A 144,179-nucleotide genomic window follows, 5' to 3' on the forward strand; every position below is an offset into this window, starting at 1 on the left:
TCATGGTACTTTTCCATCCCAAATTCATGTATTTAGTTTTAATGTTATATGTGTTATTCTCATCGGCTTTTGCCCAATGTCTAAACGTTTGTAGTTGTAAATGTTATTTTTTTCTGTTGTATTCGTGTGTTATGGTAAAGATAATTAATCATCCAGTTCATTTTAAGATTTTAGTTTGGATCAACGAAATTTATACGATATATTTGGTTAACAGTTTAATTCAGAGGAAACACCGACATAGCTAGATAATACAATTAATTATCTAATTACTACCACAACTTGATATAAATTAGTATTGTAATCTTCATTGTTATTAATAAATGTTATATAAGTCTTATAAATCTAATCTTGAATTCTATCCTAATTCTATCTTATTTTTGGGAAATCGTTTTAGAAATTCAAATGTGACGTCAATTTGTGCGTTGAAATGGCTTTGGCTGAATCGGCTGTGTATTTTTATTTGCTGGTATTTAGGTTGTTTTATGTAATGTTTCCGTTTTTATTTGGTAGTTAGTCACCATTTCGGTTTTATCATGTATATCTATTATAAAGTCATTTTATAAAATTTACTGTTTGCAAAAGTATGAAGTATTCTAAATAATAAGAATGTTCTGATCCCAGGCAGATAACCCTATCCGTTTTGGTCACAACTTTTTGGAACTTTTGGTCCGCAGTGCTCTCCAACTTTGTACTTGTTTTTAGCTTTCAAACTTTTTCATCTGAGCGTCACTGGTTAGTCTTGCGTGAACGAGGCGCACGTCTGGCGTATCAAATTTTAGACCTGGCACTTTTTGTTATCTATTATTCGCGTGTTTCTCTGCCCTTTATGTTCTCCGATTTACTTGTATTGTAGTCCTGTCATGTAAGGTTGTCATTTTAATGTTTTATATAACATTGACATTAAAGCGGAAGTTTTGGCATGCCACAAAACCAGATTCAACGAAAAAAATGTCCTGTACCAAGTCAGGAAAATGGCCATTGTTATATTATAGTTCGTTTCTGTACTTGTGTTACATTTTAATGTTGTGTTTCTGTTGTGTGGTAGTTATCTTATATTTGACGTGTTTCCCTCAGTTTTTGTTTGTAACCCAGATTTTTTTTCTCAATCGATTTCTGAATTTTGAACAGCGGTGTACTACTGTTGCCTTTATTTGGCGTCGAGCATTTATGGTCGAAATGTGCATCTGGTACAATACAATTGGTTCAGTAAGAAAGCACTGGTTTTTGTGTTGCACATTTGTTTATTTTTGTTTACATGGTTAAATACTTAAATTAGGTTTTTGAGTTTATAGGTCGGCTCATGTACACAAGTAAGAAGTTGACTCTTACATAATAATAATTTCTAACATTTTGATGTTACAAAATGTTAGATATTATTATAAATTAAGGAATGTATCTCCCTCATGCAAAGCTCTGATTCCTTTCACGGATTTGGCTTTACTTTTTTACCTTTTGGATTATAGCTCTTCATCTTTATATAAGCTTTGGATTTCAAATATTTTGGCCACGAGCATCACTGAAGAGACATGTATTGTCCAAATGCGTATCTGGTGCAGGAAAATTGGTACTGTTAATGTTATTACATAAACATACAGTTGCAATAGTTGGAGTATGACAGGGGAATTAGCTACGAGATAAAAAAAAAAAACAAACCCAAACACGATGTTTTTGATTCGATCATTAATGGAAGTAAATCAGTTAAACAATAGTTTGATTTTATTAGACAATTTGGTTCAATTTTATCAAAATAAGCTAAGAAAAATCACTTTTGAATTATCATTTGCAAGTGAATAATCTGAACCCATTGGATCTGTATTCGTGTGACTTTAATTAAACCCCTTAGCTGTTCGTGGGTTGCACAATTATTCAGCTATTAAAAGAAAAAAAAATGTAAACATAGATGAACCATTTGGTTTACCGAGCATTCTTATACATGAAAAAACGATGAAAAACATACATACTAACATGTCATATAAAAGTAAGCAGGCCTGGCAAAATGAAAAGCAAGTGAGCGCTTTCTTTTTGTATTTTATTTACTAGTTGTTATTGTGTCTCATGTGATGTATATCAGATCATAATAAAAAAACCAACAAAAAACTAGATACATAAATTTACAATGCTCATACTTATTTGTAAATATTTTTACAGTGACGGGGCACTTTCAATCAAAGGAACAAGTGAAAACCATCTGTCATATTTCTAACTTGTTGCAGCTATTTTAAAGAAAATTGCGGGTTGTGTTGGAGATCGTACTAGGACCTATAAAGGTTAAATTTTACAAATTGTGACGTGGATGATGAATTGCCACTCATGTCATTAATGGATCAATCAATGTATGAAATAAGGTATTATATAAAGTAAAATGATACTCACCCAAGTATAACTTTCATTAGCCATCTTGCATAGCAATGAATTCCAGTTTCGTCATTCAGTTGGTTGTTATTGATGTTCAAACCAAATTTGAAAGCCAACCTCAATGGGAAGAAACCAGCATGAGCAAGTGCATGGGACGATATGAGTTCCCTTCCAACAGCCTGTATTGGATTGATGGTACAATAACAGCTGACATCAACGTTATCCACCAATAAACGCCCACTGTACGTCAAGGGAGCATACATTCCTCTTCCTTTTACTTCAATTATGGATAGAACAACAGCCATGGTTACCGTTTGGTGGTGATAGTAATTTACTAACACGCTTACTTTATCTCCTGGTCTTAAAGTGGAAGCATGTTGTGGTTTTCGGCTATTTCCAACAAAAATGATATGTTCTGGAGTCAGTGTAATTTTGCCAAGTTCATGAACTATCTCAAGAAATGTGTATTGGCCATCCCTTACTTGATGAATCCATGCAATTACTTCGTCCTCAGACATTGTTCCATTGCTGTCAACTGCAAGGAGTTTGTCACCGACTGAGAGATCCTTCATTCGTCTAGTTTTTTGGTTATGGAGTATAACATAAGCATTTTCATTAAAACAACCATCACTATTATTTGATGAAGCAGTGTTCGCCCTATTATCATCTTTTGATGCTTCAAAAGCAAATTTACCCCTCAGTGCTAAATTCATGGCCATCTGCATCTTTGTTGCTTTTTCTGGATTTATTTTAGATGCAAGCTGGTATAAAGGATACAGATCAAGAGAAGTCCATAGAGGAACTGGTGAAAACCCCAATGAATATACCCAGTCATTCCAATCGCTTCGTTCAATATTTTCCAAAGATGTTTTATATGTGTTTCTGTTTCCGCCGTCCCACTTTAAAGATAATGAATGGATGGCAGACACATTTTCTTTAATGGTAATTTTTTCGTCTACTTTGCAAAAATTCATTTTTGAATCTCTCTGTAGAAAAGACATTTTCATTGCCAATGCAACTTGAGCGTCTTCAGGAGTAGTTTTGGCAGACTTTTCTTTCACTACTTTAACCTGCCCTGATAAGGACCCCCCTATGTAAGCTCCGGTCACAACATACATTCCCCACTTATCAAAGAAAGCTTTCCACTTCAAAACTCGACTTTCATCTTTAAGGTCATAGTCGTCAGGGAGTGCATTGACATCATTTGTAAATTCATCAGAGATTATATATGGTTGTCGAATGTCTACTTTTTGGATTCTATGTTCAACTAAGAATGAAGATTTATCTAACATTTGTTTTGTATAACTGGTGGAAGTTCTGTCATGGTTGTAACCGCTTCGAAGTTGTAAATTAAAGGCTCCAAAATTAATGTCTCCACCTACATCTATTTGTAACTCTTTTAACCTGCGGCTTACGTAATCGTTGTTATCTTTAATCGTTTCGCATTTTATTTCAAACGAAGCGCATTCCTTCAAATGAACATTTGCAGGAAGTCCATGTTGAGTTTTTTCGTCAACTTGCATTTCAAGTGGAAAAAATTGGGTTACTGCATCTTTAAAAATGTTGTAACCCTTTCCGACATGGTAGTCAAAACCAGCGCTCTGTTCATAAGATAAACCAAACACGTCTTGCAAAACTCTCTGCATCTCCTTCGTTATCTTAGTTGGATAAATTTTTGTCATTAATTTGTTCATTGACAAGCTCTGCAGTTCCTCTGTTTTTGAAATACCCAAATCTCGAAATCTTACTTGAAGAATTAAGATCTCATTGTCAAGTGTTTTTATCTTTTTCTGTTTTTTATGCGACTCTAACATGCGTCCCACCTCTGAAGTTGAAGCCAATACTATCGTCTGCAGCAAAATTGCATACAGCTCAGTGGCATCTTTCAATCGAACTGCTGAAGATTCCACAATAAGTCCCTTCTCAACCCTCTTGTTCATACCCGGTCTAAAGCAGATTGCAACAGCTTCATGCCCTATTTCATCTTTTGCTCTATTCAAAATCCTCTCACATGCTTTATACAATATTTTTGGCTGCTTGTCACCGTTTGGCAGAAGATACCAATCACCTTCGCGTTCCAAATCATTATCTTCTGGTTGGTTTTCTTGTACAACAATCTCTGGATTAATACCTAAATGTACTTGAACTATAGCTTGAACCTGCGCTTTCTTCATTTCTACCTTTTCTTCCCAGCGTTTTGGGTTTCGAGCAATAGAAGAAGCATGTGTAAGAACTACTACAACATTTGGATTGTGAGTATCAATCGCGTTTACATGGCTTATGCCTTTTAGCATCTTTGCAAAATTGGAGCTTTCTCCTTCTATTCTATTGTCCTGTATATTCAGTACTATCATGACCAGATTTGGATAACTGTTTTTAATGCACGGATGTGATTGCAGGAATTGTTTTATAGACAACATATTTTTCGCATCCTGTAAAAGACCTTCGGTGTCACAAAAACCGGGGGTATCTATTATAGATAGCTTTAAATCTGGAATTTTCCATTCATCTGATTTAAGCTTAACTGTATATTCAATTGTAGAGATTGTCTCTGACTTACTTTCACTTGTTATTGCAGCATCGGTTTCGAATAGGTAATTTACTGTCGAACTTTTTCCAGCACCGCTTAAACCGACAAGCAAAATAAAAACTTGATTTGGCGATCGTTTCATCTTCATTGCATTATCAGCCATTTTCATTGCAGGATGGCGTACACCTTTTAGAAACAAGGATTGCAATTGACTTTCATTTTCTGGTAAGGACATCCAATCATATGTCCTAGAATAAAAATAATATATGGAAAATAATTTCTCAGTTTAAATCAAAGTTACAAAAAAATAATAGCAAAGAGTAAATATTATATAAAAACCAGGTGAGTGTGATTGGTTGTAGAAGTAAGTAAGTAGGCTATTTATTATAGTGACATGTGTTTTTCCCCATTTTTTTAAAATACAGTGTGAAATAAAACCACTTATTAGAATACCCGACCCTTTTGGTCTTTAAGTCACTTTAAACATAAATGTCAAGGGTACGACGAACAAAAATAAATAAATTTTATCGAAAATTTGCATATAAAAGTTTTTTTCTCTTACTGAAAGTTTGCAATATCTATTTGGCAGTTTTTCTCAGATGTTGACATAGTAAATATTTAAACTGTTCTTCATTTGATAGTATACATAAATTGTATATTTGTCAGAAATGTTGCAGTCGCAGATTGTTGTAAAAGTTACAGTTTATTTGGAAGTGAAATTCGTTTTCCGCAAAGTAATAACTATACATTTTACACAAACGGTCACATTCGTCTTCACCTACGAAACGACAAGTTGTTAACCTGAGTGGAAGAATGCCACACATGAGTTGCGTTATTATGGACCTTTCGTAACGGTTAAGATTAAGTTCAATGTAATGTTCACAGAAGTATTCAGATTTTTTTTATTGCATATGTATTTGTTCGTTTGTCTGTCTGTATATTAGTTCGTTCATCTGTTCTTTATATTAAATCATAACGCTTAATTCAACGTACACAACATCATTGACTGTCAATTTCTATAATTTTTGAAACGCTTTGTTAGTAACTAACTTACTTTTAATTATCAAATTAGTTTTTTGAGTATGATTGATTTTCTGTATCTTACCTTATGCTTGCCATCTTTTATAACTTAGTATGGAAGTACTTAGCGTTCTACAACATAAAGACACAACAAAATTATTAAAACCTCTGTTCAGCTAATTGGCTTCATGAACCCCTAAAATAAAAAAAATGAAGACCCTTTTATTGAAGACTTTAGGCCTTTTATCAAATAAGTATATTATATGCGGGAAAATACAAAAAAAAAAAGATGTAACAAGAAAACATGCTTGTCCTGAATAGTCCTACAGTATAAAGAAATTAATATTTATATAAGGGAACTGATTTGTAGAATATGGAAATATAATACATGTATGTTAAAAATAACGTGAAATAACTTTATTTCACTGACTAGTCTAATATTCTACTAGAAATGAAAAAACAAGAATTTTATACCAAATATTGACATCACGTGATGCATCTGTATTTGTATAGTATTCATTAGAACCAATGTTATATTAATTTTTCATTATATTTTTAACCGTTGGTGAATTTAAGTATCAACTCTTCCACCAGCTGTTCCAAAGGAATATAACAAAATTATGTAATTGTTCTTTACTGCTGTGCAGCTTTTCTTTACATATGTATGGTTATCATTGGTAGCATCGATTGAACGAAGACAAAATTAGAATATCATCTTGATTGCCATGTATTTCATTTGTTATTATTGATATTATAATTTTGCTATGCTGCTATTTTACATGTGAATCTAAAGACAACAATAACTATACTTCACCCATAGATAAACTAGTTAAATGAATATTCGATATAAATTAAGAGTACAAGCGATATGTCTATCTTTGGAATAACAATTTTAATACATTGTCGAAATAGATCTCTTTTTTAATGTAAAATGTTAATTTCTAATTAATCTTTAGACTGTGTTCACCCTTTGTCATAACAGAAACCGCTGAATATATCAATAAAACCACAGCGAAATGCAGTCAACTAGTCAAACGTGTAGCAGATTATATCTGTTAATTTAACATATGCATTTTATCTAGTTGGGTCATTTTAGCCATACGGCTACGTTGGCCTTCTAAAAGTAACTGTAACAATGCATACTATACACCACCAATTGATAAAACTTTGTTTGTAAATGAGATAAATTAAAATACAATGACTTAAGTGTCGCTTAAATTTCGCGACGTATCAATTATATGGTCATTTTTATAAATTTTCTGTTTACAAAACTTTTGAATTTTTCGAAAAACTAAGGATTTTCTTACCCAGCCGTATTTGGCACAACTTTTGGCAATTTTGGGTCCTCAATGCTCTTCAACTTTGTATTTGTTTGGCTTTTTAACTATTTTGATCAGAGCGTCACTGATGAGTCTTATGTAGACGAAACGCGCGTCTGGCGTATAAAATTATAATCCTGGTACTTTTGATAACTATTTACACCACTGGGTCGATTCCACTGCTGGTGGACGTTTCGTCCCCGAGGGTATCACCAGCCCAGTAGTCAGCACTTCGGTGTTGACATGAATATCAATTATATGGTCATTTTTATAATTTTCTGTTTACAAAACTTTTGAATTTTTCGAAAAACTAAGGATTTTCTTACCCCAGGAGTAGATTACCTTAGCTGTATTTGGCACAACTTTTGGGAATTTTGGGTCCTCAATGCTCTTCAACGTTGTATTTGTTTGGCTTTTTAACTATTTTGATCTGAGCGTCACTGATGAGTCTTATGTAGACGAAACGGGCGTCTGGCGTATAAAATTATAATCCTGGTACTTTTGATAACTATTGACCTATGATTGTGCTACACACCACTTATCTTTATCAACTTTGATATTATATTCTTATCTGAAGCTAGAACTTCATGATGATGATCTAAATTTTTAGAGTTAGATCTCTAAAAAAAAAATCTGCATAATTTAAAAATGACCTGCTATATTCTTTTGGTTCACTTTTAAACGATAACTTTTAGCTTTTTTTCATATACACCACTAACGTGTGTAATAATAGTTTTCTTTCGTTATATGTAATCCATTTCTTAGGGATTATGAAGAAAGGAATTATCGTTTTCTTACAAACTTATAATATTGCAAAATGCTCAATTGATTGTATTTCATCAAATACTCTTTTCATTGTCAGTGCAATGTTTATTTCTTTTACATGATAAAGTCATTGGTGTGAAGATCTGAAGTAAATTTTAAATTTGAATTAGATGACACGACAAATCAAATGAAATGATAAGAATTGTATAAATCCTTGTATTCCTAATTTTGATTATTCATTTGTTCATTTACAGTTCAAACCAATGATTCTAGATTTTATTAATTCCCACCAAATATTTTATTGCATATCTTTACAACAAATACTAGATCATCAAGTAAGGAAGTTAACTTTCAAACTTTAAATCTTCAAATAAAAATGCTTTTTATATGTTTTTAAAATGCTTATTAAACCTCCAATTTTAGTTGTAGCGATAGCGCTTTAAAACCAGGTTCAATCCACCATTTTCTACATAAGGAAATGCCTGTACCTATGAGAGTCGGTTGAAAACAAAACTTTACGACAAAAGAGATGATTTCAGCTTCCTTATTGTCAAATCAAGAGATCCTATTGATGAAGTTGAAACCATCACTTCGTAAGTATTACGGACGCCATCACGAGTTTATTGGACGTTAGGGAATATTGGGTATATAGATTATATCGGATATGTTCCTTCAACGTAACTACAATCCCCTTCCATATATGAAGGTGATCTATCGAATTAGACTATTTACCGGCTTTTTAACAACATGAGCAACACGACGGGTGCCACATTTTGAGCAGCATTTACTTCCCCTTCCGTAGCATTTGAAATCATCCCTAGTTTTTGGTGGGGTCCGTATTGTTATTTTGTACCCCTATTTGTGACATTTTGTTTACGCATCATTGTCAATATTATGGAATTGATGCGACTGTCGTATAGGTGATGTTTGAATCTATAAAAGCAGATTTAATCCCCCATTTTCTACATTTGAAAATGCCGGTACCAAGTCAGGAATATGACAGTTGTTGTCCATTCGTTTGATGTGTTTTATCATTTGATTTTGCCATTTGATTAGGGATTTTCCGCTTTGAATTTCCTCAAAGTTCAATATTTTTGTGATTTTCTTTTTTTTGTATCGGAATATATTTAAAAAAAAACTATTCTTAAAAACCACAATATCCCGATATGTTGTACAAATGTAAGCGTCTCAGGTAACGATATAAGATACATTATTATTTTGGCTCTTCGTGCATTGCTTTGAAATTGGTTTTCATTCTTGTAATTTTATAGTTAATATCCATATTCAAATTATAATTTTAACGGTACCAATTTAGTACTAGTAATATTCAGCTTATTTTGTTTTTCCGTTTGTCTACAAATGAAATTGAATGATTCCATGCTTCTTAATTGTGAATAATTTATGTAAATCATGTTCTCAGAGCTTCTATAAATGAGTTTCAACTGCCTCAAAGCATATTCATCAGTTTAAAAGGATTATGATTTTTGATTGAAACTGACTTATGAACTTTACTTTGGAACAAACACAAATAATGACATATTCATTGAAATAAAAGAATTAGAATCTATATATATTAAAATAACTACAAATTATTAAAAATTTACCTATACCAAAGCAATGCAGAAAAAGTAAAAAAAAGTTTTTAAATTGAATATAATCTAGATATTCAGCTTATTTGCTTGCCAAAAATCAGATAATTGGATACGCTGTTGGAAAAATTACTAATTTTTAATATTCAGATAAAAAGGAATTTCATTTAACTTTTGAATAAATTTCAAACTTATAAAGGCATTTCATTCAAACATGTTCCTGACATAATGAAATAGCATTTGATGGAAAGAGCCGGACTAAAATATCGGCTGTGAAATAAAATTTAGCTTTCACTCAGATTTTGAATTTATTGATTGTAACTGTAAATAAAAAAAGATAAAACCTCACTAAACATTTCATGATTAATATTCATGCTGACAATCACGAAACGTTTACAATTCCTATTAAGTCATTGTGATATTGAGTAATTAGGTGTCAATAACACCACAAATTATATATTCCAAAATTTTAAGAAAATTATAAATGAAATACATATAAAAGTAGTCATGCATTCCTAATTGACATTGTACTAACAATGAAACTATTTCTTGAAAGCAACCAATCAAGAGCTCATTTGAGCCTTGAGCACTTCACTATATTCTAAGTTTGTAAGAGAATGATAATCTCTTTCATCAAATTTAGCATTCCCTGACCCCTTTACGCACAATGAAGAACCTACTTTCTTTCAATTTTCCACCAGTAAGTTATTTTTGAATTAATTGGATTTCATTATTGATCACTCTGTGCATATATATTTCTTATATCTTCCAATAATGAAGAGAATTAGTCATGCTAGTTGCATCGATAGTTAATGTAAAGTAAGAAGATATGAACTTGTTGAACTGGATTTCCCTTTCTTCTATGAAATATTTTTCCCCGAGCTCGTTTCCTTTTAAAACGTTTTCTGTTTCATTATTTGTTAAAACTATGTGATGAAGTGAACTTGTTGTATTTAATTTCCCCTATTTTATGAAACATATTTCTCTTCTTGTCTTTTTTTATTCGTTTTCAGAAGTTGATGTCACAGAGCTGTATATTTTTCAACGAACATTATTCACTGGAATACCAACTTGATTTTAGCTTTGTGATATTATATCAAAAAAAATACCCAATAGGAAAATAACAACAAACCAGTCTACAAGTACACGAAAGAAATGGTGTATTAATGTTGAGTTTGATCACAGAAAATTTTGATGCGGTATATATTGATCTTGTCATATTTCAACCCAGTAAGTGTTTTTTGAAATCAAATGTCAGTATTGATATGGTCATTTTATAAGGTATTTGTTTAAACTATATAATACAAAGACTTAGGTTTTTATCTACATCCCTGCGTGTTTGTGGTTTTTTTTAACGAACCAACCGCTTATCCATAGTATCTACTTCAAACAGAACATTGTTGTTTGCGTGGTTTGTTTAATTTATACTACCTTAGATATTTAGATATTTCTTGATAAATATTTCAGAAGGTTATCTTTGATTGAACAGTTTGTTTGAGAGTCTCTAAAATATAAAACAGGTGTCGATCGATTTTCAAGGCTGCAGACTATGCATGTTTGGATTGAACACTTGAGTTTACATTATTCTTATCGAAAAACGAACAGGAGATTTCCTTCAAGGGCAATTTACTGCTAAATATACAAAAACAATATATATAATTTTTTTTTATTCAATCATAAATAAAAGAGAAAAAAGTAAGATAATTATTCGCTCAAAGCAGCCTGTTTGGTTCGATTTGTCAAAATAAACTAAGAAACATCGCTGTTAAATTATTTGCTTGTAAGTGAATAAATCGACCTCATTAAATCCGTATTCATGCGACCTTTAATTTAATACAAATGGATTACGCATGAATCGGTCATTAAAAGGAAAGAATATCAACATGGAAAGTAAATTTAAAACAAAGGTATTGTTTTTGACTGACCGAATAGATTCATAAAAACTAACTCTCATATTATATTTATATTTATTTCGAGTTAAGTGAAAGTCGACAGCCTTTGTTGTCACCTATATATGTTAATGAGATGGCGTTTAAACTAAATTACCCCCAAAATGGTGATACATACTTTCAAGCTCATGCCTTATAAATTGTTTATATTAGACCTTTTTTATGATTTGGATGTATGCTTTAGTATGTTTGAGTCGAATCGGCAAGCATAAATTTGACAGCTAATGCCCCTTTATACAAATCATTTCTATACAAAGCAAAATTTAGATTTCTTATAAAAACATTTTGGCCACCATATTTGCCAACAATCCAAATTTACTATTACAGTGACTTGACTGTTAGTGTTGTTCTCCATGAATTGCAACTCATTCAAAATTTTGACCAAATTGCAACGTGTTTTAATGAACCAAATTGTTCAACTGGTCAGAGTTTTGAACAAATTGTTCTGTCAAAATGTGAAAGTGCAAGGCGAAAAAATAAAACAAACTTACAATCCTAAATGGTTTTTGTCCACGTTAATGTTGTTGTGACAAAATTAGTCGAACAATTTGTATAGGTATATAATATATTATAGTCATTATCATTCTAAAGGTGAACTGTTGTTATTTTGAATTGCTATAAAAATGTCCAAACTAAGCTTTCATATAGTTTTTCTTTAGCATGGTAATGGCTATAATATACCTATACAAACTAATGGACTGATTTTTTAACAGCATCAAAGAGGAGTTAAAGTCTTATAGAATTGTAAGTATGTTTTATTATATCACTTTGATCTTTCACGATTTGGCTGTGCTTTTCTACAGCAGTTAGTTAAAAATTCTGACCAGTTGAACAGTTGGATTTTATAATACAAATTTCAATTTGGTCAGAGGTTTTCAGGGTTTGGATAAGTTGCAATTGGTGGAGAGCAACACTAAGAGTCAAGTTACAGTAAATACACAGAAATATTGAACAGTATTACCTTTGGTATAAATATGTTAGCGACAATAAGTGAAATAAGGCATTAGGCTTAAATCCTATGCAATAAGCTAACGCCTAGGCAGTAAGTCTTTTGCTTAAATAATGTAAGGCATTAGTCTTAAATCCTAAAATTGAAGCTTAAATCCTGAAAAATATGAGCAGGCATTAAGCTTAATGCCTAAAATATAAATTCGAGTAAATAGCAGATATTTTGTTCTTAAGCTTTTGTAAAATTCCCTTGTTTTATCCATTATACATTACATGGAAGTACTGTACTACTTTAGTTCAAGCTCCCTCCAAGATTAAAGTCGTTTTAATTTTTGTTAATATCATCTGGATTTGATTGAAAATCCATCAAATCAACTTGTCTTCTATTGTTAAAGTCTTTGGATAAAATGAACTTCACTCCTCCCTTTCCTATATGTATTTTTTTTTTCATATAACAATTTTTCACTAATTGAAAGTAACAGTTCAATAGCATCACGGGAAATATTAGCATATCCAGAACTCGTTTGTTTAATCATGCAGTCTCTACTGCACCGCAATAACCTGTTTCTTTATGTCAATTTTTTGAAATACCATAGAGTTCCTGTAGGAATAAATACATTTTAAGATTTCCCTCATGATTCTCATGTTGTAATAACAAAATCAATAGTGTTTCGTGCAGGAGGTTTTGGCGTGGTATAGCGCCCTGTCGTATTTTTTTGATACCCTGCCCTTTTGCGCCAAGCCCTATTTTTGTCGTATTTTAGAACGCCACGCTGTAATCGGTATATCGGTTCTGGAAGTCATTATCTTAACCTTGTCTACTTTTGACCAGTTCAAACCAGCTCGACTACAGTGAAGTGTAAACATTGATGAATAGTATTGATAGTATAATAATTATGATATATAATCTCAATCACCCATTTTTTTTTATTGAATACACTTACTTTTTCAAATCTTTTTTATTTTTTTTGTAATACCACAAATAAGTATGAGCTAATTCTGTTTTGAATATGAAAAATACCAAAACATGAAGATCTGTCAAAAAATGTATACTTATATTAGAAATATAATTACAAACTACTTTATATCAAGAATAAATCACCCAATATACATAAATTTCTGAGTACTTATTGCCCAAAAATTATTTTAGGCAATAGGTTGAATAATCATCATTAGATTTTAGGAAAGAAAAAGTAAAATCACAAAAATACTGAACTCCGAGGAAAATTCAAAACGGAAAGTCCCTACTCGAATGGCAAAATCAAATGACAAAACAAATCAAACAAGTGGACAACAACGGTAATATTCCGGACTTGATACAGGCATTCTCAAATGTAGAAAATGGTTAATTGAACATGATTTTATAACGCCAAACCTCTCACTCGTATGGCAGTCGCTTCAAATTCCATTATATTTATAAGTTTATAAATTTGAATTTCAGAAAATAACGTAATGCCTAGGCGTTAGTTTATTCCCTAGTATTAAAGCTTAATGCCTAATTTCACTTATTGTAGCTAACAAATACTACAAAATTACACGTCAATTTAATTCTGTAATTTTGATGTCATAATATTTTGCACATTGTAAATTTCGCTATATAAAGACCTACAGAAGAAAAGGTCATCAATCTTTATAAGACAAATTCTGGGTAAAATTCACTCTTCTTTTCATTTGAAATGCATTTTACTTATTTTTCTATTGTATAAGATATGGTTTGATTGCCAATGAGAAAAATCTCCACAAGAGATCAAATGACTTAGAAATTAACAACTATATGTCACCGTTCGTATATGTCTATTAATTTAGAATTATGTTAGAAAATATTATTCCTCACAATCAAACATATTAATGTGTATATTTATATTCTTTTAATTTTATTCAAATGACAAATAAAAATAAACAGAAATCTTACATTTTCTATGTCTGAAGGTGGTTCGTCGCTGTTTCTGATATTTAATATCATAAAGACCAAACATTTATTGGCGGGGTACTTTAGACATAGTGATAAACAATTTATATTTTTTTTGTATCTGTCATATCTTTCATTGTCAAATGATATCATATTATCGAGTCACAGATCACATATAAATACATCTTTGAGCAGGTAAGAACAACCGAAATATTTCATGTTACCATTCTACTTTGCTCACAAAGCTGTTCAAACGATATCATTCATTTACAACTAATTGTGTTTGAAATTGAGTGAAAACAAAACAACTATTTTGTAGTTTATTTGCATTAACTGTTTTGAATATGAAATTATAAAATATTTATTCACAACGTTATTAGTACAAAAAATATAACGCATAGCAATGTGTATATGTTTTTGCAATCTATGGACAGACATGCGTAAAAACATAACAATAAAATTGTTCATGCTGTGTACGTCACCGTATGGAGCTTTTTGTTGAAGCCAGCATTCGACAATCAAAAAAAATGTAAACGTTCTTAAAATATTTATTGAATTGGTTGTTTGTTTTCATTATCAAATACCAAAGTTGCTTCAAAACATCGAGAATAATTATTCGAATTAAAACTACATTTAATTGTCCACTTACCAAAAAGTCAAACACGTCTTACTATTCATATTCGACAATACTGGAAATAGTTTTATAAAAATATGATCAAAATTGAAATTTTTCATTCTAACAGTCCAAATATGGTAATGATTTGAAATGGCGCATGCTCAATGACAGTACAGAAAGGATATTCTCTGAAAACTTGATTTCGGAAAATCGGTTGCTTCTCGGTATTTGTTTAAATTCTGGAAAATCAAATTTAAATTCTGGGAAATCAGATTTTTGCTGCTTCCAAATATGATAATAATGCTGTATAATGCATGCAAAAGGCTTATACCGCAAATAAAGGGAGCACTTTTAGTTACAAATTATATCGATACACCATTATTACTTCCAAATATGGTCATACTTTTAACAATAGCATGCGCAATGTCGTATTTTTAAATACACGATAAACTAGCTGACGAAAATCGTCTTTTTGTGGTAAGTAGACAATTTCACTTTGTATTTGTATTTGTGCTTCATGAACTAATCTTATTTTTTATTCTAACGTTAATTGTTTGTTTTTTAATGTGAAAAAGGGAAAAGTAATCAAAAAGTCGAGAAAAAAAAAAACAACCCAAATTCCGTAAGAAGAAAAATACAAACACAAGTAAAAAACGCGTTTATTATTTTTATTTTCTACAATTCTTTGACGTCAATCTATTGTTCTGACTGTAATTTTTTTGAGGAACCCACTGTGTTTAACATATACTGTAACTTTTAACTCTTAAGTTAGGAGTATTTTTTTCAACTCAAAAACCACTTTCGCATTAAGTATTGAGCATTTGCGAATATTTATAGTATAACTAATCGCCGTATTTGAATATCAAAAATAAGACAACGCGTGAATATTTTTGATATTCAAATACAGCGATTAGTTATTCTTTTTATTACATTGGCAAATGGCTTTTTTTATGAAATTAATGTAGAAAATGTAAGGAACTATATCTTTTTCCTACGCATTGACAATTTTTTTTGATCCGCCGTTATCGACGTCTTGACAACGCCTATTGTTGTATAACGTCAGAGAGTGAAATAATCACGTTTATTTCACATGTGAAATTATCGGTTTTTATCTAACTGGGAAATCAATGTAATTCATTGCAACCAATGTAATAAATTTTGCTAAGCATCATAATCAACAGTTTACGCAGAATAACGCTAGACCATCAGTGCTGACCTGATCTAATACATCAAACTCAAATCGCTTAATTGTCCATACATAAAAGCAAATCAGATTTCTGTCTCATTGATCATTTGGTTCTTTATTTTATGAAATATATATTATATTGTTTTATTCAATTGTTAGTTGATTTATCTTATTACGAGAATTGAATGTTTACTTTAGGAAGATAACGTTCAACATTTGAACGTTCTTGTGTAGCCAAAATAAAGCTTTACAACGAAAGAAAAAAAAGTGAAATCCGAGGAAAATTTAAAACGAAAAGTTCCTTATCAAATGGCAAAATCAAAAGCTGAAACGTTTCCTCTAATATCATTAAAAATAGTTTAAACTTACATCAGTAAACCCTGTCACTTCTAATTCGTTCCAGGACTTCAAATTGTCTTATTTTATCATAAAAAATGCTTACTTATGGGTATTATGCTATCGATAAATTTTCTTTTTTAATCAATTTTAGTTCAAATAAACACCAAATCAACATTGAACGTACACTCGTCAAAAAGAGTGTTATATACAGCCACGACCATAAATCCAATTATTTTGCGATAAAAAAGTATCACTATTTATACCTGTGGGAAAAAAACAAAACGCTTTCAATAAAACAATATTTTGCTCAACCAATTAAAATCACGAGACAAATTTCATTGCGGGTTTCGAACTTCATAATGTAATATTATCGGTATGCCTTTTGTAACGAACCATTAAACGGTCATGGCTATGAGCAGATGGGTTATCAAAAAACGATTAAAATAGTTATACATTAAAAACTGAAGAGCAAGTAATCTTCACGTTCAAATGATGAGTTTTTGGTGGTATAAAAGCTACCAACGACCATAATTTGAGTAATACTATATGATTTACTTTACTTTCTTTAAACAATTGTAAAATAGTTATCAAAGGTACCAGGATTATAATTTAATACGCCTGACACGCGTTTCGTCTACATAAGACTCATCAGTGACGCTCATATCAAAACATTTAAAAAGCCAAAAGTACAAAGTTGAAGAGCATTGAAGACCAAAAATTCCCAAAAGTTGTGCCAAATACGGCTAAGGTAATCTACTCCTTGGATAAGAAAACCCTTACTTTTTCGAAAAGTTTAAAGTTTTGTAAACAGGAAATTTATAAAAAAATGACCACATAATTGATATTCAAGTCAACACCGAAATGCTGACTACTGGGCTGGTGATACCCTCGGGGACGAAACGTCCACCAGCAGTGGCATCGACCCAGTGGTGTAAAATAGTTATCAAAGGTACCAGGATTATAATTTAATACGCCAGACGCGCGTTTCGTCTACATAAGACTCATCAGTGACGCTCATATCAAAACAGTTAAAAAGCCAAACAAGAACAAAGTTGCAGAGCATTGAAGACCAAAAATTCGAAAACGTTGTGCCAAATACGGCTGAGATAATCTACTCCTGAGATATGAAAATCCTTAGTTTTTTTGAAAAATTATAGTTTTGTTAACAGGAAATTTATAAAAAAATGACCATATAATTGATATTCATGTCAATACCGAAATGCTGACTACTGGGCCTGTTTGTACCAGATACGTAAAATTTTAAATAATATTCGCTTTTTGTTATCTTTTCGAATACCGATAAATAGATGTGAATCGTGTGGATTCAATCATTATCAAATATTTCATTATACATAAAATAAAATATAACATTATCTTAATAAAATTTCCTTGTTTTATTGCCAACCAACTTGTCAAAACGTCTCGCGTTGATAACCGTTTACAAATTCCATTTTCTCTTAAAAATTCTTTTAAACAGAAAAATATGATATCACATCTAAAACTTCTTATATCTGTTTAATTGTTTATGAAAATTGATTCAAGATCAATTCAACGGTAATTCTTGTGGATAACTATGCAGGTTTTTTTTATTATCCTAATTCACACCAGTAAAAAGTATAATTTTGAATTTGCAGTCTCATTTTCGTATGAAAAGAAACAACAGATGGAAAGTAAAAAAAAACTAGAAATGCCATTGCAAGCAATAGCGGATGTCACCCTTCCCCCAATTGCCACTAAGCGGCAACCATTTCAAAATTGTTTAACAGTGAATGCACATATATGCATGGCAATACATCTTTCTGTAAATTTTCAGTACATTGAGAGCATTCTAAAAAATGTCACAATTCTGCTGTTTCCATGGCAACGGCAGCCATTTTGGAAATTCCAAAGTCAAAAGTCTCATCCAGACTTGCCAGTCAACAATCATATTAAGTTTGATCAATTTAGGAGCATTTTGAGATTTTTGAAAAATTTGGTCCTGTATCCATGGTAACAGAAGAGTTCCAATGATTGTCAAAATCATTCAAAAGCTGTATATAGTGGACAACTATATTGTGTAAAAATTTGATGATTTCAAGTTCAAGCATACCAAAACTATTGACCAAACCCTGAGGTTTTTAGAGCATTTTGACACTTATGCACTGTTTCCATGGTAACGGCAGACATTTTGGAAATTCCAACGCCAAATTACGCATCTACCTAAGTTGCTCATCGTTACTATGAAGTTTCAAAAAATTTGGAGCATTTTGATATTTTTGAAATTTTTGGTGTAGTTTCCATGGCAACATAGTAGTTCCAATGATTACCAAAAATCATCCAAAACCAGTATATGGCTGGCACCTACATTGTATCAAAATATAATGATTCTGAGTTTAAGCATGTACAAATAATTTACCAAAACCAAAAAGTGGAATTTTTCACATTTGTTCCGTTTCCATGGAAACGGCAGCCATTTTTTATGGTCTTAGACCCTACTGCAACCCGAAATTTTGTGTTCCTCCTTATAGTGAACTATCATTAAGATTGGTTCCATTTTAATCCAAAAAACCTGTCGGACAAAAAAAGGTGGAAGAATAATAATAACTAGAATTGCCATTGCAAGCAATAGCGGATGTCACCATTCCCCTATTGCCACTAAGCGACAGCCATTTGAAAACAATTTAACAGTGACTGCAGATCAACGCATTGCGATATATCTTTCTGTAAATTTTCAGTACATTTTGAGCATTATCAAAAGTTTCACAATTCTTCTGTTTCCATGGCAACGGCAGCCATTTTGAAAATTCCAAAGTCAAAAGTCTCATCTATACATGCCAGTTAAGAATAATATTAAGTTTCATTAAGTTTGGAGCATTTTGAAAATATTTGACATTTTTGCAGTTTCCATGGCAACGGTGGCCATTTTGGAAATTCCAACTTCAAAAGTCTGATGCAGTCTTGACAGTCAACAATCATATTAAGTTTCATTAATTTTGGAGCATTTTGAAATTTTTGAAATATTTGATTCTGTATCCATGGTAACATAGTAGTTCCAATGATTGTCAAAATCATTCAAAACCTGGATATAGTAGACAACTATATTGCATTAAAATTTGATGATTTTAAGTTCAAGCATACCAAAGTTATTCACCAAACCCGGAAGTTTTTGGAGCATTTTGACCTTTTTGCATTGTTTCCATAGAAACGGCAGACATTTTGGAAATTCCAACGCCAAATTCCACATCTACCAAAGTTGCTCATCGTTATGCTAAAGTTTCAAAAATTTTGAGCATTTTCATGATTTTGAAATTTTTGGTGTAGTTTCCATTGCAACATAGTAGTTCCAATGATTGCCAAAATCATCCAAAACCAGTATATGGGTGGTACCTTCATTGTATCAAAATATAATGATTCTGAGTTTAAGCATCTCCAAATTATTCACAAAAACCAAAATCTGGAATTTTTCACAATTGTTCCGTTTCCATGGAAACGTCAGCCATTTTTTTATGGTCTTAGACCCTACTGCAACCCGAAATTTTGTGTTCCCTATTATACTTAACTATCATTAAGATTGGTTCCATTGGCTCCTAGAAAAGTGGCGGACAAAATAGTTGGAAGAATAATAATAATAACAAAGAAACAGAGGAAAAGCAATATGTCACCCGACATTGTCGATCGGGTGACATAATAACAAAGAAACATAAGAAAAGCAATATGTCACCCGACATTGTCGATCGGGTGACATAATTAAAATTAAAATTTAGAATAAGGACGAAATGAAAAACTCAAAATAAAGGACGAACAGAAACATTTAAAAGAGGACGAAATGAAACGCTCAAAGTAAAGGACGGATAGAAACATTTTGAATAAACGAGATAATAAATAAATATTACAGATTATTACAATATTTTGCAACTTCTTTTTTTCTTTGCGTATGAGTATTGATCTAACATTGATTCGATGTTTTTTTTTGTCGTGGATAGCTTGGCATCTTTATTCAACTATTGCCAACATTTTGTAATTTAGATATAAAACTGTACCAAAAATGTTGATAGGTTGAACAATTTGTCACAAATTAAGTGCTAAAAATAAATAAGTTGATTAGGGGCTACAAATGTCCAATGAATTAAAAATAGCGTTTAAGTGTATTCAATTTCATTTTTATTTCATGTTGTAGTGAAAATGTATGTAATTGAATGTTTGAGGATCTCTATTTCGTTTTGAGTTGATATAAAATTAATATATAAAAAAACAATGAAAAATAAGGATTTCTATCTTTTATTTAAGGAATAATCGTCTATTCATTTTAAAAATATAACAATGTTATTCTCATGAATATTACAAAATATATGATCAAAATATCTAATGATATTCTAAATATATTTCTTTAAAATATCATATCACGACTGTTTTGAAACACATATTGCACACTTACTGACTTCTATAAACTATCCGTTTTGTATGTTCACTGGTAAATCCTTCAATAATACCACAGATAGAGAATAAGACTAAGTTCACCATGATTGTCTCAAAAGTCATATACAAATTAACATGTTGCAAAATCATGTACTTATTAATTTGATGAAGATATGATGCTGCATTAGCATACTCAAAAGGTGCAATATGGTACTATGTATTTTATATATTGGTATGTGACATTGAAATACATTATTTGGATCCGGATTCCTTATCCTAGAGACTTTGGTTTAGGTCAGCTAGTCTGTTGTAATTTTCAAAGTACTCTATTTTGCGTTGACGGCGTTAACCACCTTCAGATGAGATAGCAGCTTGTTGCAGTTGTAAACTCAAAGCGTTAGCATGCGTGTATGTTTGACATAGATACCTCAATATAATGTGTAAAATGATGTATATCTTGTTTAGTTGATTAAAGCATGGCAGGTAAAGTGTTCTAAAAATACATTTAGATGTTTGTTGAAATTATCATCGCCATATGTAGTCATCTGTTGGTGTGCTCTTCAATCTCCAAGATTTCTTGTCAGTCCTGATATCTATGATGAGTTTATTTATAGTCCGAAGTATCTCATTTACTTTGGAATCAACTTTGTAGTTATCATTACACAAAATGTAACCTTAAAGCTCACTAAAGCTCACTAAAGTTAATAAAAAAAACCCCCAAACAATTAGTTTTTTTTCGCACGTTCCAACTGCAGTTTAATAAATGGAGAAAAAATCTTTATATTTGACAATTATTTTTACTTTGCAAATTCATTGTTATTATTTTTCAAAATCATTGAAAGATCACAAATTAAATATCGTTTTAGGTCCAAATTTTTTTTTTACTGCGTGTTCAATTTTATAATTTGGTCATTTTCTTTTATTTACCTAGTTACTTCAACTCAATTTTGCAATTACTTAATTTATGTTTCTAATCTTCAAACATCTACAAGGGGTGTTTAACGGCATTGACTATCTTTGAGGGTCTCGCACGGTCGGTCTTTAATTTCCAACAAAATGCTTAAAATTACCAGTTGTATTTCACTTGTTACTTAAGGTATGACTGTTATAATTGTTCTTTTTATAAAGAAATGACCTTCAAATGTGGCGCACACAGAATAACCCGCGTAACTAAACCAAAGAGATAAAAAAATACGACGAATTAGAGAAAACAATTGTAATTTAAGGAGATAAAAAAAGGAACACACAAATAAAAGAAATAAAAGAGAAAAAGAGCTATTATCCTACCTCCTATACATTTCTGGGAATATGAATGGTTAAAAGCGACCGCATGGAGACCGTGTATATTCCATATTAGGTTAGTATGGAAGCGGGACTTATTTGAATACACGGTTAGTAGTTGATGTAACACTACGGCACTAAATGATTATCTAAACGTATTGAAACTTTAATATTGTGATATCAAGGTTGCTGATAATAAATTGTTATTGTTGACATTAGTTTTTTGTGTGCAGACCAATGGAAGTAGGTTCTTAAAGTTGAACACTTGAACACTCTAAGGTAGCACAATTCGGAGATTTTATAACCCCAACTCATAAGTTTTAAAAATGCTGTAACTTTCTTAATAACACTTGAAAATTTATAAAAGTTGAAGTTATGAATAGCTAACAGATTACTGTTTTCAATTAATGCAATGTTAGTATTATGTAACAATTATGTAACCAATTATAATGTTAACTTTATAATGTTAACTGTGTCTAAAACATTTTTCATCTAATTCCACTTTCAATTGAAATTAGCTTCTGCATATGTATTCCTTTAGGGTTGATTTTATTATATGTTGTTCCTATGGCCATTATCTACAAAAGGGTGTCTCAGATTTTAGATAGAATGTATAGAACAAATTTTACACATAATTTAAACATTATCTTCTTTTATGGGGTTAGGATGTTTACACTAATTACAGATTTATGAGAGAATAAAATACCATAGAGACAATTTATGACACTCTTTTGAAGCCCATGATGTGTTGATTAAGATTTCGTTAAAATTTTATGTATAGTTAAAAAGATGATAGAGCTAAATTCATTCAAGTGAACTGACCGAGATGTTGCAACTAATTACATAATAATTGACTAAATAATAATTGCATAATAAAAATATTGCATTCATTTAAAAGATTTATCTCTTATCTATCTATATATACCTCTTTTATTATTGTCTATGCATCCATAAGAAAGTTACAGCATTTCAAAGGTTAGTGATTGGAAGTCAAAAAATCGTTGTATTGTGCTACCTTAATATAATATATCATATTCGTTCTCACCCAATATGAAATTGACTGACCCCGTATATATCGTATAAGGTCACTAACCGACTGTTTAACTAATTAAATTAGAAGAATCAGTAATACAGAAAGAATCTAGCTTAGAACGTATGAGTAAAAATCACATTTTAAAAATAAGATAAAAATTAGTTAAAGAATTACTAATTCGCCCATTTTTAGAACCTGAAACAAACTTTAGGTATTTGTAAATAAACTCATCATAGATACCAGGACTAAACTATATATACACGCCAGATGCGCGTTTCGTCTAAAAAAGACTCACCAGCGACGCTCGAATCCAAAAAAATAATAAAAAAAAAAATAAAAAAATAAAAAAAAATAAAAGCCAAATAAAGTACAAAGTCGAAGATCACTGAGATCCAAAATTCTTAAAAGAGATTTTTGTTCTAACCGATCGAAAAGGCTAACTTGCATTGCACAAGGTCATGTTTTCCTGTGACTGTTTATGACATCTTTCGATAAATCAATTAAAGGTTGGTTTGTGTATTGACTGATATAGATCCATGACTATTTTATAAGTTGTTATTGGCTTTGAACTAGATGTAAATAACTATGAGTACTCTCATATTTCTACTAAGTGCATTTTTTAGTTGATAACGACGAGGGAATGATAAATACCCTGACACGATCGGTCTGTGTTTTAAATTTATTCTGCTTTTAATCGTTCTGATGAGTTAAGCCTTTTTCGATTGAATTTTATATACACCTCGCAAAAGTTAAGCAACACCTAAATGTTTTTGCTTCTATTTTTTGTTTTAAAATTAGATTTGATACTGCTTTGATTCCATATATTTCGTTAATCTATTGTTTATCGACAGGTAAGAAATCAGGTACAAATTCTATTCCTATGTACCTTAAAAACAGGTTTTATCAAGCTAAATACAAGTTTTATCCTTGCAAGTTACGTGCAATGGAATGTAACTGTTAATTGCAGACTAAATTGTGTCAATTTACGTGCCCGTAGACAAGTTAAAAGACCATTGCTGACTCCTAGGAATCGTCAAGATCGTCATCAGTGGTCACTCGGTCGCCACAATAGGACTTTGAAACAGTGGCGTTACGTCCATTCGTCTGACGAGAGAAGATTCCTCCAACATCATATTGATGAGCGCATGCGGTTATGGCGTCCTCTGAATACAGCATACAGGAAACAGTACATTCTTGGAACTACAGCGTTTGGTGGTAAAGGTTTGACATTTTGGAGATGCTTTTCATTTGACTGCAAAATGGACCTTTATGTTCTGGATGGATTGACATGAATTACGAGCAGTCTTGAATGAAGAATGACAAATAATTCCTGTTAGAACATTACGACGCTTAGTTCCAAGCATGAGACGACGTGTAAATGAACTTGTCCGGGAGCGTGAAGGATACACTGGCTAGTGACCTAAATTTTACTTTAATGTATTCACAAATTGTCAACCTCGAGTTTTAAAAAGAATTTTGTGTTTAGTACAAAGCAAATTTTCAAAAACGTCTGTACAAGTTGAAACTTTATCTTGTATTCTATTTTGCCATTTTTCAACCATTTGCCAAAATGAAATGGTAATTTTTTTTTTATCATAAACACAGTCCAAACTTTCACTTTTCAATTAATATTATATATGTTATCTTATAAAAACAAAAATTTAGTTCATTGTATCGATATTTCGATAAGTTATGAATTCAGTAAAAACTGATTCTGGAAAATTATCAGGTGTTGCTTAATTTTATAATAATTTATATTATATTTATTTAATTATATTAAATAGTATAAATACCAACAAATCAAATAAAACTGATGCTGTTAAAATTGAAGACTTATATGAACATTTTAAACGTCTAAGCCAAGATGAAGTCATTGAAGACAACTCAGACATATATTTAACAAAGGTACCACCAGAGAACATTAACAAAATTTTAAATTCTCCAATCAAAGAAGAAGAAATTTTGAATGTCGTCAAAAAACTTAAAAACAATAAGGCTTCCGGATATGATGGTATTGTGAATGAACATATTAAACATACGCTTAAGGAAATGTTGACCATCTATCACAAGTTATTCAACATTATTTTAAATACTGAGAAGGTACCAGATTCATGGACAATGGGAATTATTCAACCTAGTATCTTCAAGAATAAAGGCAATATATATGATCCTAGTTCGTACAGACCAATAACATTAGTGTCATGTCTTGGGAAACTTTCACATCTATCTTAAATGAAAGACTTGGGGGACTATCAACTAAGGTCAATCTGATTTCCGAGGCTCAAACAGGTTTCAGAAAAGGTTATAGTACATTGGATAACATATTTGTATTACATTCATTAATATCAATTTATCAAGCACTTGGAAAAAACCTCTTTTGCACTTTTGTTGATTTTTCGAGAGCCTTTGATACAATCTCTCATACATCTTTATGGATAAAATTACAAAAGGCGAATATTTCTGGGAAAATTTTTAAGGTAATATATAGTATGTATAGTGATGTTAAATCTTGCGTAAGGAATGGGAACGAAGTGTCAGCCGTTTTTAACTGTAACATTGGAGTGAGACAGGGAGAAAACGTATCCCCCTTTTTATTTGCTGTTTATCTAAACGATCTGGAGTCTTTCTTTGCTGATAATGATGTTCAGAACTTGCAAGTTATCGAAAATATTTGCCACAATCATTTACATATATATATTAAACTTTTCGTTCTTTTGTACGCCGACGACACTATAATTATATCTGACACGGCCGAATCAATGCAACACGCCTTAAATGTTTTTGAAAGTTACTGTGTCCGATGGAAGTTAAACGTTAATTTATCGAAGACAAAGGTTGTTGTGTTCTGCAAACGGAAATCAAGAACATTACCAAAGTTTCAAATATTCAACCAGTCTATTGAAATTCAAGATTCTTATCCATATCTAGGACTAACCCTTAATTACAATGGTTCATTTGCAACAGCGAAGAAGCGTCTTAGCGAACAAGCACATAAAGCTCTTTTTAGTCTCTATACAAAGATACGTAACCTCTCAATACCTGTCGACTTACAATTACAACTGTTTGATGCACTTGTACTTCCAATTCTGACATATGGATGTGAAATATGGGGATTCGGAAACAATTACATGTTGGAAAAAATCCCTCTACAGTTTTGCCGGAATGTGTTGAAAATTAGATCGTCGACACCAAATTTTATGACATATGGAGAACTTGGTCGTACACCAATAGATACCGTAATAAAATGTAGAATGGTGTGTTTTTGGAACAAACTTCTCACCAATGAAAATAAACTGAGCAGTATACTTTATCAAATTATAGTCAACTTAAAAGATGATCACACTTTCAAATGGATTGATTATATTAAATCGATCGTAGACAATGCCGGACTAAGCTATGTTTGGACTCAGCAATCACCATTAGATATAAATCAACTAAAAATCGTACTAACAGAAAAACTAAAAGATTCATTCATTCAACAATGGCATATTTAAATTGACAACTCATCCAGAGGAGAATTTTATGGACTTTTTAAAACAATCCTTGACTTAGAAAACTATCTTTTAAAATTAACACCATTCGAACGTAAATATATTTCACAATTAAGATGCTGCAATGTAAAAATCCCAGTAGAGCTGGGAAGATGGTATAACATTCCAAAAAAGAGAGGACATGTAATTTGTGTTTAACTGCAATTGGCAATGAATACCATTATTTATTTGAATGCAATTCTTTATAAGTAAAAAATATCAGAAATCAGCATATTCCAGAGTACTATGTGAAATATCCGAGTGAAGCAAAAATGAAAGGACTACTGTCATTGACTAATATTAACGTACTTAAAATGTGTCTTTATTCATTTCAAAGTTAACTAAAATATTATAATATAAAGTAAAGTAATTTTCTATATATTTCATTTCTAAGTTGTTTTATTTATTTCTTTAATTGTATGTGATTGTATTTTGTAATTTACCTCTTGTTTCACATGTCAATGTGACGGAGTGTTTTTGAAATAAAGCATATTGTATTGTATTGCTTGCCGATCATTGCGTTCATCCAATTCGTTGGATAGTTGTCTCGTTGGCAATCATACCACATCTCCTTATTGTTATATTAGGTACTTTAGAAACATTCATATTAAATCTAGGAATGTAAGAGAAATTTTGAACAGGGTAAACTAATTAATGTCTGTGTCATTTTGGTCTCTTGTGAAGAGTTGTCTCATCGGCAACCATACTACATCTTCTTCTTTTTTTTATTATATATAATAAAAGAACACTGAAAGTAAACTGTTTCAGTGGTATTTTAAGGTGACAGTAGTTTACGAATAGGAAAATCTCGTAAATCAATTAGAAAGAGACAAATCGAAAGTAGCTGTACGTAATTAACTCTTTCAATACATACCATATAATAATATATAAAATTTCATCCAAGTACAAGCTAATGTTTATAGATATCACAGTTTAGAACATAGAACTCAATCCGAGACATAATGATTATGTCTACTAAAGTTCAGATACATTAAATCTGAAATCGTCCATAATTGAAAGGATTTTTATAGTCTTAAAAAATAAAATCATATGTGTAGTACTTCTATTTGTATTCATCTGATGAGTTAGGCCTTTTCAACAGATTTTTAGAGTTCGTCCTCGTGCTGTAATGTTACACCACTGTCCCAGGTTAGGGGAGGGTTGGGATCCCGCTAACATGCTCAACCCCGCCACATTCTGTATGTTTGTACCTGTCCCAAGTCAGGAGCCTGTAATTCAGTGGTTGTCGTTTGTTTATTTGTTACATATTTGTTTTTCGTTATTTTTTTTGTACTTATATTAGACCGTAAATTTTCTCGTTTGAATTGCTTTGCAATTGTCATTTCGATTTTTTGTAAAGCTGACTATGCGGTATGGTTTTGGTCATAGTTTGAAGGCCGTACGGTGACTTATAATTGTTAATTTCTTTGTCATATGGACTCTTGTGGAGAGTTGTCTAATGCGCAATTATACAAAGCAATTATAGTTCATCGTATGTACAGTCTGCAGTGATCATAATCCTTACAGTATATAACTATTTAGACGGTCCCGTTTAAACGCTAAAACAAACGTTAAAAATATAATTATAAACAACTATCACAGATATGAACAAACAAAAACCACTAAATTACAGGCTCCTGACTTGAGAGGGGGCACATACAAATTGTGGAGGCGTTAACAATGCTTGTGAGCGCTTAACGGATTTAGTTTATAGACGTCATAACCAGTATGAGAGGTGCTAGACGTTGCAATGCAAAATTTTAAGTAAAAAATATTGCGAGGTTGTATGATCATTAGTTCTCATCACTGTACATATATACCAATATAAATTTAATGATATTTTAATTTATTGCCGTTGGTTTATACTTGTTTAACTTTTCGTTACAATTATTTTGAAGTTTATCTTCTACTAGTATTATGTCTTATTGCACAAAATTGCGTTGCATTTTGTTTTAGAAAGTATTAAGGATCCAGGTTGTGGAATTGCGATAAAAGAGAAGTTAAAAGGGGGGAAGGTATCAGTTAAGTTAAAACGTGATAATGAGCTCAGTATACAATTTAAAAGGGAAGGATTCTGATGAATGGGGTTATTACGTGGGCAGGACTGGTGGTCTGGAATATATATCCCCTTTCCTTAAGGGAGTGTGAGGTGATAATTAGAAGCAGTCTCTCTGCATGACTCATTATTGTATTTAAGATTTCTTTTTGTTAGTAAACTTGGTTTATAACGACCCCGTAGGATTATTACATTAATTTAAAAAAGATAACTACATAAATTGTTACGACAATTTCCGGACAGGGACCAAATTTCATTCGAAAATTGAAGGTAACGGTTATATTTTTTTTAAATGTTCAATTTACGAGTAATTTATGAATAACAAATAAACATTAATCATAATTAAACTTCCATGTGTATTGACCAAGATAATGTCAATAAATCCAATAAGTTTTATATAAGTTAGATAACTCACTACCATCTCCTGTAAAATATGCAAATTATATAGCTGCAACTATTGCTGTAAACATTATTTTCTTTATTTTTATAAAATTGTATTTTGTTTGTTGACATAGGTTGAATATATATTTGGTTGAAGACACAAACAAAATACAATAGGTGTTGTAAAAAACAAATGATCAATCAATAATATATAAAATACAGTCAGAATTGTTTAAAGCATTAAGATTTTTCTCTTTAAAAATTAAGAAAAAGAATAAAGGATAAAAAATAAGTATGCAAAATTGTTTTGTATAGTAGTAAAAAGAAATAACATAAAAATAAAGACTAAAATATGAGAGAAAAAAAAGTTTAAACGCTATTTTATATGTTAAATTTTATGATAAATTTTGATAAACTAAATAGGAAACATGCAATTAAAAAGCAACACCCTATATTTATACAAAAACGTTAGCCATACAACAAAATAAAATAAAAATAAAATCTATATAATTTTGCAAAATAATATATAATTCGGAATAATTATTTTCTATGTATTATCTATTCCAGTAAGAAAGTGCAACCTTTATTTACATATTTTTACTTTAGAAAAAAGTACTGAGTGCCGGTTTGTTTTTATTTATTTACTTTAGTTGTGGTTACATTTTGTGTCGCTTATTTGTAATTTGGAAATCAATCATTCACAAGTTAGTATGGCAAATGCATTAATAGATATTCGGTTTGTTTCCAACAGACTGGCAACCAAAATATTATCCCGTAAATACCAGGTCAGAGTTAAATCCAGACAAAACTAGTTAACTTATCTTATTCTCTGTCTGTGTCAATATTGTAGGATTCGATAACGCACATTTAAAATAGATATTTTATCAGTCAGTATTTATGAAAAAAGTAGAATATAGAAAAAAAAGTAGAATATAGAAAAAAAAGTAAAATATAGAAAAAAAAGTAGAATATATGCCTTATATATCATGTACTGTAGTACGACGTTAGATTAAAACTGACGTGGAAAGGTACACCGGCCACTGAAAGCTTCATTTTTATGAAGCACAGGTGGTCGTGTGATCTAGCGGGACGGCTACAGTGCAGGCGATTTGGTGTCACGATATCTCAGTAGCATGGGTTCGAATCCCGGCGAGGGAAGGACAAAAAATTTGCGAAAGCAAATTTACAGATCTAACATTGTTGGGTTGATGTTTAGACGAGTTGTATATATACATCATGAGTAGACGAGAATTTAATGAAACTATAGAAATCCTTATTTTGCATTGTATTATTATATGTATACATTTTAAGCCCCTGTCCCAATAGACCAAGATCGCACCTCGCTCACCGCGATCAAGAATAGATTAAGATCGTCGTGTGGTCGCGGTATAAGCGGCATGAAAATGTAAATTTTCGTTGCTTTCACGATGTTACTACGTCCTCATTACGCTTCATATAACAATCCCGCTACGAGTTATACCACGTTCTCATCGCGCTTATTATGCGACCTTACTACGCTTATCAAGATCTTTCTACGCTCATCACGTTCTTACTACGACCATACCATGAGTTATCCGATTACAACACGATCTTACCACGCTTCTATTGTGATACTAACACGTTCTTACCACGATTATACTACGTTCATACCGCGATCTTTCTACATTCTCAGCAATAACGTCAACATCGTGTTCCATATCAATACAGTTCCATTCCTTCTATTTCTGAATACGTAGATTTACCGGAAACAATACAGTCATGCCACCAAAATTTACTAGAACACGTGGCGTGGTGGTAGGGGTTGATGTAGAGGCAGAGGGAGCTCTGATAGTATTGAATCCTGTTCAAGCAGAGATGAAGAACCGATCAATCCTATCTAAATTACAACCTATTGCTGGTCCATAAAGCTCAAATGACGATATTTCAGTGACCAATAGCAGAGATAACACAGATGTGTCAATAGATATAGAAAGATGTGGTATGAGTGCCAATGAGACAACTCCATCCAAGTAACAATTTGTAAAAGTAAATCATTATAGGCCAAGGTACGGCCTTCAGCACGGAGCCTTGGCTCACACCGAACAGCAAAAGTATAAAGGGCCCCAAAAATTACTAGTGTAAAACCATTCAAACGGGAAAACCAACGGTCTAATCTGTAAAAAAAAAAGAGAAGCATGGTTGAGCAGTTAAAGAAAATGGACAAGAATTCCTAATTACATACAGACAAACAAAACCTGGAGAGATTTATAATATTTTATGTGAAAATGACAATGAGAATGATGGTCGTAGTATGAACGTAGTCAGGTCGTAAGAAGAACGTGATGAGGACGACAAGGGCTTGCTAGAATCGTACTTTGATCGTGAACAGCGTGGTGTAGTCGTAGTGGAAGCGTAGTTGGGTCGCAGTGAGAACGTGATGGTCGTAGTGAGGTCGTAGTAACGTCGCTGCGAGATCGTAGCGTAGTCTCTCTGAATAGAATTACGCTTTCGCTACGCTCTCGCTACGATGGTACAGCGACCTTTGCGATCTTACTACGATCTTAGTGCGTTCTCACTACGCTTCTACTACGACCTGATTTCGCCACGACCGCACCACGATTGTTTTGAACATGTTCAAAGTTAGCCACGCTCATCACGATCTTGAAGACCTCACCACGACTGTGATACGACCTTACTGCGATCTACACGATCGTAAGTACGATCATCAAAATATGCATTTTTTTCACAGATCGTAGTGCAATCGTGGCCTAGTGGGACTGCGGTATTATATTACTTCTTAATGAAATAGAGATCCTCAATATATATAATAACACCTACATTTTTACTTTTACAAGTAACAAAAAACTGAAACGCTAAAGCCCCAGTCCCACTAGACCACGATCGCACTACGCTCACCACGATCTAAAATAAAAATCAGATCGTGGTGAGGTCGCGGTATGAGCGGCATGAAAATGTACATTTTCGTTGCTTTAACGATGCTACTACGTCCTCATTACGCTTCTTCAACGATCCCGCTACGATTATACCACGTTCTCACCACGCTTATTCTGCGACCTCACTATGCTTATCAAGACATTTCTACGCTCTTCACGTTCTCACTACGACCATACCACGATTTATGCGATTGCAACACGATCTTACCACGCGTCTACTGCGATTATAGCGTGCTCGTCCCACAACCTTACTTCGACCATACCACGCTCATACCGCGATCTTACTACGCTCTGAACAATAATGTCAGCACCGAACTCCATATAAATACTGTTTCATTCCTTCTATTTCTTATTTAAAAGAATATTTTACGGAAACAACACGGACACCTCATCTTTATATTCGTCAACTATTGCTCGGCAAACCTCGGGTAAAAATTTACTGATAGAATTCCGAGCAACTCTGAAGTCATACTGCAAGGTCGAATACTTGTCACCAGTAGCTAAATGTCTTAAAGTGATGGTCAGTTTAAGACCAGGCGATAGGGCTCATCTAAATAGCGTATCCGTCTTCTTAATTCTTGGACCAACTCGGTTAAGAAGTTCATCGAACAACACTGGAGACATTCTTAAAAAATTGAAGAAGGAAGGTTCATCCTCAATTCTTAACTCGTTCATCAACTGATCATAATGACCAAACTAGAGTCTCCTATCCGTTGCTAACCAAGGACGAATCCAAAAGGACCTACGCCGTCTAAATGTTCTTCGAATCCTTCTTCTTCGCTCTCTCAATAACAACATCATGGCTTGGTCGTTAAAATTTTGTATCTGAGTTATTGATTGAAGAAGCATTACTACATGTACATGGTCTTGTGTTTCCATGGTTCAATTGAAATTGATGTTTCAAACAAAAACTGGAGAGCTTTTTTAAATTTATGTGACATTGACAATGAGCATGACAAGAACTCGAAATAGTCGTAGTACGAACGTAGACAGGTCGTAAGAAGAGCGTGATGAGGACGGCATCAGCGTGCTAGAATCGTACTATGGTCTTGAACAGCATGGTGTAAACGTGGTATGGTCGTAGTGGGAGCGTAGTTGGGTCGCGGTGAGAACGTGATGATCATAGAGAGGTCGTGAAAACGTCGTTGTGAGATCGTAGCGTAGTCTCTCCGAATAGAATCACGCTCTCGCTATGATGGTACAGCGACCTTTGCGATCTTACCACGACTTTACTGCGCTCTCACTACGCTTCTACTACGACCTGATTTCGCCACGACCACACCACGCTTGTTTTGAACATGTTCAAAGTTAGCCACCCTCATCACGATCTCCAAGACCTTACCACTACCGCATTACGACCTCACTGCGATCTACACGATCGCACTACGCTCGTCAAAATTTGCATTTTTTCACAGATCGTAGAGCGATCGTGGCCTAGTGTGACTGGGGTATAAGATTAAACTTATGTAAATTAATATGAGCCCTTAATCAATTTATGTGTTTATAACGCTTAATCTGTTACAAATTGTTTAACCTATGTCAACATTTTTCCATACAATTTTAAACCTATAAAACTTTAAAATGTTGGCATAGGTTGAATGAAGCATTTCTACTGCCTTCTTCCTATTGATAATATGTACAAAAAAAATGCACAACAATGTACGTTATTACTTGACGGGTAACCTAAAACTTGGAATTTTCAGTATATCCTTAACCGAAAAAAAAAACAAAACAAGATATTCTAAGATCATGTAAGAATCCTAACAAATCATATGGTGTTACTAAAGCAATATTGAAGAGAAAACCTGAAGTCTTTCTTGACTAATCCTCTTAAATATTAGCTTTCTTGAAGTTTTCTGGATCTTATTTCATTCATATCAAGTGTCGTTTGGCATTATTCAAAAGAGTTATTTGTAGCTTTGAATACAAAAATTACGGAAGCAAAACTAAAAATAACAACATTGGGGCCCTCTAAAGCTTGCTGTTCGGTGTGAACCAAGGCTCCGTCCTGAAGACCGCACTTTGACCTAGAATGGTTTACTTTATAAATTGTGATTTGGATGGAGAGTTGTCTCATTTGGCACTCATTCCTCATCTGCTTAGATCTATATAAGTGAAAGAAACATGCCTACCACGTTTGTTTTTAATATTTCCCTCGTACCAATGAAATTTTATTCGAACGACCAACAATTATGTGTAAGACCTTGTTGTCGAATCACTTGATCATATGATATTCTATCAATATTAATATAACTGTTTTTTTTTATTATATAGAATACCACAAACGAAGAGCCTTTGCACAAACGTGTAAAAGATGGAAAACATAGGGTAAGTTGTATAGTAATAGTAATCTTTTGATTGATTGATTTGATTTTTGGTGTTTTAACGCCACTGTTAAGCACTGCATTTAGGCTATTTCGAGGCGGCCAGTTTTAATTGGTGGAGGAAGCCGGAATGCCTGGAGAAAACCACCGACCTTCGATAGGGAAACTGACAATCCTAGTCAATTAAGATTGAAGTCGAGTGCACCCACACGATCGGGGTTCGAACTCACAACCTCAGTGTTGACTGGCTAGTGATTACAGTAGTAACTACTTAGACCACCCGGCCACCGATGTTAATTTAGTTAGCTTCTTGTTTACATCAACCATGTAACTTACATCACTGAAGAGACATGTATTGTCGAAATGCGCATCTGGTGCAGAAAAATTGGTACCGTTAATGTTATTAGACATACTGATAGAAAATACGAGCCCTAGTAACCTGTAAACGAAGATATATATATATAGTTTATGAATGCAGCTGCTGCTGAACTTTGTTACACAAGACAAGTCGACGATGATTACCTTTGCTGATTATGACATTGTAAATGCTCAAGCGGAAGTACAAAAATATCACTGCAATAAAATATCTTTTTTTAAGTCGGTAAAAATTTTATTCAACAATCAATACATAGATATGTGTGTCATTAACACAGCTGAACATAAACAAAGACATGCCTGTCTCATAAATTTGATTTGTCTTGCGATTTCTAATTTTTTATTGTAGTAAGATCTATGATGTCTCGTTTTGTGTTGTTACACTACTGTCCCGAGTAAGGGAGTATGAAAGCTCACATACATGTTAACACCCACCACATGTCTTTGTCTGTCTCAAATTTGAAGCATCTAAACCATTTGATGTCATTGATAGTTTTTGCCACACATGATTTTCACTAAATATCCTTAATTTCGGTAGTTTTGGTATTTTCTTTACGCCACCTCATTCAAAATAAACCATTGTAAAATAAAAATAGAAACAAACATATTCAGAGTGACAAAAAGACAAAAGAAATTTAAGTTTATTAGTCTATCATAAAACAAATTAATAATCAAGTTTGAATCATACTTGTTGTTGTTTAGTCAGTCATACTTGTTGTTGTTTAGTCAGTGCATATGTAATAGGTAGTGCCTGATTTGTTTCAAGAAATGAATAACTTTACGTTGAATAAATCAACTTTGAGGTTTGTAAAACTTTAGTCTTGTAAGATTAACATGTAAGAAAAACAATTAATACGTGAATAAAATTCAATATAAAACATCTTACTTTTAGGAGGCTAACAAGATTAATACCGGATCTGTGCCTGCATCACTGCATTCAATTGACTGAGTTAATAATTGTACTGAAGTATAACTCACTCCCTTCTAACATTTTTGTGAACAATTTTTCCTGAATAATGAGTGTTGTTAATTTTAATTTCCCGGGCAAAATTTCAAAACTGAAAACTTAATAACTCTTAGAAGAGAATTCAACTGGATAATATAATTTTGAAGTATTAATTGTTACAAAGTCAAGTGTTACGTTTACGGTAATCAATAAATAAAAATCCATGGACAAAAAACAAAATCGGGGTAACAAACTAAAACTGAGGGAAACGCATTAAATATAAGAGAAGAACAACGCCACAACATTAAAATGTAACACACACAGAAACGGACTAAGCATTAGACAAAATCCTATGAGAATAACAAATATAACATCAAAACCAAATACATGAATTTGGGATAGATAAGTACCGTGACACGTCTTATAGTAATTGTGAATTCACACTTAAAAATAAGAGAAAACAAACGACACAACGGAAACACAACGTTAAAATGTAACACACAGAGAAACGAACTATAATATAACAATGGCCATATTCCTGACTTGGTACAGGACATTTTTAAAGAAAAAATGGTGGGTTGAACCTGGTTTTGTGGCATGCCAAACCTCCCTCTTTTATGGCCATGTGAAATATAACATTAAAATGACAACACAACATTACAGGACTACAATATAAATAAATAGGAGAACACAATTGACAAAGAAACACACGAATGATAGCTAACAAAAGGCAACAAGTTTAAAATTTTAATACGCCAGAAGTGCATTTTGTCCACACAAGACTTACTAGTGACGTCCAGATACAGATACATTAAACAACTTTGCATCTATCATAATCATCCCTAATACCAGCATTTTTTATAATCGCTAGAAAAACATACTTATAGGTAACATTTGAATACATGAAAACAGTAGGCGTAACTTAAAAAATGCAAATTTTAAGTCATTTAAAATATGCGTTATCTCTAAAATGGCCCAGAAAAATCACTAACGGAAATAAGGGATTTACTGGTTGTTGCTTATTCAATATTATAATGTTTAGAAATTATTTCAAATTCATTTTGCGAAAAATGATGACAAAAATCGGCACTAAATGTCGAAGATATGAAAAATAGGTATTCAAATATCTGCAGCGGCAATAAAAAATTTGAGCAGACAATGTTTAAGTTTAAATTTTTAAATTTCAATATCGACTTTTGAAATTTTCGATGAAAATGTGATGTTTGAAACACAAATTGCAATTTAAAAAAAAAACCAATCGCGAATTTGCTTTGAATCAATGGTTTTAAGGATTGTGTTGATTCAATGCTATACATATGGAAATTTTATAGAAAATCCACAGCATTTATCCTTTTACTCTCATATTTGGCAATTTGATGACTGATAGATATAAGATTATTGCATACAGTGCTAGCATTGATTTCCTTTGAACAAGTTTATTAATGTAATTATTGGTTAAAACAATATGGACCAAATCAAGCACACCTTTTAGGGTGTGCTCGAAATTAGTGACTCAGCACGAGGTATTTTGGAATTTACAGGTTGGTTAGAACTTTCTGTAAAAAAAACCCACTAGCATATCATAGAAAAACAAGTGAGTAATCTATGTTTCAAATTTTATAGCAAAAATCTCTGTATTAAAGGCTGTAGATTTTCTATTTAAATCGTGGTTAATTTGCCACAAAGTACTCTTTTTCTATTAAATGCAATGAAACAGTAAATAATAATGCTTTGCATCAAGTTGCCCTTTGGTATATGTACAAAATAGCCTATCTCTATTATTCATTATATCTGTAGTTTTCATACAATTGAAGTTTGAAAAGTTCGTACAAAAATGGCTACAGAAGGGGTCATAAACCTTAATAAGATAAGCTGCACTTAGTAATCATTAGACGAATTGGGCAATCATTTACCTTGGTACAGCGTATTCAATTTCAATATATATGGAAAATACATTGCCTTGTACCGTTTCCTAATTTGACTATGTATATTAAATAGAAAAGAAATGTTGTTTTTTTCCTGATTATTAAGCCTGGTCCAGCGTGGTACATTTGTGTGGTTCAAAAATAAAATGTTGGTCTCCACAAGTTGAAACAAGTTTGCTGTTCGATGTGAGCTCATCCTTCATGTTGAAGACCGCACATAGACCTATTATGATTTTGTTTTGCAAATTGTGCCTTGGATGAGAGAGTTGTCTCATGACACTCAATGTGTTCGGTTATACAGGGTGAATGGGGAAATCACCATCACTGTAAATGAAAGCAACAGGAGCATACCGCTGTTCAAAAGTCATAAATCGATTGAGAAAAAAACTAAATTTTTATTATCGTCTAATCTTTAACATTTTTTTTGTCAAGTTTAACCAAAGAAATCCAATGACACCTTATGAGAGTTTATTTCCCTTTAAAAAAATAACATACGGTAAGTGATATGTTGAATAAGTTCATACACCATATGGCATATATAGAGGCATAAAGTGTTTTGATATGAAGTTATTGGTCCATTTTGAGGAAATTGAGGTCAATATCAAAGGACAAGGTCATGTTCTAAATATTGAACTTTGCTTGTTATCTGATATTATTCCAAATAGAACAAACAGTTACGGATATAATGCGTTTGCCAAATAGTTGTTTACGAGACGACACAACTTCAACACACTAAAGTGTTAGTTTTTCGGTCATCCTTTGTAGGAGTATTTTTTCCTTAATATGTATTTAAAATCAGTATAACTCTTCAACCATACAAGTGAAACTCATTCTATAATTTCGAAGTTCAGGTGTAAAGACATTTAATCGTTCTTTGAACAATTGGTTTTTAATTATCATTATTTTGTTTACATTATGCCATGGGTATTTCCAAAGTTTCATCCTTTCCTGGGAATGAGCTTCCGTTAGATTAATTAAAATTATGTCTGTCCAATTTTCAGACAATATCAGGCGTTTTCTTTTCGCTGATAAAGTTTTTAATTGATTTTCTTCAATTGCATAACTTCAATAACTGTTTCATTTTGTTTGCTAAGTTTAAGCTATTATAACTGGATTTGGCTATTGCCGATAAAATATTTATCGAACTTAAACCACCATCATCACTTTAATTAATTATCATCATCTCTATCAATGATCATCAACTGCACGAACAAATCACGTACAATGTTGTGACTACTGTATAATGATATTACCACTGCACAACATCATATAATTGTTACCACGACTGCCTATAATATTGTGATTACTGCATGTTATGTTGTAACCACTGCATATGGTATTGCCACGACTGCAAATAATGGTGTGACCATTGCATATAATGTTTTGACCATTGCATATAATGCTTTCACGACTGTATATAATTATGTAACCACTGCATATATTCTTATTTGTATTATTTTTTTCACGTTATATTTTCAAATTCGAATAAGTGCTTTTGTTGCATCAAGCTTTTTCATTTTTAGCTCACCTGGCCCGAAGGGCCAAGTGAGCTTTTCCCATCACTTGGCGTCCGTCGTCGTCCGTCGTCTGTAGTCCGTCGTCTGTCGTCCGTCGTCGTCCGTCGTCCGTCGTCGCCGGCGTCTGTCGTCGTTAACTTTTACAAAAATCTTCTCCTCTGAAACTACTGGGCCAAATTACACCAAACTTGGTTACAATCATCATTGGGGTATCTAGTTTAAAAAATGTGTGGCGTGACCCGGCCAACCAACCAAGATGGCCGCCATGGCTAAAAATAGAACATAGGGTAAAATGCAGTTTTTGGCTTATAACTCAAAAACCAAAGCATTTAGAGCAAATCTGACAGGGGGTAAAATTGTTTATCAGGTCAAGATCTATCTGCCCTCAAATTTTCAAATGAATGCCACAACCCGTTATTGGGTTGCTGCCCCTGAACTGGTAATTTTTGGGAATTTTTGCTGTTTTTGGCTATTATCTTGAATATTATTATAGATAGAGATAAACTGTAAACAGCAATAATGTTCAACAAAATAAGATTTACAAATAAGTCAACATGACCAAAATGGTCAGTTGACCCCTTTAGGAGTTATTGACCTTTATAGTCAATTTTTAACCATTTTTCGTAAATCTTAGTAATCTTTTACAAAAATCTTCTCCTCTGAAACTACTAGGCCAAATTAATCCAAACTTGGCCATAATCATCTTTGGGATATCTTGTTTAAAAAATGTGTGGCGTGACCCGGCAAACCAACCAAGATGGCCGCCATGGCTAAAAATAGAACATAGGGGTAAAATGCAGTTTTTGGCTTATAACTCAAAAGCCAAAGCCTTTAGAGCAAATCTGACAATGGGTAAAATTGTTTATCAGGTCAAGATCTATCTGCCCTCAAATTTTCAGATGAATCCGACAACCCGTTGTTGGGTTGCTGCCCCTAAATTGGTAATTTTAAGGAAATTTTACTGTTTTTGGTTATTATCTTGAATATTATTATAGATAGAGATAAACTGTAAACAGCAATAATGTTCAGCAAAGTAAGATTAACAAATAAGTGAACTTGACCGAAATGGTCAGTTGACCCCTTTAGGAGTTATTGCCCTTTATAGTCAATTTTTAACCATTTTTCGTAAATCTTAGTAATCTTTTACAAAAATCTTCTTCTCTGAAACTAGTTGGCCAAATTAATCCAAACTTGGCCACAATCATCTTTGGGGTATCTAGTTTAAAAAATGTGTCCGGTGACCTGGCCATTCAACCAAGATGGCTGCCATAGCTAAAAATAAAACATAGGGGTAAAATGCAGTTTTTGGCTTATAACTCAAAAACCAAAGCATTTAGAGCAAATCTGACATTGGGTTGAATTGTTTATCAGGTCAAAATCTATCTGCCCTGAAATTTTGGATGAATCGGACAACCCGTTGTTGGGTTGCTGCCCCTAAATTGGTAAGTTTAAGGAAATTTTACTGTTTTGGGTTATTATCTTGAATATTATTATAGATAGAGATAAACTTTAAACAGCAATAATGTACAGCAAAGTAAGATTTACAAATAAGTCAACATGACTGAAATGGTCAATTGATCCCCTAAGGAGTTATTATCCTTTATAGTCAATTTTTAACAATTTTCATAAAATTTGTAAATTTTTACAAACATTTTTTACTGAAACTACTGGGCCAAGTTCATTATAGATAGAGATAATTGTAAGCAGCAAGAATGTTCAGTAAAGTAAGATGTACAAACACATTATCATCACCAAAACACAATTTTGTCATGAATCCATCTTCTTCCTTTGTTTAATATTCACATAGACCAAGGTGAGCGACACAGACTCTTTATAGCCTCTAGTTGTTTAAGAGTAACTGACATGCAAGCTTAAAAATGTGAAATAATAAATTGATGTTTTTATTTTTAGAAGTATTGAGTGGATGCCCTTACCAGCAAACGAACAACAATTGCAGGAATTGCAACTCAACAATGAAAGTCATCCTGCTATGAGGTTGGCCGATAATGCAATAAAGATGAAACGATCGCCTAACCAAGTTTTTATATTGCTATTTGGTTTGAGCGGTGCCGGGAAAAAATCGACAATTGATTATTTGTTTGGAACAAACGTTCGCGAAACAAGTGAATCTCGATCAGGGGAACGCTCTACAATTGAGTATACAGTCAAGTTAAAATCAAATGAATTGAGAATTCGAGATATACAGCTTTCCATTATTGATACCCCTAGTTTCGGTGACATCGATGGTATCGAACAAGATGCTAAAAATATAATGTCTATAAAGTATTTTTTGGAATCTAATCTGTACAATTTAAAGCGGTATCCAAATTTAGTCATGCTCGTTCTAAACATCAATGACCACAGACTTATAGGACTAAACTCAGATTTTTCAAAGATGTTAAAAGGCATCAGCAAAGTCAATGCAATTGATGTATGCAATAATACTGTTGTGGTTGTTCTTACGCATGCCATGGGTATTGCAAGTAAACCACACATCTGGAAAGAAAGAGTAGAAATGAAGAAAGCAGAAGTTCAAAAAATAGTTCAAGATTATTTGGGAATAACTCCAGAGATTGTTGTACAAGAAAACGAGCCGGAAGACAACGATTTGCAAAAGGACGGGGAGGGGCATCTGCTACCAAACTACGACAAGCAACCGCAAATTTTATATGAGGCATGTGAAAGAATTTTGAACATATCGAATGATGAGATAGCACATGAAGCTGTCGCAGTATGCTTTCGTTCCGGTATTGACAAACGCGTTAGAAAGGGACACATAACATCATCTTCGTCAACTGAAATGGTCGATACCCAAGCTATGCGTATGTTTTTGCTTAATTTAGAAGTAACTATTTTAACATCAGAGGTGGGCAGCAAGTTAGAGAATTACAAAAAGCGGACAACTGAGAAAGAACTAGTTAATGATATCTTCATTCTTCAAGTTAGATTTGGAGATCTTGGCATTTTCAAAATATGCGATCTGCAGAGCATGTCAATTAACACATTAGTTGAAAAAATGCATCCAACAAGAATAACAAAACAAATGCAGAAAGTCTTATATGAAGTTTTTCGTTTGTCTAGAGTGGATACCCCACCACATCAAGATAATTTCACTTCCAATGCTCCATCAAATGCCAGCCTTTTTCAAGACGATTCTTTCAAGAAGCTTCGACATCAGGGTAAAAGCATTTGCTGTTTTCCTGGAGATTCACTTGTTATGCTCAACAATCAAAAGAAAAAGCTAATGAAAGATCTCTCAGTTGGGGACAAGATCCTTACCGCTGCCTGTGACTATGGTACACTTATTCAAGACGAGGTGATTACATGGCTCCATCATTTGAGGGATGAACAGGTCGTATTTCTTCAGATAGTTCATGACAATGGCAAAATCACTCTTACTCCAGAACATATCATGTTTGTTGGAAAAGACCGATATCCAAAACATGCCTCCAATTTAATACCAGGAGATCACCTATATTTTATTACAAATGATAATGCCCGTCAAACTGCAACCATGTCTACTGTTTTATCAATACGTAAAGTAAAAGGAAGAGGAATATATGCGCCTTTGACGTACAGTGGGCGTCTACTGGTGGACAATATTGATGTCAGCTGTTACTGTACCCTCAATCCACTAAAGGCAGTTGGAAGGGAAATTATATCATCCCATACACTTGCACATGCCGGTTTCCTTCCATTGAGGATTGCTTTCAATATTGGTATGAACATCAGTTACGACCAATCGGATGACGAAACTGGAATTCATGGATATGCACGATGGCTAATGAAACGTATACTGGGGTGAGCAATAGTAAATTTGACAGATATTAAATATTATGTTCAAATATAATAATCTATTAGCTAGTTGTTCTTCTTGTATTGGAAATGGTTGATAATCTTAACAATTCTGGTTCAGGTATTATTTAAAACTTGCTTAGTCTTTATTTTTTCTATGTTGTGTTTTGTGTACTATTACTTGTCTTTGTCTTTGTCTTTTTTAGCCGTGGTGTTGTCAGTTTATTTTTGATTCACGAGTTTCAACGTCCAACTGGTATCTTTTGCACCTCTTTTAATGTTAAACTCAAGTATGATTCAAATAACCCGGTAATAATTCTTTCAGTACAATTTCAATTATCTTTTTTTTTAACGTCAATGAAAGAAAGCCCGAGATAAGTGAAATGGCAAATTTAGATTTCCTTCAGTAGAATTCGTTATCCCAATTTTAATCTGTTGTAATATCTTGCTGATTGTTATCTGTAATGTTGTTTTCATACACAATCAAACAAACGAGCTATGGTTACTGTAACTATTTTGCCGTAAGTACAGTTCATTCTTCCCTATTCAGTATTTCTTTAGCATTAATTTATCTTATATAAACAGTTCACCAATAGTTTGCATTGGTGTTATGTTTTGTTTTTAGTTTTTTTGTTTTTTTTTTCAAAATGATACTTGTTTTATTCCAAAAAAAATCTGTTTGGAAAACGTAATGATATATATACATGTTGGTTTCAAAAATAGTATGATATAAAATGCAATTTACCTCTGTAGACAAATTCATATTTTGATATATTCTTATATTTTGTATCTAGTAATGCATTTCTAGAAGAAGAGCTACATTGCGAGCATATTTATTTGTTCATAAAACGGTTTGATTGAATAGTTGACATTAAGTACATTATAGTATCAACACACATGTATTTAGTTACATAAAAGAAAAAGTCGAAAAATGGAATATTAAATTAATGTAGCAAACTCCATTTTATAGATATCTTAATATGCTGTTAGTTGTGCGTCAAGTTTATAAACCTAGTCCGACATTTGAATGATAGTTGATGAAAACCTGTTATTCTAAAACAGATGAAATATCAAACAATAAATAACAAACATCATTAAAATAAAGTATGCTTAGATATGGGAATTCAATGATACTTTTAAATAAGTCAACTCTTTTTCAGAAAGTAACTTACAAGCACAGAAGAAAAAGAGGGCAGATATACATTTACCAATTGATGTCATACAGAACTTTTGGATTATGCATTATAACGCAAAACATTAGAAATTCATAGCAAAAAGTGTAATGATTTGTTGAGAGTGTATTCTTATAGTGCTCATAGTTTATATCTCTTGTTCATACCTAAACAGACGTTGTCATGATAAAACAATTAGTAATATTAAATAAAAAATGTAATTAACTTGAATCATGCATGTATTTGATGATTTTCAATAAATGTTTTAAAAATGATTCCAGAATACTTTGAAAGCAGCTCTCCTATAACTTCGACATTTTGATATCAATATGTATATAATTTTTAAAAAAGAACATCACTTGCATAATTAGAGATAAAGTTCTTCTTCAAACTCTGTGCAAAATCTCTGAAACTTATCTCATGAAGATGAAACGACTTATTGTAAACGTACTGGGCAGTGTTATACTTTAAGTACTGCTTAAGTCGACACTAGGGACCATCTTGAACTTTTTGTATGGTATTTATGATTCTGTCAGTGTTGAAGACCCGTCAGCGACTATCAAGATGAAGAACAAGTATAAAAACCCTGACCATTGATAATTTGTAATTTTTCTATGCATTGACATTGTGTGCGATCAATTTCCGTGCACGTATCCATATTCCTTTATTTTCTATTAAAGGGTCTGGACACGACTTAATGCACGTTTAACCCTTCAAAATAAAAGGTCATATGGCAATACTCTGTAGTTTATTGTCAACTGATTTGAAGCCGGAAGATTGGTGGGTGGTCTTACTTTGATTTAAACCATGTCAGCAATACTTTTATCTACAAAAAAGAGCAAGTTTTGTATTTTTTGATATTAAGTTCAATTCTCCATGAAGAAACGACAATTTTTTTCTGTGTCCAGTATCTTCTTATAATATTCTCTCGCACAATGTCTGGACATCGTTGGACATGCAACATTGCCAAACCACACATTAACAAATGAAATACAACACTTAGACTATAATCATAAAGTAGGACAATAAATGAACAAAAGACAAACACGGGTACAAATAAGACACATGGATCACGAAAAACATGCAGGGGTGACCCATTAGAGAGTGAGAAGAACTTGCTTATTGCATGACACTTGCCGTGAAAACAATTTGATAGGAAGACAAGCTTTTGTTTCAACTTTTTTTTTTAATTTCCAGCATGAGGCGTTTGCCTCACTTACCTCCATGTATAGTTACGGCCCTGTCTCTTCATTTTATATACGAACTACAGTGCATTGTCTTTTGGTATATATTTGTTGTTGTCTAAACTCTATTAATTTAGATTGGTTGTTGCCGAAACTCTATATTGAATTGTATTGGTCGTTGTCTATTGAAATTGTTTTCTTATTATCTATTGAAATAAATTGTTGACGTGAAACGGATGAATAATACGATATTTAGTCGATTCTTTAATAGAGATAGTTTTATTTCAAATTTTGAACTTTCAAATTGCAGGTCTATTTAGCAACATTAAAGAGGCACTCGTTATTAGGGTAAACTGCAGAAGTAACTTGTAAAGAAGAAATAGTTACGCTTCACGAACTGCTGATTGATTTCGTGATTTTTTCGGTTGAATATTGCTTTGAGAGGTTATAAACCGTTTTATAATTTTGTTAAAAGCTACTACTCTATGATTATATTTGTTTCAAAAAAGCTCTTACAAATAGAAATATATAAAAGATATTGTATGATTGCCTATGAGAAAACTCTCCACAAGAGACCAATGATGGTCATTTTCGAATATGAACTAAAAGTAAAAATGAAGTCCCGTAACTCTCATCTTGTAAAATTCGAAAATCTTTTCAAATTCATTATACAATGTTTTTTTACATGTCGATTGAATTTTACTTAAAAAACGTCGACTAGCAAACATTTTATGCATTTTCAGGGAGTAAAAACTTTACAATTAGTACAAAGGTAAGTTCCGGAAGGTATTGGTAGATTTCGAAACCAGACGGGACATTTTTACTGCCACTAACAAATAAGGGTATGTTAGAAAGAGACAGATAACTTTTGCCTGCCAACAGGTCATCTACTGACCTTCATAGAGTTATTACGACGAAGTCTGTACAGTGGTCTTTCAACACGATTTAAGGGACCGTTCAATATTTACCAGATGGATGGGCCGGTGCATTCTTAATATTGTTTCATTAAAAAAGCTAACGCCCATCCTTTTAAATTCTGAAAAAAAGTCCTTGCCCATCTAAAAAAATCTATAAAAAAAGTCCTTGCCCCTCTTAAACTATAAGACAATCAAAAATGATTTAGGTTCTTTTTCTATTTTAAAGTTTTTAAAATTTTATGTCTTGAAATCAAAGAATAAACTTTGGTGTTAATACAAAATTTAAAATGTGCAAGTTAATTCCATATATATGTATACATTTAGTTCAAATATGAATATTCCGTTATCTGTTCTACTTTTGGAAAAAGAAATTATGGTCCTTTTAAGCAAATATAAGCAGGCATGTTTTTGAATTTGATGCAGCCTTTTTCGCCTATTAATTAATTCCCTTAATTTGACAACTAAACACCAAACTATCAAAAAACCTAGCATTCTGTAAGATTGATATATAAATGAGAAAGCTGTACAGTTATATGAAAATCTAAGTTGATTTGAAAAAGTTAAAAAAAAATTTAAAGGTGACCATTCACCATCCAAATTTGGTCCAAACTTAAAATTGCAGTTTTTTTTAAGCTATTTACTAAATCCATAAAAATTACAGCAAAAAACAAAGTACTAAATAGCCTGGCATTCAGTAAGATCAATATAAAAATGATTTAGCAGTAGAGTTTTATGAAAATGCAAGTTGATGTGAAAAAGTTATGAACAAATTTAAAGATGACTATCTTGAAATAACCTAAAACAGAAAATTTAGCTTTTTCTTAAACCTTTTTATTAAATCCATAAGAATGACAGCAGCACACCAAACTACCAAACAACTTGGCATTCTTTTAGATCAATATATAAATGAAATAGCTGTAAAGTTTTATGGAAATCCATGTTGATTTGAAAAAGTTATAAAAAAAATTAAAGATGACTATCTGGATTTAGCATAAACTGAAAATTTGAGCTTTTTCTTAAACCTTGTTATTAAATCCGTAAGAATGACAGACATACACCAAACTACCAAACAAGATGGCATTCTGTAAGTTCAATATATAAATGAAAAGGCTGTATAGTTTTATGAAAATCCAGGTTGATTTAAAAAAGTTATAAAAAACATTAAAGATGACTATCTAGGTTCAGCCTAAACTTAAAATTCTAGATTTTTTTTACCTATTTATAAAATCCATAAAAATGACAGCAATACACCAAAGTACCAAACAAACTGGCTTTCTGTAAGATCAATATATAATTGAGATAGCTCTAGAGTTTTATGAAAATCCAAGTTGATTTGAAAAAGTTATAAAAAAAATTAAAGTTGACTATCTGAATTTAGCCTAAAATGAAAATTTGAGCTTTTTTTCTTACCTATTAATAAAAGTCATAAATTTAACAGCAATACACCTAACAACCAAATAACCTGGTTTCCTATAAGATCAATATATTAATGAATAAGCTGTATAGGTTTTTTAAAATCCAAGTTGATTTGAAAAATTTGCAAAAAAAATTAAAGTTGACTATCTGAATTAATCCCTAACTAAAAATTTGAGTTTTTTTTCTTACCTATTAATTAAATCCATAAATTTAACAACAATACACCAAACTATTAAACAACTTGGTATTCCATAAGGTCAAAATAATTTATAAGATAGTCCGAACAGAAAATTTTAGCTTTTTTAATCCTTAATTAAATCCTTAAAGTTGACAGAAATGAACCAAGCTACCAGTTTTTGAGTGCCCACAAAAGAAATTTCTTACACTTCGATAAAATGGATAAAACATTTTCCTATAAAAATGTTCTGGCCCATCCACTAAATATTTAAAAAAAAGTTCTTGACCATCCAAATATTTCTACAAAAAAAGTGCTTGCCCCACCCATTTGGCACCGGCCCATCCATCTGATAAATATTGAACGGTCCCTAAGGGTCTTTCGGGTAAAAATAATTTTGTTACACGTATCCTTTTTTTAAGAGTTGTCAACCATAACACTGTACAAAATGCTTTGTCTACAGTCAGTGTTTCAGAAACTAAAACATTCATATATCGTGCAAAGATCAGCCCTTAGTTGAACTTGAACAGTATTATTATGAGTAAATAGAGGAATGGGTCACTTAACAATAAATCTCGAATCTGAGCAGTCAATAGTGTAATTGAGCATGTAATTTACCGTTAGTTGTTTTTGCTGTCTGGGATATTTATTTTTTTCCTTTATTACATCAAGGCTTTGAATTTCTTTTTTTAGTTTAGTTTTTGTCATTTCGGTGTCATTTAGATTATTATACAGTGTGGGTCCTGCTCATTGTTGAAAGCTGTACAGTGATCTATATTTGTTTACATCTAAGTTATTTTGTCGCAGGTTAAAATTTGTCTCATATGCAATCATACTACATCTACAAAGGAGTAGGTCCAGTAAGACCCGTTTTTGTCCCAAAATATAGCACATTTACAAAATTGTTAAATGTTAACTTTTAGCTATTTTGTTGGAAAGTAGGATACTTCTGTTACATAAATATGAGTTGTTGTCGGTTGCTTATGTGCTTCATATTTGTTTTTCGTTCATTTTTTTGTACATAAATAAGGCCGTTAGTTTTCTCGTTTGAATTGTTTTACATTGTCATTTCGGGACCTTTTATAGCTGACTATGCGGTGGGGAATTTGTTAAAGGCCGTACGGTGACCTATGGTTGTTAATTTCTGTGTCATTTTTGGTCTCTTGTGGAGAGTTGTCTCATTGGCAATCATACCACTTCTTTTTTATATTTACATTTGATTGTCTTTAATTACTAAATCAGGTCAAATCTTACGCTTAAACTAATTGAATCGACTGAAGTGTTTAAAAGGTATCTAAAATCTTTCATCAGAAGAACCTGAAGTTTGAGCCCAAAATCGACCCTTCTTCTTTTTATAGAATTGATGTGCATTAAAAAAAAGATCTTGTCATGGTCGTGGTTGTATTACTGCCAATATTTTGTATATCCTGCAAGGTATAGAGATAAGCAGTACAGCCATGTTTCTAAACGTATGCATATCCGTCGCATTGAATATTGATCATGTATTAAATCCAGACTTTCCTCTCCGTTCACATTTCAGATCTGTTGATCACACTATGGCAGACCTCAACAAACTATTACTATCATTAACCACAATATTACTTTATTGAGGAAAAGAAATTATCTAAGAGAGGTTTTGCAATAAGGGTGTTAAAAACACTTGCATCAGATGATATCAATGGTATATTATAAGTGTGCATACCCTAAGTGCAAATTTCTAGCACCATAAAAATGTCAGGGTGAAAAAAAATATTCCTTTTCATCTGTTTAAGCAGTATAAATGACTTTTGTGGTTCCTTTGATGCTACATGTTTATTGTTGGCTTATTGGTGTGTATCCCCAATCTACTTTTATTTAGAGATTCAAGATAAAATAGCACAGAAACAAACGAATGAAAGCACGAAAAGGGGTTCGAAAGATACCAGAGGGACAGTCAAACTCATAAATCGAAAATAAACTGAAAACATTGAAAATGCTTTCTGACTAATTGTTGAAAATGAACAAAATAATTTTTTGTCTCAAACTTTTCTTTTTACATCAAACCCAAATATACCTGTACTATTTACACTGTATTCCTGTTACATGTAGTTAAAGACACAGCTATTCGACTTAATTTAACTCTGAAGTTGAAAAAGTGATAAGTTTTGTTATGCAATTTATGTGAATTCTCTTGCTTTTAGTTTGATAATCATTCATACTTTTGAATGTATCATTGACACTCATACCACATTTTCCAATATATATATATATATATATATATATACTATTTAACGCACTGCTTGTATAGACTAACAGTTTATTTCTATTGTGGCGGACGAATAATTTTATTTTCCCAATCAGCAAAATCTTTTTACTGCGACAAATTATTCTATTACATTAAAATGGGGAAAAAATACTCCAAGGAAAATTGCGATAAAATCAGAAAGGCAGTTACTAGATTCTTTGACAAACAGAAATAGTAATTAGACGATAGACTAACAATAGTTAGGAAGATAAATTCTAAAAATGAAATGCAAATTGTTATTTATTTTCGCTCTGTTGTTTCCTGTAAATCATAGTAAAATGTTCATGCAATACATTTACCATGGAAACAATTATAGAAAATTCCTGTCATTTGTTATTCAAGTGAGCTTATATACTGGAATAGAATCTCCGGTTCGTAATCTCATTATTTTTCAAGTTCATTCGGATAGCAAAAATGATTCTGGTTTTCGTCTTGTTGGCCTGAAAAATTAAGGAAACAGTAGCAGACAGAGAAATTGATGGTAGTTTACCAGGGAGGTTTTTTTTGCTTAGTTTTCAACTTCTCTACGAGAAAGAACAGGTGAAATGTCACGTGATATTAGTGTAAAAACTATAAAACGTATCCCTTTTTTTAATCCCATGAAACCAAAAGATGTAAGCATTACATGATCGGATATTTTAAATGAGAATACATAAAGGATATCAAATATCTTTGTTTTATAAAGAAGATGCTTATAAATCGTTTCAATGTGAGAAATTCCACAAGAGTTTGTTCTCTTATTGTTAACGTAGTTGTTTACTGTTCTATAAATTCATCATTTCTGAATTAGGTTTAACCCACGAAAAAAAGACGGGGATATTGGCCTCAGTGATTTTTATGAATTATACACCGACTTTAACATATTCATAAAAATGACAAGACAAACGACAAGAATCTCAGTGATATAAAAATGAAATTACTAACTATTTAATCAATCTAAAAACTTTAATCACTTGTGACTTTAAAATTGTTTATCAGAGACTTATAGGTTTTAGTTTATTCAAAATTAAATCTTGTGAAACGCAACATATTTAATCTATGATATCATTTCAATGAATAAGATCGCTTTTTATCCTATTTTTAAAATTCTAGCTTTATTTTGTTTAATAAATGCATTGTTCCATAATTGTTTTGTTATATCTGTTTTTCGTAAGATCCCGCCATTTTATATCAAACATAGTTGTATAAGGGAACGTTCAATATTAATCAGATGGATGGGCCGGTGCAAAGTGGGGCGGGACAAGCACTTTTTTTGTGGAAATATTTGGATGGGCGAGAACTTTTTTTAATATGCATAGTGGATGGGCCAAAACTTATTTGATAGGAAAAATTTTGCTACAAATTTTATTGGTGTGTAGAAAATATGTGTAGAAACAAACTGGTAGCTTGGTTCATTTCTGTCAATTTTAATTTAAGATAGTCACTTAGTCTTTTGAAAATTAACTTGGAACTCTATAGAAATCTCAATTGTATTTTGACCTTATAAAATACAAGGTTGTTTGATAGTTTTGTGTATTGCTGTAAAATTTATGGATTTAATAAATAGGTAAGAAAAAAAAGCTCAAATTTTCAGTTTAGGTCTCAATTCAAATCAACTTTGATTTTCATAAAACTCTGCAGCTATCTATTTATATTTTGATCTTACAGAACGCCAGGTTGTTATGTAGTTTGATGTATTGCTCTTATTTTTATGGACTTAAACCAGGAATAGATTGCCTTAGCCGTATTTGGCACAACTTTTTGGAATGATGCGTCCTCAATGCTCTTCAACTTTGTTCTTGTTTGGCTTTATAATTATTTTGATCTGAGCATCACTGATGAGTCTTTTATAGACGAAACGCGCGTCTGGCGTATTAAATTATAATCCTGGTACCTTTGATAACTATTCACTAGCTTTTAGAGCAGTGAAATAACTTGTTATGGCTCTCAAATAGTATTCCCTTTTCATATGGACCAACGTGTGAACCTCTTTTAACTTTATATGTTTTATAACCCCAAACGAGTAAAACTAAATTTTTCGATTTTCCCCCCAAATATTTCTTACAAAAGCTTACTTACAGTTGCTTTCACAAATGTTTTCTTTGAAAAAGGTTGTAAAGGATTATAAATCGGAAAGTTTTGACAAACATTTCGAGCAAAATTGTTTTTTTGTTTGAATTCGGTAAAAATCTGTGCATTTTATAAAGAATAAACCACATTGATAATACAGAAAAACATTCTACTCAAGGACAAATGAGTTGTCTACCTTCTTATTAAATATTAAAAAAAAAACATACATACTAAAATCAAATATAATAAATTGTTTTCTTGTTGAACCCAAGTCACGTTCAATCTTTCCTTCATTCATTCAGCAATACTTTTGTCATTAGGACGCTGTTTTCTATAAGATAAGATAAATTCTATTTCCAATAGAGGACCCATTATGGGAAAAGTCAGTACATTGATTTTTTATATCACACAATTGCTGTAGACAATATACAAAAAAAAAAAAAAAAGAAGAAATACAACTGAAAAAAACATGAAATATAAATTTGAGTTAATAATACATGTAGTCACGTAAACCAGTATGGTTAGTGTTTATTGACCATGCACTAGAAGCAGCATTACATTTACATTATAAAAATAGATTTTGATGTCTGTGTCAATTTGGTCTTTTGTGGATAGTTTTCTCATTGGTAATCATACCACATCTTCTTTTTTATACTTCCTCGTGGCTGATGCATATGAATAAATAGTATTGTTGTTCATAAGCAGAAGTCACCAAGGGCATGTGCTTAAAGGACACCCAAGCCAATACACAGAAATATGAACACTTAAACACTCTACAACACAAGCATAAACTTATACTAAAAAAGAATTACTATATTATAGTCCTCTTTGTGGCTAAAACACATACTAAACAATATTAACAGATAAGATAAGATAAATATATTTTATTTCCGATTAATATGTACTAGTTATCAAAATGCAGGAGCCACCAAGGGCAGGTGCTTGAAGGAGATAGTATTATATTGTGTAAAATTTTTGTGTAAAAATATTTGGATTTGGATGCAGCCTCTAGCACAACTTGTCCCAATGCTATGAGAGAGAGAAAAAAATTACACAAAAACAAACTATATATTCCACTAAAACACGACGAATTTAAAAGTATTAATTCTACGACGAAAGGGAGATAACAGAACAAATTTTTGTGGCTTTTATAGCCAAATAGAGGCCTACAGTTCTTTGATTCAAGTGGTATATATAGGTGACGGGTCCCAGTGGTGGACCCAGAAATTTTCCCAAGTTTGGGCCCACTGACTGCCTAAGAGAGGACCTCCTCCGGTCATGCCTCAGTGATTCCCTATATAAGCAACCAAATTTTTCCGAGAAAAGGAGGGGTGGCGGGAACCCTGCCCCCTTAATCCTCCTCTGGGTTCGTTTACCCTGGATGCATCTTTGTCGTTTGCATTATTATTTATTAAATTAATGTTTTTAGGTTTTTTTATGTAGGCATATTTTTGAAAAAATGAAAAGTTAAAAAAAGATAATTTTTTTTTAATCATGAACATATTTTTAAATAACTGCTTTATGAAGATTTTTTTATTGGTACTTCATTTTATATGTTACAAGTTGTGCAGTAGTTGCTGTAGTGCCCACATTATAAACGTGAAACTCTTTGCTTCTGTGTAATTTTCGCTGTCATATATGTAGAAAGTAGTGGATTAAACCTGGTTTTAAAGATAGCACAGCAGTCAACAATATGTCATAATCTTAACATGCTTAATCACCAAAAAAAACCAAAAAAACAAGAATGTGTCCAAAGTACACGGATGCCCCACTCGCACTATCATTTTCCATGTTCAATGGACCGTGAAATTGGATAAAAAATATAATAAGGCATTAAAATTAGAAAGATAATATCATAGGGAACATGTGTACTAAGTTTCAAGTTGATTGGACTTCAACTTCATCAAAAACTACCTTGACCAAAAACTTTAACCTGAAACATGCACTTTCATTTTCTATGTTCAGTGGACCGTGAAATTGGGGTCAAAAGTTTAATTTGGCTTTTAAAATTAGAAAGATCATATCATAAGGAACATGTGTACTAAGTTTCAAGTTGATTGGACTTCAACTTCATCAAAAACTACCTTGACCAAAAACTTTAACCTGAAGCGGGACAGACGGACGAACAGACGAACGGACGCACAGACCAGAAAACATAATGCCCCTCTACTATCGTAGGTGGGGCATAAAAATACAAAAACGCTTATATTGACAATGCACATGAGCAAATGTGAAAGACAATAATACAATAATTTCCCATTAGCACACTTACGCAACATAATGCATCCTCTGATTGAGTTATTCTCGTGTCTGTTGGCAAGAAATAAGAAAATATTTTCATTCCCTGAAAGTAAAATGATATGTTTTGCTTTGTTTCACTCAAATTGAAATTCGGCGTGCAACAAATAAAATGTATGATTGAACAGAAACAAAAACCGAATAAACCATACATTTAAAGAAGATGTATCATATAATGAGAAGGAAATTGAGAAGATAGTACTTTAAATAAGAAGATGTGGTATGAGTGCCATTGAGACGACCCTCCATCCAATTCATAAATTTATAAAAAATTAAAATAAAGTTCTACATAAGAAAAAGCTTGTACAAAGTCAGGAATATGACAATTGTTATCCATTCGTTTGATGTGTTTGAGCTTTTGATTTTGCCTTTGATTGGGCACTTTCAATTTTGAATTTTCCTCGGGGTTAGGTAATTTTGTGATTTTTACAATTATAGGTCAACGTACGGCATATAACTTGGCTCATACCGATCAGCAAGCTAATTATGGCACCAGAATGAATATTGTAAAACTATATTTTGAACAGGAAAACCAACGGTCTAATATATTATATCAAAACAAGAAACGAGAAAAACATATGAACCACGCAAACAAAGGACAACCATTGAACATCAGGCTTTTATAAGCGCCAATTTTCGCCCTTAACTATGACAGCAGTGTTTCACTGAAATATAAAAGCACACACCATAAACTATCAATTGAAATGCTTAACTCGTTCGAAACGAAAAACAAATGAGATATACAGAAACAAATGAGAACTGCTGAATTACGTACACATAATCAAGACATGTTCCTAACCATTTTCTATTAATGAAATGGTTATCGTTGATTCTTAATGAGTATGTTTGTTTTTTTGTCTTTATTTTCATCTTTTTTTATAGTGTCTTGAACAAGTCTTAGTTAAAACAATTTCAATGAGTACCCACATGTGTTTTCTGAAACACACATATCAGGCAATATCTCAAAAGTTAAGAATGTTATCGTGATTTACCTTAAATAACCAAGAACGCCGCAACCAAAAACCTTGAAGTCAAGGATGTAAAAATACTTTATTGATAGAGAAGCTTCGTGACCGGAAACAGAAAATGAAAAGTCAATTTGTTTAAGATAACGTTGACTCAGATAACTGGAAAAGAAAGTAAGTCATAATTTCTAACCTAATCAATGGAAAATTCATTTTAAAACAGTAAAGTTATAGAAATGCCGAATTCTGAGGAAAATGAAAACGGAAGGTGTGTAATCAAATGGCAAAATCAAAAGCTTAAACGGAGCAAATGAATGGATAACAACTGTCATATTCCTGACTTTATACAGGCATTTATTTATGTTATATACTTATTTAGGAGTATTCATTTCAGCTAGAGATAGTCTACAACACGTATTACTACAAATATAATTATTGGATTACTTGATGCATTTGAACCGTTAAGTTTGGTACCGTTAATGGTATTCGAAGAAAATGATAAAGCTGTGCATGATGTATTGGGCCGTCTTGTTGGACAGATTGATTGCTGCTCACTTCATTAACCTCTATAATCTAAAGAATTGAACAAAAGTTTTCTGATTTCTGTCAAACAAATAACCAAAGCGCTATCTCAATTTTCCTGCAGCAGGAACATTTATAGCCAAACATTTGAAATCCGAGTATGTAAAAAAACCATAAAATGAGATAAGCTGTATGCTGATTAGTTATTATCTCTGTAATCCTTATTATTCAGAACTTCTGTATTGACAGGAATTATCATTTATATGGTCATAACTAATTAATTAACTGTTTACCAGATATATAATTTTTGGAATAATAAGGATTTCTACCCCAGCAACCGAATACTTCATTGCTTTTGGCAAAACCTTTCGCAATTTTGTTTCCCAATATTTTTATATTTAGCACTTTATTGGGTCATTCTAACTTTTTGTTCGAGTGTCAATGATAAGCCTTTTGTAGACGGAACATACATCTGTGTACTGAATGTAGATCATGTCATGAATTTATATTCACCCAACATCTCTTAGTCATGTGATCTTACTATTTTTTAAATTTGACTTGTAAAATAACATTTTTTGGGGCATTTTAGAACCCTCTCTGCTACCACCAACTCAGCCAAGTGAGTAAGAAATAACTTTACCTTTAAAATATTTGTTCATTAGACCGTTGGTTTTCCCGTTTGAATGGTTTTACACTAGTAATTTTGGGCCCTTTATAGCTTGTTGTTCGGTGTGAGCCAAGGGTCCATGTTGAAGGCCGTACGTTGACCTTTAATGGTTTATTTATATAAATTATTATTTGGATGGAGAGTTGTCTCATTGGCACTCATACCACATCTTCCTATATCTATAAACAACCGTTTACTATTTATGCGACCGTCTTTATGTGTTTGTATTTATCAACAGGCTTTCAGTAAGGTACTAGTAATCCCATGAGGACGCGGTGTGTCAGTGTAAGATCAACCCGGGAATTCCGCCTGGTTCATACAAAAGGTAAAAAAAGAAGACACTTAACAAACGAACACATTTTTAAACTAGTCAAAAAGCATTAAATGATTAGGAGCATGTTCGTGTCAGGAGTCAGAAATTCCGTGGTTGCCGCTTTTTATATTTTTTCAATATATCGCAGTAATTCTCTCATTTTTATTGTTTTAAATTTGTCAGTTTTTTTAAAGCTATTTATACAGTATTATATTTGCTCATTGTTGAGGTCTGAACATTCAAATATTTGTATTGGAAACAAGCTTCGCAAAATTCCACTACGGTAAATGTCCGGCTCATCTTCATGTTCACATAAAGAAATGTCCATTTGATTGACAACAATTTTATTTTGTCCGCAGTGGAAGAGAGTCTTCGGAAATACTGTGGAACTGTTTACTTGCATAGTGGTATTAACCTTATGTGGATTCTAAAAAACTCTCAACAACTTCTGTTTAATTTTCAATCCCTGAAATTCTGAAATTAATTCTTTCTAAACTTTTGATTTTTCAACCTTGTATACCACTATTCCCCATGCTAATTTGATTAACCTTCTTATCGAAATACTCCTCAATGCTTTTCTGCATAAAAATGGTAGTACAGGCTTAAAATTTGTTACTTTGGGATACAATACAATATATTTTGTTAATAGTGAACAAAAGATAAAACATGCTAAACAGTGATCAGTATGCTGGAGTTTTTAAATGTATTTGTTGAATTTGCCGCAGACAAACTGTCGGCATTGCTATGGGAACGAATTAACTGTGCGCTTCTACTTGTGACCGCTTCTTATTTTCATATGAGTTGGAGTTCCTTCCGACACTTGTCATAACAAGAATATCAAAGAAGTCATTTACTTTCAAATTAAAATACATTGATGATGTCTTTTTCATGTATAACCCACACTTTTCTGACTGGTTTCCATTTATATATCCAACAGAACTAGAAATTAAAGAAACAACAGACACGACTTCCTCCACCTCATTTCAAGACTCACAAATCGTTGTCAATATAATGGTATTTTATTCGACTGTCGTTCAAGTTAGAGGTTTAGCTAGCTATAAAACCAGGTTTAATTCACCATTTTCTACATAAGAAAAAAGAACCTATACAAAGTCAAGAATATGACAGTTGTATTCCATTCATTTGATGTGTTTGGGCTATTTATTTTGCCATTTGAATAGTCTACTTTTCGTTTTGATTTTTCTTCTGAGTTCGGTATTTTTGTGATTTTACTTTTTACCCCTGTTCATCGCTTATTTGTGCTGTTTTATATTTAACATTGCCATAAAAGCGGGAGGTTTGGCATGCCACAAAATCAGGTTCAATCCACCACTTTTTTCCTAAAATGTCCTGTACCAAGTCAGGAAAATGGCCATTGTTATATTATAGTTCGTTTCTGTGTGTTTGAAATTTTAATGTTGTGTTTTTGTTGTGGTTTAGTTCTTCGCTTATATTTGATGCGTTTCCCTCAGTTTAAGTTTGTTACCCGGGTTTGTTTTTTTTCTCAATCGATTTATGAATTTCGAAGAGCGGTATACTACTGTTGCCTTTATTTATAATATAGAATTTATGTTTGATTTTTTTGGTGGAGTTAAAAAAAAACAAAGAGGGGAAGGTAACAACTCCTTCGATTTAAATGTTCAAATTCTTAACAATTCTTACAAAGCAAATCAACAGCTGAGAGACAAATACTCCAATCAAATTTGACAAAGAAGTTGTTCTCGAAAGTAATTGCTTCACATGTGTCAATTGGAGATAGGTAGAAACACAACAAATCTAAATCTCAAGTCTCAGGATGAGAGATTCAGGCAACCCAAACATAATATAGAAGGAAATACGCAATTAATATAAAAAAGAAGATGGGGTATGATTGCTAATGAGACAACTTCTCACCAGAGATCAAAATGACAACTATAGGTCACCGTACGGCCTTCATCAATGAGCAAAAGAAATACCGCATAGTCAGCTATAAAAGACCCCGAAATGACAATGTAAAACAATTTAAACGAGAAAACTAACGGCCTAATGTATGTACAAACAATTAAACGAAAAACAGATATGTTACACATAAACAAACGACAACCACTGAATGACAGGCTCCTGACTTTGGACAGGCACATACATACAGAATGTGGCGGGGTTAAACATGATAGGGGGATCCTTTTCATCATAAAATGGTAGCATACGCTATAAATTTATCACTTTGGGATACCATAAGGCATATTATGTTAATAAGGAACAAAAGGGTAACACATACTACACAGAGGAACAAGTGACTAGTATGCTGGAGTTTCTTATTGACAACATATTTGTCGAATTTGGAGGTAGACTTTTTTCAACAAATTGTCGCCATTCCTATGGGAACGAACTGTGCGCCTCTCCTTGCTGACCTCTTCTTATTTTCATATGAATCGGATTTCCTTCAGACACTTGTCAAAAACAAGAAGATCAAAGAAGCCAGGTTATTTAATTTCACGTTCAGATATATTGATGATGTTCTTTCCATTAACAATCCGAACTTTTCTGATTGGGTTCCATTAATATACCCACCATAACTAGAAATTAAAGAGACAACAGACACGGCTTCCTCCGCCTCATTTTTAGACTTATACCTCGAATTTGACATACACAGTCATCTCAGTAAAAGAATCTATGACAAACGAGACGATTTTAATTTTAAAATTATCAATTTCCCCCACCTTAGTAGTAATATACCAACTTCACCTGCATATGGAATATACATTTCCCAACTTATTCGGTATTCAAGAGCTTGCAGCTCCTATTCAGACTTTGTAAAACGTCACCAGTGTCTGAGCAGAAAATTGATGAAAAAGTTCATCGTAAGGTACCAAGAACTTGTTGATAAATATTCCGTATCAACTTCACAAAAAATACAAGATGGTCTTGAAGTATAGATGTTGCGTGCTGACGTTGGTTATCATCTTAATAACGTGTTATAGTATTCTTGTATTTGTCTTTATTAATATTACTTTAACTGTTAAGTCAGTTTTTTGAGATATTCATTTGACGTGACTCTGTGCTTATGTAAAATATCATACTTCGAACGAAAAAATTATTTCATTTATTAATATTACTTTTACTTATGGATCTTGTCCTACTTTGAATGACAAAACTATTTTATTCATTAATACTGCTTTTTAGCTCACCTTGCCCAAAGGGCCAAGTGAGCTTTTCTCATCACTTGGCGTCCAGCGTTCGTCGTCGTCGTCGTCCGTCGTCGTTAACTTTTACAAAAATCTTCTCCTCTGAAACAACTGGGCCAAATTTATCCAAACTTGGCCACCATCATCTTTGGGGTATCTAGTTTTAAAAATATGTGGCGTGACCCGGCCAACCAACCAAGATGGCCGCCATGGCTAAAACTAGAACATAGGGGTTAAATGCAGTTTTTTGCTTATAACTAAAAAACCAAAGCAGTTAGAGCAAATCTGACATGGAATAAAATTGTTTATCAGGTCAAGATCTATCTGTCCTGAAATTTTCAGATGAATGGGACAACCTGTTGTTGGGTTGCTGCCCCTGAATTGGTAATGTTAAGGAAATTTTGCTGTTTTTTGTTATTATCTTGAATATTATTATAGATAGAGATAAACTGTAAACAGCAATAATGTTCAGCAAACTAAGATTTACAAATAAGTCAACATGACCAAAATGATCAGTTGACCCCTTTAGGAGTTATTGCCCTTTATAGTCAATTTTTGACCATTTTTCGTAAATCTTAGTAATCTTTTACAAAAATCTTCTCCTCTGAAACTCCTGGGCCAAATTAATCCAAACTTGGCCACAATCATCGCTGGGGTATCTAGTTTAAAAAATGTGTGGCGTGACCCGCCCAACCAACCAAGATGGCCGCCATGGCTAAAAATAGAACATAGGGGTAAAATGCAGTTTTTGGCTTATAACTCAAAAACCAAAGCATTTAGAGCAAATCTGACATGGGGTAAAATTGTTTATCAGGTCAAGTTCTATCTGCCCTGATATTTTCACATGGATCGGAAAACTCGTTGTTAGGTTACTGCCCTGAATTGACAATTTTAAGGAAATTTTGCTGTTTTTTGTGATCATCTTCAATATTATTATAGATAGAGATAAACTGTAAACAGCAATAACATTCAGTAAAATAAGATCTACAAATAAGTTTTACATGACCAAAATAGTCAATTGACCCCTTAAGGAGTTATTGCCCTTTATAGTTCAATTTAAACATTTTTCATAAATTTTTGTAAATTTTTAGAAAATATTTTCCACTGTAATTGCTGGGCCAAGTTCATATAGATAGAGATAATTGTAGCAACAAGAATGTTCAGTAAAGTAGGATCTACAAACACATCACCATCACGAAAACACAATCATGTCATGAATCTATCTGTGTCCATTGTTTAATATGCACATAGACCAAGGTGAGCGACACAGGCTCTTGAGAGCCTCTAGTTATGTTATACATTTCACGTGACTCTGTACTTATGTATCCCGTCATAATTTGAACCACACAATTATTTTATTTATTATTTTTACTTTTACTGTTAAGTCTGTTTTTTGTTATATCTACTTTACGTGACTCTGCATTTATGTATGCCGTCATACTTTGAACGACAAAATTATTTTATGTCTACCTGTGCGAATTTCAAACGCGAAATTTTACACCAGTACTGAAAACCTTCCATCAATTACGGGTAGACTTTACATAGATAAATAAATTCGTATAAGTTAAGCAAAATGAGGATGTTGAATCTGATGTATGCCTTTTTGTGCCTCTTCGTTACATTTGTTGTTTTTATAGTGATTAAGATGATAACACAATGTTGACTGCTGTACCCCTATTATTGACATTTTTACTCTTTGATCTTTGAGTATGTTTGTTTTGTTCACGCATCGTTGACAATGTAATGAAATTTGATGCGACTGTCATACAAGTGAGAGGTTTAGCTAGCTATAAAACCAGGTTCAATTCACCATTTTCTACGTTAGAAAATGCCTGTACCAAGTCAGGAATATGACAGTTGTTATCCATTCGTTTGATGTGTTTGGACTTTTGATTTTGGACTTTCCATTTTGAATTTTCCTCGGAGTTCAGTATTCTTGTGATTTTACTTTTTACCCTCCCCCTCCTTACCTTGGGCAGTGGTTAAACAGTACAACACAAGAACGAACTATAAAAACCATATACACACTATTACTTGCAGTAGTCATAACGAAAGACTTTCAAACCACCATAAAATCAGATTAACTTAAAGGTATACCCTTTAACGTTGCTATGTGCTGTTATGTTGCATGCTGTTTGGCTATATAATCTGATTTCAAACCTAGTGACCACAAAAATTAAGATATAAGCGCCCAAAATTTATGTTGTTTTTTTTTTTTTTTAATTTTTGAATATTAATCCAACTGGGTATTTATCTGTTAATGTATTTTGCAAAAGTCAAATAATTTCATTTAAGATGTGTGTATTGAAAAGGGGGACTTTCCCAAATCGAATTGACTTATACGAGATTAACAAAGCAAACTTAAAAGTAATGAAACGATATTACGACAATCTCCCCAAAAACAATAAATCAGCATAATTCTGTTTCTCAAATTTGTCCGTGAAATAAGAACTGTTAACAAAAATTCAAATGCAAAACTTTATTATCATCTAATTGAATCTACATCTAAACATGTGTTCTATAAAACTAGCAAGACAAAAAATAAAATAAGCACAGAACCATTCTATAGTTAAACATGTTACGGCTGCAAGATGCAATGGAACATGTCTAGTGTTCAGAATATATTTTGAAGATATTAAACTTTTTTATGACGATCTTCTTGATGCGTTTCGGGTATAAGAAAAATAGAAATTTTATACCATCAAGTGATGTCTGCTTCAGTTTTGAAACAAAAATATATATACGTCTCTCACTTTCGAATAATTTTTCCAAAACATTTAATACTATAACATGAGAACAATACATATTTTTCTAGTCTACCAACTGTGGTATAAAAGATTTTACCGGAATTGTTTACACGTGTACAATTATAACCATCTAGTTCAATATTAATTGTATCCTCCGAAAAAGATGGATATAGAACATTCTAATCATACTTTTTCAGTCATTCATTAAGAATTATTAAAGCCAATATTTCCATATAATATTTAGATAAAACACATCAGAGTGGACGAAATCAAAATACAAAGGAACAATATTTAAGGTAGAACTGTACAAAGATTTGTTCACCCCAATCAGGCAAATATTAAACTGATGTAATTTCTTAAACCCAGCTCTAAGTTTCATAAATTAGACACTAATTAGATTCTTTGTAATTCTTAAACTGGGTCCCAGATTATCACTTTCTTATTTCATTCTCTCATTAACCTTCAATTAAGTTTGCAATCTCATTTGATATCAAATTACTCAATCTAATTTGATATAAAAAATTACATAGTTTAAAGATAACTGGTCAAGGAACACAAATGGATGTGTCACAATTGAATGAAAGAGGATTTTCCAATTTGAACCTCATTAACCTCAATATAATTCACACATGTCCATGAGGATACTTTAGGAATGGTGATTAATCACAAACAATTAGATTTGACAAGTGAGAAAGCTTTACATTTCAGCAATTATAAGTATAAAAAGAAAATGCACACCCTATGCACCAAAACGATCTAGCGGGAGAAGTTATATCATTTTTGAGACTGCTGTAAGCCGGTTGCTACTGATATGGTCCACCTGGATAAAAATCAACCAATAAAAGTTTAATAACACATTGCATTGATTTTATTCCGTATTCATTTTAAGTACATGCCGCAATGTAATTTGCTTTTAACATTTTCCCCAAAAGTAATTTATTTATGATCAATTAGTGTGTCTAGAGGATTTCTATGGGTGATATCTAGAATTATGGTTCTCATTATCTTCTTTTTTTTCCTATAAATCCCCAGCTCAACCTCCTCCTATAACTTTTATTTTTATAGCTGATCAATGGCCATAACGCTATCAAATTATTCCATTGATTAAACCCAAGTACTGTCCACATATTCTTATTCATATCAGTTAGAAACATACATTTGTTTAAAAATCTAATTATCGTCATTGGATTTTGCTACCTTAATGATAAGACCAACACTCTGTCTTATTGAATACATGACACAGAAATACAAAGAAATACAAATGAAAAGGATTTTTAGATAACCAAATGTCACGGCAATACCATAAATATAAAACTAAAGATATTAATATTATAAACAAAAGATCACACATACCTTTGTTGGTATTTTAACTGCCAAAGCAATTAATTCATAATGAAAATATTTTACAGTGTACATATTTTATCTTTCCATTTATGAACCCACATATGTATGATTTTACAGGCTTCATTATACAAATTTGTTTTTTAGATACTGCATTTCTGTTTAAATATCTGAAGATAGGATGCATTTAAATGAATACAATTAATTTGTTTTTGTTAACACTATATGAATTAATAAGACATTATTTGACCAGAATTTGTCCACAAATTTTTCAAACCTCTTTACATAATTTTACAAAACAAGCACATTGTCTTTGATTCAGATTAACACTGCCATATGTTGCATGACTAAATGATGAGGGTTAATACCTAACATTGGTACTAAGATTTTAAATGTGGTATAAGCTAAAGAATTAAAAGAATGTTGCAGGAGTCAAACATGTTAAATATTGTTAGCATTCTATTTAAACGTTTAAAATATCTGATCGTTGGAATCTTTATTTTTATATTTGACTTTAAATGCGTTAATTGCAAAACACTATCTAGTCTACAGTTGTAAAGTTATCAAGTAACAAATATTTCTTTGAAGGTCTGGAGATTTTAGTAAAAAAACAAAAAAACAATCCCAAGTTATTCAAGGATAAAATTGAATTGAGTATAGATTGCTCCAAAATGTTCAACTTGGTATTGTTTCATTAGCCACAGAAAATCAGTTTTGTGCAATAAACGATCAATCATTTTGATATGATTATTTAGATCGTATCAAAATCGAATTCCTGTAAACTTTTCGGACAAATATTGTATTTAATGAATGGAATGTGTAAAGATAGTTGTCATATACTTCTCAACGATATTATAAACTCTATTCTACATATATGAAGGAATTTGATATAGATTGAAAAAAAATGAAATTATCATCTAATTAATACTAAGGAAATAAAATAAACTTATTTACATTTCATAAAATGAAATCATTTTCTTTTGCTTAATCATACATAGTCAAAACAGGCTTTAGGACATCAAAATCCGTAATCCGTTCGTCTAAATTGGTCTTCTTCTTAGTTACTTCCTGTATAAAAAAGATAAATCATATAAAAACCTGTAGCAAAATACAATACAAGGGCTTATTTATTTAACACAATCTTGAACGATTGTATTAGGTTTTGGATTTCCAAATACTAGTTGTTTGGCGTCGAGAAAAATAGACTTGGAAACATGCAATGCATGTGATCGCTTTCTCTTTCTCTTTTATTTACTACTTGTTATGTATATCAAATCATTATAAGAAAAAAAACAGAAAAAAAAACACCAAGATACATAAATTAACTATGATTATACTTATTTGTAAATAGTTTTTACAGTAACAGGGCATGTTTACACTTCACTTTAAAATTAAATTAAATTCTTGTTTTTTTTTTTTTTTGCGGGTTAAACCTGGTTTTCTAGCTATCTAAACATTCCACTTGTATGTCAGTTTTTTTTATATAGTTTAAAAGGTTAATGTGACAATAATTGTTTTTCATCTGCCTAAAACAGTCGGTAAACATACATCACAGACACACAACAAAACTGACTAAAACTTAATCTTAAATGCGTCCAGAAAAGTATGTATATGATAGAAATAACTTATAATACTAGTAGAGGCTACGATAAAATTTATGTAAGCCGGGTCATCGCTTCGTATACAAAAGACTCACCAATGGCGTAGATCTGAAACCGATTGATATACTTGTAAATTGGGCATATCATACCAATGAAAGAGTCAGAAATCAGTAAATGGAAGGTATCTTATAGAATCGTCTAGTTTCAAAGTTGTAATAATTTGAATGAGATAATTCATACCGTTGGTTTTCCCGTTTACATGGTTGTACACTAGTTATTGTTGTGCCATTTATAGCTTGCTGTTCAATGTGAGCCAAGGCTCTGTGCTAGAGATAGTACTATTACCTATGATGGTTTAATTTTAAAAATTGTGACTTAGATGAAGAGTTGTTTTATTAGCACTCATATCACATTTTCTTATGTCAATATGCAAAATAAAAATTCATTGTATGAATTGATAATAATCGTTTTGCCATTCAACGTTCATAAAAATAAATGTATTAATCAATGTATGAAATAAGGTATTATCTAAAGGAAATACGATACTCACCCAAGTATAAGTTTCATTAGCCATCTTGCATAGCCATGAATTCCACTTTTGTCATCCAATTGTCTGTAATTGATGTTCAAACCAAATTTGAAAGCCAACCTCAATGGGAAGAAACCAGCATGCGCAAGTGTATGGGATGATATGATCTCCCTGCCTACAACCTGTACTGGACTAAGAGTACAGTAACAACTGACATCAACGTTATCCACCAGTAGACGCCCACTGTACGTCAATGGAGCATAAATTCCACTTCTCTTTACTTTGGCTATGGATAGAATAACAGCCATGGTTACCGTTTGGTGGTTTTCGTAATTTACGAACACGCTAACTTCATCTCCTGGTCTTAAAGTGGAAGCATATTGCGGTTTTCGGCTCTTTCCAACAAATATGATATGTTCTAGAGTCAGTGTAATTTTGCCATGGTCATGAACTATCTCAAGAAATGTGAATTGACCATCCCTTACTTGATGAAGCCATGCAATTACTTCGTCTTCACCAAGTGATCCATTGATGTCCACTGTAAGGAGTTTGTCACCAACTGAGAGATCCTTCATTCGTTTACGCTTGAGGTTGTATAGTACTACACATGAATCTTCATGGAAACAGCCTCCACTGTCATTAGATGCAGCAGTATTGGTCCTATTATCTTCTTTTGGTGGTTCATAAGTAAATCGACCATGTAGGGCTAAATTCATTGCTATTTGCATCTTTGTTCCCTTATCTTTACTTACTTCAGATACAAGATGGTGAATTGGAAAAAGGTCAAGAGAATTCCAAAGAGGAACCGGTGAATATTCCAACGACTGTTTCCATGCAATCCAATCATTTTGTTCTATGCTTTCCAAAGATGTTTTATATGTTTCTTTATTTCCACCGCTCCAGTTTAAATATAATGAGTGAATGGTGGACAAACTGTTCTTTATGGTACTGTGTTTGTCTTCTTTCAAAAAATCAATACTTGCATCCCTTTGAAGAAAAGACATTTTCATTGCCAATGCAGTTTGTGCATCTCCAATAGTGCTGTTATTAGACTTATCTTTCACTAGAGTAACCTGACCGGTTAATGATCCTCCAATGTAGGCACCAGTGATAACATACATTCCCCATTTGTCAAAGAAAGCTTTCCATTTCATTACATTGCTCTCATTTTTCAAGTCATATTTTGCAGGCAGAGCTACGACATCACTTTTGAAATCTTCAGTGATTTTAAATGGTGATTTGACTTCTACCTTTTGGATCCGTTGTTCAACTGAGAAGGACGATTTATCTAACGTTTGAGTTGTGGCATTGCTGGTTTCACTGCTATTATTGTAACCGTTCCGTACCTGCAAATTGAAGGCTCCATAGTTGATGTCTCCACCTAGATCTATTTGCAATTCTCTTAACCTCTGATTCACATAATCCTTTGAATCTTTAATCGATTCACATTTAATTACAAAAGATGAGCACTCTTTCAGATTAACATTTGCAGGAAGTCCATATTGACAATTGGCATCCTCTTGCATAAGCAATGGGGAAAACTGACAAGCTGAATCTCTGAAAATGTTATAACCCTTTCCGATATGATAGTCAAAACCAGCGCTCTGTTCATAAGATAAGCAAAACACTTCTTTCAATACTTTTTGCATCCCCATGTTTATCCTCATCGGATAAAATTTGGTCATTAATTTGTTCATTGACAAGCTCTGCAGATCTTTTGTTTTGTATATATTAAGGTCTCGAAATCTTAGTTGAAGATTTAGGACATCATAGTCAAGTTCTTTCGTGTTTTTCTGATTTTTGTAATTATCTAACATGGTATTTACCTCCGATGGCAAGACCATTACTTCCGACTGGAGTAGAGTGGCATGCATGATTCGGCAATCTTCCATTGTAACATCTGAAGAATTAATTATACGTCCCGGCCTAACTGCTTTGTTTATTCCAGGTCTAAAACAAACTGCAACTGCCTCATGCCCTATTTCATCGTTCGCTCTGTTCAAGACTCTTTCACATGCTTGATATAATATCTTTGGCTGCTTATCACCGTTTGGTAGTAGATACCAATCACCGCTCAGTACTAAATCGTTGTCTATCGGTTTGTTTTCCTGTATAACAATCTCTGGATTGATTCCCAAATGGAGATTAACTATAGCCTGCACCTGCTTTTTTTTTATTTCTACCATTTTTTCCCAAATTATTCGGTTACGGGCTAATGCCGTTGCATGAGTAAGAACTACTACAACATTTGGATTGCGACAATCAATTGCATTGACCTTTCTTATGCCTCTTAGAACCCTCGCAAAATTAGTGTTTTCGCCGTCTATTCTGTTGTCATTAATTCCAAGTATTATCATGACCAAATTTGGATATCTGTTTCTGATCTGCGGATGTGATGTCAGAAAATATTTTATAGACATAATGTTTTTCGCATCCTGTTCTAGACCATTAGTATCACAGAACCCAGGAGTATCTACAATTGATAGCTTCAAATCAGGGATTTTCCATTCAGCTGATTCTAAGTTAACTGTATATTCAGTTGTGGAGCGTGTCTCTGATCGGACTTCACTTGTACTTGCAACATCAGTTTCAAACAAATAATTAACTGTTGAACTTTTACCAGCTCCACTCAAACCAACCAGTAATATGAAAACTTGATTTGGCGATCGTTTCATTTTCATTGCCGTATCAGCCATCTTCATAGCAGGGTGAAGCTTACCTCTTAGAAATAAATCATGTAGCTGTTTTTCATTTTCTGGCAGGGACATCCACTCTTTTTTCCTTAAAGATTAAATATAGATTATTAGCTTCTTATTTTCAAACAAGTTAAATAACAACGTTTATAAGAGTACAGATACTGTGGAATACTTTTTTTCTATCATATCAACGATCTCTTCGTTCGTTTGTTCGAAACAGTAACTATAGTCCTTACCAGTATATAGTTTTCATATTTATCTGTTTCTAAATGTATGGTGTATTTTTCTATTTTGTTTTAACCAGAGTGATTTCAACTTCTCCACAACACAGTCTTTTGCATATCTACCTTATTTAAACCCAACTTTTCACTTGCTTTATAAAAGATCTTTACAAACAGATTCACATTTGGAGTAGCAACTTATAAACTTAATATTTGTTAAAACAAATAGGTCTTCCCTATTGCTTGTTCATGTTTCGTCTTCGAGAATATCAACTACCCAAATCCTCATTTATGTATAGACGTGGAATATGAATGGTAAGGTCATTTTACTGTAAAAATTCTGTTAATACATTTTGAATTATTCGAAAAGTTGGATTTTATTCACCCAGTATAAAACAAGGAGATTGGTGTGATCTATAGGTCAACCAGACATAGCGTTCTTTTGGTCAACTTTGTTTTAGATTTTACCTACCAACTGTCTGGGGTAACACATCAAGAGCCTTGTATCTTTAATAACTATGTATACATAGTCTTTTTTTGATGTAATATACGATCAACCATCTTTACAATTGGCGGCTTATTTCATAGACGAAAAATGTGTGGGGAAAAACATTAATGTGTGTAAAAAAATGGTATCTGCATTCTTAATCAAATAGCATTCTATCGGATTTTTACCTGCCTTTTACACTTTAAGTGGTAGACAACTGTTTCAAAGGCCATGTTTGCACTTTCACCTAGCAGATATTAAAAATAGGAACAATCGTTTATGTTGTTTACATTTGTCTACGAGAATGATGCAGCAGCATCTAAGAAAATTGTACACGTTTGAGTCCACCAAACATTTAATTCAATTATTGTAATGTTTTAAAGATTCAAAAATCATAAGCAGAAAAAGTAGAAAATTTATATTTGAACATGAAATGCTACAAAAAATAAATGATACTGGGTAATTTCTCTTCATACCATTGAAGTAAAATATTTAAAAGATTGGAAAAAATAAATTGAGAGCAAAAGGACAAAGAAATACAATTATAATTGTTCTGGACTTCGGTATCATGGTATATATGCTGTACGTGTTTGCTTTTCAAATACAAACGGCATTTTTTGTAGAAGATATGATCAGTTCAATCATCTCAGTACAAGCACATATATAATGAAAGACTGTTGTTTTGTTCAGGGGGAAGATACATTGACTTTAGCATATGTTGACTTTGATGACAGGGTGATTGTATACTCTTAGGGAATGAAGCAAATGTTACGAATTATTACGCTGCAATGTCAATGTAGTAACTGATAGTAAATAAAAGCAACAGTAGTCTACCGCTGTTCGAAACTCAAAAATCCATGGACAAAAAACAAAATCGGGGTAACAAACTAAAACTGAGGGAAACGCATTAAATAACGGAGGAGAACAACGACACAACATTAAAATGTAACACACAGAGAAACGGACTAAGCATTAGCCAAAATCCTATGAGAATAACAAATATAACATCAAAACCAAATACATTAAGTACCGTGACACGTCTTATTGTAATGTGAATTCACACTAAAAAATAAGAGAAAACAAACGACACAATGGAAACACAACGTAAAATGTAACACACACAGAAACGAACTATAATGTAACAATGGCCATATTCCTGACTTGGTACAGGACATTTTTAAAGGAAAAAATAGTGGGTTGAACCTGGTTTTGTGGCATGCCAAACCTCCCTCTTTTATGGCCATGTGAAATATAACATTAAAATGACAACACAACATTACAGGACTACAATATAAATAAATAGAACACAATTAACAAAGAAACACACGAATAATAGCTAACAAAGGCAACAATTTTATTATTTTAATACGCCAGAAGTGCATTTTGTCCCCACAAGACTTACTAGTCGCCAGTGACGCCCATATACGAAAGTTTGAAAGCCGAAACAAGTACAAAGTTGAACAGCATCGAGGACCAAAAGTTCAAAAAAGTTGTGCCAAAAACGGCCAGGGTTTTCTGTTAGGTACCAGAACATCCCTATTATTTAGAATAATTTATACTTTTGCAAACAGTAAATTTAAAAAAATGACTATACAAAAGATATACATGATAAAACTGAAGTATTAACTGATTACAGGAAACACCCGAAATACATTACATAACCCGACAAATTGCAACACAAAAAAAGACACATCCGAATAAGTTAAAACCTCAACGCCAAGTGACGTCATATTATAAATTGTAAAAAATGACAAAAAATGACGTCACATTTGAATTTTTAAAACAGATCATAAAAAAATGAAAAATGACATCACATTTGAATGATTAAGATAGAATTAGGATTGATTTAAGATTATATTTGTACTAAATACTGATATTACATTTAATAACAATGCACATTTCAATACTTATTAATAGCAAACTAAGGTAGCAATTAACTATATTATATAGCTATGTCCGGTATGTTTTGAATCTAACTTCAAAGGTAAAACATCGTACAGATTACGTTGAACAAAATCAAATCTAATAAATGGAGGCGGTGATTAATTTTCTTTACCATAACACATGAATATAATAGAAAAGACGTCAACACAATTGACAAAATCCGATGAGAATTACAAATATAACATTAAACATTTAAACTAAATACATGAATTTGGGATAGAAAAGTACCGTAACACGTCTTACAGTAATGCGAATTCACACTCAGCAAAACAGTCACAATCGGGAATAAGTCACGTTTGGTAATTAAAAGATTAGACGACGTAATGACAAACCACAATCTACCATGTGGTAAAAATGTCCTTAGCTAGTTTGGTCAAAGACACATCTTATGGATCCACCAATTCGTGATGGTGTCCATAAAATTTACGGAGTGTCAATTTTAATCTGTCCTCCTCATAACTTTGTTGGAGCAGTTTCTGTGTAAGGAGCACACTCCTGTATATGAAGTCAGTATAGTGTGAACAAGCACGAGAATAACGTATCAATTGTGATATGTAAACATCATACGACTAGGCAGAGGGTATGTTACTGCTGAGAAATGGGAAATTGATAATTGGGAAGTTGAAATCGTGCCGTTTATCATAGATTTTCGTGTGAAGTCGTCCATCTGTGTCAATATTGAGGAAAAGATCAAGGTATGAAGCAGTCCTTCTGGTATCAGTAGTATCCTTAATTTCAAGTTTACTGGGATATATGAGATGTAAGTATTGCCTGAAATATGGGTTATTCAATGATAGAACATCATCAATATATCGGAAAGTAAAGTTGATAATGGAAATGGGGAATGTGTAGTCCTTTTATAAATAATAATGTACTTTTGTTACCCAATCTAACATCGATCGGACTCGGACTTCTTTCAAACTGAGTTTTATTCTACGTATTGCTGTGTGAATGTTTAATCCACATTTGCTAAATGTGCTAAATGTGCTAGATGAGTCTCTTGTAGACGAAACGCGCGTATGGCATCAATATAAAATTTTAATCCTGGTAGATGATGATATAAAAAAGAAGATGTGGTATGATTGCCAATGAGACAACTATCCTCAATAGACCAAAATGACACAGACATTAACAACTATAGTTCATCGTACGGCCTTCAACAATGAGCAAAGCCCTTACCGCATAGTGATCTATAAAAGGCCCCGATAAGACAATGTAAAACAATTCAAACGAGAAAACTAACGGCCTTATTTATTTAAAAAAATGAACGAAAAACAAATATGTAACACATAAACAAACGACAACCACTGAATTACAGGCTCCTGAGTTTATTTCCTATACTTAGATTTTTCAGTTTTACACGAGAAACCCACACCAGAATTGACTACAAAAAGGATTTGTTTGTTCCCTATGAGTAATTAACCTTTTTTTCGATGGTGATGTTCATTTGGCACCATCTTACGGTGTTTATATACCTCGTTTCCTATGTTCGTATCTGTTTTGACATATTGGATTTTAATGAACATTATCTATGTATTAGTGGTAAATTATTAAATCATGGATTTCGCTACCACAAGATACTAAAAAACGTTGCTAAATTCTTCCATTGTATCAAATTTTTTTTTCAAACGGCATAGAACATCCTCGTTTTATGGAGATGTTGTTCCCTTGTCACCATCTTATGGTGTTTATATATCTCAACTTGTACGATTCGCTCGTGTTTGTAACAACGTATTAGATTTTAGCGAGAGAAATTTATGTATTACTGAAAAATTATTACACAAGGGTTTTTGATATCACAAACTAGTCAAAACATTTACTTATTTTTATCATCGGTATAAGGAAATAATTCGTAAATATAACTCAACATGCAGACATCTTATACGTTCAGGTAATTCACATCCAATTCTTTACAAAGCACAAAAATTTCAGTATTCACCTCAAAAGCTTACAAAACTTTTAAATAGACTTATTAAGAAGGGATATAGTTACGATACTGTTGTCAGGTCATTAAAGATTACATATTTTGGCTTTAATATTGATTCACTTATAGGGTCTATAGAACTAAACACATTTATTTAAAAAAACAGTTGTTGGCATGACACGGGTTATGTTCTTCTCTTATATTTCATGATAATATGATAATAAACCCCTAACGGGAGGGATTGTGCCTGATATTCATATAATGAAGACATAATCTTTCAATCAGTTTGATTTAGGTCTGGAGCTGGTATGTCAGTTAACTGCTAGTAGTCTGTTGTTATTTATGTATTATTGTCATTTTATTTATTTTCTTTTGTTTCATCTTCTGACATCGGACTCGGATTTCTCTTCAACTGAAATGTAATGTGCGTATTGTTTTGCGTTTACTTTTCTACATTGGCTAGAGATATAGGGGGAGAGTTGAGATCTCATAAACATGTTTAACCCCGTCGCAATTTTGCGCCTGTCCCAAGTCAGGAGCCTCTGGCCTTTGTTAGTCTTGTATGATTTTTAATTTTAGTTTCTTGTGTATAATTCGGAGTTTAGTATGACGTCCATTATCACTGTACTAGTACACATATTTTTTAAGGGGCCAGCTGAAGGACGCATACGGGTACGGGAGTTTCTCGCTACATTGAAGACCCATTGGTGGCCTTCGGCTGTTGTCTGCTCTATGGTCGGGTTGTTGTCGCTTTGACATTTTCTTCATGTCGTTTTTCAATTTTAACAATAGTATACTGGTGTTTAAAAGTCGTAAATCGATTGAGAGAAAACAAATCTGGGTTTCAAAGCAAACCTGAGGGAAACAGATCAACTACAAGAGGAAAACAAAGGACAACAGGGCCACCGAAATACAATAAGAACAAACGTCAACACACATAAAAACGAACTATTTGATAACAACTGCTATATTCTTTGCCGACCGTTCGCGGGCTGTACAGCGAATTGTTAAAAATCCCATTTTCATATTCCTAACTTGGTACATGGCATTTAATGAGACAAAATTGTAAGTTGAACATACTGAAATGGCAAGCGAAACCTCCAGCTTTATAACAATGTTTCAAAAGTAATTGCTGATATGAGACAACTATGGGACAGAAATACAGCGCAAACATAGGCAGGAACATTCCTAACAGACAAATGCACAAACAAATTATTTAATTAAGAATTGAATGCTTCTTTTTGTAACCTCATTGGGGTGTAAAAGCGTTGGCCGAAGTACATTTTTTATGAAGCGCGGAAGTGCTTCATACTAAAAATGTGCGCACGGTCAACGCTTTTACAACTTTATGAAGTTACAAAAAGAAGCATTCAATACGTATACATTTTACTAGCAATGATCATGAAAACACGAACTTTATTATTGTTTTATTTTATTCACCTGTTCACTTTATTGTGGGACCACGTGTTATCATGAATGAAAAGTTTTATTGAGCAATGAAATTGCTTACGGAATAACACGTGATGTGCAGCTAGCCAATCAGAATAAAGTATCATAATGAAACATACATCTAATGTAATTATTAGTCGACACAAAATACTAACCACAGAACAAAGAACATGATTCATCAACACAACAGGGTATCAAAAACAGTGACACGCTTACGTTACTAACCTGCAATCTCGAAATTTATACAATTATTTTCACAATATTTGTCTTAAATATTTTCGTGACAATGATGATAACGAAGGGCATTTTTTTTTTAACTATTTTGGCTACAAACGATAAGAATAACAGATTATCCTACCGAAACCATAACATAATCATCAAACATGAATAATTGAATAATGGATGTACAAAACATCAAGATACGCCGCACAGCATTGCAAATTCAGGTTCAGAATAACCGCCATATTCGAGAATAAGACAACGTTGGCATTGAAAGTTAATTTTATAATTATTTGTACAACAAACTACTAAGTATACGACATACCACATTATTCAATCGAAATCATTACCCAAAAACATATAAATACATGAATGTTGGATGTAAAAAATACGTCGTATAGCAATGTAAATTCACTGTCAGTGTAACAGTCATATTCGGGAATACCCCACGTTCGGTAATTAACGGACAGACGACATAGATGCTTACACCAAATCTTAAACGTGGTAAAAATATCATTTGTTAGATTAGACAGAGACAAATTGTATAGATCAACCAATTCGTGATGGTGTTCATAATTTTACTGAGAGTTGTTTTTAATCTTCCTCCATATAACTTTGTTGAAGCAGTTTTTGTGATAGGAGTACAATCCTGTGTATGAGGAACCAAGTAAAATCACATAAATACTGAACTCCTAGGAAAATTAAAAACGAAAGTCCTTAATCAAATAGCATAATCAAAAGCTCACACACATCAAACTACTGAATAACAACTGTCATTTTTTTTGGTCCTATACCAAGTCAGGAAAATGGCCATTCTTATATTATAGTTTGTTTCTGTGTGGTTTTTAGGGTTTTGTTTCTGTTGTGTTGTAGTTCTCTTATTTGATGTGTTTCCCTTATGTTTAGCGTGTAACCAAGATTTGTTTTGTTTTTCTCAATCGATTGATGAATTTCGAACAGCAGTCTACTACTGATGCCTTTATTCATATTCCTGACTGGTACATGCAAATTTTAATGTAGAAAATGGTGGACTAAACCATGATTTATAGATAGCTTAGCCTCTCACTTGTATAGCAGTCGCATCAAATTCCATTATATTGACAACAATGTGTGAACAAAAAACAAACATATGTTATAGGTACACATATCAAAATAGGGGTACAACAGTCAACATTGTGTTATAATATTAATCACTATAAAACGTGAAGTCTATTTAGTTTGAACATGCATGAGCATAACGTATCAATTGAGATATATACGCACCAGATGCTACGGTGTAAAATACTTAGAGAGGATAAAATATTAAACAATTCAAACCGGAAACCCAAATGGCCTGAATTGTGAATACAAAGAAAGGTTTGTTTAAAAAAATTGATCCTAAAACAGTTGCGTCCATTAATTCAAGATACTCTTGATTTTGTAAAGCTGTCAATGTTTGCACATTACCTTTATTGTATTTGCCTTACTTTTTATGCCCCACCTACGATAGTAGAGGGGCATTATGTTTTCTGGTCTGTGCCTCCGTTCGTCCGTACGGTTAAAGTTTTTGGTCGAGGTAGTTTTTGATGAAGCTGAGGTCCAATCAACTTAAAACTTAATACACATGTTCCCGCTGATATGATCTTTCTAATTTCAATGCGAAATTATAGTTTTGACCCCAATTTCATGGTCCACTGAACATAGAAAATAATAGTGCAAAGTTCAGGTTAAAGTTTTTGGTCAAGGTAGTTTTTGATAAAGTTAAAGTTACATCAACTTGAAACTTAGTACACATGTTCCCTATGATATAATCGTTCTAATTTTAATTCCAAATTAAAGTTTTGACCCCAATTTCACGGTCCACTGAACATAGAAAATGATAGTGGGAGTGGGGCATCCGTGAACTATGGACACATTCTTGTTATGAGTAAATTACATGTCAAAAGTTGATAAATGTATATATATCCTACCTTGAGTTTGCCATCTTTAATTTGCAATTATGTATTCAAAAGTTCTGTTTCTACAAAAAATCCAAAAAAAAAAAAAAATCAAATCAATACAACCTGATAAACTTTACTACATACACTTTCTATAGAAAAATCCCATACACTTCTTTTCACGGACTTGCAGCTGTTTAGTTTTACTAACATAGAACAAACTTTGGATTAATTAGTAATGAATAGCTTTTGTTATATCTTTTTATATAGTTAATATGAAGACAAAGATTACAATCTACATTTATAATCCTTCATTTGGTGTCAAAATATAGCAATATCATATTTTCCTATTTGACGTCTTGATTTTAAATTAAAAGATATTTTTGTTATTTCTTCTGTTTTATTTTTAACGAATTATCCAAAAATATTGAATCACTCAATAATGAACTTGACATGATCAAGTAATTTAAAAATACATTCAAATGAAAACATGAGTCATAATATGAGATAAGCTTAAGAGTCGTCGTAAAAAGGTAGCAACACCTTAAATTCTTTCATTATAAAGTGAACCAATTTTAGATAATAATGCAGTTTTGCATTTATAAATCTTATTCAAAAATTATCGCTTGAAACTTTCTCTAAATGTTCAAAGAAGATATTTGGATAAATAATGTGTAGGTTCATAACGTTCACTTATGACGTTAACCGTATTGATGTGTAGTTTGAGAAGTTTGTAATTTGAGAAAAAAGATTTCAAATGTTTCAGACAATACTTAAGTTAAGGATATGCTTTTCATCTTGACTTTTTTGTAGCGGCATCCAAAATTAAAGTCATAGGATACTTCAAATTAAAAAAAAAGGAAACAATGTTATTTAGATGTGAAAGGCTAGGTGTATCTATAAAAGAGGGGTGAAAAACCAGAGATGGACAGACAAATTTATAGATCGAAAATAAACTGACATTATCAAGGCAAACACAGAAAAAACAACTAGACGAATAATAGTACACAAGACACAAAATTGAAAACTAAAGACTAAGCAATGCGAACCCCACCAAAAACTGGGGGTGATCTCAGGTGCTCTGGAAAAGTAAGCAGGTCCTGCTCCACATGTGGCACCCGTCGTGTTGCTCATATTGTCTAATAGGTAGGTTACATTCGTGAAAAGGGAAGGGGATTGTAGTTTCGACCATACGCAATACTACCTGTCCACAGGTTATTATATTACGGTCAACCAACTCGTGATGGTGTCCGTAAAATCTACGAAGGGATGATTTCAACTTCGTCATTTGGAACTCTTGGTGTATAGCTTCATTGTGAGCAGCAATCCTTTATCAAGAAAATCTTGATAGGAAATACAAGCCCGAGATATCGTATCTATTGGGAGATATATACTCCGTACGCAGGCGCTGCTGGAATGTTAGTACATAGATATGGATAGTTTACAGTTAGAAAGCTGAAAAAAAATCTCTTTTGTCGAAAAGTTTTGTTTTCAACCGACCCTCATTGTCAAATTTTAGATGTAAGTCAACATATGAGACAGACCTTACTGTATCAGTTGTATCATTTATCTAATAGGTAGGTTACATTCGTTTATCATTACCTGCATACGGGGTATATATCTCCCAATTGATACGATATTCCCGTGCTTGCATTTCCTATCATGATTTTCTTGATAGAGGGTTGCTGCTCACAAGGAAGCTATTAAACCAGGAGTTCCAAATGGTGAAGTTGAAATCATTCCTTCGTAAATTTTACGGACGCCATCACGAGTTGGTTGACCGTTATGGAATAACCGTTTCACAAATGATATCGGACATGTTCCTTACGTCGTAACTACAATCCCCCTTCCTTTCATGAATGTAACCTACCAAATTAGACTATTTACCGGATGTGTTATCACATAAGCAACATGACGGATGCTGCTTACCCTTCCGGAGCACCTGAGATCATACCTAGTTTTTTGGTGGGGTTCGTGTTGTTTATTCTTTGGTTTTCTATGTTTTGTCGTGTGTGCTGTTGTTTGTTTGTCTTTTTCGTTTTTAGCCATGGCGTTGTCAGTTGTTTTGGATTTATGAGTTTGACTGTCCCTTTGGTATCTTTCGTCCCTCTTTTATCTCTATATAAAACACGTGTACATAGACTTTCTTTCCTTATTGTATTGAAATATTCAAAATATGTACTTTTTTTTCCCTTTTCCTTGCTCTTATGTGTCGACAGTTTTTTCCGTAGATAGTGCTATATTTCTTTGTTACAAATTTAGCAACTGCAGATCTCGAGTATGAAAGTAAAAGTAGGTATGAAAGATCACGTAATTAAACCAGTAAAGAAGATAGTCTTAATCGATTCTGGAAGATAAACACGAACAACATCAAACCACGTGACAATTGTTATCAGAAAATGTTTTCATATGTCCGACCTCTGACCCCGTATAAAATAATAATTTGAAAGGATTCTTATTTCTTATAATGTGCACAAAATCATCGCAAAACAGTTAATACTAAACTGAAAACTGCACAAATTATAAGCTTGGTCATACTTCTTAAATCCTAAAGTTCACGAAAAAAGAAAATTCAAAACGGAAAGTCCCTAATTAAAATGCAAAACCAAAAGCTCAAACATATCCAACGAAAGGAAACAGCTTTTAACAATGAGGAAACCCCATATCGTATAGTAAGCCGTAAAATGAGAAAATGATATATCAATTTAAAAGAAAAACTGACGGTCGATTTATATACAAAACAATCAATGAACAACAGTAAAGTTCGTCAACAGTAAAGTTCGTAATAAGATTTGACAAACTAATCGTGCTAACATAACACGATTAAATTTGAAAGTATTGACAAAAAGTGCACCTTGACAATGTGTAGGGCAATGACCTAGATAATAAAAAAATCAAATGAATTTATGTTTAAAATTAAAAAATATTTGATTTTAAGAATGCTTTTTCTTTTTCTTTCAAAAGAAGGTAAATCATTTTGTGTAACATGGACAATGGTGGAAAAATACATGTCTGTTACACAAAGTTAATTAAAAAATCTGGAAACAAGTCGACCATATCAAACAATATTTAGGTATGTAAAAAAAGGATGTTGTAAAAAAATCCTAAATAAAATAATAGATCTGAAATACACAATAACTATCGTTTACATGTTTTGGTCCTTCAATGTCTTACTACTTTTCTACGACCACAGATATCTGTACTCACACTAGTGACATAATGCATGGTCTGAGATAAGAAACCTCGTTAGAACATCCGTCAATTAATGAAAACAAGATTATCAGCTAGACGGGTATTGCAAACTTGCATTAGAGTAAGCTTCGGTCATAATATGTGCATTGGTAGGACATACAATATGTTCTACTCAAGGTATTTCCCCTTTGTCAAATTCGTAATTGAAAACAAAGTCGGCACTTAAGAATTGCACCAGACAAGCTATAACATGTTAATAACAGCATTTATTGATTGATAAGTAATTGGATTTATCATGGCAACTGGCGTAAGATTTTTTTTTTAATGTATTATCTTTGTTATAGATATAGGAAGATGTGGTGTGAGTGCCAATGAGACAACTCTCCATCCAAATAACAATTTAAAAAAGTAAAACATTATAGGTTAATGTACGGCCTTCAACACGGAGCCTTGGCTCACACCGAACAACAAGCTATAAAGGGCCCAAAATTACTAGTGTAAAACCATTCAAACGGGAAAACAAACGGTCTAATCTATAAAAAAAGAACACACGAGAAGTCCATAAGTATGCTACACGATCAAACTAATGCCATCTAGTCAACATGTTCAAAGAAAACAATATTTTAAAACCCGACGTTAGGTTTTTCCAAATAGCATACTATTGCGTGGGTAAATTATCCTTTCAGATAAAACTAATGTACATCGAAGAGTATCCTCTAAGGTTATCCTTTATCATTTACATGTCGTTAAACGGATTACATGGGGTTTTATTGATTATGAAATGACGTTTTTGCGATGTTATGTATTAACAAATTTAAAAAAAAAATGATACATTCCTTGGTTGTCATAACAGTACCAGAGAATTATGATTTACATTAAGGCAATGATTATGCTAAATAGAGTAACAATGTGACTAAAGAGAAGAAGTTGATATACCAGCTGCAGTCCAAATGTTTCTCAGTTTTTCAGCGTATTGACAATAAATCTATGATACACTGTATATAAAATAATGAATTTGTCTGATAAACAATGTGAGATTTGTATGTTACATTTTTAGTGCCATGAGAAAGAAGGAGAATAATGTATCCCATACATACGGGTTTCACTAAAAAATGATGTGGTAAACATAAAAATCTCTGAAAGAAACAAGAATTCTTAACCATACCAATATATTCACGACAACAGTATTAAAACAGAAAAAAGAATACTCACCTACTACTAGGATGAAAGTATGGGAACTAATGCGTTATAAAGTTGCCTTGACTTGATTTTTGATAAGTTATCAGGTTTTTTTAAACCAAGATCGTGGCTAGAATTAAATATGTGAGCCTTCTGATTGGATCATACACTGTGGGATGTATTTCGAATGGATCCCAGTTACAGGATACCAGTCAAGTAACACGAATGAAGTTTCTTAACAAAACTACCATTTTTTAAATGGTATATAGTTCTGAGATGAAAATTATGCAAAGGTGCCAAGACTTGTAGTATTTTTTTTTTAATTTGGAACTTGATTAAGAGTTATTTTGTTGAGCGCTGCTTCACTTGTAATATTAAATTCAACTATTCAAAATCTTACTTGCGAATTAAGTGTAGCGCATGGTCATCGTCAATATTAATGATATATTTGTATCGATATAAATTTATATTGGCTGTATATTCTATGTAAAATATATTTTCACCTACCTTCAACACAGTGGTTGTTTTATGGACAATGTATAAATTTGCACACATCATAGATAACAGAAAGATACCAACGTCAAATTCAAATTAATCTAAAGATGTGCCTTAATTCGTATGATTTTATCACATTGATACCTTGATATATGAAGAATTCAGTATGATCAATTGAACATCTTACTCGTTAACTATCAAGAAAAAAAATCACAACAAGTTTTTTCGCATTGATGTCAACAAATGCGCTCTTGGATATTTTAGCAAAAATAAACACTTCAAAGTTGTGCACTGTAAATTCAATCAAATTTTAGATATTAGATATTAGATATTTAGATATGTTAAGATTAGTGGTTACATGTTTAACAATATTGAACTAACTAGCATGATTACTGTTTGGTTAAAACATATTGCATTATTGTGAATGATGTGCAATATAAACCTAAGTTCTTTTAATAGAACCTTACCAGGTGACATACATATCATATAGAACTCATATATAAAACTATACAACAACTATAAAATATTTTGTAGAAATTATTGCTAGTTATCTGTCCATGCAAGATAGTATATTGAAATAATACTCTTTCATTCATAAACTTCTATTGCAACTGATTGATATAAATAAACATGTAAAAAGGAAATTAATCAAAAATACCAAAATTCGAAGAAAATTGAAAACAGCCCTAAGTCCTAAAATTTTTGGGTTTGAATGATCCTTATCCGAACTACGTCTTTTATATATCAATCATTGAAATTGACTGCTGATATATATATATACAACTCGTCTAAACATCAACCCAACAATGTTAGATCTGTAAATTTGTTTCGCAAATTTTTTGATTCTTCCCTCGCCGGGATTCGAACCCACGCTACTGTGATATCGTGACACCAAATCGCCTGCACTGCAGCCGTCCCGCGAGACCACACAACCACCTGGGCTCTCAAAAAAAGAGCTTTCGCTGGCCGTGTGTTACCTTTCCACGTCAGTTTTAATCTAGCGGCGTACTGCAGTACATGATATATAAGGCATGAAGATGTTATGGTTACAGATCAGCTTAATTATCTATAGTAAAGGATCCTACAAATTAATGTAATATACAGTCACAGAAAATAATTATATTTATAAGTACAAATATCATTATCCTATTTAATATATAAAAATTGTTGAGTTAGATTGCTGACAAATAATAAATACATTGTGTATGAAAATAATAATATAACATCTACACACGCTTAAAAAACACGTGTCTCATGTCTATCTCTAGATTCACCTTCCGTGACAAGGTAACACTACGACTATTGAAGTTATATTTTAATATAGCGGATGTGGTCGAGTGGTCTAGAGCGCTGGACATGAGGCTAAGCGATTGGTGCTGTAGTGTATCAAAGGTGTGAGTTCGAATCCCGCTGAGGGACGGACAAAAATTTGTCAGTATAAAATCTAACTCTAACACTGTTTGGTGTAATTTTCAGACTTATATATATATATAAGTACGTCTGAGTCAGTGACAACTCTACAACAGATGTATCCATCGGATCGCCATCCATGATAATGATACATGGCTGTGTACATAATGTATATACAACTCGTCTAAACATCAACCCAACAATGTTAGATCTGTAAATTTGCTTTCGCAAATTTTTGGTTCTTCCCTCGCCGGGATTCGAACCCATGCTACTGTGATATCGTGACACCAAATCGACTGCACTGCAGCCGTCCCGCTATACCACACGACCAACTGGGCTCTCAAAAAAAAGAGCTTTCGCTGGCCGTGTATTACCTTTCCTCGTCAGTTTTAATCTAGCGGCGTACTACAGTACATGATATATAAGGCATTTTTAAATAGTTGAACATTTCACAGCGGTATACTACTATTGTCTTTTTTCATTCACACCTTATCTTATTGATTTTGTATTTAGATTGTATCTTAGATCAAATTTATTCGTGTTATTGTGTTACTATGTATTTTGATTGAGTTAAGCCATTTCAATTGCTATTTTATAGTGTGGCATCCTATGATGTGACGTTAACCATTGTTTCATATAAGGATGAAGGTTGGTACCTTAAACGTTTAAACCCGCGGCATTTGTTTGCCTCTTACCTAAGTCAGGAATCTGATGTTCAGTAGTTAGGAGCTAACGCGTAGCCAGTAAACTTAATTTGCGACCATCAAAACCGCAATTGATGCCGTCATAGCTTAAAATATAATATTGTTATCTCAATTATAATGAAACTGACATAAAACAACGTTAAAACTTGTATTTTTAATCTGCCATATGCCGTCTGCACTTGCGCATACGTTCCAAAGCATCAATTGTTAATTGATGCCATGTAAATAAGTGACTTTATCCAATCAAAATGAACGTTACAAAAGTTGTTGCATTAGAATTGTCGTTTGTAGATGTAGTTTATAAGTGTTCCTCGTTGGTTGTTTAATTGGATGTGACCGTTGGTTTTCCCGCTTGAATAGTTTGACCCTAGTCTGTTGGTTGGCCCTTTATAGCTTGCTTTTCAGCGTAAGCCAAGGCTCCGTGTTGAAGACCGTACTTTGACATATAATGGTTTGCTTTTACAATTAGTGACTTGGATGGAGAGTTGTCTCATTGGCACTCAAACCACATCTTCCCATGCTTATTTAGCACATAAGTCTAATTTAAGGCCGACCATGCTTCGTGCTTAGTGAAGAAGTAGTACAACAATGGTTAAGTCTATGGTTTGAGCAGCGTTGGATCCATAATTTCAGAAACGGGGGTCCGCATCATCTCAAAGGAGAGTACGATCAAAATTTTGCAAAATATTTCTGTTATTTATAAATATTTTCCAGGTCCCTCTGAGTTCCACTAAAAACATATTCACATATGTTGACTTGAACCAAACTTTTCTGTGTTGTCATTTTCCTAATTCAGAATGGCCGCACCAGCTTTTATTTTGTAGCTGCATATTTTCAAGTAATATGATAACTTAAATCACTGACGATATTTTCCCGCTTCTCCCACTCTACTTGCTAGCTTATTGTGGTATCATTTATTTGTTTATTTTGGGAATTTGTTTTTGGGAAAAGGAGAGGGCGGCTTAGAAAAAAAGGTTTTGAACTACGTTTATTTCAACAATATACAGTCAGACGTTTAATTTTTTGTATCTGCAGGTCCTTGATTTGTTACTCCATTTTTATATTGGTACCTTCTTTTATTGCAATTATCTTCTTTGTAACATCCCCATCTCCCTTATCTAAAAATAGAGATTATTACCGAACCTTGAAATAAGTTTAATTTTTGTATCGAAAAAAAAAGAAAAATGTTGATATAATGAAAACGGGATTTGTTTATATACATAATATTAAGCACACTTACATTCATATGATAAATATGGCAATATAGATGCAGGAAAAAATCATTTAAAATAACGTATTTGGCTTTAAATATTTTTGTAGACGAAACGCGCTTCTGGCGTAAATACAAAATTTAATCCTGGTATCTATGATAAGTTTATTTACAACCGGTGGGTCGATGCAACTGCTGGTAAAGTTTTAATTCCCCGAGGGTATCACCAGCCTAGTAGTCGAATTTCTGTGCTGACATTAATTATCATTGATATGGTCATATTTATAAATTAACTGTTTACAAAACTTATGATTTTTTGAAATACTAAGGCTTGTCTGCCTCAGGAAAAGATTGCCTTAGCTGTATTTGAAAATAAATGGTTGAAGGGTAACAATTCTTTTTTGCCTTTAGCAAATATGTCACTTTGCACCAGAAGTCCATAATTAAGTGGCATCAAGCTGTTCAACTAAATTTGAACAAGGTGTCATGTAAGCTTATGTTATTACTTTGCGTATTTCGTTTGCCTGTAAACTTCTAACATTTCAAAATCAATACAAATAAACACTTGAAACAAAGAGTAGACAAACATTTACAATATAAATTTAAAAAATACGACAAAATGCCTAAAATATCCAGACTAACAATCCCAAAAGAGAGGAGTTTTTAAATAAGAAAACAAATATAACTAAAAGATAGTGTTTTGTACAAGTTATTATCTTTTTCTCCAGTGTAGTAGGGGCAATAAGGCCCTTATTTGGCCCAAAAATTACTGCAAATTTAAAAGTTATCATACATTTTTTAAATTACTGTACAACATCTAAGGTACAAGGTATTCAGAAAAACAAAACAATTTTGGACATTGAACAAGTTACCATGACAACAAATCATGACTTAATTTGCATATTTTGTAAAATTTCGTGATTTTCTTTGTTTTTCATCAAATCTTTAAGTATATTTTAGATTGAAAAAGTATGTGCGCACCCAAGAAACAACTTTATATTTAGTGAGATTTTGTCAATAGTTATAATAATGCTTCTGTTAAATTATTTTGTTGTTTCTTGGCTGCGCACGATGTTTCCACAACAGAATCAAAGATAGAAAACTGCATAAATTTTGTATTTTTCATCATTTTTGTGAAAACAGTACATATTATGACGAAATTGTGACGTCATCACATAAAAATCTTAATGTTTTTCATTTATATTTCTCAACCGTATGCATTTCTAAACGTTATGTGTCAATTTGAGAAAGTTATCAAACATGTTATTTTCTTGGGCCAAAACCAATCATTGTACAAGTAATAACCTGTATGATGGCATCATACAAGTAATAACTTATAAAAAGTTTTTGTACAAGTAATAACCTGTACAAAATAATAAAATGTACATAACATATACATGTGTATGAGCGTGACAACATACCGGTATCCGATTGAAATGTGTTATTATGAAAACTCGAGATTCAATTTTTGATTCTTATTGTCGATTAAGCGATACTATGCTCCGCTTAAGGACTCCTTATGAATCAAGTGCGCCGCTACATTATTTTTAAGACGACCGTTGTATTTTTTTTGCAGTCAGAGTCAAATGTCATTAAAGAGACTTTCCGTAAATCTCTAAGAGTATATAACTATCATAATTGATCGCGGTTACTGTACCAATATAACACAGACTGTTATTACTGAAGTCCCTTGATGTTGTCTTCCATGATTTGTGGATTCTTATTTCTCAGTACTGTATAGCCCAAAGTATAGTTCTGACGGCTTTGTAAGATATCTTATATAGCGGATATTTTTCACCTTCAAGCATATATAAATGTTTAAGTCTTTTAAAAGAATTTTCATAAGCTTTAATTTAATTTTAAAAATCAAAGAAATCAGTCATAAACTAAAAAAAATCTTCAAGGAAAATTCAAAACGAAAAAGTTTATAACGGCAAAATCAAAAGCTAAAACTAATTATAGGAATGAATAACAACTGTCATACTCCTGACTTGGTACAGATACTTTCTAATGTAGAAAATGGTGAATTAAACCTGGTTTTAAGCTAACTTGACCTCTTATTTGTATGTCATTCACATAAAATTCCATTATATTGACAACAAATTATAAGTTCACTTTTCTGTTTTAAATATTTCTGTTGTCCTTGGATAGACAAAAACCTTAAAAAAAGACAATATCGTATTCTTTTTGTAATTTTTTAATTGTTTAAGGCAGGACGCATTAACGTTACTTTTATTCTTTTGACGATTTCTTTACTACTAAAAGATGACATCACGACTGATATATCTTGTAAAATTATTATCAGTTATTGGATGTGTTGATGTAACTCTAGATATTGTTTGTCTAGATAATTTGGAAGGTCATGTGAAAATTTGCAAACGCTATCGTGAGATGCAGTGATCTGACATCTAATACAACAAGTTTTGATATGTTAAATAAATCAAAAACTTTAATCATAAATAATCACTTGTTTGATAAAGATATATTGACATAATAACTGTCTAGAAATGATTGTAAGTTACTTCGATATATCAAAATTTCGACGATAACAAATACATTATAAACAATTTTTCAACTATCCTGCATTTCATGTTGCAGAACATTGATATTCATGCTGTTTTGTTTTATCACAGTTATCACTAGGCAAAGTTATTCTTTTTCAAAAATCCTCAAAATGCCCCCTCTTTTCCCTCTTCCGAAAACTCAATTGATTGCACCATTACGTTTATAGTTTTAGCTCTGTTTGGTTGTATTAGACTATTTTAGGTTGGCAGTTATATCATTGACATGTATCCTATATCAAACAGCTAGAATGTAAATCAAAACTGTTCCTTACAAAAAAAAAGATCTTCAAATAAATATACACTAAATAGTGATCTGAAAGTACTCGCAGTTACTGACAGCTAGTTCAAAGCCACTAACAACTAAGACAAGGTCATGCATGTAAGACTAAATTATCAATCAGTACACATCCAACATCTAATGGGTTGAGTGTACAGACGTCACAAACAGTCAGAGAAAATGTGACCTTGTGCAATGCCAAGATACAGGTACTGACAGACAGTAGATCCATGAATGTGTATATGTATATAACACTAATATTTAGTCTGCTTTCAATTTACTGATTACCAAATCAATATTGATACCAATAAAAACAATATTTAATGATATCATTACAGTGTTGAATTGGTAACCTTTTAGAATTAGTTTATCTGAAGGATCGATTTGACTGTAAAGTCTTTTTTGTAATATTCATTTGCCTGGACTCTTTACTTATTTGTTATTGTTCTAAGATAATTTTGAATTCTTGTCATTCATTTTTGCTGGTGTGCTTTGTCTATATGACTTTTGTGTTTCTTTAATGCATATGACTTTTGTTTGTGCTTAAACATCCCGTCATATTGTTATTGTGCTAATGTAAATTTTTGTATTCTTGTTTTTCAATTTTGTTAATAGGCTTTGTCTATATGCAGTTTTGTGCTTCTTTGTTACATATTTGTTTGTTTTGTTAGGGAGTAAGATTATAACACAATTTTGAAAGCTGTATCACTTTTTGAAATTTTTACTATTTACGTCTGTTTGTTTTGTCACACATCGTTGTCAATATAATAGAATTTGATGCAACTGCCACACAAGTGACAGGTTTAGCTAGCTTTAAAACACATTTAATCCACCATTTTCTACATAAGAAAATGCATGTACAAAGTCAGGAATATGACAGTTGTTGCCCATTCGTTAGATGTGTTTTATCAATTGATTTTGCCATTTGATTAGGGACTTTCCGTTTTGAATTTTCCTCGGAGTTCATTCTTTTTGTGATTTTACTTTTTAATAATGTGTTTTAAACAATTTGTCTATTTATTTTTATATTTCAATGCACGTTTTATTGGCGATATGCTTATATCTATATTTCATAGTTTTATATAATATCAAGATAAATTTCATTGCGTTTGAGGGAATAAAACATAAAACTCCAAGTGTAATAGCGGGAATGTTATACATTGCCCCTTCACGTTCGTACGAACCTTTCGTAAAAAAGTAAAATCACAAAAATACCTAACTCCGCGGAAAATTCAAAACGTAAGTTCTTAATCAAATGGCAAAATCAAAACATCAAGTTTGGATATATCCAACCCCATTCTATATGTGTTTTTGTTAGATGTATTTATATTTATCCAACAGATGTGTTAAACATTTTTTTCAACTGATTTTTATAGTTCGTTCTTATGTTTAACTGTTACACCACTGTCCCAAGTTAGGGTGGGGATTATGATCATTATGATGATTATGTATTCATGTGACTTCTTCCACATCTTAATCATCATTTAGGGTTACATAACACTATATCTATTATCTGTCGTTTTAAACCAGTAAGATCCGAACCATTACGTGACGAAAAAAATAAAATCCTTCCACATCAGTTTTCTGATAAAGGAATCGATACTTTCAGCATCAGCAATGTACGTCATCACAAGAAGTAACATACAAAAATCCCATTTCATTTTCAATCTGTTACTATTTAATCCTACAATTACGTCCAAACCATTGTACCTAAAGTATTTGAATTGTCTTATTAGGAATCATTCTATATATTCTCATTTTTAAAGTTGCTGTCTTTGAAAAATGTCTTTTATGGTTAAATGTTAAATTAGATTCACAAATAAACGTTTCAAATTCACTGCTATAATTTCTATAAATTATAAAGCGATTTTGTTTCAACTTTTTGGGGAATCCAACTACTGAAGTAGTAAATACTTTTACTAAAAGTAGTCACGTATAACATGATTGTTACTCTTACATTGTAATTATTCAGTTGTTGGTGCAAAGAAACATTTAAGTTTATTAGGAGCTATATAGGACCGTTGGTTTTTCTTAAATAGTTTGCAAATTCGTGTTTAACGTAGATTTATGACTTAATGAAAATATTGAATACAAAAATTACATTAGAGATGTTTAGCATTTACCGTGCCAAATAGAATATATACGAAGGGAAATAATCCCTAAAAGATATGTTGTAATAATATTTGTGTCGGCTGTCCTTGCATTCAAACTACACGCTAGTTGCTTGTTGTTACACGGCTATTGTGTTATTTATGTGGTATTTTAAAGACAATGAAACGATTTACATGGCCAACAAATGGCAAAGTTGTTCTCATTGTTCGACCCGTACGGTGACATACAGTTGTGCGTTTCTATGTCTGTTGGTTTATGTCTGTTGGTTTATTGTGGAGAGTTGCGGCATTGGCAATCATACTCCATCTCATTGTTTTTATTATTCATTTTGAGACATGTACCCAAATCATTCGTTTTGCAGGTTTTCTTAGACATTCAGTGTTATCTTGTCATAACTTGTGGTTTTGTGAATCTCACGTTCAGTAGTTTAGAGTAGCTAAAATCTGTACTATCTGATTTGATATTCGCGTTTTACAATTATTTGCGTAACATTCGAACAGTACACTTGACATTATGTGTTCTAGAATTAGCAACATCTCTTCCTAGAAATCAATTTAGCGCGACTAATTTTAATACAAAAAAGACTCAGCTTCACACATATTTGTAACTTAATTCGTTGTAATTTACAATTTGCCAGATACTTTAAATGTAAAAATATATACTTATCTTTATCTATTAGTTTTTGGTTAGTTTGTAATTTAATGTTTATGTTTTTATTGTTCACATGTACTTCAATATTTAATGTAATTGTTTATATAATCTCTGTAACTATGTAATTTGTAGTTTATGAGAAATAAAATTCATTCATTCATTCATTCATTCATTCATTCATTCTTTTCTGGCGTACTAAATCATAATCCTGGTACTTTTGATAACTATTTAAACCACTGGGTCGATGCCACTACTGGTGGACGTTTTGTCCCCGAGGGTATCACAAACCCAGTAGACAATATTTCGGTGTTGACATGAATATCAATCATGTGGTCATTTTTATAAATTTCCTGTTTACAAAACTTTGAATTTTCCCAGCCACAGATTACCTTAGCCGTATTTTGCACAACTTTTTGGAATTTTGGATGCTCTTCTTCTTATTTTTAAATGTGAACCATTTATCTGAAATACTTTGTGCTTGTTCTAAGCTAAGAGTTTTTCCGAAATTGTTAGCGTATCAAATATATTAATCTGTTTTATTTCTACTTTGCAATAGTTTATAATTGATACAAAAAGAGGGACGAAAGATACCAAAGGGACAGTCAAACTCATAAATCTAAAACAAACTGACAAAGCCATGGCTGAAAATGAAAAAGACAAACAGAAAAACAAGAGTACACATGACACAACATAGAAAACTAAAGAATAAACAACACAAACCCCACCAAAAACTAGGAGTGATCTCAGGTGCTCCGGAAGGGTAAGCAGATCCTGCTCCACGTGTGGCACCCGTCGTGTTGCTTATGTGATTACAAATCAGGTAAATAGTCTAATTCGGTAGGTCACATTCATGAAAGGGAAAGGGATTGTAGTTACGACGTAAGGAACATATCCGATATCATTTGTGAAACGGTTATTCCATAACGGTCAACCAACTCGTGATGGCGTCCGTAAAATTTACGAAGGGATGATTTCAACTTCACCATTTGGAACTTTTGGTTTAATAGCTTCCTTGTAAGCAGCAACCCTCTATCAAGAAAACCATGATAGGAAATGCAAGCACGTGAATATCGTATCAATTGGGAGATAGATTAGAGCTTAGTGAAAATCGTCTATTGTCGAAGATCGTGTTTCTATTCTGCTTGTTTTCTTAGGAGTTCTATCTCGTTCACGTATATCCCACAACTAGTTTGATTAATATTTTTATTTTAGTTACCTTATATAAGTCCACAGGCAGCATGTTATGTCTCTTTAAAGTTTATAGAATTACGAATAAATCAAAGTTAGCTAAGAACGGACCGAAATGACAAATGTGAAACATTATTCAAATGAGAAAACTAACGGCTTAATTTATGTACAAAATAATGAAAGAAAAACAAATATTTACTGACTTGGGACAGCACATACAAACAGAATATGGCGGAGTAAAACGCGTAAGCCGTCGCCAAACCCCCTACACTAAACTTGGATAGAACAATATTATGACAGATTTAATATAGCAAGAGAATTTGTTTCCGCTGGGATGTTTCATGGGGGTTTAAACGCTTACACTAGAATTAGTAACTGGCTAAGAATATTTATATATACATGTATTACTGAAAAGTACAATAAGAAAAACACCAAATCCGAAGGAAAAATCAAGCTCTTGAATGCCGAATGAATTGGGGAATATATAAACAATATGCAGGTGAATATAAAAAGAAGATGTGTTATGATTGCCAATGAGACAACTGTCCACAAGAGACCAAAATGACACAGACATTAACAACTATGTCACCGTACGGCCTTCTACAATGAGCAAAGCCATACCGCATAGTCAGTTATAAAAGGCCCGAAGTGACAATGTAAATCAATTGAAATTTGTATAATGCTGCTTATGCAAGGGAAAATTCATAATTTCAAAATTTTAATCGTATGGTTTGTGATACATTCTAATACTGAGATGACCGCGTAAATCGAGTTCGAGGCATAAGTCTAAAAATGAGATTGAAGAAGCCGTGTTTGTTGTTTCTTTAATTTTATGTTCCGTAGAATAAACAAATGGAACCCACTATCAGAAAAGTTGGGATTATAAATAGAAATTGTATCATAAATATATCTGAGTATAAAATTAAATGACCTGGCAGTTTTGATCTTCTTGTATGTATCTGAAGGAACAACTTCGACTCATATAAAAATATGGAGAGATCGGCAATGAGAGGCGCACACTTCGTTTCACTCACTTAACTTCCATGGCTCCGGAATGGCCAAAAGAAGACATAATCTGGAAAATCCAGTGCCTAGTTATTATGTACTTTCTATATAAACAAAATATTTTAATGTTTCAGCAACAACACAATAAACATGTTTCCATTGTTGCAGTTTTATTTCAACATGGTATTCTATAGCTATGAACAGCAGCCATGTTATTCAATTCAGTTCAGACAAATAGAAGCTGAAAACATATTTGCATATAATTTTTATAACTAATTTGAACAAATACTTTTTTTTTAAATGTTGTAATTTACATTCATTTCTTTGATCTTCCAGTTTCGAATACCTTAGTGCTTTGGTATATTAAAGCAATGTGTGTTTCTGATTTCCTTTGATAAAAGCATTTCATGGAATTGAACATTCAACATGTTTAAGATCTAATTTAGTTTAAACATACACACAATGTATTTCATTTGCTTAAATAATCAAAAAGGGATGAGACACAAAGTTGATTAAACTTATATACTCCCCCCCCCCCCTTTCCCCAAGATTTAATCTATGTAACAATAGGATTAGTAGAATTATTTGTATGCTGTTTTGCCCTTAAACTGGATAATTATGCTTTACCGTTATCATTGTTCCCTTTTATTACGTGGGCGGTGAAAAGTTTCCGTAGCGGAATGAAAACATACGTGAAAATACATCAATGTACGTTGATATATTTATTTGTTTATGTGTGTGTGTGTTTTATGTACATGGTTCTATTAACCCCAGCCGTTCAAATAAAAAAGGACAGGGATTCGAGTTCGTTTACACATCAAAAGTTCAAAAGTCTGAAAATACGTTAAATAATTCAACATGTAACAAGATCGATCAATTTAAGTTACTTCTTTCACTTATTTTTTTTTAGTTTAAACGGTTACCTTTGTTATTTGAGCTGAGCAAAGATTATAATATTCCACAGAGGCGACTATAAAAAACAAAATAAACAAACACATGAGTAAATTGAATTTGATTTATACACATAGAACTTTTACTTGTTCAGCTTGTAATCTGTAAATAGAAACTAGAGGCTCTCAAGAGCCTGTGTCGCTCACCTGTTAATGTGTTTACAGATGTTGGCCATCTTCGTTGGTAGGCGGGGTCATTAGACACTTTAAAAAAAAAAAGATACCCTAGTATTATGATTGTGGCCAAGTTTGGTTAAATTTGGCCAAGTAGTATTAAATGATTTTTATACAAGAACACTGGACACTTTTAATTTGCAAAACACTCATTTGCAAATCCGCCGCCGCCTCAAACAAGAGCTACAATATCATGTATATAACCAAAATGTGCAGAATTACATGGGATTCAATAATTTCATTGGTTTTCTACAGTTACTTTCATATTTATTTTGCAATTTGAATTATAAAAACATGGGATTTTCAATATCCCATGGGACAGGGCAAAATCCCATGGGATTTACCATTATCCCATGGGATTTTGGTTAAATCCCATGGGATTTTTTTTTGTCCCATGGGATTATTGTAGTCCCATGGGATATTTGTTGTCCCATGGGACAAATAAAATCCCATGGGATTTTTATTATCCCATGGGATTTTTAATATCCCATGGGACAAATTAAAATCCTATGGGATTCTAATTGTAAATATATAGATATAAATAAACAGTAATGTGTATGTTACAATGTTTTCTATTTGGTAGTAAATTATTATAAGATGAATCTTTTTAATTGAATATCTTTTTTTCTTGGGAAATGTTAATTTAGCATATTGTTCTTTAACTGTTCAAAACTAAACTTTTAAACAATAAAGCAGATAATGTAAGTATCAATATATGTTTATTCATGAATTATAGAATACTTTCTTGAAACACAATTATTTGCCATTTGAAATCAATAAAAACTCTATTGTTAGGCTTAACATACTAGTAGCTATTTAAGTAAATCTATTTTTTTCACAATATCCCTCAACACAAAACATTAATAGTTTCTTATCATCCAGCATTGTTTGACGGTATAGTCCACTTTTTGGACATTCAGCACAGAACTTTGACATTATTGTGGTTTCAATATTTTTTTGAATTTAAAAGAACTTCAAATCATTGACTGAGTGATGAAAATAATAACTGATCCAACTTTAGTCTTTGAATTTATTCTGGTCTTGTTTCTATGTTTTCTCCATTTATTCTAGGTGGTGAATTTCAATCCTTCTGAAAAAGAACCAATAAAATCTAAAGTAATGGATTATACAAAATTGTTTTCATACATGTAGCAATAATATGATTTTCAATAAAAATAGCTATGCGATATGGATTTTACTGATTGTTAAAGGTTGTCCAGTGTCATCAGTTGCTAACGGCCTACATCCTTTGGTCTCTGATGGAGGGTTGTCAAATTAGCAATATACCACATCTTCCTTTTCTAATACCATATAACAATCAATTAATTTATTCTTCTTTATAACATTTGGGTATTTTCCCAAGTTATATACATAATATATATATACTGTAAATTCGGAATTAATGCGAGTTTTTTTTTTATTGCGAAAAATGCAACGGAGTTGTAAACGCAATAATTTAAACTCGCATTATGAAATATTTTATATGGATTAAACAGGATTTTTCTCAAAATCGTAAAATTTAAAATAGCATTTAAGTCTAAAATGACAGAATCGCAATAATAAATGCACGCAATAATTTATGAATTTACAGTATTAAGATCAATGTTAAAACTTTAGACAACTATAATAACATTCCATTATTCACAAGAATTTGCAATATATTATACAAAATGCAGACAACAGAAACAATATTTCTTTAAGCTTTTGAAGTTCAGACAGATTTCAATTTGTGTTTTATTTCAATGAAAAAATACCTTGAACATATTGGAAATTATAACATTGATACAAAAAAAATATGTATGTTTTATCCTTATTTTTTGTGTTGTTGGCTTGCTGTCTCATTTTAATATACATTTAAACATACATCAATAATCTTCTTCTTTATTAAAAGTAAAAATGGGATATTTTTGATTTTGATATCCCAAAACATTATAGTTCTATCAAACACCAATGTGTTTGATATTAATTTTAAGACATGTATAAATGTTCCAGACCATATCAGTATTCGGATGTTACTTTTACGGTCCAGAACTTACAGTCCAACCATATGTGTACAGTCAGACTATTTAAGTATATTTGTACTGTCTGGTACCAGCTCGACCAAACCTGTGTTTTTATTTTAACTGCAATTAAACTTTTTGTATTAATCTATTAAAGATTTCAGTTATGTTGATCTGTACTGTACATTTGTTTGTAATAAACTTGACCAACTTCTTAAAATTGGGCAAGCTGTATGCGTACAGTCCAAATACTTGTTTGTTCTGGAACATAAACATGATTAACAAGCATTTGGCAGGATGTCATGCTAAAATCCCATTAATATTAGTACTAAATTTTTAGTATATACATGTAAATCCACAAGTTACTTACTGAAATTCATGGTGAACACTCACCAAAAACTTACAATTTAGAGGAAAGACTGGAAAGATGAATGCACTAACACTATCAAAACAGAGCATAAAACTTACCGAAAAACAAGATGTTTTACATTTATCCAGGAGCAGGATAATTGAAAAGTTGTTTTTTTCTTTCTCTGCTGTCCATCATATAACCTATGATTTCATTCATGCAAAATATGAAAATCTGCAAAGGTAAGACCTAGAACCTCAACTTATCCACATTTTGAATTTTGAACTGCATACTTGTCCTTTTCATCTGGCTGACAACCTAAACATAAAAAAATGATAAACATAATTCTAGATTGACTTTGTGTTTTTATTTTTGTTGGTACATGTACAAACAATTTTCCCAACTTTAAAACGAAAACATCATCACCAAAGAGGAGGTCATACTAACCTCCGAAATATTTAAACAAACCGAAATTATTACTTGATTAATATCTTGTCGTAAATTAATGGCATAGATACTCTTATTTTTGAAAACTTGATGTCTATTGCATACTTATATTCCTTTGTACGAGAGTATGCATATTAAGATGGACTCCATGGACTTTAATGTAAGCATGATTAATTTTACAGTCACTGACAGTTTTTCAGCTCTATGTGTACATTTTGAGAGAATCTTGCAATACTGTATATTCTGATATTCAGAACTTATTGTGAGGTTTTTGTCTGCTCTTTGATTGGGTTGTTGTCTCTTTGTCAAATTCCCAGTTTCCACTTCCCATTTTATATCATGTATGCTGATTTTTCTTAAATTACAATATTCAATCATGCAATTTTGTCCATTATTGAAAATACGATAAGCAAAAATAAATGCACAAAAAATTTAACATTGTTATATATGTAAAAGACTTTTTTTTTAAATTCAAAACAGTTGCCTACACTGTTAATTTCCTTGTTTGATTTCATATTTTTAAAGCCTTTAGGGTGCTATAAACAGTTTCGTATAAAAAACTAGGGGTTATTCCCCGACTAAAAATAACCATGGAGGGAAACCCCTGTTTATTTACTCAATTGGTGAAAAAGTATCATGTTTATTGTATTTGATTGTAAAAATTAGTTAATTAGCTTTGAATTAAAACAGGTTGAATGATTGAAATAATTTTAAAAATTATATTAACTTTACATGTTTTGAGGGGAGACAACACTGTAAACAACCTGTTTTTTTGGCAGTGAAAATTGAAAACCTATTTGCAGCCACTGTAGCTCTTTTCGGAGCAGGAAACCGTACCCTGAAACAAGATTTTTTTGAAAGGCCAGGTAAAAACCTACAAATTTCATACAGTTTTGATTATGTAAAATGTGCAAGGATCATGTCTTCATGGCTGTGCACATGACCAGGTTTCAAGTTTTTTATGTTCAAATTAGACCTTTTTTCCCCCATGTTCATTGGATGGAATTTTTTTAATATATTAAAAGTACACATTATTTTTATTTCATTATAAACTAGAGAACATTCTGATTCCAGTGATATCTAGTTTTATACAAGTATCTTTATTAATCAGTCCACCACTAAGGGCACTTATGCATGGTCCCTCAAAATGTGACGTCATAGAAAAAAAACTGTTGATTGCACCCTTATAGCTAGCTAGATGGTATGCCGGGGCGGATCCAGCCAATTTAAAAAGGGGGGTTCCCAACCCAAGACAAAGGGGATGATCCTATATTTATTTGATTTGTTTTATTGTCTCATACAAGAATATATATGGTTTGACGGTGGGGATCAGGGATCCTGAAATTTTTTCACCTAACCACTGGATGACAGGGGATCTCAACCATTTAAAAGTTTCTCAAACATGTGGGGGTGGGGGTGAACCCCATGGACTCTCCCTATATTTCCTTTTATTTGTTTTATTTTTCTATACAAGAATATATAAATATGGTTTAAGGGTGGGGATCTTGACCGTTTACAAGTTTTCAAACTAGAGGGGGTGGGACTTCACTTTTATTTTATTTCATTATTAATTTTATTGTCCCCGACAAGAATATATATGGTTTAGGGGTGGGGATCTGGATCGTTCACAAGATAATAGCACATTCTCAAATTGAACAGAGTGGTGAAACCCCCAAAGACCTCCTTTTAATTTCATTTGATTTGTTTTATCGTCCCATTCAAGAATATATATGGTTTAGGGATGGGGATCTGGACCGTTTACAAGTAATAGCATATTCTCAAATTGAAAGGGGTGGGGATTACCTCCCATGGACTCACCCTCCCTTCTTTCTTCCCCCCTGAAATACCTTTTAATAAACCCCAATGCACAGATAGTTCACAGTATTTTCCCTTGATTTACACTAAAGAATATACACTATACAGGTGTAATTTTTTTTTAAAAAGATAATACAACTGAAGACCACCCTGACCACAGTGGTGGATCCAGAATTTTTCATAAGTGGGGCCCACCGACTGCCTAAGAGGGGCCTGCTCCTGCCATGACTCAGTGATTCCATATATAATCAACCAATTCTTTTCCCAAACAGGGGGCCCTGAACTCCTGATCCCCCCTTTTTTTTCCTCATTTCAATCACCCTGATATAAATTTAGTTTTATCACTTACAATAGGAATGGTTTGAATTCCCCAATAATTCTTATATACCATTAATATCAACATATTTCATTTTTGATAAATGAAAGGCAAAAGTTTTCTATGGGTAGAAATGGATAGTGGGAAGCTTTCAGATTCACACCAATCACCATGCCGGTGGCTGTGTTCAAAGTGCTGGGTTTTTATTACCCTCGTTGTTTGCGGACTAACTATTTAGGCCAGTGGTGGATAATAGTGTGCGTGCATTAATCTTCTATAGCTTCTTAATCAATATATTCAAATACTGACGGCAAGTGTTGTAATGATGTATCAATGTCTTTTTGAAAAGCACCGTGCTATTTACATGTGGGATCGAGAATGCAGGGGAAGGAAACTTGTCAATTATGTTTATTTCTAAGCCAAAATAAAATGAGCCGCCGTAAAATTAACCTTGGGTATATAATAACAGTGCATGTAAGGCTCGTCTCGGAGGGGTGTCTTTTTTCTGTCTTCTTTTTTTAGTTATATTTTTAATAACTTACACTTTTTTCCATTATTCTCTTTCTTTCACTATTCTTTATTCCTTTTTTTCTTTGTCCTTTGTTCTCTATTCTGTTAATTCACATCCATACCCCTCTTATGTGTATGTGGACTTACTGTAGTTTATTTTTTAGTTCTGGCAGAGATATTAGATACAATATATATGTCTCTGGTTCTGGTATTATACGATAAGTCAATTTCTTTTTCATGCAGTGTCATGAAATATAATGGTTTTATGCATATCAGCCAAGATTGTGCGCAACATTTTAATAAACAATTCAACACTGATCAACACTATATACACGTTTAATGTGAATTTTATTAAAATCGATGAAGAACATGAATTTGGCAGCTAGTGCCCCTTAAACAGGTAAAGTTCAATTAACAAATTCTGATCTACTGGCATTCAACACCAAATTACTTACTTGCTGTATATTGATAAATGTGATTGTATATTGTCAATACCTCAACATCGAGAATACGTCATGTGAGGTGTTGGTCGCTACGTTTGATACGGGGTCAAAGGTTGCGGCTTCGAGACAGAGAAAAACATCCAGGTAAAAAGTGTAGAATTTTGTTTTTGAAAATTTGAGTTGTAAATTTTCCTAAAAAGTACTTAATTCCGTTCATCTAGTTGTAAATTTTCCTAAAAAAAGTACTTATTTCCGTTCATCTATTATGGGTATAAACTAAACTGAACAAGAAAAGTATTAGTAAACAGACAGAAAGTCCGACGTTGAATTAATTATTTTACAATTAATTGTTTAAATATATGAGAGATTGTTTTAGGCGAATTTTTATATGAGAGAATGTTTTAGGCGAATTTTCTTTAATTACAGATAAATGTATTTTAGGTTCAGGAAATGATTTATTCTTCGGGTACGTCTAAACAACCGCTCAGGACTTCCTAAGTGCACTCAGGACATACAAAGTGCACTCAGGACCCATTACCGTAATCATATCTGCACACATGATGGATGTTTATATTCGTTATACGCTTCTTATTTTAGAGTTAAATTTTGGTAGAAGTTGAAATCGCAGGGGCGGATCCAGCCATTTTAAAAAGGGGGGGGGGGTCCTAACCCAGGGCAAAAAAGGGGGGTTCAACTACATGTCCCCATTCAAATGCATTGATCGGCCAAAAAAAGGGGGTTCCAACCCCCCCGGAACCCCCTCCCCCCTCTGGATCCGCGCCTGAATCGAACTTAGATAGATATGTTAATTCTTATAAAATAATGAGGGCACGTGTCACTGATTACATACTGAGCCATGAATTATCCAATCAACAAAATTGATTGGATTATCTTTATTGTTTTTTAGGAATTGTATTGTTTAGTTCAGTTTTTCCTTTAACATGAATTTGCATATAGAAAAAATAAAATATATATCTCATTCGATGCATGTGCTTTTTCAGTTTATTTTTCATGATGACGGGTAAATTAATTTGTTGTGTTTTGCAGTTCACGAATAAAGAAAATTATTTTATAGTTGCGTTTTTTTCTGTAACAAGTTCGATTTTTGTTTTTCAGTGTGATTCTTTTCTCTCTCTCTATCTAAATCAAGTTTTTAAACAAACACAATGTTGACTGAATATCAAATTTTATTACATTTGTATATCTTTATTCTCAACAAACCATTATACAAGAGAAGACAATTATGTACAATATTCAGTTTAACCTGAACGGAAATCTGTGCACGAAGACTTAGTCGTGGTTTGAACGGATTTCGTGTCAATAAACTGTCTTCGAAATAGTCGTTCTTTGTTAATGTTTGTGTCATTTTGGTCTTTTGTGGATAGTTGTCTCATTAGCAATCATACCACATCTTCTTTTTTATAATTTCTCGCTACTACAATCTAACTTACATATTTTTTTAGAAATAATTATACCCAAAATATCATAATTTTTAAAAAACGGAGACGAAAACGGAGACAAGTTCATTTTCAGAATTTATTTTCGCATTGAAATTCGTTTCAGGCTTGTGAAACTGGACAAAACGACTTTAATTAGAGAAAAAAAACTTAATAAAAACGGATTTCTTAAAATATTCGTATCACTCAAAAATAAAATTCCTGGACAAGTTCGATAAAAATGAGAAATAACATCTAACTACATGTATATGAGTTTGATTGTTTGAAAAGTACGGCTTTTACCGTTTAGAACGGATTCCATATACAAAACTTTAATTAATATAAATTCTTTTAAAGTATGAACATTTATTTCCCTTTTCAAACTCGTGCAAAGAATTAATTACTGGTCCAGGACATGATAATTAAATTAAGAATAAAACTTAAAAATTTATGGAACGAAATCTTAATAAAAGACGAAAATCTTAAAACATCGTGATATTCATTCTAGACGTCACAATATTACTTCCCGCATGGTCACACTGTACTAACAACACAATGTATAAAACAACAATAAAGATAATCCAATTAATTTTGTTGATTGGATAATTCATGGCTCAGTAGTTGTGTAATCAGTGACACGTGCCCTTATTATTTTCTAAGAATTACAAATGTAACATATCTATCTAAGTTCGATTTCAAATTCTACCAAATTTAACTCTAAAATAAGAAGCGTATAAAGAATATATGCATCCATCCTGTGTGCGATGACTATAAAGGGTCCTGAGTGCACTTCGTATGTCATGAGTGCAATCAGGAGGTCCTTCAAGCGGTGTTTAGACGTACCGTTATTCTTCTGGAAGCTTCAATTTTTTTTTCAATAACTTTTACACAAGGAGACATTTTTGTTTTTTGACAGCATGAACCCCAGTTAATGAGCAAACACAAATTAAGAACGAAAATCGTTTACAATTAAATTTTATAGAAGGAAAAGGGGGGGGGGGTAATAAACAAATTTTATTTACGCTCACATACTTCTAAACAGATTTGCATATGTAAGCTCTCTATAGATAATGTTAAATTATTTCAGGAGTTTTGAAAAAAGAATATATACAGTTTAATTTCGACTAAAATAGTGATTCTTTTTATAGATTTGGTACCTCAGTTTCGACTCAACATTTCATTTTGAATTGTTAGATGGCAAACTCTTTAGGCGAATATTGTATCTGTTCTTTATTTAATTATGGTGATATTGGCGATAATATTCATTATAACAAGGCCTTGTACAAATCCTTGATTATAGAATGTTTGGCAATATAAAAAGACGAAAGTAGACAAACCCTAATTATGCAGGGTTTCACAAGTTGATCTCCAAGCGGCCCACATTTAACATATAATAAGATCTATATTTCTCAACGTTTTCAAAATGAAATAACTTGAATTGAAAATTTCCCAACTGTGAAAATTTGTTATTTCTAAACGTCTTTAATTATTATTTCGGAAAAAAAAATATTTAGCATATTCATATATTTTCATAATTTTTTCCGAGGAAACCTTTTTTTTTGCAAAGTTTACTTCTATGTGTTTTTAACCATCACCAGCGACTTATTCTCTGCCATCACCAATTAGTCCTAATTATTAAAGATCAATTGACCAAATTCAAATGATGATTGGTATATTGATCGTATTGAATATGATCATCGGTCATCCGTGACGTATCCCAAATAACGACGCATGCCGATAGATAGATCATAGTTTATTAATTAGCGTCTCGCAATTTAAATTTCATCAAGGGGACTTAATTAAACCAGTTACTATACAAATCTTGAAAAAACGATGTACATGTACTTTTTAATATTTTTTAAAACAAATTACGAAAACGTTTAGTGTAAAAATCACCGAATATAAATGTTTCTTTCTTGCAGGTTTTGGCATTTGTAAATAACATTAACGTTTTGTAATTCTAATGCAAAAGACAGTCGATTCAAACTGAAATAACTTCTTTAAAGATGGTTTGATTTTTTCAGAGACACATATATTATATATGTCTCAATACATGTATTATATGTCTCTGATTTTATCAAAACAAAAATAAAAAATTATAAAATATGTTAGTTATCGAATGTATACCCTGAATTCTTACTATTATATATATATGTCCTAAGTTACTTAATGTCCTGTGTGCAACCAGGAGATCCTGAACGGTTTTTAAACGTACCATTATTTTATATGCATATATTCAAAGCTGTTCTTAATTATATGCATACTAGGTATCAGTGGCGGATCCAGGGGGAGGGTTTCGGGGGTTGGAACCTCCCCTTTTTTTGAACGATCAATGCATTTGAATGGGGACATATGGTTGGAACCACCCCCTCCCCCTTTTGTCCTGGGTTGAGACCCCCCTCCTTTTCAAATGGCTGGCTCCGCCGCAGAGGTATATTTATATATATATGTGTGTACCAGCCCCCCTCCTAAATCTTTGGAAACAAATGGTAGATTATATAGGGAATCACGGAAGCATGACTGGACTTTTTATAGGGAATCACGGAAGCATGACTGGACGTGAACACTCTAAGGCAGTCAATGAGTCCCCACTTATGAAAATTTCTGGATCAACCATTGCTTAGTTCTAGTTATCTTAGGTCCTAGTGTGAAATAATGCCAATAGGTCTTTTAAAACACATCTTTATTCATACATGTATATATACGTTTTCTCACGGATTTGTTCATGCAATATTGGAATTATGTTTACTCAATGCGCAATTACTGAAGTTTATATTTGCTACTTTTCTTCTTCATTTCATATAATTTTTTTTTTTTTCTTCGAAAAATTAGTGGTGTTGAAATAGGGAATGGACACAGATACCTTATCACATTTAACCAAAGAAATGTTGTATAATGTCATCAATCTGTATTACACGTAGACAGGATGTTCTCTAGAAAACTATACGTTATAATACACACCCGAGAATACACGCACTGTCGAAATGGAAAATTACTGAATGTTATAGTTACCTGTAATCAGCTTTGCAACACCATGTCATGACAGTTCAAAAAGATTTTCTTCAAATCAAAATGGAATATTCATTTTTTCTGTAAAATTTAAAACTTTAAAAAGTAGACTTTGACAAAATTATGAAATAGAAAGAATTGAACAATTTAAAATCGTATTTTAACAAAGATTTAGATATAATTTTACAACGATCCTTAAAAAATAACCAAACAAACGTTGAATCAAACGATATGAACCTACGCAGTTTTATATTAAAATACTGACACACACCAGTTTGCCATCTCAGTATGCAAGGCAAGGGTGCTTGGTGAGGTGCTGGAACTTGATGTACATGTATCATTAAGTTAATACAGTTCTGTTAGGATTGACTGCCTTTTTACAGAGACTTTCTATTCTTACTGTTATCAGTTAGTATAGACGGTTCCTGGCTTAGAATGATTCTCTGCTCAGCAAATGGTGCGTAATTAGCATTTGAATCAAATTTCTTGTAGTAAAAAACACAAATTAATGTATTTGACAACTTTATTCAGGAGCACAGTCTATATTATCCGGCGTAAATAACTTCGAGATTTATGTGGAAGTTTACTCTGCTGCTCGATCTATGCTAATCGATGTTCCAGTATATTTCATATTTATATTTATTCGTGAGGCCTCGTAATCGTTTATATTCACTAAAAGCACAGTCGCCTAAATATTTTATATGGCGAAAAAATTGCGAAAATTGGGGGAAATAATATATTTTTAGTAGCATTATTATTTTAAAATCTTAAGAGGTTGCTTGCAAATTTAACTCTAAAATGAGAAGTGTATGACGATCTATAACGAATATATACATCCATCATGTGTGCAGATACGAGGGTCTGCCATGAGTGCACTTTGTATGTCCTGCATGTGTGCACCCAGGAGGTCCTGCCTGAGCGGTGTTTAGACGTACCGGGAAAATCTTATCTGATTCAGGATCAATTCATCGGTTACACTCCCCTGTCACCAGTGATTCTTTTTTGCTGACATTCTGAAAAAGTATTGTGTAGTCCCTGTGTAAGTGTTGACTCTCAACTTGCACATGTGATTTTTTAACACTCCCCGGACTTCTGCAAAAAACAATTATTCAGTTCACTGATTTAGATGGAAGGTAAACGAACAGAAAGTCACAGGACATTCCGACAAAAAGTCACAGGACAAAAAGTAGGTACGGAAAGTGATTTTTTTTAAATCAACCGATCTAAGAAAACTTTACCTCATTTAAAAGGCATTGTGAAGACATTTTCAAAACAGTGTCACTTTTATCTATACACATAATAACAACGAAGAAATTGCAACTTTTCAAAACGAAAATTTTTTACTATTCTGGAAAAACTGTTTCCTCTCTTTAAAAAATAATAAAATATATTTTTTTAATCATTTGGGTTATAGTTTTGTTTATATTGCTTCTTTTACATCTTGTTAGTCAATTTCAATCCTCCATATTCAGGTTTTTGGTCAAAATAGAAGCATAAAGCATGAAAATGTCGACCACTCTCATGAAATTGTATCGTCCAAAGTCACATAACATGACGATACCTTTACATATTCCTTTTTTCAGAGCATCAGGTATATTGAAAATGTAAAGTAAAACTTTATAAACATTTGAATGTAAAGAAACAAAATATAAATATGAATATTACTCTTTATATACAATTAAATGTATGTTAGTGTGTGTGACTATAAAAAAAGATGTGGTATGATTGCCATCTGAGACATGACTCTCCACAAGAGACCAAATGACACAGAAATTAACAACTATAGGTCACCGTACAGCCTTCAACAATGAGCAAAGCCCATACCGCATATCAGCTATAAATGGCCCCGAAATGACAAATGTAAAACAATTCAAATGAGAAAACTAACAGCCTAACTTATGTAAAAAAAATAAATGAAAAACAAATATTTAACACATAAACAAACAACAACTACTGAATTACAGGCTCCTGACTTTGAACAGGCACATACATACAGAATGTGGCGGTGTTAATAAAATTGAGAATGGAAATGGGGAATGTATCAAAGAGACAACAACCCGGCCACTGAAAAAACAACAGCAGAAGGTCACCAACAGGTCTTCAATGCAACGAGAAAATCCCACACCCGGAGGCGTCCTTCAGCTGGCCCCTAAACAAATATACACCAGTTCAGTGATAATGAACGCCATACTAATATCCAAATTGTACACAAGAAACTAAAATTAAAATAATACAAGACTAACAAAGACCAGAGGTACCTTACTTGGGACAGACGCAAAAATGTGGCGGGGTTAAACATGTTTATGAGATCTCAACCCTCCCCCTATACCTCTAGCCAATGTAGAAAAGTAAACGCATAACAATACGTACATTTAAAATTCAATTCAAGAGAAGTCCGAGTCTGATGTCAGAAGACATGTTAGCGGACGCCCAATCCTCCCCCTGACCTGTGACAGTACAACATAAGAATGAATTATAAAAATCAGTTGTACCATGAGAGACAAGAAAAGTTTTGTATAGTCATGATACATGTGATAGTTTTAGAATGTTCCCTTTTCATTAACATTCTATTTAATTAATATATCTTAATCTTATATGGCATGTATAGTGAATGCTTATAAATAAAAATAAACAACAACCTTCTAACAATTATTCTACATGACTAAAATAAAAACATTATTTTTATTTTGAGAAATTTCAAAGAAAATAATTATGTCAGATTATGTACTGTAAATACCTGTATGTATAAAAGTAAAGTAAATTCATCATGTTCATATCTGTATATCAGTTACAATACTTATACAGTGAAATCTGTAAACCAATTTTATTCAGGACTGAAGTTCGAAATGCATTAAATGTGAATAGCATTCGAATTGAACTGCCGCTACTGCATGGATTCCTATGTATGTTTTTAGTTGAACATGTTGAAAATACATACAGTCATGTATATTGATTGTTGTTAAACCACATTATTCAGTATCCTTACTACCTCGTGTGCAATGGCAAGTGGTTAAACTATCGTTAAATGGCAATAAACTGGCTGTATAATGCAAAAAAAAAACTATCACCACTGAATTCCAATCAAAACTTAACCAAAAATTGTCCATGCAAGGGAAATAACTCTGTATACACAAAAAGGAGGGTAATTTATAAAAAATAATTTTGATATGAACACAGCTATCTAGATTTATTTTTTGGACCTTATTATTTAATTAATATATTAAACTTAATAAAAAAGTACATTTTATGGCTGTATAAAGTTCCCTTGTATTTTTTTGAAACAAATGTAACTTTCAAACCCTTGTTTGTACCTCAAATATTTCATCATATTCCCGAAAATTATAATATACAGAATCATGAATATTCATATAATATCTATCAAAAGCAATCAGAACCTTCTGAGACTTAACAAGTTAATAAAAGACCGTAATTGGAGGTCACCCAAAGATTTTATTTTTACACACATCTGGGTACAATTATTTAGGGTAATTTGGAGTTATCTCCCATTGGTTTGCCATACCTACAAAAAGTCAAACACATGTCAAACTCTGGCATAAAGTAACAAAGTTGATAGGACAAAAAGTCACAAACAATTTGTTGACAATTGATTGAATATAAATGAAAAAAGATTTTGAAATATCTTCTTTTTATTACATATATTCATTTTTAATTTTAGGAAATTGTTCATAATATAAAAAAGAAGATGTGGTATGATTGCCAATGAGACAACTGTCCACAAGAGACCAAAATGACACAGACATTAACAACCATAGGTCACCAAACAGCCTTCAACAATGAGCAAAGCCCGAGGTAAAGCCCATACTGCATAGTCAGCTGTAAAAGGCAATCATACTATATCTTTTTTTTTATATTTACATGTTAAAAAATGCGTGCAAATGTAATCAAAAGCTGCACACAAACGTAATGATTTTGCGCAAATGTAATGGTAATGTGCGCAAACCTAATGCACTGATTTATTTGTTTTTAATAAATTTTAATTTAAAGTTGCTACATCATGTTCATGTATAAAACTTCAAGAAAAATACAAAAAGAGTGTTTTCTTGTTCAAAGAAAAATAATCTCAAAACTAAATTGTGACTTTTTGTCCTGTGACAGTGTGTGACTTTTTGACTGTGACTTTCTGTCCTGCATTCAGATTGAATAGGGGAGTTTGGTTGACCCCGCCTCCCTCTATCTGAGACTACTATCTCAGTGATGAGCAAAATGTATTGTGCTTGTCATATATGTATGTCGGATAAAAGCTCTACAGACCTTTAATATGTTGTATTGTTATATGTATAACCAACAATAAATAAATAGCCCCTAACAAGTAAGAATTAGGTTACTTCTTTTTGTTTTGACATCTTGCATGGGTTTTTATAGCCCCGTATTAAAATTATGCCCCCACTTCAAAAAAAGGGGGGGGGGTATACTGTTTTACCCCTGTCTGTCCATCCATCCTTGCGTCAGTCAGTCCGTCCGATGAATATTTTTCGTCCCATTTTCCTTAGGAACTACAATAGAAGGATTTCTGAAATTTGGTTTCAGGGTTAAATAAGTCAGCTATACCGTGTGATGCATTTTCAGATTCATCACTCGACAACTTCCTGTTTTCCCAACACTTGTATGATTTTACACATGTTAGCCAAGTTGAAAGTTGAAAACTAACAACCTAATTTATGTACAAAAAAATTGAAAAACAGATATGTTACACATAAACAAACGACAATCACTGAATTATCGGATCCTGACTTGGAACAGGCACAACCATAACAAATTGGCAGGGTATAAGGAACTTTGAAAATATTTAGTTTTTGTGGTTTGGTCTATTTTCCGGATACTGTAAGCAATAAGGCCCCTTTATTTAGTGAATGAAATAATTGTAAGATGCACTTAGCTGTCTGTCATATTTTATATGAACTTGACCTCATTTTCATGCATGGTTCATTGGTCAATGAAACACTGCATTGTTTTGTCAGTTTATCATATGTTTAAAGTTACAGGTAGATTATATTTGGTAGATATGAAACAATTGTAAGGTGTGCATGTCTGAATGGCAGATTCATATATAAACCATGACTGCATTTTATTGTTCTTTGGTCAATGATAAGTTTTCTTGGTTTTGTCATTTTATCAGGCCACATTTAAAAGAATGTCTGTTTCCCCTCCCCCGGGTCTACCCTTTGTAAACAGACCAGGAAGGCAGGTTTTTTTTAGCTCACCTGACCTGAAAGGTCAAGTGAGCTTTTCTCATCACCTGGCGTTCGTCGTCTGTCGTCCTGCGTCCGTCGTCCATAAACTTTTACAAAAATCTTCTCCTCTGAAACTACTTGGCCAAATTCTACCAAACTTGGCCACAATCATCCTTGGGGTATCTAGTTTAAAAAAATGTGTGGCGTGACCTGTCAAACCAAACAAGATGGCCGCCATGGCTAAAAATAGAACATAGGGGTAAAATGCAGTTTTTGGCTTATAACTCAAAAACCAAAGCTTGTTGATCAGGTCAAGATCTATCTGCCCTGAAATTTTCAGACGAATCGGACAACCTGTTGATGGGTTGCTGACACAACTTGCTGCCTGTGAAATGGTTATTTTAAGGAAATTTTGCAGTTTTTGGTTATTATCTTGAATACTATTATAGATAGAGATAAACTGTAAGAGCAATAATGTTCAGCAAAATAAGACCTACAAATAAGTCAACATGACCAAAATTGTCAGTCGACCCCTTAAGGAGTTATTGCCCTTTATAGTCAATTTTTAACAACTTTTCATCATTTTTTGTAACTTTTTTAAAAATCTTCTTCTCTGAAACTACATTGCCAAATTTAACCAAACTTGGCCACAATTATCATTGTGGTTTGTAGTTTAAAAAATGTGTCCGCTGACCCAGCCTACCAAACAAAATGGCCGACATGGCTAAAATTAGAACATAGTGGTAAAATGCAGGTTTTGCTTTATATCTTTGAAACTAAGACATTTAGGGCAAATCTTTCAAGATTTAAATGTCCATCAGAATAAGATATATCCCCTCACAAATTTTCAGTTGAATTGGACAACCTGTTGTTGGGTTGCTGCCCTAAAATTGGTGATTTTAAGGTAATTTTGCAGTTTTTGGTTATTATCTTGAATACTATTATAGATAGAGATAAACAGTAGACAGCAATAATGTTCAGCAAAGTAAGATCTACAAATAAGTCAGCATGATCAAAATTGTTAGAGGACCTCTTTAGGAGTTATTGCCCTTTATAGTCAATATTGAACAACTTTTCGTCATTTTTGTAACTTGTATAAAAATCATTTCTAAAACTACTTGGCCAAATTTAACCAAACTTGGCCACAATCATAATACTAGGGTATCTATTTAAAAAAAATGTGTCTAATGACCCCGCCTACCAACGAAGATGGCCGACATCAGTAAACACATTAACAGGTGAGCGACACAGGCTCTAGTTTTTTTTAACTGGATGTGATTGTCATAGCATGGTCACATGAATGGTTTGACTTGTCCAGTCCAGGCCACTTATCAGTTGTTTGTGCTCAATTTGAGTGTATTTATTTAGATTATCAATCCTTCTGCTTTCAAGCACTTTCCAAAAATGGAAACAAATTATTTTCAGGAAAAAAATAATTTCAATTTTTTTGTGGAAAATAATTTTTTGACCCGGGCGCTTATTTTTGACCCGTGTGGGGGGAGAGGAAACAAACATATTTTTAATTTTGGCCTTAGATTTTTTAAGCATAGGTCTACTTGTTGTATGGAATGACTACAAGGTATCAAATAAAAAAAGATGTCTGCCTGCCAAGGTTAATTTTACTGTGACCTCATATTCATAGAATAATGATAATATTCATGATATTGAACAGCAAGAATGATGAGTAAGTTGATGTTATATACAAATAAGACAAAATTTTCAGTTGCCTACTAATTATGTAATACATGTAGTAGTTATTTTTGTCATTAAATGATGTTTACCCTTTTATGTGTAGGGCAAGAACATGAAAGATAAAGGGGAAACTATAAACAGAAGAAATTATCAACAAAATAAGATTTACAGAGGTCAAGAAAGCCTAAATGGTAAGTCCACTGTTATAAAAAATTTTGTCCTTGAATAATAATTAAATATTTATTAAAATAAGATGTGGTATGATTAAAGAGAAAACTATCCATCAGAGTTCAATTTAGTGGATGTAAGCATTGTAATTACTTATTAGAGGCCATTGATGACCTGTAAGTAATGAGAAAACCCATACCCTATACATGTTATAGTAATCTATAAAAGTCAACACTAACCAAATTTGAAACAGAGCATCAATTCAAACGTCAAATATACCAGACTAATTTATAAAAACAAAAAATTATGAAAAATAAAAATGACGGGTATGAACCAACATCAACAACTATGTACAAGCTCCTGATATTAGACAGGTATAATATGGCTGGGTTGATATAAAAATAAGAAACACTTAGCAGTCTGATTTCCAATGAGACATTTCTCCAATAGAGATCAAATGACATTTAAGGAGGCTCTAGGGTATAACAATTTCAGAAAAATGTTTTAATATTTTTTTTTCATAACTCAATTTATTTATATCTTTATCATATGGTACACCAAATCATTCAAAACAATCAATTCGGTTTGGCCCCAGATGACTTTTAAAATGCATATATCATTGAAAAAGCTCCAAATTATCTCCCTTTGGTGCAAAAATGCCATTTTTTGGCATTAAAAATGTAATATCTTATTTAACTCAACGGTGGCCTATATTTTTTATTATAATTTTAAATAAGCTGTACTTTAACTAAACTATTATAAAATTTAAGCGATTTCTGTAATTTAGTACTTGAATATTTAAATGAAAGTTTATCATATTAATCATAAACATGATAAAATAGCCATTTTATTGATCTCTTCACTGATAATTTTTGAGTTTGTGTATTTGTAGGTCAGAAATCTGGATTTTCATGGTCATCATTCACAGATCAATACTGAACGGAAAACTTAAAGCTGATATTTTTCTCCATAGTGCGACTTTTTTATTAATTTGAAATGGAACATGTTTTTTCCTACATTTATTTGAAAGAGGAAATTTCAACATGATGACTATAAACAAAAAGGAGTCATATCATCACGATCATTGATGCACAAGAACTTGATCATATAAATACAACAATGTAATTATCAATTGAAAGATGGAACGAAGGAACAAGATATTAGAATGTTGTTGTCCAAATAAACTTGCTTTGTCTTCTCATTTGAATCTCTCGATTCAATAAAGATGTACAGAGGAAGATCTTTGAAGAACAGATTGAAAATATGTTTTGTCTAAGAATTGCAGGAATATTCTAGTGAATGAAATTATTTATTGACTTCACTCTTATATAGTGGACTGAATAATTGTACATAGCAAGTTGTGAATAAAGAAAGCAAAAACTTTAACAAAAAGTGTTTATATTATAAATTTGCAAATATAAGCATACTATTATGTACACCACAAAGTTATATATAATTCAAATCGTTTTCCTATACAAGTATTGCAATGAACCTATAACAAAGAAAATCTTACCTCATGAAAAGAGTGAACTATTCAGTCAGAATATGAAATATTTTTTCAGTTCTATTTTTCATAATAGAATAAACAAGACAAAGATTTCAAAACAATATTTTTTCATTTATTTAGAAATTTCATCATTTTGTTTCAGTGAAAGGACTTTATTCTTTGACTGTAAAATATTATTATTATACATTCCAAAATAAGAATAATCTTTATTGTCATATAAACAAATAAAAAACATGTTTGTGACAAAATTTAAAAAAAATTATATATATGTATATATAAAAAATATAAAAAAAACTCGTATACATTTAACACATTTGTACTACCAAACAGCATTCATTGTAACATACACATAACTTTATATTTATATATATATATTTATAATTTTAATCCCATAGGATTTTATTTTGTCCCATGGGATATTAAAAATCCCATGGGATAATTATAGTCCCATGGGATTTTTTTTGTCCCATGGGACAACAAATATCCCATGGGACTACAATAATCCCATGGGACAAAAAAAAATCCCATGGGATTTAACCAAAATCCCATGGGATAATGGTAAATCCCATGGGATTTTGCCCTGTCCCATGGGATATTGAAAATCCCATGTTTTTATAATTCAAATTGCAAAATAAATATGAAAGTAACAGTAAAAAACCAATGAAATTATTGAATCCCATGTAATTCCGCACATTTTGGTTATATACATGATATTGTAGCTCTTGTTTGAGGCGGCGGCGGATTTGCAAATGAGTGTTTTGCAAATTAAAAGTGTCCAGTGTTCAAGTTACAAAAATGACGAAAAGTTGTTCAATATTGACTATAAAGGGCAATAACTCCTTAAGGGGTCCTCTAACAATTTTGATCATGCTGACTTATTTGTAGATCTTACTTTGCTGAACATTATTGCTGTTTACAGTTTATCTCTATCTATAATAGTATTCAAGATAATAACAAAAAACTGCAAAATTTCCTTAAAATCACCAATTTTAGGGCAGCAACCCGACAACAGGTTGTCCGATTCAATTGAAAATTTGTGAGGGGATATATCTTATTCTGATGGACATTAAAATCTTGAAAGATTTGCCCTAAATGTCTTAGTTTCAAAGATATAAAGCAAAAACTGCATTTTACCACTATGTTCTAATTTTAGCCATGTCGGCCATTTTGTTTGGTAGGCTGGGTCATCAGACACATTTTATAAACTGTAAACCACAATGATAATTGTGGCCAAGTTTGGTTAAATTTGGCAAAGGAGTTTCAGAGAAGAAGATTTTTAAAAAAGTAACAAAAAATGACGAAAAGTTGTTAAAAGTTTACTATAAAGGGCAATAACTCCTTAAGGGGTCGACTGACTATTTTGGTCATGTTGACTTATTTGTAGGTCTTACTTTGCTGAACATTATTGCTATTTACAGTTTATCTCTATCTATAATAGTATTCAAGTTAATAACCAAAAACTGCAAAATGTCCTTAAAATAACCATTTCACAGGCAGCAACCCAACAACAGGTTGTCTGATTCGTCTGAAAATTTCAGGGCAGATAGATCTTGACCTGATCAACAATTTTACCCCTCGTCAGATTTGCTCTAAATGCTTTGGTTTTTGAGTTATAAGCCAAAAACTGCATTTTACCCCTTTGTTCTATTTTTAGCCATGGCGGCCATCTTGGTAGGTTTGACGGGTCACGCCACACATTTTTTAAACTAGATACCCCAAGGATGATTGTGGCCAAGTTTGGTAGAATTTGGCCAAGTAGTTTCAGAGGAGAAGATTTTTGTAAAAGTTTACAGACGACGGACGACGGACGCAGGACAACGGACGACGGACGCCAAGTGATGAGAAAAGCTCACTTGACCTTTCAGGTCAGGTGAGCTAAAAAGTAAAAAAAAAAATCACAGTTGCATTGTTGTTTACTTTCATTTGATCTTAATTTGATATTTATGCAATAATATTAACGGTACCATTTCACTGCACTAGATGCACTATTGACAAATAATGTATCTTGATTAATGTTCGAGGCCAAACTATTTGAAAGTTTAAAACCTTATATAATCGATGAAGTGATGATATAAAAACAAAGCACCAAACGTAATTCCAAACCCAGACAAGAACCAGAGCTAAGCATAAATAAGAAAGTATTGAGATTTTTTAAAGAAAAAAACTTAATAAATTAAGGATGTTCGCTCCTTTGGTTTTTTTTTAACTTTTGCCAGACATTCGGATTCCTCTGGTTTCATGTTCCATGTAGTGCCATTAAAATAAATCACCGCCAATGTTTATTACATAGAGTTTAAAAAGCCAAATTTGAAAATCATAAACAAAATTGTTATTTTTTTATAACTTTAGAAAGGAAAAAGGTGCTAATTTTAAATGTATGAAAAGTCTATAATGGAAATTTTTCCCCAAAGTTTTCAAAAACAAGCAAATGGACCCATTTTCTTTTTCTACTTTTTTAGTTCCTTTATTTATAAACTATCAATTTTCAATAGTCTTTTTAAAGGCTTGTTATTTTGAAACAGAGTGGAGAACTTCCTAAATAATGGATAATCTATAAAACGAATAGTAGAATCGATGTTTCCTCATTACAGAACACAACAGAAACTGTTGATTTAAAAAGACCGGCTGATGTCAGGGTCACATTATATTCTCAATAGTTTGAAGGACATAAATAACGCCAAGACAGAAAACGAAAGACGACGAATACACACGAAAATTAAAAAAAAATACTCGATAGAAAGGTAGATTCTCACAAAAATTGTAACAGGGTGGTTGTGTGTATTTATAGATTCAAATTATTATCCAACGATAGAATATTATACATCTAAATGCTTTATACTGCATGTACAAAGAATTTGCAAAAAAACGTATGTATTCTATAAAAATTGTAACATTTAATCTGAAACTGACATTATCAAGATGCTTGATTTTTTGATTGACAACATATTTGTTACATTCAGACACAAACTTTTCAGGAAGAAAGATAAGAAGTTAGCAATATCTTCAACTCTACTTTCTGCTATATAGATCTATATAGTAGCTATTCCATTGGTCACTAGGTGGCGCCCTAAAAAAAACCGGAAAACTTATAGCTTCCGGTATTTTCATTCCACGATTTTCACAATCTTGTCGGTATTCTATTTCGAAAGGCGCTTTCTACATCAACCATCAGACCAATATTTATATTTGCTGAATGTAATAATTGTTTAAGGTAAGGCCTAACTGTTTTTATTCAAATCTTATCAATACACGTGAATTTTCTACTGTATTTTGCTTTTGGAAAATAGTCTTGTTAAACGGTGAGGTCGGAAAGACGGAGACCTTCATTATTATTGCAAATATATTAAACAGCTCCAAGCTTGCGGAATACTTCATACCAAATTATACTCAACAATAGTTTATAATAAGAATTTGTTTGGATATATTGAAATAAATTTAGTCGGCCGTCGGCGGCTAGGTTTTTACAAAATATACGGGTTTTAGGCAACTCGAGTTACCCCCCTTATACTATAGACTTTTTTAGATATCATATGATGTGATAGTGCAGTTAGGTGCAGCTTTGATAAAAAAATTTATTAAATAAGAAAATATTAAACCATGTGATATAAAAGTAGTGTCTATATTATTTATTTGAACCCTATTGTTGAAAAATGTCTTACTGACAATTGTCGATAATACTCATAAAATAAAGTAGTTGCAGCAGCTTCTTGTCAAAAAGTTTCATATAAATGTGGAGGGTGATTGAATATTTAAACAAAGACCTACTTAAATGCTTGATCAATTGTTTGTTATTATAATCCCTGCACAATCAATGGGTCATTACAATAATTGGTACACAATGTACACAGCCAGGAGGCAGGATTACTTTGATCAATGTGTTAATGATATGACACTAGGTCTTTATACTTAATAAGGGTATCACAAGTAATCATCTATCCATTAAAAAGTTGATCATCTATCTATTTTGCAACCAAATGGTGATAATTACTTTAATAGTGATTAGTGTCTCTTTTTAAAGTGATTCAACAATGCTCTAATTTGATATTGAATACTAGCCAACACTTGTTTTTTTTGTTGTAGGAGTATCTTGTATTATACAGTAATTATATATATATATAATTAGTTGATATTGAGAAAAGAAGACAACCACCTTACTTATTTTGTTTTCAATTTTGGTAAGTAGACTTATAAAAGTGAAGTTAGATTTCAATTACCATAACTTCCAACCATTAAATTATAAACAAAGTATTAAAATTTATACAATTATTAGAAGAGATGGTAGGATATTCAGTGTCGGATCCAGAATTTTTTATTAGGGGGGGGGGGGGGGGGGGGGGCTGACTGACCTAAGGGGGTCCCAGCTCAGGTCATAGTTCAGGGATTCCCTATATAATCAACCAAATTTTGGTAAGTAGACTAATAAAAGAAATACTTGTATTTAAACTACCATTTAACCTTTAAACCTTTAAATTATAAACAAAGTAAAATTCATACAATTATAAGAAGATACATATGGGATATTAAAGTACATCAAATAAGACAAGCAAACAAACAATTTAGGAAGTGGCACACATAAAATTATGCACTGCTAAAACATTAACAGTGGCGGATCCAGGGGGAAAGGTTTCTGGGTTGGAACCTTCCTTTTTAAAATGACTGGATCCACCCCTGATTAAAGTGTCTTAAATTGCTGTTAAGGTAAAAAACAAAACAAAAACAAAAAATTATGACCACAAAACACATGTCAAGTTAACTTTTGGTGTTGTCACTTTTACAAATCTACAGTTATTCCCCTTTACCAATGTAAAATGTGTTAATTTTGCGTTTTTGAAATATAGTAAAATTGCTTGTACATTGAAGTAAGTAGAATAAATTCTAACTTTGTTTTCAACTGTAAAAATTACTTATTTCATTTAATAGGCCCAAAGTAAAAATAACTGATTAATGAATGAACAAGGGCATGATGACAACACGTAATTAGGTCTTTCCACTTTTCTGTGGAAAGACCTATTGTTTTTCTTCTGATTATTTTTTTTTTTTCTTCCGCCTAATTTTGTTCTTGCGATAAACATTTGTTTCGCAATATGTCGCTTAGATATTTGGTATATGATATCGAACAGTTTATGCGCTTTTGAAATTTACCCTGCATAAACGAATACTTTTCTTTGTAGGAGTTATCTCCCCAAACACTGTTTTCCTTGTTATCGCATCTCCTTCGCAACCGTAAAAGATTATGACAAATTTATTTTACAAAATTGCTCGTTATATCCTTGGCATGATTTGTCCTATTTTGCCCGAAGCGATATGACCGTTCCATATGAGAGTTATTTCCCCTTATGCATCTGATATAAGTGATATGAATTTCTATCTTATAAATCATAAGTGATAGAGACCTAGGATCTTTTGATTTGAGGTCCTTGGTCCCAAAAAATGAAAATTAGGTCAAGGTCAAAGGTCAAGGTCATATTCTAATATTTGAATTTGGCTTATTTTCACTCATATTCAAAGACTGTATAAGATATCAACAAATTATTTTTACTTAATTGTTAGTTGCGACATGTCGTAAGATGTAAATTTTGATTGCAAGCGTACGTTGAATGTAAAAGGGAGTTTTCTCCCCTCTTGTATTTAAAAATACGCGTTTGGTAATATAACTCATTAACTAAATATAATTAAGACCTATGGTCTTTTGATTTGAGGTCCTTGGTTTATGACCTTGAAATTTATCTCAAGGTCATAGCTTTATTTGACGTTCTAGATTTTGACCTTTGCTTTTATTCTATATGTATACATGATAAAGATATACAACTTTTAGAAAAAGGTATCAAACAATTTAGCCTTGAAAAAAAACAACCGGAAGTGAACTTTTGTAAACCGGAAGTAGCTATTTTTTTGTACTTTATTAATATAAAAGTATATAGAACCAGATATTTTTGGAATTAGTGTCAAATAAATATTTAAATATAATCGGAAGTAACATTTTTCAAACCGGAAGTAACAAATTATCTTCCTTATTTAAAAAAAATGTATGGAAACAATATATTTTTGGAATCAGCTTACTAGGAGCTATCATTTGACGATTGAAATGACATTTTGAACTTAGTTTCACAACTTTTCATATCAAAATACAATGTTTTTGATGGAAAGACCTTCAATTGTTCTCTGAACAATTGGTTTTTAATTATATATAGTGTTCTTTAATTTTTAGGTATAATTGTTCAGATTTATATGGTGCGCATGTAATTAAAGAGCCAGTCTAGAGGAGTTTGACAGTTTTTTCCTATTGGTATGCAAGTAAATGATAAATTGTTAATAATAAACAAAAATTGTGTCATACAAATAGAAAACTAAATTTCAAATATATAAATATAAAAAACCAACCTCTGACATGTATTTGGTCTAGAAATCATGACCTGATCACAAGACAAAGTGTCATATTGACATAGATATTAGAAGATGTGGTATGAGGGCCAATGGGACATCTCCATCCAAAACCATTCAAACAAAGAAATCAACAATATAAAAAACATGTTCCCATAAAACATCACCCTTTGTCTATACAGAACATCAATGAAACTAAAACAAGTAACAAACGCCCAAAAATATTATTTGGAAATAAACAAAAAATATGACTGCGAAGGTAGTAACAGCTGTTGGTCAGACCAAGGAGTAAAAACAATTTAGAATAGTTTTAAAATACTACATGTTATAATAAGAGGGCAGATAACTAATCAGTATATAAAAAAACTGATATTTTAAATAAAAATGATGATTATCGTATTACTGTCAATTTTACTTTATACCAATATAAAGAATTATAATAAATGTTGGATTTCTATGGTTTTTAGATAATAATTTGGTGATAACAAAGGTCTATCGAAGAAAGATTTTGGTGTTTCCATCATTTTGGTATGCTTTATGATAGTATTAGTATTGATAAGTTTAACTGAAAACAATATAAAATGCTTTCTACTTAATTCTTGAAATGGCATGTTCACAAATTTCTTCTCTTTCACTATACATATTCAATGAATGCATGTTTTATCAAAATGTAATAAATTAATGTTTTGTTGCACAGTTTATGCACCTCTTGGTCCTTATTCATCCTCTGCTTTATGCTAGTTGGCACTGTAACATGTAAGCATGGTGAACGGTTATTACACATGTTCGTGTGGACCATTAATCAGGCAATGCAAGTGTTATTTGACAGACATGTAAGTTTTAAACAAAATATTTAAAATTTCATATATACTACTGCTTGATTTGCATGGTTTTTTTTTTTGAATTTATTGATTTTAAAGATAATAACTTGAGGTTTGTTGTGAAAGTAGAAAAATATCTCAAATATAGACTTACATGTAGATAGTTTGTGAAAATATTAGAAAAACTGTTTTTTTGCACATTACAGAAATGGCAACTAGTGATAGCTTGACCCTGGGTGGTAATTGGCAGACATTTTACAGTTTTGATAATTGTCGTTATGCAATTATGTATAGATACATTACTGGAAATTATTGTGAAATACTGCCAGACACCACTATTTCCAATACTCTAGCAGATCATGTTCCCTATCTAGGTGAAGCATGCACCTGCTGTGTATGTAGAAGATACTCTAGTATAATTGTTACAGCAAGTTCATGTGCAAATGATTTGACTGATTCTGTTATTATGTGCATGACTGGGTCAGATAAATTAGAAAGTGTGAATGACGTCACAACATCTGAACAAACATCTGACATGACTTTTGAAAATAACCCTGAAAATCTTGTTTGTTCTTGTTCAGATGAAATAGAATTACCCAGGGAAAGTGAGTTTTCTGTTGTTTCACATTCATTTAGTGATGATGAAACACAGATGCCCTCTTTCTCTAGGACAGATATGTACCTGCCTGAGAAGTCATTTCAATCTATTGAGTTTGATGACTTTGACAGTCAGTTGCTATTTGAGCCTGAGGGAGCAGATGGTATTAGTTTCAGTGATGCTGAAACACAGTGTCCAACTAATTTAAGCCATGCACATGCATCAGCTGAATTAATTAACGCTACCAACAGCAAAACTGAAATTGAAATACCACCTGAAGTGCAGGAGACATCTATTTTCATAGGTTTCAAAAGGAAACAGAATGAAGAGTCGAGCGATTCTGATACTGGCTCTTCTCATTCTGAAAGACTTTTTAAACGTATGAAATAATATGTGAGATACTACAATTTTTTTTAAACTCTGTTGGAGTTATTGAATAAGCAGGGTGGATAATATGACCATTGCTGCTTAAAATTTATACATACTGTGTAGCGGCCAAATTTGAGAACAAAAAACATTGTTGCCTATTGTTGTATTTTTTGGTAATTAGTGATATTCTATTTTGAGATAAGTTACTTTCCCTTTACTTAAATGAACCCCTTCAGGGAATTTGCACAAAACGTGCTTGGTGAAAATCTTTGATTATGATGAAAATAAGGAATACCAGAGTCAACCAATATGGTATGTTTCTTTTATTTAATGCAGATAAATTATCTTTCATGTTTAAAGTTAGAAATTTTGAGTTTAATTGATGTAAAACTGATAAAACTTGACCTTGATAATTTGGCAATTATTTACCGTAAATGTTCATGATATTACATTTTTGAATGAGAACAAGTGTATGTCACTACCGTAAATGTTATGATAGATGCACTTTTGTATTGTATTATAGTTCACAAAATGTTAGTTTTGATAGTAGAATTTAGTGTGTTTTATCTTTTATTTTGTAGTTAATCTTTTCGTACCTGAATAAAGAGATTTGAACGGAAGGAATTAGTATTTATTTGGTATAGACATCATATCATTAACATATTGACATGGATTTAACAGAAAGCGACACCAAAGCCACTAAAGATGAAGAAAGTGCAAATATAAAAGACACAAATGTAACGGAAGAAACGAACAGTACGACTACATGTAGTTCAGAATCAGAACATGTAGATGGTGCCAGAGCAAGAACATTATCAGAAAAAGGACAACAATACGAACTTGATAAGCTTGCCCATAGTTACGGTGGCTTAAATCGTCTTTCTGAAAACATTATTGATTTAATAGCAGACAAAGCACCATATGATACCATCAAAGGGAAGTATTCAATATGGATGGACAAATATGAGATGTTCATTGAACAACACCAAAACATTATGCCTAAGATAGGTCATGAAGAAGACAAAGAATCATATATGATGGTTTTCCAAGAAAGAGATGAATCTTTACGCGAGATCAAGCGATCAATAGAAAATTATTTCAACGCTATCCGCGAAGAAAATAAACAAACACTGAGGTCAAAAAGTGTAATTAGTAAACGATCATCACTTTCAAGATCAAGTTTATCATCGCAAAGGTTAAAAGAAGAACAAAAACGAGTTGAATTAGAGACAAAATTGGCAGCACTTAAAAGAAAGAAAGACATTGAGTTAGCAAAGTTAAAATTAAAATTAGAAGAAGAAGAATTACAACTTGACACCGATATAGCTATAGCAGACGCAAAAACAAAATTATTAGACAAGTATGAAAATCAAATAGTACATGTAGTACTTACGTTTCCAAAGTACAATCAAAACCAAAGAAATCTGACATTGCACAAAAAACAGCTGTGAATTATAACGTAATGGCAAAACCGTTTGTACCAAAGAACGAGATAAAAGAAGTACTGGAAATTAGACCAGTTAAAGCCATAAAGGTCAATAAAATTATATCTACCGCAAACAATACACATTTGCAAGAACCTAAAAATGAACATAATATGACTGTGATATCCAGCATTAAACATGATGAAAATATGAACAATATTCAGGCTAATACAGTGGAAAATAGCAATATAGTGGAAAATAGTATGTCTGCAGTAGTGAAACACTTAAGAAAACCTACACCTGATATTAAGAAATTTGGAGGAAACCCTTTAGAATACAGAAAGTTTTATCGACAATTTCAAGCAAGAATAGTTGCAAATACAGATAACGAGGAGGAGAAAATGACTTATTTGGAACAATTTACATACGGCGAAGCAAGCAAAGTAGTAAGTGGATTCAGCCATTTAATAGGCGAACATGCATATAGTGCAGCAATCAAACAATTAGAAGAAAGATACGGAGATACAGAAGTTATTGCAAATGCATTTATTAAAAGAGCACTAGAGTGGCCTACCATACAAGCTGGAGATTCAAAGTCACTTGACGATTTCTCTTTATTTTTGATCGAATGTGAAAATGCAGCTGTAAGCATGGAAGCTATGTGTATTCTGGAATACTCCGAGAACATTAAGCGACTAATGATTAAACTACCATTCTACTTTCATGATCGATGGAGAAATGTAGTAATGCGAACAAAGGAAAAGAAAGATTTGGTAACTTTTACACACTTTGTGCAGTTTGTTAAACAGGAAGCTAAAAAGGCCAATGACCCAACTTATGGTAATATAGCGGTTTCTGCAAAACAGAATAATACAAGAGACCAGAAGGCTAGAAATGTGACTGATAACAAATCGAAACAGACTCAAAGGATGAGCTTTGCCACAGATGTTAAAAACGAACATGATAAGCGTGTAAATGAACTGAAATGAACCTACTGTGGAAACTGTCATAAATTAGAAGATTGCAAAAGCATACTATCTTTGAGTATTCGAAACCGTTATGAACATTTAAAGAGCAAAGGTCATTGTTTTGGTTGTCTCAAAATAGGACACAGGACAGTTAACTGTAAAATGCGAGCCACATGTCTTATTTGTACCAAAAGACATCCAACTTTACTTCACGACAAAGACAAAGTACCAAGAGATATTACTAGTACACCATTGAAACAGAGTGAAAGTTCGACAGAGGTGGATAACAAGACTAGCGCATGCACAAGCTATTTATCAGATAATAACAGTCAAGTAGGGGCTGGAGATATGTCATGTGCAATGGCTATTATACCAGTAAGGGTAAAACTGAAGAATAAAGCACCTTGTGTAGAGACATACGCATTCTTTGATTCAGGAAGTAGCGTGTCATTCTGTACGGAAAATCTGTTGCATAAGCTAGGTGGAAATGGTAAAAGAATGCAAATTACACTGAATACCATGGGTGAACCTTATAAGATGACAACTTACGCAGTTTCTGGATTACAAGTATTGGACCTAGAAATGAATGATGTTGTAGAACTCCCAAGAGTCTATACAAAGGATGAGATGCCAGTTTCAGTGGATCACATTCCGAAACAAGAAGAAATTTCGAAATGGAGTCACTTGTCGGGAATTAAATGGCCTAACCTTGATGCTAGTATTGGACTTATGATAGGCAATAATGTCCCAGATGCCTACACACCATTTGAGGTAGCAACAGGACCAAGTGGGTCCCCACATGCCACACGCACTAGATTAGGATGGATTATATGGAATATGATACGAGAATGTACAGGAACTAATAAAGTCGTTAATCGAGTAGAGATGTCTGCGATTCATGAAGAAGAGCATTCAAGGCTTAACGAGTTAGTTGAAAAATCTATGAACTTTGATTTTCCTGAACGCATCATAGATGACAAGAGAGAAAACTCAGTAGACGACAATTCTTTCTTAGATTATGTGAATAAGAATATTCATTTTGAGAAGGGACAGTACTACATTCCACTACCCTTCCGTGACAGCAATGTGAAACTGCCGAATAATGCTTCTCAGGGCCAGCAGCGATTGAGAAGTCTTAAGAACAAGTTTATAAAGAATCCTAAATTCAAACAGGACTATACTGATTTTATGGACAAACTGTTAGAAAGAGGTTACATGGAACACGTCCCTAAGGAACAGTTCAACAGAAACGATGGACGAGTATGGTATATCCCGCATCATGGTGTTTACCACAGTCAGAAACCAGACAAAATTAGAATTGTGTTTGACTGTTCAGCTACATATATGGGTGTGTCTCTAAATAAACAACTCTTACAGGGACCAGATCTCACTAATAACCTTCTAGGTGTTCTCATAAGATTCCGTGAAGAGAAAGTTGCAATTTTAGGAGATATAGAAGCTATGTTTCACCAGGTGAAAGTGCCACCACTTGATAGAGACTGTTTAAGATTCTTTTGGTGGCCAAACGGTAACATGGAGAATGAACCGGAACAGTATAGAATGACCGTGCATTTGTTCGGTGCCACATCATCACCAAGTTGCTGTAACTATGCGCTAAAAAGAACAGCTGAAGACTTCGGTGAACACTATGACAAAGTAGTAGCACATACAATAACTAAGAGCATGTATGTTGATGATTGTCTTTCGTCCTTATCGACTGACGTTGAGGCAATATCGTTGATAAAGAACGTAACTTCTTTGTGTCAAAAGGGTGGATTTCATATGACAAAATGGATCAGTAACAGCCCACTCGTAATTAAATCGATACCAGAGGAGGAGCGTGCCAAAGAGGTCAAGCAGTGGAGTCTTGAGGATGACCTCCCGGTTGAACGTGCATTAGGTGTGCAATGGTTTATAGAGACTGACACTCTTGGATTCAGAATTAAGTGCAAAGAAAAGATAGCGACTAGAAGAAGTATTCTTTCAATTACTAGTTCAGTATATGATCCTTTAGGAATTATATCGCCGTACGTGCTGAATGCTAAATCTATACTACAAGGTTTGTGTAGACAAGGATTTAGTTGGGATAAAGAACTTACAGGACCTGATTTAAAGAAATGGAATGATTGGTTAGATCAGCTTTACGACCTTGAGAACGTGAGAATAGACAGGTGCTATAAACCTGAAAACTTTGGAAAGGTATTTTCATCTCAGCTGCATTGCTTTTCGGATGCTAGTGAAATTGTCTACGGAATGGTATTTTATTTACGCCTTGTTGATGATGAAGGTATGATTCATTGTTCTTTTGTACTCGGCAAGTCTCGGGTAGCACCATTGAAAAAGGTAACTATACCTAGGATGGAACTTACAGCCGCAACACGAGCAGTAAAACTAAGTAAAGTAATATTAGAGGAGTTAAACTACAGCATAGACAAAACATTCTTTTGGACAGACAGTATGTCAGTATTACGCTATATCAGCAATCAGAATATACGTTTCCACACTTTCGTTGCAAACCGCTTAGAAATCATTCATGAAGCTACAATTGTTGATCAGTGGAAGTATATAAATACAAAGCTTAATCCCGCCGATTATGCATCTAGGGGAATGTCAGTTTCAAAGTTTGAATCAAACCCAGACTGGTTCAATGGACCAGAGTATCTTTGGAAACCAGAAATAGAATGGCCAGAAGGGCGCATAGACAAGACTATTATTGATGAAGATAAAGAAGTGAAACGAGTCGTTAACACTACAATATTGTCAAGCGAACATCACGGATTAGATAGACTGTTCTCTCTATTCTCAGAATGGAAGAAACTGAAGAAAATAACTAGTTGGTTATTTCTTGCGTTGGACAACTTTAGGAAACTCGTTAACATGGTTAAGGAAAGAAAACAGATAAGGAACAGACGTCAGTCAGAAGGTGAGAACTCAGTGGATAATCAGAATGAACGAACAGTTAGAAAATCATTGAACGGAGTAACGAAAGATATTCAGATCACGTTACCGACAACCGAAACTCTTAATAGATCAGAAATGGCTATCATTAAATATGAACAAAGTGTTCACTTTGAAGAAGAAATACATGTACTTCAAAATATAGACCGAGGTAAAGTGTTAAAGAAGTCATCTAAACTCTTCAAACTTAATCCATTTATAGACGAGAATGGTTTGTTAAGAGTAGGAGGAAGATTAGAGCGTGCTGATTTACCATATGATGCGAAACATCCAATATTATTACCGAAAGACTCTAACATTTCAAAGTTGATCATTGAAGACATTCACCGTTCAGTAGGACACTTGGGTAAAAACTCAATTCTGGCGCAACTAAGGCAAAAATTTTGGATTATTGGTGCTAGCTCTATGATTAAAGGAATAGTATCAAAATGTGTAATCTGTAGGAAGTACTGTGCACCATTTGTTGACCAAAAAATGGCTAATTTACCAAAGGAGAGACTTATATCCGATAAACCACCATTTACAATGGTTGGAATGGACTTTTTTGGACCGTTTCAGATCAAACAAGGAAGAAGTTTAGTGAAACGATATGGGGTTATCTTTACTTGTCTCTCCATTCGTGCCGTTCACTTGGAAATCGCACATTCTATGGATACAGATTCTTGTATAAACGCAATCAGACGCTTGATATCTCGCAGAGGAAATCCAGAATTCATAAGATCAGATAACGGAACAAAACTAGTTGGAGCAGAAAGAGAAATGAGAGAAGAAATAGAAAGATGGAACATAGACAAGATAAATAATTTCATGCTTCAGAAAAGTATAAAATGGGCATTCAACCCTCCTGCCGCGTCACACTTTGGAGGCGTGTGGGAGAGATTAATAAGATCAGTAAGAAAGGTGTTATATTCTGTCATGCAAGAGCAGAGTCTTCGATTGAACGATGAAAATCTGAATACATTGTTTTGTGAAGTGGAAGCAATCTTGAATAACCGTCCGATTTCTGAAGTATCTGAACACGTAGACGATTTAAAGGTGCTTACTCCGAACCATCTTCTCTTATTAAGACCTGGCGAATACTTTCCTCCAGGAACTTTTTGTAAAACAGACAATTACGTAAGAAGACGTTGGCGACAAATACAATATCTAGCAGACATTTTCTGGAAGAGATGGACTCACGAGTATTTGCCTTTATTACAAAGTAGGCAAAAGTGGAACTCTCAAAAGCGAAACTTGAAAATAGGAGACATTGTATTGATCCAGGATAATACACCGAGGAATCTTTGGAACTTAGGAAGAATCATTGAAGTACTAAAGGACAAGTCGGACAATGTTCGTATAGTGAGGCTAAAAACATATTCAACAACATTATTACGACCAGTCGCAAAGTTGTGTTTGGTATTAGAAGCTGACATTTAGAGTCATAGTTTGGACTAGTCATGTTAGAACAGTAACTTGTGTTTGAAAGTACTTTGACCACAATTAAGGGGCTGGAATGTAGCGGCCAAATTTGAGAACAAAAAACATTGTTGCCTATTGTTGTATTTTTTGGTAATTAGTGATATTCTATTTTGAGATAAGTTACTTTCCCTTTACTTTAATGAACCCCTTCAGGGAATTTGCACAAAACGTGCTTGGTGAAAATCTTTGATTATGATGAAAATAACGAATACCAGAGTCAACCAATATGGTATGTTTCTTTTATTTAATGCAGATAAATTATCTTTCATGTTTAAAGTTAGAAATTTTGAGTTTAATTGATGTAAAACTGATAAAACTTGACCTTGATAATTTGGCAATTATTTACCGTAAATGTTCATGATATTACATTTTTGAATGAGAACAAGTGTATGTCACTACCGTAAATGTTATGATAGATGCACTTTTGTATTATATTATAGTTCACAAAATGTTAGTTTTGATAGTAGAATTTAGTGTGTTTTATCTTTTATTTTGTAGTTAATCTTTTCGTACCTGAATAAAGAGATTTGAACGGAAGGAATTAGTATTTATTTGGTATAGACATCATATACTGGTTTAACTATTAAAAAAAAAGTGATTTTTATATTTTGAGTTTATATCAAAAGGATATCATTTACAGTGGCCGATTTAGGGGGGGGGGGGAACTTTTGGGGGGAAAATTTGGTTGATTATATAGGGAATCACTGAAGCATGACAGGAACAGGGCCCCCCTTCTTAGGACAGCCAGTGGGCCCCCGCTTATGAAAATTTCTAGATATGCCACTGATTTATTCATACATCATGTCATATTGTTGCACTGAAATTAATCAAATTATTAGCTGTTGTATCTCACAGTATGTCAAAACTACACAATTAATTCAAAACAACATTGTAGAAAGGTTTTTATAAAATGTTTTGCTTGTCACAATTATACTATTGTATCTTCTACATACATGACATCATTTGGGATGAACTTTTAAAATTTTCATTTGAACGTGTTTATATATTTATTAAGTTTTTAGTAATACTAGATACAAAATAGATTTAATTTCAATTTTTATTTTTGCAATCTCGTATCTATATATATATTGCATAACAAAACATTTAAAATACGGAAACAATACTGCTCAGGGTTATAGTAAAATAACTATTATTTAAGGTGAGAGTACCTGAATTTTCATGCTTATTAATTTTAAATACACTTGCAATTAGAAATGCACATTCACAACTTTAAAATGATGTAAAAATTGCACCAATATTATAGAGTAAGTCTTTTAGTTTTACATTTTTTAGCAACAAGGGTAATAAATATTTGAAAAACCTTGAACTGTCAAAATGTCCAATATCAAATTAAAACAGAAAATTGTAGTTGAAGCGTTTAAAAAATATAATGGAAGCCAGAAACTTATTCACAGTTTTTTATGTGAAATATCTGGGAAACCAAAAGATTCTGTCAACAAAAGTAGTCTTTATTCAAGAGTAAAAAGAGCATATAACACAGCAAAGCGTCTTCAACATGCCCGAAACTTATCCAGATATATGCAATTTTTGAATGCTGTCAAATGTATTCCACATATGAGTGAAATAGAAAAAAAACTGAATAAAGCAGAAATGAATGTTACCTATCTTTCTGAAAGAAATCATGCACTGAAAAATCAGAATATTGAATTACAAAAAACAATAACCAAATTGATTAAAAAATCAAAAAGACAGGAAATTGGAAATTTGAAAATTAAACTAAATTTGAAAAATAAGAATAAACGTAAAATGGAGGAAAAGAGCACACAATGCAACACCATCAAGAAAGAACTAGACAATTTAAGGTCTGAGTTAGATGTGGCTATTGATGACAATAATAACTGTATGAATTCTGTTAAAGATGTTTTGGAATGTCGTAGCAATAAAAAAGGAAGACCCTATACTGACAAACTAAGAGAAGTGTACTATTTCCTTTGTAGTAAAGGTGTTGGTATAAACAATATGAATTCAGTAATTATATCAGTTCTGTCACTTGTTGATATTGAGATATCTGACCTGCCAAGTAAGTCAACTGTAGGTAATATGTCTTCTGAAGTTGGCCTGGTTGCACAGCAACATTTGAATGAAGCATTGGCATCTTCTGACAATTTCACTATGCAGCGTGACGCCACTACAAAACGAGGGCATCATTATTATACAAGCCAATTAACAACAGCTGAAAATACATTTACAGTAGATGTTTCTGAGGTCATAGATGGGAAAGCCACCACATATGTATCATGTGTCAATGAGACGTTGTCTCAGATATGTAATCCAGGATCCGTTCTCAATAAAGTTTCTAGTTTCATGACTGACAGGAGTGCTACTGAGCAAAAAGTTAACAATATTTTTAATGAATTGGTTGATAATACAGCAGAATCTTTCAAATGTTCTGTTCATCCTTTGTTACAATTTTCTGATGTATGCAAGAAGGAAATAATTGATATTGAGAAAGAGCTTCAAATAAAAGGGTTTGGCAATGAAAGGCCAATTTTCTCTTCCACTGAAAATTTAATAAGATCAATATCTAAACTCATATATAAAGATGGCACAGGCGACCCCTTATATGTTCCGACCTATCTCAGAGAAAAGGGCATAATAAAGATTCCAATTGTTAGTTTCCGTGGTAACCGATTTAATACACTTTTCTTTAATGCTGCTGGAACCTTTTTTTTGCAGAGCCATTTGATGGATTATTTTAAAACTTCTAAATGTACATTGAATTTTACCGAAAATTATATATTTAATACATTACAACATGATAATATTTTGGCCATCTGTAGAGCATTAGGAATTATTTGTAAAGTTATTACTGAACCATATTGGAAAGAAGCAGTGAATGAGAACAGAAATGCTCTACAGATGGAACCAATTTATCAACTTTTGATACAACTTTTAGAAACAGCTTCCGAAAATCCGTCATTTCTTCTTCAAAATTCTTTACAGCTTCTTCCTGGACCAACATTACCTCTGGATCCTGTAACTGAAATTTTATTTAAACCTTCACCCTCTCTTGATGCAGCTACTGGGTCTTTTTTGAAACGTTTTTGTAAAAAGTTAATGGAAAAATCTAAATCTTTATTCAAAGATTCATTTCCTTCCATCAGGCACATTTTTTGAACCTTCAGATAATTTAATGGAGTCAACCAAGTCATGTCCGTTGAACAATATTTCTGTAGAGAGAGTGTTTGGTCAACTTGATGCAGAACTGAAACGTGCTCCACACTGTAGCTTACGAACTGTAGAATCCAAATTGTTGTTTAAAAACAATAAGACAGCTGAATGGTTAAAAGAAAAAAAAGATTCGGAAAAAGGTGAAATCATAAATGAAGCGGTACGAAATAATTCAAAATTTATTAACTTTTCGAAATTGAATCAGAAAAAACTTCATGAAAATAGACTAAAAATAATAGAAGAAAGAAAAAAGACTAAAACAAAAAGAGAGGAAAAAAAAAAGGCTAACAAAATGTAAAATGCTTAAAGATTTGGAAACTATTGGAATTTGGAAAAATCAAAAGATAATTGAGGAAAACATTGGGAAAATTAGAACTAAAAAGGATAAACTTTCAGCTTTAAAGTCACAAATAAATATGGTAAAAGAACACATCAATCTTGATAACAACAACAAACATTTAGTACTATTCAGTAGGAAAGGCAAGCAGCACGACACGAAAGAGTTAGTTGACAATCTTCTCAGTCTGATCAATTTAATGAATAGCATAAATGAAAATGGAAAAAATAATGAAACAGAACATCTTATCAATACCATTAGAAATAATCCATCTGGAATCATCGGGAAATATGTATCGCATACTTGGAGTGACCAAACATGGAGGGGCAAAGTAATATCATTCAACGATTGCGAATTTGAGGTTATCAATCATCTATTTTAAAATTTTGACAGTTCACTGTAATCTTAATTTCACTTTTTTTTTTATCCAATACACATGGGGTATATAAGTGTTTCCCTTAATCTCACAATGTTTCTGAAATGGTATTCACTGTACTATTTCCATATATACCAACTTGGTGATCATATTGTTTTCCATCATGATAATAATTTTTCCTTTAATTTTGCATGTAAAACCTGCATGAAATCTTAAATAGAATAACTATCCACTTTTTTGGGCCAAATACCCCTACATTTTTTGTTTGTCCTCAGTTATAACAGAATAATAATTTATGATTTTGTTTATACATGGAATGTAAACACAATGAATGCATATTAATTACGTGCCAGTCTTAATAATGATGCAGGAATATAAGATGCATTTCTTTTTCCGTTCTGGTATATGTAATAGAAAGTATAGAAAGTCCCTGGTTTGATTAAAAGTTATTCTTAATCTTTAGCAGTATTTACATCCATCAGATTTTGATCTCATCTTTTTTGAATAGATTTGTAACATGGAAATGAACTTAATGTGATTTTATTTATTTCAGATAATAGACAGACCTAAAATTTCAAGTTTTTTATTATTTTGAAACAGACTATAACAGTGTTTGGTAAGTAATACCGTTTGAGTTACTTCCCTTTATTTACAAAGTTCTTATAAATTAGCTGGAGTTACTTCCCATTGCATAACAAAGTTGATGAAAGGTTTTACTTTTAGAGTCACTTTTAATCACCAAATAGTATACACCAATGAAAATCAGTGTTATATTTGAGAAATATAAGAACTTAGCCAATTAAAAACCTGGTTTTATTAATCTTTTGGGTAACTATAAATTTTAACTGGAATACCTATATATAGATGACGTTCTTTCACTAAATAATTCAAAATTTGGTGACTATGTTGAACGCATCTATCCCATCGAACTAGAGATAAAGGATACAATAGATACAGTTAAGTCGGCCTCGTATCTTGACTTACATCTAGAAATTGACAATGAGGGTTGGTTGAAAACAAACCTTTACGACAAAAGAGATGAATTCAGCTTTCCAATTTTGAACTTTCTATTTCAAAGTAGCAACATTCCATCAGCACCTACATACGGAGTATATATATATCTCCTAATTGGTACGATATTCCCGTGCTTACATTTACTATCATGATTTTCTTGATTGAGGATTGCTGCTCACAAAGGAAGCTATTAAACCAAGAGTTCCAAAAGGTGAAGTTGAAATCATCCCTTCGTAAATTTTACGGACGGCATCACGAGTTGGTTGACCGTTATGGAATTGACCGTTATGGAATAACCGTTTCCCAAATGATATCGGATATGTTCCTTACGTCGTAACTGCGATCCCCTTCCCTTTTATGAATGTGACATACCGAATTATACTATATACCGGATTTGTTATAACATAAGCAACACGACGGGTGCCACATGTGGAGCAGGATCTGCTTACCCTTCCGGAGCACGTGAGATCACCCCTAGTTTTTGGTGGGGTTCGTGTTGCTAATTCTTTAGTTTTCTATTTTGTGTTATGTGTTCTATTGTTCGTCTGTTGGTCTTATTTCATTTTTAGCCAGGCGTTGTCAGTTTATTTTCGATTTATGAGTTTGACTTTCATTCTGGTATCTTTCGTCCCTCTTTTTTAATAGAAATAACAAGAATGTGTCCACAGTACACGGATGCCCCACTCGCACTATCATTTTCTATGTTTAATGGACCGTGAAATTGGAATAAATTCTCTAATTTGGCATTAAAATTAGAATGATCTTATCAAAGGGAACATGTATACTAAGTTTCAAGTTGGTTGGACTTCTACTTTATCAAAAACTACCTTGACCAAAAACTTTAACCTGAAATTTGCACTATCATTTTCTATGTTCAGTGAACCGTAAAATTGGGGTCAAAACTCTAATTTGGCATTTAAATTAGAAAGATCATATCATAGGGAACATGTATACTAAGTTTCAAGTTGATTGGACTTCAACTTCATCAAAAACTACCTTGACCAAAAACTTTAACCTGAAGCGGGACAGACGGACGAACGAACGAACGGACGGACGAACGGACGCACAGACCAGAAAACATAATGCCCCTCTACTATCGTAGGTGGGGCATAAAAACTATTTACTATATAGATATAGGAAAATATGGTGTGAGTGCCAATGAGACAACTCTCCATCCAAATAACAATTTAAAAAAAGTAAACCATTATTTATAAGTCAATGTACGGCCTTCAACACGGAGCCTTGGCTCACACCGAACAACAAGCTATGAAGGGCCCCAAAATTACTAGTGTAAAACCATTCAAACGGGAAAACCAACGGTCTAATCTATATAGAAAAACGAGAAACGAGACACACGTATAAATTACATAAACAAACAACTACTGTACATCAGATTCCTGACTTATGACAGGTGCAAACATTTGCAGCGGGATTAAACGTTTTAATGGAAAAACACCTTTTTCCTTTTTCTGAAACAATAGCATAACATCACACCATAGAAAAACACACGATAAAATATCAATTGGCAGGCCTGACTCCATCTAAAAACGTAAATTAATACACTATGAACGAATACATTTGATCGCGATGTCTGAATGCAAATGCACAGTTAATAAAATATTAGGGACAAACAAACAAGTCCAAACAAAGCCATGGCAAGACACCACTGCGAAATATTTAACCCTTCGAAAATATTCATTTTGGAAAAAAACCTGGTTTTAATAATTCAGGAAAATCTTGAAGTTTATACAAATTTAGTAAGAAGGAGTGAAAATTGATATAATTTGCTTTGAAAAATAATGGAAAATATTTCAGCTATAACTTCCTAATTAAGCCCCAGTCCCTCTAGACCACGATCGCACCACGCTCACCGCTATCTAAAATAAATTTAGATCGTGGTGAGTTCGCGGTATGAGCCCCATGAAAATGTTAATCGTTGCTTTCACGATACTACTACGTCCTAATTACGCTTCTACAACGATCCCGCTACGATTAAACCACGTTCTCACCGCGCTTATTCTGCGACCGCACTACGCTTATAAAGATCTTTATCGGTCGTCCCATTGTCTATATCACTCTGTTCAGCTATTAATATTATTCCGTATGATGTCTTTGACCCGGACATATCAGCGACGTCATAATGTTTGAACCGACGTTAATAACTTTGACCCGAACTTATCAAGTCATCTTTTGTGTGCTGGTGAAACAAAGAAAACGCTTCTGAAACACGCAAAGATAGCCCGATAAATCGATTATCAGATTATCTGCATATTGATATTGTAAAATATCAGCTGCTTGACATTATATGAAGGCTTTTTGATCTCGTTCGCTACGCTCACTCGACAAAAAGCTTCATATTATGTCTCGCAGCTGATATTTTACGATATCAACATGCAGATAACCTGATAATCGGTACTTATACGCTCTTCACGTTCTCACTACGACCATACCACGAGTTATCCGATTGCAACACGATCTTACTGCGATTATAGTACGTTCTTACCACGATTATACTACGTTCATATCGCGATGTTACTACGTTCTCAGCAATACCGTCAATATCGTGTATCATATCAATATAGTTCAATTCCTTCTATTTCTGATTAAAACGGAGATTTCTCGGAAACAATACAGTCATGCCACCAAAATCTACTAGAACACGTGGGCGTGGTGGTACGGGTTGCTGTAGAGGTAGAGGGAGCAAAGTATGAACGCCATACTAAACTCCAAATAGTACACAAGAAACTAAAATTAAAAATAGTACAAGACTAACAAAGGCCAGAGGCTCCTGACTTGGGACAGGCGCAAAAATAATGGGGCTAATAGATAAAGGCAGATGTGGTGTGAGTGCCAATGAGACAACTCTCCATCCAAATAACAATTTAAAAAAGTAAACCATTATAGGTTAAAAAACGGCCTTCAACACGGAGCCTTGGCTCACACCGAACAACAAGCTATAAAGGGCCCCAAAATTAATAGTATAAAACCATTCAAACGGGAAAACCAACGGTCTAATCTATATAAAACATGTTTGTGAGATCTCAACCCTCCCCCTATACCTCTAGCCAATGAAGAAAAGTAAACGCATAACAATACGCACATTAAAATTCAGTTCAAGAGAAGTCCGAGTCTGATGTCAGAAGATGTGACTCAAGAAAAAAAAAACAAAATGACAATAATACATAAATAACAACAGACTACTAGCAGTTAACTGACATGCCAGCTCCAGACTTCAATTAAACTGATACTATACACATAAGTAGTATAAAACTTGTCATCAAGAGATGTCGGAACGACCAATCAAACCTAAATTACAACCTACATGTATTGCTGGTCCATTAAGCTCAAATGACGATATTTTAGTGAACGATAGCAGATATGACACAGACGTGTCAATATATATATATAGGAAGATGTGGTATGAGTGCCAATGAGACAACTCTCCATCAACGTAAAAACCTATAAAAGTAAACCATTATAGGCCAAGGTACGGCCTTCAATACGGAGCCTTGGCTCACACCTATCAGCACGCTATAAAGGGCAAAAAAAAATACTAATGTTAAACCATTTAAACGAGAAAACCAACAGTCTAATCTATATAAAACGAGAAGCATGGTTGAGCCGTTAGAGCAAATGGGTAAATACATTCAGACAAACACAATCTAGGGAGGTTTTTTTTATATATTTTATGTGAAAATGACAATAAAAATGATGGTCGTAGTGTGAACGTATAGTAACGTCGTGAGAAGAGCGTGATGAGGACGGCAAGGGCGTGCTAGAATCGTACTATGGTCGTGAACAGCGTGGTAAATTCGTATTGGAACCGTAGTTGGGTCGCGGTGAGAACGTGATGGTCGTAGTAAGGTCGTAGTAAGGTCGTGATAACGTCGCTGTGAGATCGTAGCGCAATCTCTCCGAATAGAATCAAGCTTTCGCTACGCTCTCGCTACGATTGTACAGCGACCTTTGCGATCTTACTACGATCTTAGTGCGCTCTCACTACGCTTATACTACGACCTTATTTCGCCACGACCGCACCACGATTGTTTTGAACATGTTCAAAGATGGCCACGCTCTTCACGATCTTGAAGACCTCACCACGATCGTACCACGATCATCAAAATTTGCATTTTTTTCACAGATCGTAGTGCGATCGTGGCCTAGTGGGACTGGGGTATTAGATATGCCATTGAATAAAATAATTTAATTGATAAAAGTTACAAGGGCGTATTTAGGCGGGGGCGTGGCGGGCGTGCACCCCCCCCCCCTAAAATTTGCAAAGCATGGGTTGTCCTCAGCTGAATAAAGTATCTGAACAGACGACGAATATTAATCTCGTCGCATTGTATCTGTTTTAACATTCAAAGAAGTATATAAAACAGTAAGTTTAACAGAATCAACGTGATTACTAATAAACTGACCTATGATTTATTTATAAGTTCTATAAATATATTATACTTCATCGTGGTACTACGTTTGGTGAAAAAATATCATAGGCTTTTAGCAGTTCAAGTAAAACAATGTGACATGGTAGTTGCGGATTTTATAAACAATTGCTTTGATAAGTTCAAAAACAACCCTACTTCACTTTCCCACGAAGTAGGCGAAAGTGCCCTACCCGCGGTTGGGTTGGTTATTTCATTATGGCACGGCCAAGAAAACAGTCCTGTTTAAATTCTTTCTTAATGAAAGATAGGAATACTGGTTCAAGCGAAAGGTTCGTTTATTAATTTGTATCATTGTTAAACATCTCTGTATGATATCAATATTTCAACCTGTAAAGTTTGCCGAAGCATGCATAAACGGTGAAGGCCCCCAACCCGTACTACCGTATTACATAGGATCCAACGAAAATAAACACATCTTCGCAAGGACCTCATTCTGATTTTACTGGTTTGCGGTAGAAATGTATATAAAAAGTTGGACACGACCTCCGGAAAAAGAAGAAAAGAAAAATTAAGAAACTTTTAAAGACAATTAAAAATCGCTGGCAAAAGTAGAAATATTTGTTTTCAAAATCTTATATTGGTCGGTGAGCTATTATTGAGTCAATGAATAGAAGCTCGCAGATTTCTTGTTAATTATAGTGATTACAGATTGTCAGGGGTGGATTTATGCGGGTTTAGCTTGAAACTTATTTGACGCTAATTTTACCACAAAATATTTATTTCTCGCCACGCTTGGCAAGATATCTACATTGCACCCTCTCTAGAAGAATATTTCAATAATTTCTATAATAATACCTCAAAAAAAAATTTAAGTTTGCGCTCCCCCCTAACCGAAAATCCTGGATCCGCCCCTGATATATTCTCGCTGTATTGAAGACCCATTAGTGGTTTTGAGCTGTTTTCTGCTCTTTTGGTCGGTTTGTTGTATCTTTTTCACATTCCCCGTTTCTATTTTCAATTCAATTGGTAATCCATACTCACTGCATTTATTGAATTGAAGTTCTTTATCCTCTTAATAACGTTTTATATTGTTCTTTTATTTGTCTTTGTTTTTACCTTTACTGTTTGGTCTGTTTTTGGTAATATTCATTTGACGTGGCTTGGTACTTATGCATCCCGTCAATGTGTAAGTTGTTTGTATTATCTTTCATTTTTGCTGGTGTGACTTTTTGTGTTTTTTTGGTACAAATATCGTGGCACTGTACTTTTAAACATCCCGACATTATGTTATTTTTCTATTATAATGCCATTATAAGAGATAACACACGTTAAGAATAATATATATTTTTTTGGCGAAGTAAGATCACGGCTTCTGTCGGTTACCAACCCATGAACAAAGGGTCTTTGGGTAACCGTAAATAAATATTATAAATCAAATCTTCAAAATATAATAGATAATTAAAATTAAATAAAACGAAAATGTAATGAGATTATGAATTAAAAGTGTGCTGAATTGAACCCTGGCAACAGATGTCCAAATCAACATGAAAAACTACGTTTGAAGTGTAAATGAAGAAATGAATTAATGTTCTAAATTAAATAATAATAAATCAAGTTTTTGGTACTGGTGCAGCCTAAAAAGTCCAGCACTAAACAAATTAGAAATTTTCTGTCATAACAGAATGTTTCGAAAATTGTTACCGCCAACCAGTACTATGAAGGCGATTTAATTGAAAAATAAAAAAAAAACTGTATGTTAAAGAATCTGACCACCGTAACTACAAGCTAACAGATTCCCGAAGCCATGGACCTACTTCGCCGTTTTGTGGACAATTGAATGCGAAAATTTTATAATGTCAAATAAACCTTGCTGTTACCTATACAAAAACAAATCATTTCCGATATCTGATAAATGAATACCGTCTAAAAATAAATCTGGGTTGTCTTCAGATATTTCTGGATATCTAATATAAGCACCGCCATGTTTGATGATATATGTAGCTACTAAACTATTTAATCTAACTCTAGCTCTGTTCAAAGATCTGTGTACAATCTCATTCCTGTATTTCAATCTGGGTAAAATTTGAGACCAAACAAATTTTGACTGTGGTAGTAAGACCCGAAGGCAATCAATTACTTTTAAAATATCGTGTCCTAATACACATGACACTTTTTGTCCTATATCATTTCCACTACAGTGAAATACTAATACTTGCGGGGGTTCTTCAAATGTAAGCAAATGTTTGACTTTGGGTATTATCTCACAAATCCTCATTCCACTTTTTCCTTGCCACCATATTGTAGTTTTTTTCGTTCCAAACCTAAATTTACACCATCGACAGACTTTCTAGCATGTACAAATGCATGTTTGATGATTGAAGAACCCACCAACCAAACACTCTTTTGTTGACCTGAAAGTCTAAAAGTGACGATCAGGCGAGTATTCAAATTTCAAATCAATAATATACAATATATACAAACAAATAAATGATGACACATATTAAATTTGACTTGCTAACTTTAGCGTTGGTATTCTGATATATCTTTTATAAGCTTTTGATTCCCAATGACCAAAATCCTGAATTTCATCATCAGAAAACCCCATTTTCGAAGACTGAGATGCAGCTCCTATCCTAAAACTATGACTTTGAAAATTTTTCGATGTAATATTCGCCACATTCAGAGCTTTCTTTAGAACACCGAAGTGTATGAATGCAGGACCATTTTTGGGCCTGGCAATGAAATATTTCTTTAATAAATGAACAGGACATACATGGAAGTTAATTGAAGGTATAATTATTTAACTACCTTTACCTAACTGATCAGTTTTTGAAAATTTAAGGTTAATAGAAGCGTTATTTTCTAAAAAAAAACTAAAATCATCTAACGACAAAGTGTGAGAATGTGCCAGTGATTTATTGACTACTAATTCCCCTATCCTGCAAAAACCGAAATACGCCAAACTAAACAACCCCGAAAACAATAAGTTCTCATACTGTGAGGGACATATACGTTTTTAGATGGTAATAGTGAAATCAATTTATCTAAAATCTGTGGTGTAATTGGCAATCTTGAATCCACTCGTTTGTCAAGCCTTTCCATTCCAATTAACATTTTCTTAATTATAAAATTGTGAGTGTTATCAGTAATATTTTACATTTTACATTTAAAGGCTATACCAAAAATATAAGACTTGACAGTAGACGGAGCATAACCTCGCACAGATAAATATGCTATAAAGTTAAAGATAACATTAAGTGAGGGTGGCTAATCAATGGCATGCACGTGTGAAGATCTAAATTGATCAAATGGCCTGACAGCAGTTTCATAAGTTTCACTTGTGTTTGGTGAGATTGACGCCGTTAACAACTTGTTGGATTGACATTTGAGCTCACTTGAAGAAAAGACTGTGGAACCTTTTCTGGTTCTTGTAGCGCCTCTGAAAACATGCGACGAAACCGTGTCCACAGGTGACGAGAAATTGCATCCGCAATACAGTTTTTGTTTGATGTAATATGCATTGCTTTTAACTGAATATTATAAACCTTCTTGATCTAGACGTTTTAGAATTCAAGATATGAACAAGTGCCTTATTGTCAACGTGTAAGATATTTTTCTTATTCGCAAAGATCTCATACCACAAATGAAAGGCTAATACAATAGGTAATAACTCTAAAAATGTAATGTCCTTTAATATATCGCAACCTAACCAAAATGATGGCCAAGGAAAGAAAGCCCAATTAGGATGTAAATACGAAGCACATCCATCAAACGCACTCCCAACACCATCAGTAAATAACTCCATATCAACATTTGATATCCAACCGGAATCGTGAAAATAAAATTTGCCTTTAAAACAATCTAAAAATAACGACCACAGCCTTATCTCTTCCTTAATTGACGCAGTGAGCCTTATATGGTGCCGAGGATTTGATATTCATGACATTGCATCATAAAAACGTCTGTTGAATGCCCTACCCGTAGGGATCACCCTCGAACAAAAATTCAAAATGCCTGTAAAAGACTGGAGAACACGTAATGTTGTTCTTTTTTTTGCCTAACAAGTTTGAAATTACTGTTTTCAATTTCAGCAATTTCTCTCTGGGAATATTTACAGACATTTCAATTGTATTAATTTCAAGATCCAAAAAAGTAAGAACATGAGTTGGACCGACGGTCGTATCATGTGCCAAAGGAACTCCTAAGTGATCACATAAACAATCAAATTCACTCATCGGGTTAAGGCAAGTTGAATCAGTCCCCGGGCAAACAAAAAATCATCTAAGTAGTGTATAACACTTTCCGATCCCGTTTTGTCCTGAAAGATACATTCTAGAAATGTTGAGAATTTTTTAAACGTTGCGCAAGACAAACTACAACCTTGAGGCAAACAGCGGTCCACAAAATCCACAAAAGTCCAAAAATTTGAAACCCAATAACTCGAAATCATCCGGATTTACTGGTAAAAGCCTAAATGCCGAGCTGATATCTTTTTTTCCAATAAGGTCGAACTTTCCTTGGCTATCCACCATATCTAGTGCATTGTCGAACGGCGTATAAGTCACAGAACACAAGCCCTTATCAATATAATCATTTACGCTTAAACCGTGTGGGTATGATAAATGCTGTATAAGCCTCCAAGAACCATCCTTTTTAGGACATAAGCCAATAGGAGACAATCTTTGATTAAAAAGTGGTATATTGTTAAATGGACCAGCTATTCTTCCCAAATTATTTTCTTTTAATATTTTTTTTTCAACTTCAACTTCATTGCCAAAAACAGAAACTAGATTTCTACAATCAGTATTCATCCTAGGTCCAGTATAATTTAGACGAAAACCTTCCAAAAATCCCCAATATAATTCTGAAGCAACTGTTTTATTACTATAATTTTCCAAAAACTTGCAAAGAACATCAAATTTAATTGGCTTATTAGCGATTGAATGAACCGTTGAAAGCTGGTCGCTGGAATCTGACAGCTGCCCTTGTATTAGCACTCGAGCCTCGTTGTGAACTGTTATTTGGTTGTCCAGCAACGAATCTAGGACCTCACCTAAAACTAAAAATTGTCTGAGCACCATGAAATCGTGTACAGTTTACCGATGGATGAATACCTGAACAACGTAAACAACTATGTGAATAATGACAGTATAAGGCCTAGTACAAGATCCATTGTTATAATCATATCATTTATACGCATTAGTTACATGGTTTTGGTTATTTTGTGTGTTATCATCATACATGAAGAGTAACCAAAGCTCTAAATCAACTGTCCCCCAGTTACAAGACGGCATTCTTATTTTTTTAAACGGAATTGCTCGTCATACCTCTTCCAACCTAAGCCGGGAACCCTACTAGCTCCCAGTCGTATGTTACTCATGTATTTCAGAAGCCCTCTTGCCTCTTCCAAATGACTTGACAAGTAAATATCAATGAAAATCAGGAATGCATCAGTCCACTGACTAATACTATTAATCTTTACTGTTGATGCTTTCGGTTTAGATTGTAGAACACCATCTATAATTATTAAAGTATTAGAATTATCATCAATAGGTACTGGGTTCGACAATAAAAAACCCAGATCAATATATTCACCATTTAAGATTTTTTGTCTGATATTGCTAGAAACATTATTACCCAAGTCATTGCTGATGCTGGCAATTTCATTTACAGAATTAACTTAGATTCAAAATTTTGAAATGTACCTTGTTCATTGATGTTTTGAGAATACGCAGGCATTACGGACTCTTCATTATTCGGTAAATCTACTGAACTGTTTATAGACATGGTAGATGGTCCTGGTGCATTAGATGTTGTAATTTGCGTCCGGGGCGGCACTACATCATGTTCTGTTTGAGACAGTGCAGCTGTCCTGTCATTCTCAGTAACACGGGCTGTTCTCCTTCTTTTAACTCCTTTCCCCCTCGCGACAGTTTTTCCCCTAGGCATCACTAACCTTAAATCAATATAAATCCTTGAAGATAGTGTTTGCAATATTTGTGATGAGCGTGCAAGAGGAGTTAATTTATATGTAGTGTAATAAATTTAGACATGCGCGTCTGCTTTGACCTTCTAATGAACTATTGATGGTCTTCCTCTGATAACGCGATTTAATGGTCGAGCCCTTTAAATCGAATTATGTTGTTGTTCTATTATAGTTTTAAAACACTTTGAACGACGAAATTATTTTATATTTGCGCTTTATAGTCAATTTAAAACGGTTTTTTTTGTAATCTTTTTCACAAATAAATTCAAACCTACCCGCTTATTCTAATAGGCTATCTTGATTGAAAATTGTATCATATGACTACCAACCACATCTTTGCATCACAAAAAAATGCATGACTTATTTGCGACTAAAAGCCAACTAAAAACAATCAGTCAAGAAAAAAAAAATTTCTGCTTCCTATGCTTCATTTAAATTTTCAATTTTGAATCAAGAGTTTCTAAAATTTCTATTGTAAATTTTGTTCTATTAACGGAACAATTTGTCCTGCCATTTTGACAAAATATTCACAAATTCATTTCTGGTATCTGAAATACAGTGTGAGTATATACTTTATTTAGTTTCACAACAAACGTACACATCATATGATAAACAACTCTTCCCAGCTGTTCCCAACCATATAAGTTATTTTCTTTGCCATATACTTTGATTTTGTTCACTGTTGTCAGGGATAA

General features: G+C 32.6%; 1 protein-coding gene and 6 long non-coding RNA genes across 7 annotated transcripts; 4 read left to right on the forward strand and 3 right to left on the reverse strand.

Annotated features, from left to right (window-relative positions):
- Positions 1–2,510: 2,510 nt before the first annotated feature.
- LOC143068860 (uncharacterized) lies at positions 2,511–15,125 on the reverse strand. Its single transcript, XR_012976257.1, has 3 exons — positions 15,034–15,125; positions 5,991–6,037; positions 2,511–5,133 (listed from the first exon to the last, which is right to left on the reverse strand). It is a non-coding gene; the product is annotated as an uncharacterized LOC143068860 (long non-coding RNA).
- Positions 15,126–15,342: 217 nt separating this feature from the next.
- On the forward strand, positions 15,343–44,463 carry LOC143068861 (uncharacterized). The gene is made up of 4 exons (XR_012976258.1): positions 15,343–15,477; positions 34,409–34,462; positions 41,133–43,022; positions 44,177–44,463. It is a non-coding gene; the product is annotated as an uncharacterized LOC143068861 (long non-coding RNA).
- Positions 44,464–62,606: 18,143 nt separating this feature from the next.
- Positions 62,607–77,303, reverse strand: LOC143068864 (uncharacterized). Its single transcript, XR_012976261.1, has 3 exons — positions 77,250–77,303; positions 66,382–69,141; positions 62,607–65,298 (listed from the first exon to the last, which is right to left on the reverse strand). It is a non-coding gene; the product is annotated as an uncharacterized LOC143068864 (long non-coding RNA).
- Positions 77,304–95,027: 17,724 nt separating this feature from the next.
- On the reverse strand, positions 95,028–96,990 carry LOC143066551 (uncharacterized). The gene is made up of 2 exons (XR_012975665.1): positions 96,796–96,990; positions 95,028–95,417 (listed from the first exon to the last, which is right to left on the reverse strand). It is a non-coding gene; the product is annotated as an uncharacterized LOC143066551 (long non-coding RNA).
- An 8,626-nt stretch (positions 96,991–105,616) lies between these two features.
- Positions 105,617–113,312, forward strand: LOC143068862 (uncharacterized). Its single transcript, XR_012976259.1, has 3 exons — positions 105,617–105,785; positions 111,640–111,727; positions 112,597–113,312. It is a non-coding gene; the product is annotated as an uncharacterized LOC143068862 (long non-coding RNA).
- An 8,215-nt stretch (positions 113,313–121,527) lies between these two features.
- On the forward strand, positions 121,528–122,000 carry LOC143068863 (uncharacterized). The gene is made up of 2 exons (XR_012976260.1): positions 121,528–121,692; positions 121,962–122,000. It is a non-coding gene; the product is annotated as an uncharacterized LOC143068863 (long non-coding RNA).
- A 753-nt stretch (positions 122,001–122,753) lies between these two features.
- On the forward strand, positions 122,754–128,712 carry LOC143066788 (uncharacterized). Its single transcript, XM_076239599.1, has 2 exons — positions 122,754–127,076; positions 128,690–128,712. Exons 1-2 carry the CDS (start codon positions 123,935–123,937, stop codon positions 128,710–128,712), a joined length of 3,165 nt encoding a protein of 1,054 aa, XP_076095714.1. The 5' UTR covers positions 122,754–123,934.
- The last annotated feature ends 15,467 nt before the right edge of the window (positions 128,713–144,179 follow it).

This window comes from Mytilus galloprovincialis, chromosome 3, assembly GCF_965363235.1.
Source record: "Mytilus galloprovincialis chromosome 3, xbMytGall1.hap1.1, whole genome shotgun sequence".
Taxonomy (NCBI): Eukaryota; Metazoa; Mollusca; class Bivalvia; order Mytilida; family Mytilidae; genus Mytilus; species Mytilus galloprovincialis.

Coding starts and splice junctions, on each gene's coding strand:
- LOC143066788 (XM_076239599.1), top strand. CDS start 123,935: ATGCGAGCCACATGTCTTATTTGTACCAAAAGACATCCAACTTTACTT. Junction 127,077..128,689: donor CCGTTCAGTAGGACACTTGG/GTAAAAACTCAA, acceptor TTTATTTTGTAG/TTAATCTTTTCGTACCTGAA.